The sequence below is a fragment of the Bubalus kerabau genome, chromosome 6 (assembly GCF_029407905.1).
Source record: "Bubalus kerabau isolate K-KA32 ecotype Philippines breed swamp buffalo chromosome 6, PCC_UOA_SB_1v2, whole genome shotgun sequence".
NCBI classification, from domain to species: domain Eukaryota; kingdom Metazoa; phylum Chordata; class Mammalia; order Artiodactyla; family Bovidae; genus Bubalus; species Bubalus kerabau.
In genome coordinates this window covers 50,072,636-50,194,531 of record NC_073629.1, presented here as the reverse complement: position 1 = coordinate 50,194,531, position 121,896 = coordinate 50,072,636, and the positions used below count along the sequence as shown (strand labels likewise).

Genomic DNA, 121,896 nt, shown 5'->3' with positions numbered 1-121,896 from the left:
AAATGAAATGAATGAGTTTATGCAGCAATAAGGAATAAGCCTGCCAATGCAGGAGACGCAACAGACCCGGGTTCGATCCCTGGGCCAGGAAGTTCCCCTGGAGGAGGAGATGGCAACCCACTCCAGTATTCTTGCCTGGAAAATTCCAAGGACAGAGGAGCTGGGTGGACTACAGTCCACGGGGTCTCAAAGAGTCGGACACAACTGAGCAAGAATTTAAAAGTACATTTTCTACTGAGTGAAAGGTCACCAGCTGGTATTCCTTAAACAAATGTGGCGGAAGGCACAGGTCACTCATGATACTCCATTTCCAGAGTTGGTATGCTGTATCTGCTTTGTGCTCCTTAGGAAAAAAGATAAAAGACTTGAAAACCTGGATGCAATTTTCCTAGTAGTTCTAGTAGGATTAGCCTAAGGGAGATCCCACCTGAGGACTTTATCCTCTGGTGGTGGTGTTGCCTAGGCACTAAGTTGTGTCTGACTCTTTTGTGATCCCATGGACTGTATCCCACCAGGCTCCTTTGCCAGTGGGCTTTCCCAGGAAAGAATACTGGAGCAGGTTGCCATTTCCTTTTCCAGGGCATCCTCCCAACCCAGGGATTGAACCTGCATCTCTTACACTGGCAGGTGGATTCTTTACCACTGAGCCACCAGGGAAGCAACCTGTGGTGTACACTACTCTTCTTTTTATCTGGTCCACAAAGGAAAAATAAAGAAGATAACTTAGTGTTGAGATGTGAATTAGGGGGGGTTATAGGCTAAAGGGAAAATTTTAAAAATAAACATAAAACTCTATGAACATTATGAAAAAATTATGAATAAAAAGTCTAAAAATTTTAAAAGCACATTTTCTAAGTCACAAAATGAAATGATGAGAAAATTCTAGACATGGATAGTGGTTATGGTTGCAGAACAACATGAGTGTACTTAACACCACTGAACTGTACACTTAACACTTGGTAAAATGGTAAATTCTATGTTACGCAGGCTACTACTGCTGCTGCTAAGTTGCTTCAATCGTGTCCGACTCTGTGCGACCCCATAGACGGCAGCCCATCAGGTTCCCCCGTCCCTGGGATTCTCCAGGCAAGAGTACTGGAGTGGGGTGCCATTGCCTTCTCCAAATATGTTATGCATATTCTACCACTCCAGGCAAGAGTACTGGAGTGGGGTGTCATTGCCTTCTCTGAATATGTTGTACATATTCTACCACAATTCAAATTTTTCAAAGGTGCATTTTCTATTGTTAAACGCTACCTGATATTACTAAGTAATTATGCAGTTAAGAATGCCAATGTTACATCAGGATCTGATTGCCCTGTGTTTGAGACCTGACTCCAACTTTTATGTCTGTAGAACCCAGAGTATATTTAAACATCAGTTTCATATCTGTAACATGGGAATAATAAAGTACTTACCTACCCATTATAAGCTGCTGTAAACTTGAAATAATTTACATGGAACTCAGCAGAGTTCATAGCACGCAGAAAGAACTCAATAAATATTGGCTCTTATGTTTTTTTAGGTTTTCATACCAACACAATTCTACATTTTTAAAACAATTAGGACTACAAACAAGGCTCCAGTACAAAAGGGTGGGTAATTCTTTATCCCTGGTCCTTAATGTTATATAAAACTATAAAACAACTTCCCATAAAATGCACTCCATGCTGCAGTCAAAGGACATACGAGTTCCAAGTGTTTACCACTAAGCCAATGGTTAATAAACCTCCAAGTCTCACACCCTAAGTAGGAACAATTTCACAGAAACCACAAGAACTTGAAATAACTTAACAGGTTAATATATATATTTTTATCAAGTATAACATGGTCATATAAAAGCATTTGTTACAAATATAATTCACACATACAAAAAGAGGCTATTTTATTTTTTATCCCTTTTATATCCTATTTTATGCAAAATGACAAAACCAAGAAACTAACAGAACTGAGCTAGTTCTAAAAAACTGGGAAATATAAATGAAATATATCCAATCATCTACACTCCCTCTCAAATTCCAAACAATGAGGCTTATTGAACTATACTCTTAGAATCAACTTTAAATCTCTGTATGATTCACCTGAATCATACATGGTCAATAGTTATAAATCCAGGTAGAAAAAGCACATAAAATTATTCACAAGTGAAAACACTTCAAACAAAAGAAATGTTTAAAAAAAATCCAAATATTAAAAGGAAATACACTGAATTTTAAAACATTGTTTTGGACTATTATATAAAATACCAAAAGGTTCAGAACTGTTGAACAAAAGTTTATGCAGAACAAAGCCAAAAAGTGAAAAATTATTAAATGTGTACTATCTAAAACCAAATAAGACATGACTGAACTATACAATTTAGAAACATGTTTAAATGCAGTTTCTTTGTACAGTTAAACTGACTACCACACGCAAAATTTGGCAATTAATTAAAATGGAATTAAATACAGATTTGTAAGCCTTTTGGCCATGATGTAAATATGAAAAAGTTAAGTGAATCACCAATTGGAAAATAAAAGGTTACACACTTACCATAAAAGCATAAATGGTCAAAGATACACTATAAAATTGTGTGGAAAAAAACAATCATACCAAATAAAGATCTTTCAAGCACTTGCACTCAGAAACATTCCTTTTATAAATAAGCACGTAGTTTCAACTTCAAAAAAATAAAGCTGATTTCCCTCAATTGCACCTATTAGTTGAGAGCTATATCATATATTAGGGATGCACTTAAATGGACCATTTTATGGGGAATCAACTGAACTTTAAACAAATTTTAGAGTCTATTTATTCACAACTTCAAAAATACATATAATTCCAGTGAGGCACAGGTAGGCCCTATCAAAACATTCTGCCATTCAACAAAATTGACACAGGATAACACAAAACAATGACAAAAAGCTAACTCCACAATTTGGCAATCCTATACAAGAGAGGTCCTGGCAAAAATTTCTTTCAGAAGACAAACAATACCACAAAACAACAAAAAGAGAAAAAACTGAACTCTGACAATCCTACACAAACTGTGGGATTTCATCTTCAAGGTCTTCAAACTGCTGCATTCGTTTCAGCCTTGGTCTCTGACACGCCGTGGGTACATCAGGCTGGTCTCGTTCTTCAGCCTTCTCTTCAGGCCTACTAACTGGGTGCACAGGCCCAGCCGAGGCATTTTCAGACCCTGGAACTGATTTCAGCACGTGCTCCTGGGGAGCATGCGTTGTGCCAGGGGGCACGGCTATGGAGGGTGTCACCGGTTTCTCCTCATCCCCTCCTCTCCCACTAGCAGCAGGAGCAGGTGGTTTATAAAATGTTGTCCAGTGCTGGGGCTGCAGTGTCCTGGGTGTTCTGACAGAAGCAGGAGGGCAGGAGTCAGAGGACCGTCTCTCTGACACCTGTCTTGCTGACCTGACAGGTTCTGTGTATGGCTTACTGGGCTGGGTGATGCTGACGGGGTGGTCCCCACTGCTCCTGATGTTCAGTGCCACACCTCTTTCCTGGAATGCACTGGGCACAATCATTCCAGTCTTTGCAGTGTGGTCATTTTGTTCATACTGTTTCTCCCTAGTTTTTTGTAGAGTCTGCTGATCAAAGCCATCAAATTTAGAACAAACAACAGTTGGGGAGTCTTTTCTATTAACTCCTTCAAAGACAGGATTCTTGCAAAGCTTGTCTGAATTTACATTTCCCATATTTCTGCCATTTCTCTCAGTAGGAGAGCTAGCAAGAAGTAGTAGTCTGTCTATAGGCAAACTTACAGGCCTAATCCTGGTCCTTGGAAGATGCTTCTCAACACCATTTATTTCCCTATCGGACTTCAGAGTAGGCAGCTTGGAGGTTTTACAAGCATCTTCTGTCTTTCTTGATGCTGACTCAAGTTCTTGGTCTACAAGCAAACGCCCTTTGTTGTCTGTAAAGGAAGAGATTAATTTAAAAATCAAACTTTATGGTACACAGTTAACAAGAGTATCAAAACGAGTTAGAGATGAACACCCTCTCAAAACAGGAGTCTTCATGTATTTTCTCCGTGTTATTTTTTAGTTTTCTAGGCAGAGGAGTAAAATACTCATAAAATATTAAAGGTACACTTTGATTTTAAAATGTTAGAAGTTTATATTTATTTAAATATAATAAATAGCTACAAAATTCATTGCAGGTTGTGGGGAAAAACACCCTTGCTGATGTATAATAGCTTATGTGCTATGTATGAACAAGTAAGTGAAGTGAAATGAAAGTCACTCAGTTGTGTGTCTGACTCTTTGTGACTTCATGGACTATACAGTCCATGGAATTCTCCAGGCCAGAATACTGGAGTGGGGAGCCTTTCCCTTCTCCAGGGGAACTTTTCAACCCAGGGACTGAACCCAGGTCTTCTGCATTGCAGGTGAATTCTTTACCAGCTGAGCCACAAGGGAAGCCCATGAATAAGTAAGTGCTGGCTAAAAGGGTTTTCATGATTTCAACAGGCTGATATTGGCATGTTACCCTCAGAAAAGTTACACCAATTTACATGCCAACCAAATATAAGTATACTCTGAATCCCAAGGCTTTTGCCAACTCCATTTGCTTTTCACAATTATACTCAACCCACAGTGAGAATGTATTATATTAAATGCCTTAGAGGCCCTTGTAAGATCAATTAATAAATGGACTATAATATTCATCCTGATTAAAATTGAATAGTTTTAAGTGGAAAATGCCATTCTCCCTTTTTACTGTTTACTTCCAGACGTACTTCTCTCTCTCTTTCTATCAAGTCTGGACCCATGGTCCATGTTTTCTCAAACTAGAATCCTGAACTTTTTCAAATCCTGTCCTTTTTTTGCAGCATCTCCCCTAAAACATCCCGGTTTCTGGTAAATTCCAGCCCTCTGCTCATGCTCCTCTTCTGAGGAGCAGTTTGCAGACAGGAGCCCATCAGAATGACTTAACAATTATCACCTCATCTGACCTTCCTCCCTAGCTCCTTACTGTGAACCTCTCTTCCTTGGGCTTCCAGGGCAATGCTCTCTCATTTTGATTTCCCAGGTCCTCCCCCCAGGTATATAGAACATACTAAAGGACATTTTGCAAACCACTGCAGGCACCAAAGTGCATTCTTAAGTTCTAAGGGAAAAAACTACAGTGTAATGGATAAGAGTGCAGACTCTGAAGCCCAGCATCTGGATTTAGCTCAGCTCTACCCCTTTTGCACTGGGCAAGGCAATCTTGCTGTCCCTCAGTGTCTTCACCTGTCAAAAGGAATCATACTTGTATCTTTGATGGTATGTGGCCTAAATGATCTAATCATGAAAAGTGTTCATTTATCTAGTATATAAATGAAGTGGTATAGGCACTAAAAACAATGACATTCCTAACTGGGAGCCCTAGATAATGGAATAGTGAAATTATCATGAACATAGGTTCAAATACTGAACAATCAATTAGGGGCATGACCTCTGGCACTATTTAACCTCTCTCAGATTATTAGGTTATGGGTTGAAAGGGGTTAATACTATCTATATTATAGCACAGAACTGTTTCTGAGATCAAATTGGATAAACAGAATCAAACAATAAGAACAGTGCCTAGCACAGAGCAGGCTCCCTTGCTTTTCAGATCTTGTCAGGCTATGATCATTAATATTTAATTACAGATCAAATTTAACATATATGACTACATTTAAAAACCCTGCAAGTTCGCTTTAGTGATGTACAGAATTACAGTAACAAATGAAAGCCTTTCCACAAATGGATGCCACCAATCACTGCAACTAAAATTATATACAGTGAATGACTACAGACAAGGAAATAAAAAAAAATATCATGTGTGCTCAATGTGTTAATGACAGGTGATATGAAAAGGCATTTGAAAAAATTTTTTCTGAGTTTTTTGAGTCTAAAATTTTTGAATTTGAGGAGTCTAAGTGACTCCTTACAAGTAGTAAGATCAATACAATGATCTATGGTTACAAAAGATACTAATGAATCATCATACTACTCAAAACATTTCTGCATTCTTGACATACATTAATGGCAAAAATAAAAAAAAAATTTCAGAAAGAGCACAAAACACACCTGTGAACTCCAAGATGTCTTTTTATAAGGATTACTGAAAAGAATGGCATTCATATAGATGCAAGGTACACTAAAAGGCATTCTTAATGTCTGGGAAAGATGCACCTACTAAAGAACTTTCTCCCTCTGACTTCGTTCAACTTCACTCACCTTGGCTTTTAATCATGGTTTACTGGGACAGTTTTAAGTCAGTAAGCATGCATTTTACATGGCCACTCACCAATGAGATATGCATCACATTTTTCTAATGCATTTTGCTTTCGCTCTGATTCCTCAAATGATGGAGTGGATTCAAAACTTTTGCATTCACTATCTGTAGTTTGGATATCCTGTTGATAGAAGAAAGTTTTTAAACTTGAAGAAGCAAAACACACTTCAAAATAAACAGTTCAAAGATTTTCAACTTATAACATTACACTTTACAAAGTTCCAACATAATTCCATATGAGCAAAACTCACTTCTTTTGAAGAGAAAAACAATGACTTCATAGAATGTTCTGGATCTCTTTCTTCTGGTGATAACAGAGGCTTCGGAAGATAGCCTTGGTCAACCTGAGGTGCGATGCCACCTGCACTACCTACAGCTGCATCTTGTGGCTGCAGGGACCCATCGAAGATCTTCTGTGAGTAGGTAATGAGGAACTCTACCAACCGTGCTTGATTTGAATAGTCAGCAAGAGAGGAGATGGTGATAGGAGCCGTTGTGGGCCTTGGCCTAAGGAGACTTGGTCCGAATATCACACCCAAGTTTCTGGAGTTCATTTTGTTTTCTTCTGAATGATCTACAACTCTGCGACGCAGAACACATAAAGCTGTATTAGATTTCCTTGATGGCAGTTTATTATGGGATGGGAAAGGTGGAGGAAAAATGGGTTGAAATCTAGGAAAAGAATCTATTTATTTGTTTAAATACTGACCACACAGCAAGTTGGGTTTCACGGTATTAGGATTAAATATAAATAAGTAGAAGGAATCAGTACAGTTTTACCAGCAGAAAAAAAAAATACCCCTAAATGCTGCTCCTATCTTAGTAAATATGTATGACATCCTCCCAGGTACCTATGGTGGAAACTCTACCTCACTACCCACAGCTAGTCCTCAAGCCTAGCTGATCCTAAAGATCTCTCTGCTGCTCCACTGCCATTCCCACTGCTCTGGCCTTACTTCAAGTTCTCATCACCTTTTATTTCTCTGACTATTCAAGGAGATCTGAATTGAAGTAATTAAGTACCTCCCCTCCAAGCCATTCTCGATACAGCTGCTAGAAAGACCTAACAGGCAAACTTGACCATGTTAAATTCCTGGCCCCAAATCCTTCAGTGAGTACAGAAAGAAGACAGTCAATTCATCTGCCAGGCATGTATGACTTTACCAGGACTCCACCTAGCTCACTTTGTGCTACTGCTTGCTAGACTGTGGCCGAACTGAACTTCTTTTATGTCTCCCAAAGCAAAGCGTTCTCCTGCGTCTCTGCCTGGACTGCCCTTTTGCACATCAGCAAACCATTCTTGAAGTCTGGCTCAGGGTTACCCTCTCTGAGTCATGAACCCTCCCCCATGTTCCTCTGCATGCTAAGCAAAGTACCCTCAGAATAAGAATGACACTGCAGTGCACTTCTGTGCAGGTCTGCCGCTCAAGCTCACAGCAAAACACACGAAAGAAACCTGACATTTGCATCCTTATTTCCCCAGCCAGAGCCTGGCACAGAACAGGCATCTGACAGAAAGATGTTGGCTCCAAGAACATATATTAAGTGTCTCCCTTTCCCTCATACATATTAGAAATGAAATATTCAGTCAAAGAACAATACCACAAGAATGTGAAATGTACTTACTACTGAGCTGTACACTTAAAAATGGCTAAAAGGGTAAATTTTTGTTATGTGTATTTTACCACAATTAAAAAAATAAACCATAAAAGCAAAACCAAAAAAACTGACCCATTATCCACCCATTAACGCCTGTCTTATTCAAAGTTCTTACCGCTTAAGATGAACTATGAGGTAATGAAGGCTGTTAAAATTTGATGCTGGCAATTGTCTTAGAAGGTCCTTGCTTTTTAGGAGGATTCGGCTTATTTCTATAGATGTACTCGGCCATTTTTTGTCCTCAGGGTTATCCTTTTTCATCTCCTGTTCTTCATTTACATGTTGGATTTCTATTGCAAGGTCTATAAATTCCTTGTACAATCGAAATAAAATAAATGGTTCTGGCAGCTAAAGAGATAAAATTATATTAGAAATATCATTCTTTTCATGTTTTTCATCTTTTCATCATTTCTTTTTCATGTTAATAATTTACTGAATAGCTACTGAGTGGTTTAGCACATCCTTTTTAGGTAACAGGACTTAAGGTCAATCCACAGTTAGAAATGTACGTAAAGTCTCATCACAAGGAAAAATACTTTTTCTATTTCTTTAACCTTGTATCTATATATGATGGATTTCACTAAACTTATTGTGATAATCGTCTCATGATGTATGTCAAACAGTTATGCTGTACAGCTTAAACTTATACAGTGCTGTATGTCAGTTATATCTCAATACAACCAGAAGAAAAAAAATTAAACTCTAGAACAAGAAAAAAAGAAATGTATGTATGTTTGCTAGGTGTGATCTATAAAGTGAATCTGACATCACCATAAGTATATCCATATTAAAAATGAGTTAACTAGTCATCAAGTAAAACTCTAAACCTAAAGCTGCATTATAGGATTTTAAAACTGATACTCTATACCAATTACATTCAAGACTGCCCCAAAGTCAGCATGATCTTCAGCTATCTTATTGAAAAAAAATCCAGGATAATGTACAATATATATCAAATTAAATAGAAAAAACTTATTTTCTGTTTGTATGGGAGACAGAACAAAATGCTATAAGGTCCTTGTGTTTTACCTGGACCTGACTGAAGATTAGCAAAAGACAATATGACTTAACAAGAAGACACTGCCAACATTTTATCTAATTTTTAAATACCACTTTAATTGCCAATAAGCAGGTCAAAAGAAGTTCCTCTCTCAAACTGTCCATAGGCATACCACCTTTATTTGTCTACTGGCATAACTGATTTCAATGATTGCACTGCGTGGTGATAAAATATACATCTCTCTTGCTAGGTGATGTCTTACACTATCTGTGGTGAGGTTGGCACCTACTTCTCCAGCTTCCCCTGATGGTCCCAAAGAGGGCATCAAGGTCAATTTCTACCTCTACCATTTTGGGATCTGAAGAAGGTCATTCTTGGAGCTTCAGATTTCCCACATAGTATTGAGTAAAATAAAGGCTATTCTCTTAATAATGTAAGAACTGACCATGGCTTTCCACACTAAAGCTTTGGTCCCATAGTATTCCTAGCACAGAACAAGAGCTGGTATGTTGTGGCGGTTTAGCTGCCAAGTCACGTCCAACTCTTTACAACCCCCATGGACTGTAGCCCACCAGGCTCTTCTGTCCATGGGGTTTCCCAGGCAAGAATATTGCAGTGGGTTGCCATTTCCTTCTCTAGGGGATCTTTTTGACTCAGGGATTGAACCCTTATCTCTGGCATCTTCTGCACTGGCAAGTGGATTCTTTACCACTGAGCCACCCAGGAAGACCAAAAGCTGGTAGTATTTGACCCCATTTATTTCCTCTCCCTGACTGACTAGAAGAAATAAAGGATGATTCATTGTGAGATTAAGTTATTTGAAAATACTGTCTCCATTTCTCAGTTGAGAATCATATAAAATGTGGTTAAAGATATATCAATAGTTTCCTGGGCTAACATGGTACATTCAACATTTGTACCTAATTTCTTTCCTTTCTACAATCCCACTGACATACAGTTAAGCCCACAGGACTGGGAGAACAGGGACGGAGACAAAAAACATTTCGCAAGCTGAAGAGGACATAAACATGTGCTGACTTAGCGCTCCTAAGAAAGCTAAAATTCTAAATGGAGAATCAACATGACTTACCGGATCCTAAGGAGACTCTGCCTCTTAAGAAATCTGTATGCAGGTCAGGAAGCAACAGTTAGAACTGGACATGGAACAACAGACTGGTTCCAAATCAGGAAAGGAATATGTCAAGGCTGTATATTGTCACCCTGCTTATTTAACTTATATGCAGAGTACATCATGAGAAACGCTGGGCTGGATGAAGCACAAGATGGAATCAAGATTGCTGGGAGAAATATCAATAACCTCAGATGTGCAGATGACACCACCCTTATGGCAGAAAGTGAAGAACTAAAGAGCCTCTTGATGAAGTGAAAGAGAAGAGTGAAAAAGTTGGCTTAAAATTCAGAAAACTAAGATCATGGCATCTGATCTCATCACTTCATTGCAAATAGTTGGGAAAACAGTGGAAACATTGTCAGACTTTATTTTTTTGGGCTCCAAAATCACTGCAGATGGTGACTGCAGCCATGAAATTAAAAGACACTTGCTCCTTGGAAGAAAAGCTATGACCAACCTTGACAGTGTATTAAAAAGCAGGGACATTACTTTGCCAACAAAGGTCCGTCTAGTTGAAGCTTTGGTTTTTCCAGTAGTCATGTATGGATGTGAGAGTTGGACTATAAAGAAAGCTGAATGCCAAAGAATTGATGCTTTTGAACTGTGGTGTTGGAGAAGACTCTTGAGAGTCCCTTCGACTGCAAGGAGATCCAACCAGTCCATGGTAAAGGAGATCAGTCCTGGGTGTTCATTGGAAGGACTGATGCTGAAGTTGACACTCCAATACTTTGGCCACCTGATGTGAAGAGCTGACTCATTTGAAAAGACCCTGATGCTGGGAAAGATTGAAGGCAGGAGAAGAAGGGGATGACAGAGGATGAGACAGTTGGATGGCATCACCGACCCTGTGGACATGATTTTGAGTAAACTTTGGGAGTTGGTGATGGACAGGGAGGCCTGGCATGCTGCAGTCCATGGGGTCGCAAAGAGTCAGAGACGACTGAGCTGAACTGAAGGAGATTCAGGGATTGTTAGACTAGGTCTTCTAATTTGGGGGAAGTGTGAGCTATCCAAAAAGCATTAGAATTCTAGATCTTTATCCCTAGTCCATGCTCCTGAGCAACCTCAGAAGTCTGGAAATTTCTTCTCTGGGCAGTGTAAAACAGAGGGTCTCTGGAAGGGTAATGCCAAGCATAAGGAACAGGTGGGTAACTATCTTAAATAAGGATTTAGTGACTGTATGCCTGCTGAACCCTTCTTACCTAACTAGGATCCCAGAGTTATGGAATCATACCTGTAGGCAGGGAAAGACTCTTCTCTGTGCTATTAGATTAGCCCACAAGCAGAGACCTAGACATACGAATGTCAGGTGTTTCCCAAACAGTCCTCTTAGATAACGCTACACTCACTACAGTAAAGTTCAAAATCTTCAAGTCTTCATGTATTCAAGAGTTTCCAGACAGTAGCACAGGGAACCATATCCAATATTCTGGGATAAACCATAATGGAAAAAAATATAAAAAGAATATATATATATATGTAAAAAAGGAATCACTTTGCAGAAATTAATACAACATTGTAGATCAATGATAGTTCAATAAAATCTTAAAAATAGTTTACAATTAAAAAAGCTTCCAGAGAGATTTCAATTCCCAAAGCTTTCATTTTAAGGAGATAACTATAGAAGACAGAAATGAAAATAGGAAAAAACCAACTCGAAGGCCTACAACTCTGCTGTCAATATTGTGGCTGCTAGTCATATACGGCTACTGAGCAGTGGACATGTGGCTGTTCCAAACTGACATGTGCTCTAAGTGAAAAATACACACTAGATTTCAAAGACCCAGTAAACCCCATAAAAGGTAAATATTTCATTAATTATTTAAAATTACTGATTAGATGCTCAGATGCTTTCCATTTGTTAAATGAAATATTAAAATTTAACTTCACTGTTTCTTTTTATGTGGCTACTAGGAAATTAAATATTATATATAAAGCTCACATTATATTTCTATAGGACAGGGCTAGAAGCTGAGATGAGAAAAAATTCTTTAAAAAATATGAATATTTCAGGTAGAAGAAATACAGCATTCAATAAAATAAAAAGAATGTTATAAAAGGGACAGAAAACTAGAATTCTTGGAAATTAAAACATGATCTCAGAAATGAAATAGTTTACAATAAGAATGGAAGATAAAGCTGAGGGAATTTTTTAGACAGAATTAAAAGAAAACAAAAACAAAAGAAGAATAGGGAAAAGGGAAGGAAGCTAGAGAACCAATACAAGTTGCATCCAAATGTAAGTTCCAGAAAAAAAACACAGAGAAAACAGAGGGGAGCAATAGAGCAAGGAAATTAAAGTTCCACGAACTAAAGGACAAGTAAGCAGAATGACAGAAACTGTGGAGTGCCTGAAAGAGTGGATGAAAATACACCCACATCAAGGCATAGGCTGTGGAATTTGAAGATAGTAGATAGCAAAAGATTCTACAAGTTTTCAGAGAGAAAACAACAGGCTACATATAAACAGTCAGGAATGAGAAGGATTTTAGGCTTCAAAGAAAACAATAAAAAAAAAAAATGCCTTCAAATTTCCAAAGAAAAATAATTTCCAGCCTAGAATACTGTAACCTTCCTTACTACCCATTCTTCCATTCTTATTCAAGGAAGCAAAGTAAAGACATTTACAGATAAAACAGTTTCAAATGTTTAGTTAGTCCACTTTGCTCCAGGATGGCCCTGACCAAAACAGGAGAATAAAAAACAAGAAGACATGACACAGAAGACAGGTGTTATCACAGAAGAGAGTGGAGAAGAGAGATCCCAGGATGACAGCTCTTCCCATATTAAAAAGGACCCAGAAGAACAGAGCTCCTGAGATGGACACGTTGAGGACCAACATTACTATGCTCTCTGCAATTGTCTTCATTTTCACTCAAGGACAGAGCTTTACCCAAGGACAGAATGCAGCTGGCCCTGGCCCAGATCTTTTGAACTTGGCTTATCATGACAAAGTGCTGATTGTTCCCGCAACCCTTCCATGAGCTGCTGCCTGAGACACTATGGCCACTTAATCCACCCACAGCAGCATTTTCTTCAGACCTACTCCTAAAACATGTGCGTACAAGAGTGAGCACAGAAAGAGAAAATATAAAGCACTTCACTGCTGACCACATTCCTGCTGAACTTGCAGTACTAAGCTTATAGGATAGCCCTGATGCCCCAACCATAGTGAACTTCATCTTCCCTGAATGCACTCACACCTTGATCACTAACCTCCCCCAACAGCTATTCTAAAATACCAATGAAACTAAAGCCAAAGCACTACTGAATCCTTCATATAACAGTGTGAATAGTAAACTTTCCTTAAACAGCTAGATTTATGCTTTCTATTCAGTTTTCAAGAACTTGATACATTCTGTTGTATGTATATTGTGAGGCTTCCCTTGTGGCTCAGTTGGTAAAGAATCTGCCTTCAATGCAGGAGACCTGGGTTTGATCCCTGGATTGGGAAGATTCCCCTTGGAGAAGGAAATGGCAACCCACTCCAGTATTCTTGCTTGGGAAATTCCACGGGCAGAGCAGCCAGGAGGGCTACAGTCCATGGGGTTGCAAGAGTTGGACACAACTTAGTGGCTAAACCACTATTCCTAAATATATGAACAATATTTAGGAATACACAACAGGTACTAAAACAGTTAAGAAAAGACAGGGAGGTATTAACACGGTTATGAAACACCACTGGGTAGAGCTGTGGGCTGCAACTGTGGAGTGGCATATAGGGGCCTTCAACAAAGTATAAGAATGTTCTATTATAAGGACCTAAGTGATGGAAAATGAAGATTTTTATTATTATGGGTCTTTAAATTGTACATACATTTTATACACTCTTTGATCTGTACTTTAATAATTGGAAAAATATTGATATGGTTTATATCAATGAAAAATGTGTGCAGCAAACATTATCAGCAAATTGCAAATTATATTTTTGCTCTATTTAATGTAAGTTTCAATGGTAAAAACTTTACCTGTCGAAGGTATAATTTTAAGACATCACAGATATCATGTGAGCTAAATTCTGAAATGTCTACCAAGTGCATCCCATTTTCCAAGGCTTGACACAGTTTTTCAGTTTTGATTTTGTTCCCACATACACGATAAATTCCCTTGAGAAAAGAGAAAAAATTTTGCAAAAAATTCTGCTTCAGTACAAATGGTTAAATGCATATAGCTAAATATACTTTGATTCTTACTAATATTTTAGGAAAAAAACTAGGACCAAATGAGGTAATATTTTTCAAATAAATCTGAATAAATTCAGTTACTTAGTAAAAACTGAGAGCATTGTTCTCCTTTAGTGTATCCTTATGATTAGAACAAATCACATTTATGCTTTAAAAGTATTAACTTTAAAAATTATAATGTACCTGTAGACTCAAGGCTCTATTTTCGATCTCTGAGGCACACATTTTGAGTACAAAAGGGATGCCATCTGGTTCCTTTTTTGCAACTTGTGTGAACTCTGCTCCAAATAAGTGGATTTTCCCCATAAGTTTCTGATGACCACAAATGATGACTAAATTTTCCAAACACTTTCGGTGACAAACAAGGAGACACTACAAGAAAATGACAGTTTAAAATGGTGAACTCACCTTAAATCTGTTCACAAAAGGACAAACTACAGGTAGAGTGACAAATAACAAAAATGAGTTTAAAAGGTATTACTTGGGTTTGAAATACATTTGATAGCAAAATAAAACATAAAATTACAGAAGGAACACTGTGGTTCAATTTTTTAAAAATACATTTGCAAAAGATCTTAATTGTAAAATTAATAACAAAAAAGTATAAAGCAAAAAGGATAAAAGGGCTAATATAATTCCAGAAAGATCTTACCTCTTCACATTCAACACCATGGAATACCACAATGCCTTCACAATCCCTGCACTTGGTGGGGGATCTCAGTTTGCGAAATTTGTGAGTGAGAGCTGCCTTTGACATCAACGTTTTCTTAAATGTTCCAAGAGAATTGGGTCCTTCCAACAGAAGCAGGGTTGTATACAAGAATGGTTAGCAGGACAGAAAAAATTATACCACATGATACTACACTTTAAAAGATTTTTAAATAAGATTACAAAAAGTTATAACTTTAGTCTGTAACATCAAAATAAGCATCCAATGTACAGATCCCTTATCAGGCACACATTCATCAAACATTTAAGCTATGAGTAAAAATCATCATCAAACCAATAACATACTTCTAAAATACCATGGAACAAGGTTTCCAGAATTATAAAATTTACAGTAATTAACATGACCTTCATTTCACAGGAGCCATTACATTCTTGGAGAAGGACCTTATAAAGTTTGGAAGAAAACTAGCTCTATGAGTTTAGTGTGTCAGGATTATTTGCATTAAAGATGACGCTATTCTTGATTTATTACAAAATTACAGGTGATGGAATTCCAGTTGAGCTATTCCAAATCCTGAAAGATGATGCTGTGAAAGTGCTGCACTCAATATGCCAGCAAATTTGGAAAACTCAGCAGTGGCCACAGGACTGGAAAAGGTCCGTTTTCATTCCAATCCCAAAGAAAGGCAATGCCAAAGGATGCTCAAACTACCGCACAATTGCACTCATCTCACACGCTAGTAAAGTAATGCTCAAAATTCTCCAAGCCAGGCTTCAGCAATATGTGAACTGTGAACTTCCTGATGTTCAAGCTGGTTTTAGAAAAGGCAGAGGAACCAGAAATCAAATTGCCAACATCCACTGGATCATACAAAAAGCAAGAGAGTTCCAGAAAAACATCTATTTCTGCTTTATTGACTCTGCCAAAGCCTTTGACTGTGTGGATCACAATAAACTGTGGAAAATTCTGAAAGAGATGGGAATACCAGACCACCTGATCTGCCTCTTGAGAAATCTGTATGCAGGTCAGGAAGCAACAGTTAGAACTGGACATGGAACAACAGACTGGTTCCAAATAGGAAAAGGAGTTCGTCAAGGCTGTATATTGTCACCCTGTTTATTTAACTTCTATGCAGAGTACATCATGAGAAACGCTGGACTGGAAGAAACACAAGCTGGAATCAAGATTGCCGGGAGAAATCTCAATAACCTCAGTTATGCAGATGACACCACCCTTATGGCAGAAAGTGAAGAGGAACTCAAAAGCCTCTTGATGAAAGTGAAAGTGGAGAGTGAAAAAGTTGGCTTAAAGCTCAACATTCAGAAAACGAAGATCATGGCATCCGGTCCCACCACTTCATGGGAAACAGATGGAGAAACAGTGGAAACAGCGTCAGACTTTATTTTTCTGGGTTCCAAAATCACTACAGATGGTGACTGCAGCCATGAAATTAAAAGACGCTTACTCCTTGGAAGGAAAGTTATGACCAATCTAGATAGCATATTCAAAAGCAGAGACATTACTTTGCCAACAAAGGTCCGTCTAGTCAAGGCTATGGTTTTTCCTGTGGTCATGTATGGATGTGAGAGTTGGACTGTGAAGAAAGCTGAGCGCTGAAGAATTGATGCTTTTGAACTGTGGTGTTGGAGAAGACTCTTGAGAGTCCCTTGGACTGTGAGGAGATCCAACCAGTCCATTCTGAAGGAGATCAGCCCTGGGATTTCTTTGGAAGGAATGATGCTCAAGCTGAAACTCCAGTACTTTGGCCACCTCATGCGAAGAGTTGACTCATTGGAAAAGACTCTGATGCTGGGAGGGATTGGGGGCAGGAGGAGAAGGGGACGACAGAGGATGAGATGGCTGGATGGCATCACTCGATGGATGTGAGTCTGAGTGAACTCCGGGAGTTGGTGATGGACAGGGAGGCCTGGCGTGCTGCGATTCATGGGGTCGCAAAGAGTCGGACACGACTGAGTGACTGATCTGATCTGATAAATATCCTACCAGAGGTCAGATATTCTATATTGTTTTAGAAAATGATGCCAAAACAAGTATCTGGAGGTCTCAAGTGAAGCCATTAATGTAACTGACTGATCTTTTATGTCATTCAGTATCCATAGTCTTCCCTGCCCTCAAGAAGTACATGTATTTTATTTACTTTTCCTGCCTAGCTTCTTACACTTTCTTTTGAAGAGGATTTTCTCATATAGAAATTCTCAGAAACAGAATTTCTTCTGTACACTCTGAACAATTAAGTCACTATAAAGTTTCTGAAAGATAAAAATATCTAGCCTATTGGACTTCTCTGGTGGTCCAATGATTAACAATCTGTGTTCCAATGCAGGGGACGCAGGTTTGATCCTTGGTTGGGAGAACTAAGATCCCACATGCTGTGGGGCAACTACCAAGCCCACGTACCACAACTAAGACCCAATGCAGCCAAAAATAAATAAATATATATTAAAAAAAAAATCTAGCCTATTTGAGCATCACAACAATACATTTTAGCTCTAGTAGTTTTCCTGCTTATTCTTATATTTTTATTTGTAACATTTGATTAATACACTATGAACCCATACTTATAAATAATTTGTTGGGATATATCTAGTCAATATAATGCCTTTTAATACACAGTAGAGTAATTTTTTAAACCATACTATTTCTTCCTAATATCATGCAGTGTTACTGATTCAGCTAGTTTAGTGGAAATGTGATTCAGGTGAGAGTAATACCAGCTTCTGAAGGGGAGGGTGGCTCTCTTTCATCCAGATCGTCTGCAGAAGACATGGTGCCACTGGATGGAGTTCGTGGAAGTTTTCGATGAAAGTCTCCTAAAAGAAAATTCATAGAGAGTTTAAGAAATGGGTAATGACAGCATTTTTTGAATAACACAAGTCATGCTATTTTATTAGTTACAATATCAACATTGCTTCCATTCAGACTGTGGACACACAGGATCCTAATACTTACTACTGGGAACAAAAGAGAATGAGCCAAATCTGACTTTTCCAAATAAATCTAAAATAAACTGAGGATCACACATTCCAATGAGACCTCAACTGTCAACTTCTGATAGTGTTAGAGATTATAAACTCTACAAGAATAAAGAGTATTTTCTACTCAAGCCATATATCTAATATCTGACGGAATAGCTGGCAGAACAGTAAAGCTGTCATTACTTGCTTGTTGAATTAAGTGATAAAGAAATAAGTGTACCCTAAAGCTTTCTATAATAAAATATACAAAAATCTACAAACACAGCAATATAACACTACCATCACATTTATGTTGCTAGTAAGACAAGAGCCTGGGAACCAGGAACAACGATCCTGGCCAGGAGCTAAGAGTTCATGACATAAGTTGTCAGCCAAGGACTCTGTCAGTTGTCTCAAAGCATGTTTGGAAGCAGGCCAACCAGGTAATGAGGTTTATTTGCTCTGTGCTTATCCTATAAACAGGGCTGTCTCTAAGTGGAAGTTTACATTTAACTCAAGGCTTTAAGAGAGTCTTCAGTTCAGAGTTAGAAAGTACTTCACTAATTATTTAAACCACTTCCTCTCTCTCAAAAGATTCCTTCCCCTCTTCAAACTATGCTTAAAAGGTGGTCATCTAGTTTTTGTTTTGAATGTGTCCCCAAGTGACTAAGAGATCATGAAGCCATATGTTCATTTAAAAACTATTATAACTGTAAAACAAGGGCTTCTAAGGCGGCTCAGTGGTAAAGAATACCCATGCCAAGCAGGAGATAGAGTTTTGATGCCTGGATCGGGAAGATACCCTGGAGTAGGGAATGGCAACCCACTTCAGTATTCTTGCCTGATAAATCCCATGGACAGAGGAACCTGGTGGGAAACACATAATTCATGGGGTGGCAAAGACTCAGACATGACTTGGTAACTAAGCAGCAGCAGCAACAATTGTAAAATGACTTCCTTTCATTACCGAGCAGAAACCTACCACTTATAAATCCCAGCCCCGGTCACATGTCTCCTTACAAAGCACTCTGACTCTCATCCCTTTCCACTTCCAGTGTCTGAGGATGGCTGTCACAAGGCTATGCATCCTTGGGTCTTTACCCATTTATCATGTGACCAGGTTCCAAGTTTTCATCTTTATCACATGAAGTCTTACAGGATTCCAAATAATTTAGGGCTTGCTCTAGACTGAGTCTAAATTTATGGGAATTGCTAGAACCTGTTTTTATAAAGCTAATTATAAATATTCAGTTAAATAGTCTCACATCTCCTAGGTGTTCCTGAACAGCAGTAACTTTAAAGTAGGCCTCAAGCTAGTTGGCAACAACCTGCCTGTAAACCTCAGTGCTGCATGGAAGTCATTTCTAACTTTAAAGTCAAAGATATATTTACAGGAATAAAATTTCTGAACTGTGTAGAACATGAAAAGAAAAGTCATTAGTCTTTGATTTTGAGGAAGGTTAAATCCTATAACATATCTCCTGGAATTCCAAGATCCTAGGAGAAAGAAACTTAGCCAGGAAGAACAGGATTGGAGCAGTCTTTGGTAGAAGAGTGAAGCAGAAAGAACACGGAAAGCAATACTCTCAAGGGTTCAAATGACCCATTCTTCTCTTGCTAGCTGTATTACAAGTCATTCTCTTTGAAGCCATTAAGGGAGAATTCAAAACATCTACTCTGCCTCTCTAAAGAGGATGAGATTCTCTTTATCAAAGTACCTTAAAGCACATTTATAAAAAATGAGTAAGTTATCACAGGCACAAGAATTGGTATTCATTTTATGGCTCGTTACCCAGTGATTAACTACAAAACAACCCAAAAGACAGATAATAAATTATGTCCACAGAATGGAAAACTATACAGCATATAGCATAAAGTAAAAGACAGTTTCTCACACATCAATAGGAATCTCAAAATTCATAAAAGAGGTCACAAAAGAACAATATGATTCCGTCTGCCTAATATTCCAAAGAGGGCAAAGCTCAACTACATGAGTACTAAAATATTTAAAGTAGCCAGGGAAAGATAAACAAAATTCAGGATGATGGTTCATCTGGTGAGTGACAAGGCAAGGTTATCAAGGAAGTATACACAGGGGCCTTCTAATATAATGTTTTGTTAGGCTAGGTGTTGAATATATATGGGTTTCTTCTATGATTTTTATTTAAACTGTACATATACATGTACATACTTCTATGAGACAATTCATTATAAAAATAAGATAGTTATAAATAAGAATTTACTGTATAGCACAATGAACTATATTCAGTATCTTGTAATAAACTATAATGGAAAGGAATCCAAAAAGTATATAGATATATACCTAAATATATGTATAACCTATTCACTTTGCTGGACATTTAAAACTAATACAATATTGCAAATTAACTATACTTCAATTAAAAAAAAAGAAAAAGGAAAATAAAGTAGCTAAGATATCCCCCAAAAGGAATATTTTCATCTTTCATTGAATTTCCACTCTAGACTTAATACTTATATACCTGGACTTATAGATTCAGAATCCAGAGATCTGGATTCACTGCTTCCTCCAGTGCTCTCAGAATCACTAAACATTCCAAATGTCCATGACCTTAGAAAAGACGGACCTTTAAGAAAAGAATATTTACAGTCAAACTTGGCTACAGATGAATTTCATAAGGCAAAATACTGACATTATTTAAAATGAGACAAGTCAAACTTCTCTAACAGTGTGACAACTGACAAGCACAGTGCTTACAACTATGAATAAAGCTTCATAAGGTTATAACTCAAGGCCTGATTTTTAAATTCCAGACCTGCAACTCATTTAATCATCACATTTAAACAATTTTAGCTGTCATGAATTAGTTCTCTTTTTAGTGTGAAAAACTACCTGTTATGTCTGCACTGTTAGAGCATCTGTCCTCTTCAACCTTATTAGAGCTGTCAGGAAGGCGTACAACGTCTTCTAAAGAGTCAGAAGGTCCGTATCCAGAAATGGGAGGACTGCTTAATTGTTTATTTACATTCCTAAGAAAACCCAAATACAACTCTTCATACAGAAAAATGACAAATAATCAGCCCAATTTATTTTCAGAAATATTTGTTAATTTAATGAACAAAGTAATTAAACTAAATATTAAGAAACATACAGTTGAACTTCTTAAAAGATATGTGAATAAAACTTATTAATTATTTTTATTACAGTTGAAACTTGAAAAAGAGGAGCAAAAATATAGTCAATTATTCATAGCATGGTTAAACTTTTCAAGTATGACCTGTGTGGATTTCTAAATCTCAAATAACTGAGCTCTGTGTCAAAATGGAAAGCTTTACTCTAAGTCAATTACATCTTAAATATTTTAAAAATTCAGAAAGTTTTACAGTCAGCGCTGTCAAGTGTTAGAAACGACACCACCTGACACAAGATAGAAAACTCAGCAATAAAGATTTTATATCTAGAAATAATTTCTTCTATATGTTAATTCTCACCCATCAACTTTCTCCTCTTCAGCTGAATTTGTGGCCCTGACAAACTCACTGTACTCTTGGCCTGGGTCATAGAGTTTGGCACTATCACAGAGAGATTGTAAGTTGCTTGAGAGGGAGGCAGCCTGCAGCTGCTGCATCTGGAAGAGGTTAACTGTTACCTATGGTCACAAACAAAACAAAACAAAAAGGTAAAAGAGTCATGCTACAGAGAATGCTATGTACATACACATTTATTTCAAGTAACAGTGCCAAGAAAAAGGCCACACAGTGAAGAATTCAACAGTGAATATCATCGTGAGCACACTATGTCACCTGACTTTGTACAAGGACTAAATTGGGGGGGCATGGAAAGTAGTTTTAATGAAGTATCTAGGAGCAATCACTTCCAGCAAAGCTGGCTTTAATCTGAAAGGTTTAAAAACACAACCCATGCCCCTACAGGTTCACAATTTTAGGAGATGGATGTGTTTCTGATGATCCCAGCTCTGTACTCTGATGGTCTGACCATAACTGTCTACACTGAAAAACATGGAGGAAAAATTCCAATCAGAGCACTATTATTTTCAGTTTCACTTCTTCGATCCTATAAAAATAGAAATGCTTTATACTTATAATGTGTCCTACAGCACTCAGTTTTTATAATTAGGTACTACCTTGAATCTATTCAAAATAATTATTCCATTGAATTTCCACAAATGCCTAACATGCCTACTGTCACTACTGCCACTTACAGGAACAACAACAAAAATAGGCAGACAGTGTTTACAATATGCCAGGTCCATCCCGAGAACTGTACATGAATTAACTACTCTCATGTTCATAAAAATCCAAGTTTTGGGTATATTACAGCAAATAAATAGATGAAATCCCAGTCCTCATATAAGAGTTTGCATTTTGCTGAGGGTGGGGGTTGAAAACAGAGGACAAATTAAGTAGGATAATTTCTGGTACTGAAAACTGCTACAAACATGATATAAGATTGTCAGGTGATGGAATATGATCAGGTATGTGTTTGCAAAAGGGTACTTTTGATATGACAGTTTGGTGAAGGGACTCTCTGAGGAGGTAATGTCTGAACTGAGACCTGATATAACAAAGAACCAGTGAGAAGTTCCAGGGAGAAAACCAATACAAACAGAAGAGATAGTGCAAAGACCCTAGGGGAAAAGTGAGTAAGAAAGAACCTGTCATGCGCAAGGAACAGATGAAAGGTCAGTGTGGAGTTTCAGTTTGAGATAAAGCCAAACAGGGAAGACGCCATCTAAACCAAGGTAAGGTACAACAGGAAGCCAGTGGAGGGTTCCCTGGTGACTCAGTCGGTAAAGAATCCATGCAGTGTGGGAGACCTGGGTTCGATCCCTGGGTTGAGAAGATCCCCTGGAGGAGGGTATGGCAAGCCACTCCAGTATTCTTGTCTGGAGAATCCCCAAGGTCAGAGGAGCCTAGAAGGCTGCAGTCCATGGGGTTGCAAAGAGTCAGACACAACTGAGCAACTAAGTACAACATACAGCACAGCACAGGATTTGTAACATGATCTGACTTTTCTAAATGCCACTCCCACTTCTGTGTGGGAAATGTGAATGAATGCCAAATTTCGATCAGCTTAATGTTATTTCAAAGACTGCCATGTTTCCTCTTCATCTCTTTTGATTACCAGATATGTTGAACTTTTGATTAGCCTAAGTCCTTTCCAAGGTAGATAGGCATTCTCCAAGGATAACTAAGAGTCAGCATAAATAGTATTTGAAAAGTGCACATAATAGAATCACTTGTTCCTCCTTCAAGTAACATAGGAAATTCAAATTGTGGATGGTAAAGTTTAAGTCCAACAATTAGCTATAATTGGGAATTCTCTGGTTAAGGGTAAACTGAACTGAACTCTCTTGATCCTAAAGGTAATTGTATGTCCATTTTTAATACTTTTTAATAAACTTTATGAATCTAGTTAGAAACACTAATAATTTAAAAAGTCAAATGAATACACAGGCATAATCAATCAACTCATCCGCTTAATGTTTGTCTATGCTGCTGCTGCTAAGTTGCTTCAGTCATGTCCGACTCTGTGCGACCCCATAGACGGCAGCCCACCAGGCTCCGCTATCTCTGGAATTCTCCAGGCAAGAACACTGGAGTGGGTTGCCATTTCCTTCTCCAATGCATCAAAGTGAAAAGTTAAAGTGAAGTCGCTCAGTCATGTCGGACTCTTAGCGACCCCATGGACTACAGCCTACCAGGCTCCTCCATCCATGGGATTTTCCAGGCAAGAGTACTGGAATGGGTTGCCATTGCCTTCTCCGATGTTTGTCTACAGGTACTTATAAATAAAGCCTTATATGTACTGGAAGTCCAATCTTAAAATCTCTTTCCCCTAAATTATTCAGTCTTCTCCCTCACCTAACAGAAATGCTGAAGATTGAGGTCCCCATGGGGTAGATCCTGCAGGACTTGCTGGGAATCTTTACTGGGGTGGCTCATAGGTACTTCAAAAATCATCATGTCCCTAAGATCTTTTTGTCCCCCAATCCCCTCCTGAGTCTGGGACTTCATTCTTTTCTTCTAGGTCCCTAATGAATAACAGCACAGTGGCCTAAGTGCTTCATAAAGGGTAAATGACCAAATGAATAGTAGTAGCAAGTGTTATCAGTCAAGGTCATATTGAAATCCTGCATGTTTTCTGTTACTGCTCACTCAAGAACAGAGGATTTTCAACTTTATGCCCAGCTTTCATCATCTACATTTAATCTTTACTCCATTGGCACACAGATTAGCACAAATTTTTCTGACAGTTGCTGAAACAGATAGAGTATTTCATAATTTCCAATCAGTGGGAAAAGTTTCTCTCATATACATCAGCAATAATCTAAAAATTTTTGTTCACTATTTCTGTCCTACATTTTTTAAAAAGATAAATTTTTCATGAATGTCCTTTCAAAGGAAAGGAAAACCTCTTGTGCTAATGTTTCCCATCCTTCAAAGTCTGTTAATTTAATTAGGCCTTTGGTAATTGGTTTGGTCATTTCTCCTTGTTCTTAGTAATGCAATTTTTTTGGGCCAAGATACATGCATTCCAGGATCTTAGTTCCTAGACCAGGGATTGAACTCACTTCCCTCCTTGGTGAAAGCACGGAGTCCTAGCCACTCGACCTCCTGGAAATACCCTAGTAATGTAATTATGATCTACATCCCATATCCTTCAACACTTCCTAATTCAATACAGAATAATTCTTTATGTTTATGATGTAACTTATAATTTTGCTGGGACTGATTTATGTATCTTCCTTAAGATAGTGAGTGAATATAACTGAGCATCCAGCATCTTCATATTTCAGATGACTTTGCTTTCTTTTCAATGATAGATGTAATAATAATAGATCCTAGAGTGAGAACAAAATTCTTTTGAAAACAATTTGCGAGATGGTGATACAAAATAGTCACCCAAAATCCCCCAATTCTTCTTTGATGGAGAAGAAAACAAAGAAATCTGAGAAAATTATGGCTCTTACCTTGGGGGAAAAGCACCTACATTCAAGAACTGAATGCTGGATTTGGTATCTGCTTAGATCTGCATGTGAATAATGTCATAGAGAAGGAGTAAAACTGATTAAACTGGTTCAAAAGAACTCCAGCTAATAAGAAATTCTGCTCACAAATATCTATAGGGAGAAACTTCCCATAAACAGACTACACATTATATGCGGTAGTGATTTTCAGGAGTTGTGTATTCGTTCAAGTTTGGGGAACTTGTACCTCAAAGTCTACTTCATACACAGATAAGTACTGCTCTATAATTTTTCAGATATATTAATTCTCTCTCCCTAGATAAATGCTAAAACTCGAGAGAGGGTATCTGTTGTATATTTCTTTTAAATAAATAGTAGGCAATAACAGTAGTGGTATCATCATGCATATGATACGACTCTAATGGCACAAAGTGAAGAGGAACTAAAGAGCTTCTTGACGAGGGTGAAAGAGGAGAGTGAAAAAGCTGGCTTGAAAGTCAACATTTAGAAAACTAAGAGCATAGCATTTGGTCCCAACACTTCATGGCAAATAGAAGGGAAAAAAAGTGGAAACAGTGACAGATTTTACTTTTCTTAGGCTCCAAAATCACTGCAGATGGGGACTGCAGGCATGAAATTAAAAGACGCTTGCTCCTTGGAAGAAAAGCTATGAGAAACCTAGACAGCATATTAAAAAGCCAAGACATCACTATGCTGACAAAGGTCCATATAGTCAAAGCTACGGTTTTTCCAGTAGTCAAGTATGGATGTTGAGAGTAGGACAATAAAGAAAGAAGGCTGAGTGATGAAGAACTGATACTTTCCAAGTGTGGTGCTGGAGAAGAGACCCTACTGAGTCCCTTGGACTCCAAGGAGATCAAACCAGTCAATCCTAAAGGAAATCAACTCTGAATATTCATTGGAAGGACTGATGCTGAAGCTCCAAAACTCTGGCCACCTAATGCAAAGAGGTGGCTCACTGGAAAAGACCCTGATGCTGAGAAAGATTAAAGGTCAAAGAGAAGGGTGCAGCAGAGGATGAGATGGTTAGACAGTATCACCGATTCAACAGACATGAATTTGAGCAAACTCCAAGAGATACTGGAGGCACAGAAGAGGCTGGCATTTACAGTCAATGGGGTCACAAAGAGTTGGGCATAACTTAGCAACTGAACAACAGGCATTAACAAATACAAATGTTATATACAAAATTGTGTGCTTAGCTGCTCAGTCATGTCCAGCTCTCACGACCCCATGGACTGCAGCCTGCCAGGCTCCATGGGATTCTCCAGGCGAGAATACTGGAATGGGTTGCCATTTCCTTCTCCAACAAAATTAGGTAACTTCTTGTTTATATCACATCAAATTAAAAGAAATCATAATTGTTGGATCACCAAACAGCATCACTTTTTTAAATGGGGGCAGACAAACAAGATTAAGCTCATGAGAGAACTCAAAACTATGTTATATGAAGTAGTCAGATTTCAGCAGTCTGAAAAAAAATCCAGGGAGAGATATTTAAAGTACTATCTTGTGGAAGAGGGATTATATCAATACAGCACAACTTGAAAGGTCTACAATAAAACAGATTTTTTTTAAAGCTCAATATACACGTCAAACTAATTCTGGAGTTGTTCAAATCCAGGCTAGGTAATCATTCACAGCAAGATAGCATAGTATTTAGAAGCACCAGCTCTGAAGTCATTCTTCAAGTCTGGCTTTCCAACTTATAGCTGGGTGACTTTGATATTAAGTTGTTTATAACTACATTAAACATTTGTTTCCAAAAAAGTTAATGTGCAATAAATCTTGTAGGGGATCCTGTTCAAAATACAGATTCTGATATCAAAAGTCTAGGCTGAAACCCAAAATTCTGCATTCCTTATAGACTTCCAAAGTAACAAGAATGTGACTGGTACAAGGAATACACTTGGAGAAGAAAGATTTTCTAAACTTTACTCCATCAGTAAAATGGAGCTTAAAACAATTATAGTCACCCAATATGATTTTGTGATAATTAAGTGAGTTAATGAAGACAAACAGCTTCATTCACAATACACTGGCAAACACATAATCTTAATTATCATTAGCTATTGTTTGAGGTAAAAGGACCTGTGAAAGGTAAAAAGTTGGCTTAAATCACTTACACAGGAATTTTGAATCCTGGGATTTTGTAATTCTTTTCAATATTTTTATTAAAATTGACTGAAAATTAACCACATATTAATTAATCAGAATTTGATAAATAAATGAGATACAATTTTAAACACCCAGAAATATTTTAAGGAAGGTTTGTGATTCAAATGGAATAAGCTCACTTCCAAAGTCTCTCACTCAATTTCCCTAAAAACCCTGGACAGAATGCACGGATTAGCTATCTGAAGGCTCTGAAAAGTAAATGGTAGCAAGTAGATTGTGGAAATAAACTACAAATTAAGTTATGACCAATCCGTGGTATGCTTCCTGCTAGTATTTCCCAGTCAGTACACTACTCCTACTCAAATATATGTGACTGAAAGAGTTGGGGAAATTCTCTTGTTTCTTTTGTATGTTTGTTTTCTCTCTTGCCCCAAGCCCTAAGATGAAGTCCTGTGGCAGTGTGAGTGATGGCAGTAGCAGCAGAACACACGTCTAAAACTGAGGGGAATTCTTTTCTGTAACTGTAGTCTGAGGAGTGAGGAGTCTGAAATTCCTGTTGTTTCTTCTCCTGTTGTTTATCCTTCCCCACCTCAGCTCTCAAAGCAGCAGACTAGGTTAACTTCAGTTTCCCAGCCAGAAGGCCTAGAAGGGAGTCCTTAGTTGAAGAGTGAACCTTGCTGGATCAAAAGCCTGCTAAATTTTTAAAGAATCAACATCCAATACAGGTTATAAAGAAAACCCAGAGTCATATAAGGTAATACTGAAAATGCCTAAGATATCATCCAAAATTACTTGTCACACAAAGAACTGGGACAATCTCAACAACTCATAAGAAAAAAGACAAACAGACACCAACACCGAGATGACTCAGCTATTTGAATTATCATAGACTTTAAAGCAGATATTATTACATTTCAAGAAATAAGGGCCAACAATATTAAAATGTGGAAAGACTGAAGTCTCAGCAGAGAATTTGAAGATATAAAAAAGAAACAAAAGGAGATTTTACTACTAAAAAAATATCCAAAACAAAAAAATCAGTGGATTGACTGTACAGAAAATGGAGATAACAACAAAAAAAGTCAGTGAGCTTGATAAAAGATCAGTAGAACATAAACAATCAGGAGAAAAAAAGATTGGGGGAAGAAAGGTCCTACATTCTTGTGGAATAATAACAAAAGGTCTGTCATTTGAGTCTTTAGGGTCTTAGAGGAAGATGAGGGACTGTTACAAAAAAAATATCTGAATGAAAAATAGCCAAATACTTCTTACACATTGAAAGAGTTAAATCTGTAGATCCAAAAACAGGAGAAACTCAACAAAAGTCACATCCAAATACACTGTAATCAAACTGCTGAAGCCCAAAGACCAAGAAAAATTTTTGCAAGCAGCCAAAGAAAAACAACATGCCCCATATTAGGGAAACAATGATTCAAATGACTATGCATAGAAACTCTGGATGCCAGAGGCAGTGGAATAACATTTTTATAAATAAAGTGTTAAAAGAACTGAATTCTAAATTCAGTGAAAATATCCTTCATGCATGAAGATGAAATAGACATTCTAAGATGAAAGACAACCAAGAGAATTCATCACCAGTAGACCAACTATAAAAGAAATGGTAAAAGAAGTTCTTTGGACAAAAGAGAAATTATATGGGAGAGAAGATGGAAACTCAGTGAAAGAATAACAACAGAAATGGTAAATATCTGGGTACATTTAAAGACTAGTTTTATTCTCTTAAACGCTCTAAAATATCAGACTTTCGAAAACCAAAATTGTAAGTTTGTCTGGTGAGGTTTTCAATGTATGTAGATGTAAGATACATATCAACTACAACTAAAAATGAATGAAGTAACTTATATGGTGGTATAGTTCTTACATTCCATTTGAACTTGGTAAAATATTAGTTCAAAGTAAACTGAAAAATGAAGCCATTATAGTCTTAGTGCAGCCATTTAAAGAAAAAACACTATACAAATGAACAGACATAATCAAAGACCCAACAGATATATTAAAATATATACAATAAATTAAACTGTAGACAATCATTTTAGATAAACTAAAATATAATTCTAATATATAAATAAAACATTAAGTCTTTAATAAATAAATTAAATAGATAAATTAAAATGTAATTCTAAAAAATTATCGATTTATACAAAAAAGGCATCAAAAGAGAAACAGATGAAGGGAAACATAAGGTACAAACAGAAAACAAAAAAGTAGTCGGCCTAAATTTGCACATATATTTACATTAAATATAAATGGTCTAACCATTCCACTCAAAAGATGGAGATTATCAAAATAGATTTAAAAAAAATCAACACTGAACACTATGCTATATAATAACTTCACTTAAAATACATGATTAAGTTAAAAGTAAAAGAATGGAAAAAGATATACCATGCTAAAAATGCTCAAAAGAAACCTTAACTACTTCTATCAATATTAAATAATGTAGAGTAAAAGGCAAGGAAAATTACCAGGATAAAAAGACACATTTCATCAAGATAAAAGGATCAATTCACCAAGAATATATAATAATCATTAATGTATATAAGCAATTGAGACATTTAAAATATATAAAGGAAAAACTGACAGAATTAAAAATATATAGTATGTTAAAAACGTCAAAATTGCTTTCTCAGTAATTGACAGAAACAAAAAGTAAATCGTCAAGGATATGGAAGAAATAAATATCATAAACCAAGAGGAACTAGTCTACATTTATAGGTTACTCCAGCCAACCACAGCAGAATATACATTCTTTCAAGTGAACACATGAACAGTACCAAGATACACCATATCCTGAGTCATAAAGCAAATCATAACAAATATAGGAAAATTAAAATCATATATAAGTATTTGTTTCACTATAACAGAATTAAACTAGAAATCAGTATCAGGAAAATGTCCAGAAAATCCTCAAATAATTAGAAATTAAACAAGCTTCTACAATATCCACAGGTAAAATCAAAGTCTTGACGAAAATTAGAAAATATTTTGAATTGTATAAAAATGAAAATCCAAATTCAAAATTTGTGGGATGTAGATAAGCAGTGCTTAGAGAGAAATTAAAATCATCAACTATTCATATTTAAAAAGTAGAGAGGTCTTGATGAACAATCTAAGTTTCTACCTTTAAGAAACTAAAAGGAAAAGCAAAATAAACCTAAAGTAAGCAGAAAGGAACAATAAAAAGCAGAAAAAAAATTTAAAAAGAAAAGTAGAGAAAAATCAATGAAATCAAAAGCTGTCTCTCAGAAAAGATCAACAAAATTTATAAACCTCTAGCCAGACTAACCAAAGAGAAAGAAGTGAGAGAGAAGGCACAAATTACCAACATCAGGGAGGAAAGAGAGGGTATCACTACAGCTCAATGAGACACTGAGAGGTTAAGAGTTATAAACAACACTATGCACATAAACACAATAACTTAGATGAAAGGGTGGAACTAATTTCGCAAACTACCAAAGTTCACGTAAGAAGAACTAATTCAAACAGGCCTATATCAAAAGAAACTGAATACACAGGGAAAGATTTTCCAAAAAAATGAAAACTCCAAGCCAACTGCTTTCACCAGGAAATGCCACAAAACATTTAAAGAAATAATACCAATTCTATACAATCTCTTCCAGAAAATAAAATAGGAAGCAACACTTCCCAACTTATTTTACGAGGTCAGAATTACCCTGATTCTAAAATCAGATAAAGGCAGTATAAGAAAATGAAAAGTAAACAAAAACATAATACCAATATCTTTCATAAACAGAGAAGAAAAAAATATTCAACAAAATATCAGCAAATTGAATCCAGCAATTTATAAAAGGAACAATGTGTCACAAACAAGAGTGGCTTATCCCAAGAATGCAAGGGTAGATCAACACTTAAATATCAATATTAATATTATGAAGCAACTCATCATATTAACAGACTGAAGAAGAAAAACTCTATTATCACATCAAGTGATGCAAAAAAAAAAATCATATGACAAAAACCCAATATTTTTATGACAAAATTCTCAACAATTAGAAAAAAATGGAAATTCTTTAACATGATAAAATGTATCTTCAAAAAAATAACAAACCTTACAGGGACTTCTCTGGTGGCCCAGTGGCTAAGACTGCATTGCCAATGCAGGGGGCCTGCGTCTGCTCCCTGGTCAGGGAACCATTTCCCACCTGCCACAACTAAGAGTTCACATGCCACAGCTAAAGATACCTCATGATTGAAGGCAAAAGGAGAAGAGGGCGGCAGAAGATGAGATGGTTAGACAGCCTCACTGACTTAATGGACATGAATCTGAACAAACTGTGGGAGACAGTGAAAGACAGGGAAGCCTGGCGTGCTGCAGTCCATGGGGTCACGGTCAGACATGACTTAGCAAGTGAACAACACCACACCACAACAAAGACTGAGGATCCCTCATGCTGCAACTAGGACCTTGTGCAGCCAAATAAATTAATTAAAAACAAGTATTTTTAAAAACCCTACAGCTATCATGTTTAATGGTGAGAGACTAAGTGCTTTCTTCCTAAGATTAAGACAAAGATGTCTTATCTCACCACTTCTATTCAACAATGAATTTTAATATCTAGCCAGTGTAATGAGGAAAAAAAAAAAAAAAGGAACAGAGTTTGGAAAGAAAGAAAACTGTCCCTATTTGCAGAAAACGTGATTTTTTAATGTAAGAAAACCCTATGATTCTGCTAAAAAAAAAAGCTCCTACAAGTAATAAGTGAGTTTAGCATGGTTGCAAAATACAAGATCAAGATACGAAAATAACTAGTATTTTTCAACATTAACAATGAACAACTGAATTTGAAATTAAATAAGCATGTGTGTATGCATAGATACATATACACATGTACACAAATATCGTGTATGTATTTATTTATATCAGTTTCACAATGAACCCCCAAAATAAATACATACATACATACATAGGTTTAAATCTAACAAAATATGGGAAAGAAATGTTAAAAACTACAAAGTGCTGATTAAAAGTAACATACACCTAAATAAATGGAGACACATACTGTGTTCATGGATTGGAGAACTCTATATATAGTTAGGATGATACCTACATAGTCAATTCTCCCTAAGCTGAATTTAATGTAATTCCAATTCAAATGTTAGCAAGATTTTTTTTTTGTAGATACAGACACACTGATTCTAACATTTTTAAAAATGTTAAAGGATCTTAAATACTCAAAACAATTCTGAAAAGAATAAAATTGGAAGACTTATAGTACCTGATTTTAAGACTTTGCTAGACAATACCAGTAATCAATATAGTAGTGTTCTGACAAAAGGATAGATACATATATATTATATATCCACAGAACAAAATAGAGAATCTAGAAATAGAACTATAAAAATATGGTCAATTGAGTTTTGACAAAGATGCAAAGGCAATTCAATGGTGATGATTCAATGGTGATGCTACAATGTCTTCAACAAATGGTACTAGAACAAGCAAGCAAGTATTAATCAGTAAAAATTCCCTATTTTCTGTATTTTATGATGATTTAATATCTTTAAAAACTTGCTGACTGGGGATTTCTAGTCCTCTGAATGCTAGCCAGTTCTTAGCTGGGGGACACACATGTCTTTTACATGCAACTCCAACCATCTCTAACTCTCACAAATCAAGTCAGTATTTTCCCCTGCCCTAAAATCATCCCAGGTCAGGTACGAATTCCTATTCCTTGTTTCAGGCCCTCCTTATTCCCCAAAGCCCCAACTAGACAATCCTATATTGCTTATCCTGTCCTACCTAGATTTTCCCTCAGAAACCCCAATAAAGGCTTCATATTCGCCTCTCCTCTCCCTCGTGCTTCTGCTTCACCAATCCTGGTACCTTCTCTCAGGAAATTTAGGTAATTCATTTTTCAATGACACTGACCTCTCCATGCCAACATTCAGTCACCACTATAACATAAAGTTCCATGAGTATAATTTTCACGTAACATCCATATGCAAAAAATGAACTTCAAGTTATACTTCACTTTATAAAAAATTAACTCAAAATGGATCATTTCTCAATATCAAACTATAAATTTTTTATAGAAAACCAAAGAAGTCTTTGAGATCTTGGGTTAGATGAAGCACTTAAAGGAGAAATTGTTAAGTAAGATTCCATCAAAATTAAAACTTTTGTTCCCTGACACTGCTAAAAGAATAAAGAGAAGCTTCAAACTGGAAGACAATATATGCAAGCTCAACAATAAGAAAATATCTCAATCCAAAAGAATAGGCAAAACAGAGATTGCAAACTTACCCTTTAAAAGATGCTCTATATCGTAAGTCCTTCTCAAAACAAAATCACTACCACTACATAGCTAAGAACAGCTAAAATATAAAAACCAACAACTGACAAGTGTTGTGAAGGATGCAGAACAACTGGAACTCTCACACATTGCTAGTTACAATGAAAAAACTCTGAAAAACAGTTTGGCAATTTCTTACAAAATTAAACATCTACCATACCACCCAGTAATCTCACTCATAGGTGTTTACCCCAGAAATGTAAAACTTATATTCACACAAAAACTGTAAATGAATATTCATAGTAACTCTATTCTTTATTACCCCAAACTGCAATTGTCCAAGTGGTGAATGGATAAACACTGCGATATATTCACACAGTGGAATACTAATCAGCAATACAAAGAAATGAATTATTGATACATGCATAACATTGATGAATCTCAAAAGCATTATGCTGAGTAAAAGAAGCCAGTCTTCAAAGCATACATATTATAATTCAATTTATGTGACACTGTGGAAAAGATCAAACTACAGAGATGGAGTACAGATCAATACTTGCCAGGGATAAGAGATAGGTGGAGAGTGTGACTATAAATGGGTACCATGAGGAAATTTTATTGGAGTGATACAATTATTTCGAGTCCTAACTGTGATGGTAGTGATTACAGAAATTTATATATGCTTTAAAACTTGTGAAAGGTACGCCAAAAACAAGTACAGTCATCCCTCAGTATCTAAGAGAATTGCTTCCAGGACCACTCATGGATACCAAAACCCCATGGATACATAAGTCCTTTATATAAAATGGCACTGTATTTGCATGTAAATTAGGCATAACCTTCTGTAGACTTTAAATCATCTCTCGATTATTTATAATACCTAATGCTATGTAAACAGCTATTAAATATAATTAAATGCTATGTAAATAGTTACCAATGCAGACAAATTCAAGTTTTGCTTTTTTGGAAGTTTCTGGAAATCTTTCTTCCCCTGAATACTCTCAATCCACAGTTGGTTGAATCCACTAATGTAGAACCCATGAATATGGAAAGTTCACTGTATTTTGCACATAAATTTTTAATAAAAACCATTTTAAAAAGATACATGAATGCCTTGTCTTCAAATAAACCATTGGGTTCAATTTCAATATTTAGTTTACTCAAATTCTGGAGAACAGACCTCATTGTGCTGATAGAAGTTTCAGGGATTAAATCCATTTTGTTAGTCAACCCAAGAAAGAGTGGCTTAAAGGCAATTTCAAACACTCACCCTTCAAGTTTAACCAAACAAATCATCAATCCATGGAGAAGAGAATAGATAAAAAGCTCAAATCACATACTAGAATTAAAAACTGAAAGTCAACTTTCAAACTCCGCTGCTGCTGCTGCTAAGTCGCTTCAGTCGTGTCCGACTCTGTGCAATCTCACAGACTGCAGCCCACTAGGCTCCCCCATCCCTGGGATTCTCCAGGCAAGAATACTGGAGTGGGTTGCCATTTCCTTTTCCAATTTTCAAACTCTAAACTTTCCTATAATCTCAGAAATTAAATCCTGTAAGAACTGCAACTCATCAAGTATTCTAGAGGTTATACAGTCTGTATATCTACAGATGTACAGACTTTTTCTCTTTAAAATACTGAAGAAATTACTTACAGCTTTAAGGGTAAGATCACACTGGAAAACAAGTTTACAGAGTTGTGTTAAAATTTCTCTTTTGGTATTTTCTAGATCATTTCGTCTTTCTTCAACATTTGTCACGCACACTTTGTAGAGTTCGTTTGCTTCTTCTACCTTTAGGAGTTATCAGAGAAAAAAGTGATGCTGGTTCACTGAATCTATATTTTAAAATAAATATACTTATTCTAGTAAAGCTCAGCTTAAATGACTGAAATGGCTTATGCATGAAAGTTCCGAAACATTCTCTGTTTTAGATAGAATATTCCTAAAGATAAATATTCTGTTTTGGTCAGCAATTCAAGGACACCTGACTTCTATGAATAGTTAAGTGTAATTTACAATTAGTACATTGTCTATAAAATAAATGTCCATTAATAGACTTTTCTATTTATATTTACCATTTCCTATAATCTTCTTATAGAATTTATCAATTATATTTCATAAATATTAATAATACAAAGCTTCTGCCTAGTCTTGCTAGCAGGTACTAGAATAAGTACACATATACCCAGTTGCCCAAATGGTGAACCTTCTGAACAATCAAGCAGAAAATATTAAACGATTGCCCTAAGATACTTCCTTCACAAATAAACCCCAAAATTCAAAATATAAGCAAAAATCTCTTAGCACAATGGTTCTCAAAGTGTGGATCCCTAGCAGCAACAGCAGCAGCAGTCCTGGGCACTTGTTTGAGATCCAAGTTGTCTGCGGCCAACTCCAGACCTTACTAAATCATAAGTTCTGAGGACACAGCCCAGCAGTTTGTTTTGACAACCCTTCCACGTGGTCCTGATGCAGGTTAAAATATGAGAACTGAAGCCTTAGCAGATTATTGCTAATTCAATAGTAACAAATAACAAAAAAGATGATTACTTTTTGAAGAGCCTCCTCTTCCAGCCTTCGCTTCTTTTCTAGCTGCCTATTGAGATTTTTTACTAATCCACTACTTGAGCTCAGATGTTCTTCTTCTGCACGAAACATGGAAGATTTTGCTTTTTCATATTCATCTTGACGTTGCATACACAACAATTTTGCCTTTTTAAGAGCAGTCTCTGTTTCAAGCTACACAGAATAAAAAGAGTATTAAATACAAAACAAGAAAAATCCTAATGTAGAAATCTCTTTAGCATATTCAGCTAGACAGTTATGACTGCATTTTAGATAAACTATAGAATAAGATATGCATCTTTCCAGGGTATATATGCCAACAGATTGCTCATGATTTTTAGATGTTCACAAATAGATGAAACTATTATAATACTAACCATTTTATTTTGCTCCTGCTTCCAAAGTTCTTTTATTTCTTTCCTTTGTTTTTCCATTTCATTTTTCCTCCCAAGTAGAGGCTGCCAAGGGCATTTTAAAACAACAACAACAAAAAAAAACAGAAAAGAGAGAAAAAAGCTGTTTTCTAAAGGTACACTGCTGTTTAAAAAAATAAAAAGTATAGTGTATATATAAATTTTTACCTGCACAAATTTGTTGGCTTGGAGAGCTGCAATTGTTTGCTGTAAAAGGTGACTACTCTCTATATCATTAAGAAGGGCATTGGTAAATAAAGACTGCAGTGGCATAAATTCCTAGAATTTAAAATTGAAAAGAAAATTTTCCAATAGAAATGTACTAGAGTTCTAGATAACCCCCCATTATTTTTCTTCAAAAAAAGAAATTTTTAAGTTTAAATTTTTTTCAGAAAAATGACTTTTCATAAGTATGACCATATGAAAAAATACTGAAGAAAATTAATAAGTAATTCTTAAACTAGTCAGCAAAATTAGTAGCTAACAAGATAATTAATATTCATATATATATATATAAAACTGTAAATTTCCTAGCTTCTTCATAATGAATATCTTTGTAAGTTTAAAAAGAGTTTATCTTGTCAATAAAAAGGTTATTTAGCATTCAAGTTCTTTCCTATATTAAGTATAGGAAATTTTCTGATTTTACATGGTATTATCAGGAGCTGAGTAATCACTTGGCATAGAACCCTAGCAGTTCACTGACCACTTACCTGTAGTCCAATGTTAGTTCTAGTTGCCTCTGCCAACTTAACAATATTTCTAGTGGACTCCAATTCTGAAAAGGTCAAAGAAGGCATCGGAAGGTAAGTCCAACTTACTTTTTCTCCTCCATACTCTAGAATTATCTGTAATCCCCCAATTAAAAAGTGATCACAAATACTAGCCTGCATCATGGTATGAAGCTATGATTCTTAATTGAAACTACTCATCAAAATCAACTGGGAAACTTTCAAAATACACTTGCATAGATCTCATCTCTAGGGGACTGGGACCTAGGACTGATTATTATCAGTTTCTAAGGCTATTTAGGTGAATCTGATGGGCATCCCTTATTAAAGGCAAATAATGTAATAGAAAGAGCACAAGTTTTGGGTAAATTCTGTATTTTGCCAGTTACTAATATGATCTTAGGCAAATCTGCTGACCTTAGGCAAATTCCCTGTCTCATTCACCTCCTCTGTTAAACAGGAATAAGAATTTTGTCTGGCCTACTTCCCAGGGTTTTGGTAAGGATTAAATCAGAAAATGGATGTGAAAGCACTTTGTTAACTGTAAAACACTGGGAAAATATTAGCTATCAAGAAGTTCCTTATATATGTTTCCATTGCCTTCTGATCTGAGAGCTAGATTTTATCTGATAGTTGTTTTTTTATCTCCTTTAACTATATTATCTGATTGCATTTCTTTTCGCTCATTAGAGTATAACTTCTTTAAAGGCAAAGACCACTATCGTGGTGTCCCCAGATCTAATGATAGGTCCACAGTTCAATGTTCAATAAGTATAATTATTTTAAGGAGAGCCTTCCCTATTTCAAGAAGAGAAAATGGACAATGATTTTATTCACTACAATGAAAGCACTACTAATTTGGAATCATTATTTACAGTCTTTAGAAAATGAATCACAAAGAATTTAGTTCTTATGTTCCAGAGTTAATCAGATGCTCCAAAGGGCAACTCACCCAAGTTCAGCTTCTTTTCAACCCATGAGACTATGTTCTTGGTATATTTTGACCATGTTTTAGCATATGACAAAGCCAGTTCTACAGAATTAGTGTTTTTTAACAGCATGCTGTCTAATTCTATAGGAGAAAAACTTCCTGAAAATAAAAAAAAAGTCAAGGTAAATACACATTAAATATGAACTCATAACATGAAACCTTTAAAGAAGCATTAAAATCCTAAGATGTTTTTCAATGAAAACTGGTTGAAAAAAATGTGACAAATTCAAAAACAAAGGGTCATGGCTTGAGTTGAAAATAATTTCAAATTACATTTTAAAATCTTAATACATATTTCTATTATTCATCAAGTTACAAACCCTATATAATTGTTGATCAGTCTCTATCATCACACTATCTACTCTAGTAGGTTTTTTTCCCTTAAGTTTTATACGTAAAACTTTACATATTATTCATCTTATGTCTAAAATAAATACTTTCGGTTACTAAGCAAGGAGATTAAGTAATCCAAAACATTTATCAAAAGTAACTGCAAAATGTCTGACTAAAGTTTTAAGTACCTCAAGCATTACCTTTTTCATTGGATGAGTCCACTGATTCCACAGAAACACTTTCAAAAGACTTTAAAAAAGGAAGAAAGCAAATTTAAGATTACAGCAGAAGATTACAGATCTTTGCCTCAAAATTTTTCACTCTAACTTGTTACTCTGAGATAATTCCTACTCAAGAATTTCAAGCATTTAGAACTCAAAGAGCCTGAGAAGCCTGTTTAAATGCCAGAACATTTAATAAGAACTATATAGCTTTTTACAACAGCAGTTCTCAAGGTCCAAGAATGAATAAACCTCTTTGTTTACTAACAGCATTAATGAATCCATTCAAAATTTTAAATCCTAAAGATCTCAAAAATATTAGTCAGCAAGTTATGGAAGCAATCTAAATAGACTGCTATCTAAACAGAAGACAAAGACACTCTCTTTCAGCCATCCTTTACCATTTTATTATATGATAAGCATGTTGTGCAAAGTCCTTTGGACAGCTTAGTGTGGAACTTTCTATGATGATGGAAATGTTCCACAGCTGCACTGTCCAATAAGGTAGCTACTAGCTACCTTTGAAAAGTGGCATTTGAAAAGTGGCTATTGTAAATGAGAATTAAATTTTTAATTTAATGCACTGCATGTGACATGCGGCTACCTTAATAGACAGTGCAGGAAAATGTTATCTACCAAAATTGTGAGAGCTTATTATTCAATGCAAAAGGAATCATGTAAAACCTACATTTGAAGTCAAGCTCTATCACTTAGTAGTTATATGACACTGAGCTACATATTTATACTCACTTAAGTTTTCTTGCCCCTTCATAAAATGAGGATAAGAACACTACTTCATAAGTCTATTTTAAAGATTAAGGTGATGTAGGTTTGGGGCTTCCTTGGTGGCTCAGTGGTAAATAATCCACCTGCCAATGCAGAAGACATGGGTTCGATCCCTAATCCAGGAGGAACGCACACGCCATGTGGAACAAATACGCCTGTGTACCACAGCTACTGCAGCCTGCACGCCCAGGGCCTGTGCTCCCAAGTCAGAGAAGCCACTGCAATGAGACACTCACGCACAGCAACACGGGCCACAACAGGAGCACATGAATAGGACATATGATTCACACCTAAAATTTAAATTGTTTAGACCCCTGTTACACTGATAGAGTGTTTTATTACACTTCCTAAATCAGCAGCAAGCTTGAAACATATAATTGAGGAAAAATCATAAATAACAGCATAATATTTTAAAGATCTAGAAATACTTCATAATTCTGATATGGTTTCTACACTGTCCTCCTTCAGTCATCAAATGGATGACTTCAGAATGTTACATTTTTTTTTCTAAATACTGTAGTACATATAACAAATGGCCTTTAAGTAGTCATTCACATTTTGTATTATTTAAGAAAGACCTGTAGTTCTTATGTTATTTTGACATAATAACAAGTACTTGACACATTTCCAAATACGTGTTGAAATCCTTTTGGATCTGAATTCCAATACTTTTTGGAAATCCTTAACAGGAAATGATCAACATATGTCCCTAATGCAGTCTGTTTAAATATCTTACATTTGGTGAAAAAATATTACTCAAATGAAAATATTACTACTACAATTACTATAAATCTTTAAAGCAATATTCTACCTACATTCCTAATGTTTTATTATTTTATAGGTGTTTTTCTTCAACTAGGAATCAGAACTCTAATTCTCTGACATACTTATAAGGATGCTCTTAGGGAGAATTAAGACCTACAGTTTTGTTAATAAGGTGTTTCATGGTAACAAACAAACTGTAGAGCATGTGAAAAGATTAACACCTTTTTCATTTCTTGTATCATTTTTCTAAGTTCCCACCAGTCTTCAAGACCTGCAGCACTATCAGGAAGGAAAAACGGCTAAGAACTACTGATTAAAATTTTGGATCATACGACATAGATTCATTACATAAGACACTATAAAATTATCAGATATGTTCTTTTAAAATGATAGTTCCACTTAAAAAGTACAACTAAATTTCCAGCCTCAAAACTGGCCATAAATTATCATACTTCAAATGAACCGAGCTATTTTTCTTGCTACACTAAAAAACTATCAAAGACTAATGCTGAGATTAAGATTAGGATATTATTAAAATAGGAAGTTAAAAATATTAAAGTCTTCGCTTTCATACAAACTTGGCCTACCTTACTTTCCTGAGAAACAGGCAGTCGCAATAATGAATCATTGCCTACATCTCCCATAAGGAAGTTTGTCAAGCTATCCAGGGGAAGTTTAAAAAAAAAAGAAATAGAAATTAAAAACACAAAGACAAAACACAAGTCATTACAATGCTCTGTCACAAGCTGTACATTCAACATGTCATCTAGATTAAAAGAGCCTTAGATATAAACTCCTAAGAATCTATCCACATAAACTAAGTAGTCACTCACAAATGGATGCTGCTTCTGAACGGCTATGCTGCTGCTGCTGCTGCTGCTAAGTCACTTCAGTCGTGTCCGCCTCTGTGCGACCCCATAGACGGCAGCCCACCAGGCTCCCCCGTCCTTGGGATTCTCCAGGCAAGAACACTGGAGTGGGTTGCCATTTCCTTCTCCAATACATGAAAGTGAAAAGTGAAAGGGAAGTCCCTCAGTCGTGTTCGACTCTTCGCGACCCCATGGACTGCAGCCCACCAGGCTCCTCCGTCCATGGGATTTTCCAGGCAAAAGTGCTGGAGTAGGGTGCCACTGCCTTCTCTGTCTGAATGGCTATAAACACCTCCAAATACAGCAATAAAGCAACATAAGATATAGCTTTTCCAAAGCTGTGATAATATTTTATGTTGGTTAATACTTTGCTTTACATACTGAATTATCATGACACATACTCTCATTGAGACTTAGGCCCTAAATTCTTGAAATGACAGTCCTCTACTTACATATTTCCAAAGGTAAAGGCCAAGGTTTCAATAGAAGAAAACACTTCTCTGAAGAGATCATTTTTGTTTTCTTCATTTACTTCTGTGAAGTTCACAGCTGAGGGAAAAGGGATTACAAATAAATGAGGGGGAAAATAAACTAGACTTATACAAAGAAATTTAACCCCATAAAAATCCACCATTACTTTCTAGAAGCATTAGAAAATTCAGAAACTAAAAAACCTAATAAACAAAACAATATGATGTTCAAGTCCTTCATTAAAGAAATCACACAAAAGAATCACCTTGCATAAAAGTAGCTGGCATTCCAAACTGACTCCTCCACACACACTGCATTATTTGGCACATCCAAAAAGTGACTCAATGTGAAATCAGTCGATCTTGAGTCATGGAGACCACGTTACATCAGCCCTCTCTCAGTAAGAGAGCTCTGTGCTATTTTCTCTTGCTTATTGCTTCATGGCATTTTTAAAGAACAATTAAATGCACTGTGGCCCACTTAAGTCAATATGAAGTACATTTTCCACTACAAATTACCAATATCTAAAGTCATATATACATCTGACATAGCATAAAACCTATACATGAAGCATATCATATTAACAACACCCAATGCTTAAAAAACTTTTAATTTCTTATTTCTGCCTTTTTAAAGCCTTATTTCTTGTAAGGTCCTTAGGCTCTGAGGTCCATTTAAATTGATATATAGCTGTCTTTTACCATCGTGATTTTTTAACATTTTGCATTTTGTTAAAGAAACTTATGAAACATAATTGGAAAAAGTTTCTTATTATAACTTTATCTTTACACACCTTTGTTAAAAGCCCAGATACAGTTTACAGAGACAAAAAAACGTGAGGGTTGAATAAACTGTTCGAAGCATCACGTTCTACTCAGACTGAGTTTAAGGAGCAACTGGCTCCTTGTATCCCACCCTCCCTAGGATCCCTGCCAACCACCCTCCCTAGGATCCCTGCCAATAACTTGAAGAAGAGAAACCAAGTGGAGAGGAAGCTATACTTTGTTTTAAAACGGAGTTGTTCTTAAGCTTGGTTGAACATCAGACTTACTTTAGGAGCTTTAAAAACAAAATCTGAGGCCCACCACCCAAGAATCAGATTTTAAAAGCCTGAAGCACAGGTATTTGTTCAAAATTTCTCCCAGGTGAATCTTATGTGCAACAAGAATTGAAAATGCTTTCTAGAAAGCCAGGATTCCTAAGAAGGGATGAATTAAAACCTCAAACCTGGAAGCCTCAGGAAATTACAACCAAAATTTTATAGATACGAGGGGCTAAGGTCCACACCTTTCATCATATTCCTCTAAATATTCCTGATACAAAGATGAAGAAAACCTTAAGAACCACCACAAATAATTTTTTAAATATCTCAAAATTTAGGTTGTAGCTTATATAACTTAAACAGCTGAAAGAAATCCATACAAAATATATGAAACAACAGTTTTCAAGACACTAGCTATCAAGCAACAAAGAACAAGAATCCTAACATACAAGAAACAAACGTGGTAAGCTCTACAACTGTCCTAAACTTACTGTCTCATAACACACACAGATTTCTGAGCAAAGCAAACTAACAGAGATAAAGAAGGCCATTTTATAATGATGGAGTCAGTTCATCAGGAGGACATAATTTTATACATTTATGTACCTAATTAACAGCTTCAAAATGTATGAAACAAAAACTAATAGAATTGAAATGAGAAATAGACAAATTTACAACCATAGTCAGAAATTTCAAAAATCCTCTCTCAATAATTGACAAAACTCGTAGATAGAAAATCAGTAGAGGATATGAAAGCCTTCAACCATACTATCAGCCACATGGATGAGATGGACATTTAAGGAACCTCTACCCAATGACAGCAAAACACACATTCTTTTCAAGCATACATTGTAAATTTACGAAGATGGACTATATTATGGGCCATAAAACCAGTCTCTGGGTTTAAAAGGATTCAAGTCAGGCAAAATATGTTCTGTGGCTAGATGGGATTAAACAATAAAAATCTCTGTAAAAATACTCAAATATTAGGAAACTAACACACTTCTAAATAACCCCATGGATCAAAGAAGAAAAAGGGAAATTAGAAAGTATTTTGAACACAATGAAAATACACTGTATCAATATTGGTGAAGGTGGGGGCAAAGAGGTGCAAAAGGGAGGGATTACCAAGAGACATGCATCACCTGGACTGTGATGGTTTCACAAGAGTATGAATATCAAAATTGATCAGATTGTACCCTTAATTTAAATATGTGAAGTTTATTATAAGTCAGTTATACCTCAATAATGCTGTCTTAAAAACTGCACTGAAAAGTAGACTTCAAACATAATTTAAAATGGAATACCAGAAAAAAATGTAAAGCCTACTTCTATTTCCTAATTTTAACATGTTAGACTTTAAAGAAAAGAAAAAAAATACTTTATAACACTTGGAAGAATTCTGTAATTGTCCTTTCTTTCCTATAAATATATTTTTCAAAGCACTAAACAGGACTGGGGGACTTCAAAAAATAATTGTAAGTAGTGAAAAGACAATTATTTGAACCATCTTCAGTCCTTATCTTCATCCCTACTCAAATGAGGTTATAGCCATCTATTGAAAATTCCTCTTACTGCCTTTGCCTCCACTTCAAAACAGCTCTGTATCTCTAATATCCTTTCACTTCTTTTGCTCCTGCCCAGGGTTTCAAAGAATAATCTTCAGCTCCTTTCCAATAATAAGTCTTCCCATTCCCTCCTGCATTCTCCAAAACCCTGTACCACCACCGCTTGCGCTTGTGCTCAGTCATGTCCGACTCTCTGCAACCCCATGGACTGTCGTCCACCAGGCTCCTCTGCCCTCCTCTGCTCCCCTAGGTCCCACTAGCTGACATTTCTTATGATACTAACAACATACCCAAATCTTTCCTATGGGAAAAAATTAAATTTACCGTATTTCTCCTTAAAGCTATCATCCTAATTTAGCATTTCTTTACTGCCAAACCTCTATAAATACATAATGACTGAATTCACTAGGATTTGACTTTTCATCCAGTTTAATGGTTAGCAGGGGTTGGAAAACTTTTTCTGTAAGGGGCTAGATAGTAAATATTTTAGACTTTTCAGATCATACAATCTGTTACAACTATATTCAACTCTGTATAAAGGAGTCAAACATAAATAAAAAAATGTCTCTAAAGTTTTTCCTTCCATCCCATTCCCATTGACACTGACTTAGTTCAAAGACGACATTTTACTTCTAGTCTGGACTATTTAACAACCTGCTAATTAATTAGCCTGTCTCCACTCTCTCCTCTCTATTAGCTGACCTTCAAAATCAAATTTAAAAAATTTTGTGCGAAGTTTAAATATCTCCCTTGGGTTCCCTATTAAGTCACAACAATGAGCACTAAAACACATTTAATATCTCTTTAAGAAAACACATGAACAGTTTTCATACATATACTCTACCAGAAAAGCAACTTTCAAACAATTTTACAATAACCAACCTTTGGTAAGTAAAGAGGGATGGTATGGGGAGGGAGGTGAGAGGGGGGTTCAGGATGGGGAACACGTGTACACCCGTAGCGGATGCATGTTGATGTATGGCAAAACCAATACAATATTGTAAAGTAAAAAAATAATAATAATAATTTAAAAATTTAAAAAAAAAGAAATACACATCACATCATGACCAAGTATACCATAAACATATAATAGATAACTATATATACAGTTATATAACATCTTTAAAGTTTCTGAAACATCCTTAAGTCTTAAACTTCTTTTCTATTCACTTTCATATTTTAAAAATGCTGGCTACAATTCATTAATGTGATGTCATAAATCAGAGGCCAAAGTTTGAAAACTGCTGAAATAAAAGATATACTGGAAGAAAATTTTCACCATTTGCATGGGGAAAATTGCAAAAACACAAACCAAAAGCTGTAAGATTTATAAAATGAAAACTTCACATTGCTTCTGAGAAACAAAAAAGACAACTTGAAGAACTTACACGCATCCTATATTCTCAGAAATGCTGAATATACAAATTGCTCCTTAATTTAATTTATAAACTTAATTATAAATTAACTATACTCTATGTTTATAGATTTAATTATAAGTTAATTTAAATTTAATTCAAATCACCTTCAAAATACTAGCACATATTTTTTGGAACTAGGAAAAATCAATTGAAAAGTGCTTATGGAAAAATAAAATCCTGAACAAAAAGAGTATTGGAAAGAGGAGCTATCCCTACCAGACATTAAAACACTATAAAACAATGGAGACAATAAGGTATTGACACATAACTAAACAAATCAAGGGGAGAGAATAAACTCTGCTGCTGCTAAGTCGCTTCAGTCGTGTCCAAGTCTCTGCAAACCCACAGACGGCAGGGCAGCCCACCAGACTCCCCCATCCCTGGGATTCTCCAGGCAAGAACACTGGAGTGGGTTGCCATTTCCTTCCCCAATTCAAAAGTAAAAAGTGAAAGTGATGTCACTCAGTCGTGTCCAACCCTCAGCAACCCCATGGACTGCAGCCTACCAGGCTCCTCCGTCCATGGGATTTTCCAGGCAAGAGTACTGGAGTGGGGTGCCATTGCCTTCTCCTGAATAAACTCTAGAAACAGATATTAAATATTTGACAATGTAGTGTATTTATGATAAAGATGGCATCTTAAACCAATGGGGAAAATAGGAATTATTCAATAAACTAGCCAGAAACATAGATACTCTAGAATGTACCAAAGATTTAAATTTAATAAATAACACCATGAAAACATTAGAAGAAAAAACAATGGCGAATGCTATTATAATCTCCAAGCAGGGAAATCCTTCCCTTATACTCAAAAAACATACAAAAGATTGAGATACAGATGCAAAATAAAATAAGCAACTCAAAAGATAAAAACAAACTAAAGAAAACCTGAAACTTATATCAAAGATTAAGGACTAATTTCACTTATACAGAGTTTCTATAAATCAGTACTAAAAAAAGACCATCAAGAAAAAAATTTGAATCAACAGTCAAGTCACATAAAATGATGTGCAAATGGCTCTGAAACATATGAAAAGATACTCAACTATACCCAAAATGAGGGAAATGCAAATCAAATCTATACTGAGATACCAGTTTTTGCTACCAGATTGGATAACGAAGGTTGGTCACCAGCTCTGTTGGCAAAGGTGTATGAAATGAGCTTCTTCAGCAAGACGATCAGAAGGACAGAAACACTATGGAGGATGTTAGCAAAATAAAAAACATAGATGCACATGTGCTCTGTTCTAGTAACTACCCACCTAGAAATATACACAAGCTATTCATTGAAGTATTGTTTGTAATAAAAAAATTAGAAACAATCCAAACATCTATTAGTAGTGAACTGGTTAAATTAATTATAGCACATCAATATAACAGAATATCATGCAGCTTTGAAAAAACAAATAACAGCAAAAGAAGACCTTTTATATACAGTTAACTCAGAACAATGAGCAAAGAGCAGAATGTTACCCTTTGCATAAGAAAGAGAACATGTTGTTATTTGCTTTTGTATATGTAATATGTCTCCAGAAAGATACATGAAAAAACAGTAACAGTTGTTGCTTATCTAGGGAAAGGAATGGGTAGCTAAGGTCTGATTGAATACCTTTTTATACTGTTTGCACTATGAATCATGTGAATGAACTGCCTATTAAAAAATTACGTTTCAAAACAAAGAAAACATGTGAGGCTTCTACAATTTTGGATACATAATTAAAACCTATTTTTCTTGTTTGCCAATTTTTAAATATAGGGCAAAATACAGATCATGAAAAACCTTAAAAATGGTCCTTTAGTATTACAAATGAGGTTTACCAAAATGCTTGTAAATGATGAAAACACAACTACTACATACACAATAAATTACTGAGTGCTACGGTGTCTTCATCTACTCCACAAATAAGCTGTATCTCTCTTACCATACTGCAAATATTTTGTCAGACTGAGCTTCCTGCTTGGAAACAAGACACAGGAAATACAAATCACTATTAGAATGAATGGGGAAAAGCTAAGGATTTTTCTTGTAAGGTTATTAAAAGGTAAATCCCACATTTAAAATAAAAAATAAGAGAAGTTAAAAGGATTTCAATTTTATTCCAATGCAACTGTTATTACTATGCATAGGAAGTGCATAGATTTCATGCATTCACACCCTGAGCAGCACAAACAAAATTATACCTCCCTAATCTAACTGTCTTTAGGGCTTCCCAGGTGGCTCAAACGTAAAGAATCCTTAGGAGACTGAGGTTCTATCCCTGGATCAGGAAGATCCCCTGGAGGAGGAAATGGCAACCCACTCCAGTATTCTTGCCTGGGAAATTCCATGAACAGAGGAGCCTGGCATACTACAGTTGATGGGGTCACAAAGAAGTTAGATACCACTGAACAACTAAACAACAACAACGATATTCAAAAATGGTTTCTACACTTCAAATCCTGGCCTTTCCAGGGTTTGAAAACTAAATTAAGATTAAATGAAAGAATTAAATAAGCTCTAATTTGACATCAGTTTTCTAGGTTACTGAATATTTTTCATTTGAGGTATCACAATAACATTTTTAGATGGCCTCAACAATAAGATAAGGGGGGTCATTTAGAAACTTAAAACTTACACCAAAGAAAACATAATTTTTAGTTTTCTAGCGTCATGGAGTCCTACTGAAATAGAGTAAGTGGAGTCCTACTGAAACAATAAATTCCCCAACAACAAAGGAATCTTCTAAATTTCATCCAACACAAAAGTAAGACTGTAACAATAATTCCAAGGGTAAAGACACTCTTAGTGGGAAATAATACTCAAAAAATTGCCTTACCTCAAAGAAAAAAGATCTGTAAAGCAGTGGAGAGGTCACTTTCTTTCCGTCTGTTTCTGGAATGTGGACATCAACCATACACAGACACCCTCCTTCCCCAGGACATCCTGACTACACACAATAGCTACTGACAACAATTGAATGAACTGTGGTCCTTATTTTCAAGCATGGAAATTTTACTATCTATAGACACTAGTTACTCTAACTTACATTAAATTGCACTTATAGACAATCTATTTTAAAACAAATTTGGTTACTAAGCATTTTTAAGAGTCACAACAGAAGCTATCCACTTTGAAACCATCTATATTTTTCCAGTGCTTGAAATACAGAAAAAAAGAGAACAACGCAAACAGGATAAATCTACATAAAAAGGGAAGGCAGTTCTTAAGTACATGGACTATATTGTATTGACAAGGTTTTTATTTTCCCTTCCTGCCTAATTCCTTGACACTTGCCCTTTGCTCTCTCTATATCAATCACATCATGTTCTTCACATCCCGAGTTCGACAAGCATCCAGAATTGCGGTTCCAATCCCTGCCCTAGCCCAGTTAATGTTCACCTGACCTTTGAGACTCTGGACAGGTAATCCCTCTCCCCAAAAAAGCCTCTCATTTCATTACTCAAGCCATGGTGACTCACTTTTAGTGAGTTAAACTATTGTTAAACTAAATTGTTAAACTATTTGAATTCATATTACCTATCAGGTTAACATTTAACACTGACAATCACTTCTTAGAACCTAACATTTTTAAAATTCCGTAACATCTTTCTCCAGATAATCTACCTACTTTCGTGTTTCTCACCTTCTCTCTGTCCCTGGGAGCTCACACTCAGTCCTCTACTCAGTCTGCACACTCTTGAGTTGGTGTCATCCTCTTCCATCACCACTCACAGGTCAACAATAATCCAAGTCCACTACATCTTCAACTTCAAACTTCAGCTTAATCCCTAACACTCAACCTGTCCTACGTTCCATCAAATCAACAGCCATCTCCTCTCTGTAATAGCCACACTCTACCTACCACACCCCAGCTTCTGCGTTAGCTCAGACATTCAACCCTCATCTAGCCCATTATTTCCAATAATCTCCTAACTGAACTCCTTTGTCTCTAGTCTCATTTTTCTCAATCTTTATATAATGCAGCCTAGGATAATAGATTTTAACAATTTTTGGTTCAAATTATTTCATCAAAGGATAATGTCCTAATTCTTATTTCTTTTAGCACATTTAATATATATACACATTTATATACACATATATGATAAACGTATTCTACAATTTTAGTTTCATTTATCCACATTTTAAAATAAGGTACCAATTAAGTCTACTTTTTCCATTTGTTTCCCCCCTTTAAGTGGAGTCACTACAAATGGCCATTTTCCAGCATCAATTGTCCTCAGATAACAAAGACTTTTTGTGCACCAGTAACTTATTTCAAAACAGCATACATACTTTCAAAAGACTCAAAAATTTTAAACATCAGTTGTTTAGTTAATTTCACTTAGTATTTTTAGAGTGTTTCCTGCCAAATAAAGTTTAATTTTTAAGACAAAGAGAGTTTTAGGTGTGACTTAGTGTGTTAGTTGCTTAGACATGTCCGACTCTTTGCAACTCCATGGACTGTAGCCCACCAGGCTCCTCTGTCCATGGAATTCTCCAGGCAAGAATACTGGAGTGGATTGCCATTCCCTTCTCCAGGGTGACTTAGGAATATTTAAATATCAAAGTGTGTATGACTCCTACTGATACACATCATACAGGCGCCATGAGAGATGGCTCCACAGACATTATGAACCAAAATATATCATGTGGATCCTTTTTGCTCATGCCAACCCATGGTTAATAGTGTCCTTCTTACCTTTCACTTTTGCGGTAAGCATTTCCGCAGCATTTTGAAGATCGACAGAATTGAGGTTCTGATGTTTATTCATTACAGACTTTAAAACACGAAGAAGTTCATCCAGACGTATATGAATGACTTCTTTAAAACACTCTTAAAGGAAAAAAAAATTTTTTAATTTGTTTCCCAAACCACGTTTCAAGAGTCTAAATAAACCATGAAAGACCATTTGGGAGCACATTTTAAACAGAAGCAGTGGCTCCAAAATTTTTGCCTACAGTATGTTCACTTTTATTTTCACCACTGCAATTACATGTAACTCATTTAGCCTTCAAAAAATCCATAATCATTTTAATTCACTAAAGATTTCAAAGGCACTCATAGAGTCAACTTAGGCACTAATCTTTTGCAGTTTTCTCAGTCTAAATGTGCTTTCCAGATTTCCCTTGAGGCAACTTTATAAGTTTCTCCTGTCTTTCAGTTTTTACTATTAATATACTTTTTAATACATATGGTAACAGTTAAAGCCCTATAAATGTCTGAAATATTAACTCATATTAAATGGCACTTACATGTTAAGTTACCACATAAGAATTGACTCTTCATTAAGCTACTATCAGATATCAGAAATGAGCAACTCACAGGCATATATGTAAGTACCACCATTTCGCCTATGTATTTTAAAAACTGATACAATTTACATACAATAAAATGCATAGATCTTTATATGGTTCAATGAAATTTTATACTTTTAGAAAAATTGAATTAACTGCCAATGATGAAAAGCTGGGGGATCATTACAAGAACTCCAGATTTATGCCTACTCTTGAAAAATCAAAATGTGGTTATACCAGGCCCATATCCTCCTTGGCCATAAGCAGCTGAAACAGAGCAGCACTGCGCTCTTTTAGGCATGCTTCCTTCCCAGTGCCCACCTGCCTGCTTAGACATTTACAGTTCAGTTCAGTTCAGTCGCTCAGTCATGTCCGACTCTTTGCGACCCCATGAATTGCAGCACTCCAGGCCTCCCTATCCATCACCAACTCCTGGAGTTCACTCAGACTCACGTCCATCGAGTCAGTGATGCCATCCAGCCATCTCATCCTCTGTTGTCCCCTTCTTCTCCTGCCCCCAATCCCTCCCACCATCAGAGTCTTTTCCAATGAGTCAACTCTTCGCATGAGGTGGCCAAAGTACTGGAGTTTCAGCTTGAGCATCATTCCTTCCAAAGAAATCCCAGGGCTGATCTCCTTCAGAATGGACTGGTTGGATCTCCTTGCAGTCCAAGGGACTCTCAAGAGTCTTCTCCAACACCACAGTTCAAAAGCATCGATTCTTCGGCGCTCAGCCTTCTTCACAGTCCAACTCTCACATCCATACATGACCACAGGAAAAACCACAGCCTTGACTAGACGGACCTTTGTTGGCAAAGTAATGTCTCTGCTTTTGAATATGCTATCTAGGTTGGTCATAACTTTCCTTCCAAGGAATAAGCATCTTTTAATTTCATGGCTGCAGTCACCATCTGTAGTGATTTTGGAGCCCAGAAAAATAAAGTCTGACACTGTTTCCCCATCTATTTCCCATGAAGTGGTGGGACTGGATGCCATGATCTTCGTTTTCTGAATGTTGAGCTTTAAGCCAACTTTTTCACTCTCCACTTGCACTTTCATCAAGAGGCTTTTGAGTTCCTCTTCACTTTCTGCCATAAGGGTGGTGTCATCTGCATATCTGAGGTTATTGCTATTTCTCCCGGCAGTCTTGATTCCAGCTTGTGCTTCTTCCAGTCCAGCGTTTCTCATGATGTATTCTGCATAGAAGTTAAATAAGCAGGGTGACAATATACAGCCTTGATGAACTCCTTTTCCTATTTGGAATCAGTCTGTTGTTCCATGTCCAGTTCTAACTGTTGCTTCCTGACCTGCATACAGATTTCTCAAGAGGCAGATCAGGTGGTCTGGTATTCCCATCTCTTTCAGAATTTTCCACAGTTTATTGTGATCCACACAGTCAAAGGCTTTGGCAGAGTCAATAAAGCAGAAATAGATGTTTTTCTGGAACTCTCTTGCTTTTTCCATGATCCAGCGGATGTCGGCAATTTGATCTCTGGTTCCTCTGCCTTTTCTAAAACCAGCTTAAACATCAGGAAGTTCACAGTTCACATATTGCTGAAGCCTGGCTTGGAGAATTTTGAGCATTATAGTATCCCTGGTCAAAGACATACAGATAACCTTTAATAACCCCTGGAAATAAGGTGACCATATAATTTATCTTTCAAAGCAAAATACTCTAGTAAGTGAAAAGGCAGGCACTTCCCAGTAAACAGGCATGTTTCTGGATCACCATGCCTGGCAAACCAGAAAGTATAGTCACTTTAACCTTTAAAACCCCTGAAGTAATCCTCAAAACTTTGAAAAGACAACCACCTGAAATACAATACTCTGATGTAATGTTCATTTCTATAACCTTATATATATAGCACTGGTGTTTAATAATGACACATTTATGAAATGCTTCCTTACGTGCTGCTGCTGCTGCTGCTGCTAAGTCGCTCCAGTCGTGTCCGACTCTGTGTGACCCCATAGACGGTAGCCCACCAGGCTCCCCCGTTCCTGGGATTCTCCAGGCAAGAACACTGGAGTGGGCTGCCGTTTCCTTATGTGCTAGGCACTGTTAAAAGCTCTTAAAGCCTATCACCTCATTTAGTTTTCATATCAATTCTATTAGGTAGATAATTTTAAAAATTTCCATTGTACATATGAGAGAACTGAGGCACATCTAGGTTCACCAAGTCAGAATGTGAACCCGGGTTGTATAATTCTAAAAGCTAAGCTCTTAACATTATACTGTCTCCCTAGTGAAATATTAAAAGCTTTAAAAAACATTTTTAAAGACGTTTTGTATAATTATGCAAATATTTAAAGAAATATTAAAAGACAGCCACTAGAAAGAAAATCTACAGAATGAAAAAACAAAAGAAAATTCTACTATTATCTGTCAAACAATCCGTTCATTAACAGTATTATCAAGAGCAAGAAATAACGAGTATAAAAGGAGCAGGCTAGGTGGGGAGCTGGGTATAATAGGGCAAAAGGTATCCCCGGTAGAGGTAAAGAAGAATAGTTCAGGTAGTGATGGGAGGAGAGAGAATAGAGTGCCTTCAGTAAAAATTCCACTCATTCTTCCAAAATTTTAATAATAGATAAACCCAAGAGATTAGGTGTGGCTTAAGTAGCTTTGGAAATGAGTGGAGAGTATAACGTTAAAGGCAAAGGAAATGCACATAAGCACTGGACTCCAGTTGATAAAGTTTTCAATGAGACTTCAGGTTAACAATGCTGATATTGCTCTACACGTACCCTGAAAGTGAATAACTGCATAACTGGATGGTGGATGGTGGGAGCCAGCATGGCACTCCCCCCACCCCAGAAAAATAGAGAGAAAGGAAAGCCAGTCATTTCTATCCCGTACTGTGCTGTTTCAGATTAATTTCTACAGATATTAACATACTTAAGAAACAGCAGGTAAAAATACTTTGTCTTATTTTGAGGTCTCAGGAAAAAGAGCTTGATCTTTGTGGGTCAGCAAGAATCCTCTGTTCAAGCTGGTTTTAGAAAAGGCAGAGGGACCAGAGATCAAATTGCCAACATCTGCTGGATTATGGAAAAAGCAAGAGAGTTCCAGAAAAACATCTATTTCTGCTTTATTGACTCTGCCAAAGCCTTTGACTGTGTGGATCACAATAAACTGTGGAAAATTCTGAAAGAGATGGGAATACCAGACTACCTGATCTGCCTCTTGAGAAATCTGTATGCAGGTCAGGAAGCAACAGTTAGAACTGGACATGGAACAACAGACTGGTTCCAAATAGGAAAAGGAGTTCATCAAGGCTGTATATTGTCACCCTGCTTATTTAACTTCTATGCAGAAGTACATCATGAGAAACGCTGGACTGGAAGAAGCACAAGCTGGAATCAAGACTGCCGGGAGAAATAGCAATAACCTCAGATATGCAGATGACACCACCCTTATGGCAGAAAGTGAAGAGGAACTCAAAAGCCTCTTGATGAAAGTGCAAGTGGAGAGTGAAAAAGTTGGCTTAAAGCTCAACATTCAGAAAACGAAGATCATGGCATCCAGTCCCACCACTTCATGGGAAATAGATGGGGAAACAGTGGAAACAGTGTCAGACTTTATTTTTCTGGGCTCCAAAATCACTACAGATGGTGACTGCAGCCATGAAATTAAAAGATGCTTACTCCTTGGAAGGAAAGTTATGACCAACCTAGATAGCATATTCAAAAGCAGAGACATTACTTTGCCAACAAAGGTCCGTCTAGTCAAGGCTGTGGTTTTTCCTGTGGTCATGTATGGATGTGAGAGTTGGACTGTGAAGAAGGCTGAGCGCCGAAGAATCGATGCTTTTGAACTGTGGTGTTGGAGAAGACTCTTGAGAGTCCCTTGGACTGCAAGGAGATCCAACCAGTCCATTCTGAAGGAGATCAGCCCTGGGATTTCTTTGGAAGGAATGATGCTCAAGCTGAAACTCCAGTACTTTGGCCACCTCATGCGAAGAGTTGACTCACTGGAAAAAGACTCTGATGCTGGAAGGGATTGGGGGCAGGAGAAGGGGACAACAGAGGATGAGATGGCTGGATGACATCACTGACTCGATGGACGTGAGTCTGAGTGAACTCTGGGAGTTGGTGATGGACAGGGAGGCCTGGCGTGCTGCGATTCATGGGGTCACGAAGAGTCGGACACGACAGAGCAACTGATCTGATCTGATTTGATCTGAACAATCCTCAATATTCAAAATGAATATTGGATATTAAACAAGAAGGTTTCCCAGGTGACGCTAGTGGTAAAGAACCTGCTCCCGATGCAGGAGATCCGAATTCAGTCCCTAAGTCAGGAAGATCCCCAGAGAAGGAAATGGCAACCCACTCTAGTATTCTTGCTAGGAAAGTCCATGGACAGAGGAGCCTGGTGGGCTATAGTCCATAGGGTCACAAAGAGTCGGATACAACTGAGGCTACTTAGCACGTATGTACAAAATACTAATGGTTTAAATGCCTAAATAAACCAAGGTAATAAATTCTGGCTTTCTCAGAGTCAAGGAAATTAACTATGTGGAAATAAATATATTTCAAAATTATTATGTTTATTAATATATTTAAAAATTATTATTGTTTCATATGTTTTAAAAACATATTATTATATATTTTTCAATGTTCTTAGTTTACAGTATATAGTAACAGATACAGCCCACAGAAACAAAAACTCTTCAGGATTCTTAGTAATTTTTAACAGCATAGAGGGGTCTGAGAATGACTACTATAATTTTTCTTAAAAATCACTGCAGAACATTCCTATAATTGTCAACATAGATGTTCTACCAATTTGAAATCCCTTTTTTCCTACAAGGAAGCCCTTATAAACAGATATTGAAGTTGTTTTAAAGCAAAATACTGAGACAGTAACTGAGTTATTCAGTAAGAAATTTCAGAAATATCTCAAATTACTCTATAAATAATTCCTATTTTCTGTGACTGAACACATCTCTGAAGTATATAAATCAATGGAAATGAACATGATAATTTAAAAAGCCTTACGTACAAAGATTCATAAACTCCCCTATGTATTTGAGTAGATGAGTTTAACTATAACTACTAAGACATGAGAATATTCTGATAATATTTCAGCTGGGATGTTATAAAATAGCAAGCCCTTAATTATGTTTTATAATTTTAAAAAATGTTCCAATGTTCTTTTTCATTATAGAAGAATAAAGCTATCTCAAATTTTTTTTAATTTTATTTTTAAACTTTACAATATTGTATTAGTTTTGCCAAATATCGAAATGAATCCGCCACAGGTATACCTGTGTTCCCCATCCTGAACCCTCCTCCCTCCTCCCTCCCCATACCCTCCCTCTGGGTCATCCCAGTGCACCAGCCCCAGGCATCCAGTATTGTGCATGGAACCTGGACTGGCGACTCATTTCATACATGATATTATATGTTTCAATGCCATTCTCCCAAATCTCCCCACCCTCTCCCTCTCCCACAGAGTCCATTTTATGAAGCAAAAGCTTCTTGAACTTTTATTTTTTCAGAAAGTTTTACGTTTAGGCAGCTCCTTCACCAACACTAAATATCTCCAAACCACCAAAAGCAGCAATAATGAGCTAAGCAAAAAAAGACAGTAACTGTTCTTCCCCAGTGGCTTCCCTGGTGGCTCAGACGGTAAAGAATCTGCCTGCACTGCGGGAGACCTGAGTTCGATCCCTGGGTTGGAAGGATTCCCATGGAAAGGGGAATGGCAACCCACTCCAGTATTTTTGCCTGGAGAATTTCATTGACAGAAGAGCCTGGCAGACTACAGTCCAGGGGTAGTCCATGGCAAAGAGCTGGACACAGCTGAACTACTTTTACTTTTTTTTCAATACAGAAGAAAGGTATGCGGCTGATTGGTGTGGTAGAAAACAATAGATTTAAATCAAACTTCCATTCCAATGCTTAATCTGCCACTTCCTTGAAATGACCATATACAAAACTCAGTTTCTCTAACCTCAGATTCATCATTATTTCATTCAAGTTACCTTATAAGTTTGTTGTGAATATCAAATAAATTGACAGAAACAAAAGTGTTTTATAGTCTTAATATATGCAAACTATGATTACTATTAAATCTGAAAGCCATTCAAACTAAATACCTTTGAAAACAGATTTGTCCCACACAGAATTACACTCAGTAACAAATTATAGTATGGTTCCACAATATTTTAATGAAAAAGAGATATTAAAGTTAAATTTTAATTTAATTTTATATGTAAAATCTAAATTAGTAAACCACTTAGAAAAAAAATCATAAGAATATATTTTATAAAAATATTTCTATACCTACCAAGTAAATTACAGTATTTAATTTTGGCATATAATTATAATTTTTAAGTTTTATAGTGGCCATATTATAAATGTAATAAAATTTAAATTATAGTACAAAGGTATTAAATATGCAAATAAGGTTCAATCAGTTTTAATACTAGCTATATAAAAGAGTAAAACTCCTATATCCCAACATTTGCTTATCTACCATCCCTATATGGTAATGTGAATTTTAATTTATTGTTTCTTTCATTTGTGCCGTTTATTTTCTGCTTCACTCAGCTTATCAAGTGAGAACAGATTAGCCAGTTCCACTTTTTGGTTCTCATGCATTAACACAATACCACAGTGTTTATACTGCAAACACTTCATGGAAATACTTAGGTAAATAAATAAGTGAAAAGGCCATGGTGTTTTCCTTGATTTAAAAAAATAAAAACTGACAATAATTTTTTAACTCAGTCTTATTCAGTTTACCCTCTCTGGGAAAGCAATGAAAACAAGGAGGAGGGGAAAAGTTTTCAGAACTTATCACAAGGAAACTCACTTTTGTGTTTTCTGAAATGACTTCTGAATTTACAGGATAAAAGTGAAGCCTTAACAGCAACTTTCATTATCCAATCACTTGGGGATTGTAAAAATAGTTACAGTTGACATTTTAAAAGACTTATTCTATGAGCCTTACATATATGAAGTATGAACTCATTTAATTTTCACAATAACCCAATAATGTAGTTACTACTATCTTATTTTAGGAGATGTGAAACTGAGGAAGAGAATACTGGTAACTTGCCCAGGGTTATATACAAATAGTGGCAGAATGAGAATTCCACCTCAGGGCTCTGGCTCTAGAATTTATGTTCTTAGTCACCACAACAATCAACATGGTTAAAAAAGTTATAGCTTAATGACAGGTATACTCTGCAATCTGATTTAACAGGCTTCAACTTCCAGTTGAATATGCCAGTTACTATTACAAATGAGGTTCAATTATGTAAGCCATACTAGGTAAGTGCAGAAGAGGAAAGCAATCTCCTAAAGCTGGCACATGTGTAATAAATGAGCTACCTGTATTTCATACTTCATTCCCCAAAGATTCATTTTGTACCTTCTAGACACTAAGCCAGAACCTATTAACATCTGTATTAGCTTTTCCTAAACGATAACAATTAGAAATCACTTCTAGAGAGGTTTACTTCTGAAAAACACAATAGGAGGACTAGCAACTTATGTTTCCAGTATTTCACAAAATTTCTTGCACACTATAAAGGTTGAAAGTAAAATACTAGCCAACAATGGTAAAATTAATACTCACTGTAATTTGCCCAAATAAATTTACACATCCTCCTGTGTAAAAAATGGGGTAATCCACAAGATTTCAATTCAGATTTTGAAAGTTTATACAGAACTTCCCTCTCACAACAGAACATAGTATTTAATGACATTAAAATTTTTACTTAATTTGTTCTTTCAGTAAAGTTTGCTTTAGAATGTTCACATACCACTTCCGACTACAGTTCTGTTAAATTTAGAACTCAGAATTCATCAAAAGCTGTCACTTATGAGATCAGTTACATTTTTACAAATTAAAAGTGATAAAAACACTCTTCAACTAGAAATCATTTTTAACAATTAGAGAACTTTATCTGAAACTGATGATGAAGTTTTATCTTCCTTCCTAACCTATTTAAAAAACAAAACAGAAAAACAGGGCACCATTGTCACAATAGTAAAATTTTATTAAAATCCATTTTTTAAAGTTACATAATCAAAAAATCTATACGTATTAGATTAACTGCCAATTTTTTTCTTCAAATGTATGTTATAATGGCAATGGACACTTCCAAGCACTGAGTACTAGACAAAGTAAGCAATGTGCACTATTCTTTCTAGCCCAATTAAAAGCCTTGTACTTCTTCAAATTTCCAAATTTCGAACTTCCACACATGGTGTTCACTTGGGAATGGAGAAGGTATATCACAAAGGGAGAGTTTAAGGTTACTGTATAAACTAGAAGAGCATTTATCTTTGGAATTCAGAATACACTATTTCTCGGTGGGGCAACATAAACCTGAATTGGTCCTGCACATACATGAATCTGCAGTGCTATATTTAAACACAGGGGATATACATATAACAGCGTGCCTTCAGCATTTTAACATAAGATGCAAACTTTGTCCTGTAATTATTCATAATGTACCATAATGACACTGGAGAGAGATCTGAAACTTCAAATTTCACATCTGCTATTTACATAAGACTAAGGGGGCTTCCCTGATGGCTCAGTGGTAAAGAATTTGCCTGCCAATGCAGGAAACATGGGTTCGATCCCTGATCCAGGGAGATCCCACATACATGGAGCAACTAAGCCCCTGTGCCACAACCATTGAGCCTGTGCTCTAGAGCCCGTGAGCCACAACTACTGAGGCCACATGCCACAACTACTGAAGCCTGAGCACCCTAAAGCCCACGCTCTGCAACGAGAAGCCACAGCAATGAGAAGCCCGTGCACCACAACTAGAGAGAAGCCTCCACTCGCGTCAACTAGATAAAAGCTTGTGTAGCAACAAAGATCCTGCACAGCCCCCCACCCCCCCAAAAAAACTCAAAGGGTAACCTCTTCTTGGAAATACATAGTGGACAGAGAATCAATAAACTATCACTTACCCTATATCAAAAGCAACTGTGTTCACAGTCCTATGATCTCCCACATTAAGCTCTCTGCTTTCGTTTGTAAATAAAAACAGTAGAGACAAAGTGCACACACATCTTAACTCTCTTAGGGGGCAGAGAGTCCTTTGGCAGACATTACATGAACTTGGTCAAATTCCAAGAAATGGTGAGGGACAGGGAAGCCTAGTGTACTGCAGTCCACGTGGCTATGAAGAGGCAGACACAACCTGGCGACTGAACAACAACAATTTTCTGTAATCAGTTCATCAACACCTACTGCAATATGAGCGTAACATCCTCACTTGGGAAATTTTCATTAACATCACATTTAAGAAAGTTATCATAAAATTCACATTAAAAAACCCAATAAATTGGTGGGAGCCAGATGTCCTCTAAAATGTGTTATATAGTTTGAATACAAATACTTAGCTGTCTTCTTCAGCTCTGAACTGTCAATATTCTGAACAATGTAGAATTTCCAACTCCAATCAATTTTTAAATCAGAATTATAATATCAATAGCATCTGGTATAAGTACCTCATTTTTAACAAAGTATTAAATGACTTAAGCCATATTCCAAAACTAGTCAATAGCAGAACTGGGTCTAGAACCTAGATTGTGTGATTCTCTTTCCTGAGCTCTTTCTGCCATCCCTTATTACGAATCTCACCAACTTGTATAAACTGCTTAGAAAGTGATCTGCTGGTTCAAATCAAATAACTGCATGAAAGCTACACATCCCAAAGGCAATTTAAGGAAGGGGAATTCAAATGAATTCCAAGAATTCCTATTTCTAGGTAAAATTTTGCGAAAATAACAACTTTTTCTAGGTTTTCTTTTCAGGCTATAAAAATATAAAATACTTATAGCTCAAAAATTCATCTCAATATTCCAGAGATTGATGAAAACCAAATGTCAATACCACCACTGTCTGACAGAAATCTCTGTGAAGAAGAAGTGAAGAAGTGAAGTCACTCAGTCGTGTCCGACACTTTGTGACCCCATGGACTGTAGCCCACCAGGCTCCTCCGTCCATAGGATTCTCCAGGCAAGAGTACTGGAGTGGGTTGCCATTTCCTTCTCCAGGGGATATTCCCAACCCAGGGATCGAACCCAGGTCTCCCGCATTGCGGGCAAACGCTTTAACGTCTGAGCCACCGGAGAAATCTCTGTAATGATGGTAATTTTTATATCGTCACCATTCAAAATGGTAGCAACTAAGCAGAGATGGGTAATAAGCACTTGAAGCAGTTACTGCAACTGAGGAGCTGAATTTTAAATTCTAATTAAATTTAAACAGCCATATGTCTAGAGGCTACCATACTGGGTAAGTCAATATAAATACCACATGAAATAGAATGAAATGAAAACTGAGCAGTGTCTTTATAGCATCATGCTGCTGCTGCTGCTGCTGCTGCTAAGTCGTTTCAGTCGTGTCCAACCCTGTGTGACCCCACAGACGGCAGCCCACGAGGCTCCCCCGTCCCTGGGATTCTCAAGGCAAGAACACTGGAGTGGGTTGCCATTTCCTTCTACAATGCGTGAAAGTGAAGTCACTCAGTCGTGTCCGACTCTTAGCGACCCCATGGACTGCAGCCTACCAGGCTCCTCCGTCCATGGAATTCTCCAGGCAAGAGTACTGGAGTGGGGTGCCATTGCCTTCTCTGTAATAGTATCATACTGCCATGTAAAACAGCTAATAAAGCATGAGCAAAGGTCACACCATTCTACATTCATGACCTCTAGGTTCCAAATGAAATAGTAGTTATTAATCAGCAATCAGAGGTTGATGAAATCACATAATTTAAATTACACATACAACTTGTCTATGAAATGGGCTAAACCCTGCCTTTGTGGGGACTGTGTGATTACTGTTTGCATGTGAAACTACTCTGTAAAATGTAAAGCATCATATACAATTATAATAATCTCTATAACTAGTTCAAGGAAAGGGAAATGTAGATACAAAACCTATCACAAAGCTATTACTTTACACCACTGCTTCATGACAGGTAAAGTACATAAAGAAAATGGTATGCAGACAACACCAAAGGTGATTTGCATACCCACAGCTACATTCTTAAAAGACAACTTTTTAGCTTTTTCATAGCCAACCAACATGAATTGAAAGGTAATAAACAATATAAAAAATGTGGCATCCCTCCTCTTGAGGAGGCAAAAGACAAAACAGTGGCAAAGCCACCAATCAAATACTGACAATGGTCTCTTCACTCCAAAAGAAAAATATGAAACAGCTCTTTGCTGTCTGGCCAGTTTACAACTATACAGAACAGCAGGAGTCCAGGGAAATTTCTCAGTGCTCAGAGACAAAAGCGTGACCTATGTCTATGTCCACTAACATATGTATATTAAACCACCTTAGACAGCTACAGAATTTAAACTTTTTACCTGCTTTCCTGAAGATTATATCTCATGTGATTTTTGCAATAATTCTATTAACTAAATAGCATGACACTCTAACAAGCTGAAAATCATGATCGAAATTAAACATTTTATTACGTGGCATTTGTCATTTATAATGAGGTTGATTTATACTGTTTATACATACTCCTTTAAGGAAAACAACAAACAAAAAGGTTCTATCAATTCAAATAAACTAAAGAATATATTTCCAGATTTTGATAACAACAACACAAAGACAGAGAAAATAAATTCTTGCTAAATCCAAAATTTATTTTGAGATGGCATACATAAATCCTTTTAACTCTGACTAAAGAATCAAGCATTAAAATCAATCCAAAGATAAACTAATGGAAACTCTCTGGCCACTGCTTACTAATGAGAGCTGGTTACCCAAAAGATGGTCTTTTGCATTAATTTACTAACCGTAAATGGAAAACTTTTTTACTATTAGCAATACACTCAAGTTCTAAATTTTGAAGTACTAGTTTTCTTATTTAAAGAACATCCTTACATATTTTTAACATTACATTTATGTAAAAAATATATTTCCATATACATCTTTTTACCTCAAAAGGTAGTTTCCTTTTCCTATCTTATTACCAATTTCCTCTTTTCTTCTTACTTAGGATCAACTTTCAATCCTCTTCCTTCCTAATGAACTGTCTATTCACAAATTTAAAACTCATTAAAAAAATTTATGGATATAAGGAGTGGGTCCAACTTGTTTTAAATTACCATCATTTAAAATCTGTGAAACAAGGGATAAACATGTGAGATAAAGATTCCAAATGATGTAAAATTTCCTATGGAAAACAAAAACAAATAGATACTCTAACTAAAACTCTTATTTATATTAGTGAAACCTATTTTAATTGATACATTAAATAAAATCAGATTTTACCTTAAATGATTTGCCAATTAATATAAATTGAGTTAAAAGTTAACCCAGTTACATCAAAAAGATAAAATTTTACTATATGTAAATTAAAAAAAAACCCAGTTAAGAACAAACCTTTATTACACAGCTATGCTTTTTTAAATAAATGGCAGATGTGTCATTTTAATAATGAATCTGTTACTGGTATAATGCTTAATGTATTTAGAATATCTTTCCACAATAACAAAGTAACTTTATTAGCATTTAATTATCCGAAGTTAGACTTCAAAATCAAGCTATTTTTTTTTAAATCAAGCTATTAAAATGAACAGAAATGTAGGTAAATTCTTTTCTAAAAACATATATCTAGTCTCAAAAGAATGACTTACATGATTGTCATTTAAGGATAAATCCAATACTAAAATTTTGAGGCTACAATTCAAGTCCAGGTATTTTGGGCATTTCAAATGGAAAATTACAGGTAGGTTAGAAATAAACTCTTAAAAGCAGTATTTATGACAAACAAAAGGCATGGTTTTTTAGTTTCTATTTTTCAGAATGCATATCAGAAAATGAGTATCTAACTTATATTCACAGAAAATATTTACTGAAATCTTATGTCTATGAAACCCCAGAAGGTCACATATAAATAACCAGGAAACTTCATTTTCTACATCCAGACATACCTTTATGAATATGGACTGAACTGCTACTTATTACAAAAGAATATCAGTTGTATGATTATTAATTGCCATCAAAATTAGATATAAAAGAGGCACAGAAAGTTGAAAGACAGGTACTAAGATCAAGTCAGGGAGTACAGATGTATATAGCTCTTTCTTTTAGGACAATCAAGTCTCAGGCTCTAGTATCCATTTCTAACTAGACAAAAAATAAATTCTGTGACTCTCTTTTGAGGACGAGAACAGCAAAACAGAATTAAGTTTGACTTCTGAGGAAAAAATTCACTCAAATCAGTGATTTTAGACTGTTTCAAGAACAATATAGAAAACTGAATCTGCTGAGTTGCTTCAGTCGTGTCCAACTCTGTGTGACCCCATAGACGGCAGCCCACCAGACTCCCCCATCCCTGGGATTCTCCAGGCAAGAACACTGGAGTGGGTTGCCATTTCCTTCTCCAATGCATCAAAGTGAAAAGTGAAAGTGAAGTTGCTCAGTCGTGTCCGACTCTAGCAACCCCATGGACTGCAGCCTACCAGGCTCCTCTGTCCATGGGATTTTCCAGGCAAGAGTACTGGAGTAGGGTGCCATTGCCTTCTCCGAACTGAATCTAGGCAGATGTATTAACAATGTAAATTAAAAATATTAGTGTGCTTATTACAGACCAAACAGTGCATTGCTACCATTAACAAGAGGGTTAAAATTCCAAATATCTAAAAATCTCCCATATCAAATGGGTCTTTTTCCCTCACTTCCCAAGCTTTCTACTACGTATTGCACTGTATCTGATTATAACATAGTTTACACTGGAAACATCAAACATTTGGCAAAACACATATAAAATAGCTAAAGCAGAATACTCTGCTTCTACTACTGTGTACATTCTTATATGCAAGCAAGGCTGGCATTTACGATATTACAAACCATCCAGTAAGAAGGCTAAGGGAAAGAGAGTCAACAAACCTGAAAGAATAGCTTCCTTCAAATACAGTAACATATGGGAGAACTTCCTGATGTCATTCACCAACTCCTTGATGTAATCAGGATCCAAAATGGCGTTGGAATTTATGGACTTGAGCCCCATCTCAGAAGTTGTAACATCAGTTGAGAGCTGGCCTGTTGACAAAACACGTTTTTTCTTTGTCTTTTTCTGTTTGTAAGCAATCATCCTTTCACATAACAGTCAAAAAAATGGAATTCCTTAAGTGGGAGAGAAAAAAAGAGAGATGCAAATATTTCATTAACCAAGGTACATTATAACACCAGGTTTTCACAAACAGCTCAAAGCCTGCCTCAATATTTAAAATTCAATACTTAAAAAAACAACAAACTCTGTATTACTAATATAGCAACTTCCATTTATTAAGTGCCAATAATCTTGACAAGTCTATGATATGCAGATTCTCAATTCCCAAGTTAGGAAAGTGATTTGGAGGTTAAATGATTTGTCTAAGCTCTCAACTGATAAATGATGAATTGGTACTTAAAACCACATCTGCCTTGTGACCAAAATCTATGCTCTTAATAAACTTCCTCTTAATACCTAGGGCACAGAATTTTTTAAGCTATAAAAGTTGTTCTGAAATGTCACTTAGTGGAAGAACATATTCTCCCACTATGACCTCACCTTCAAAAATGAAGGTGAAATATGAGCTTTGAAAATAGAAAGGCCTGTTTTCAAAGTCTCCCTTCCATCATTCCTATGTTTTACCTGACAAACTGTTAATCATCTCTTCTGGGCTTCCCTAGTGGCTCAGATGGTAAAGCGTCTGTCTGCAGTGCAGGAGACCCAGGTTCAATCTCTGGGTTGGGAAGATCTCCTGGAGAAGGAAATGGCAGCCCACTCCAGGACTCTTGCCTAGAAAATCCCATGGATGCAGAAGCCTGGTAGGCTACAGTCCTTGGGGTCGCAAAGAGTCAGACACAACTGACAACTTTGGTGAAGTGTTAGTCGCTCAAGCATGTCTGACTCTTTGTGACCCCATGAACTAAACAACAATACACATACACACTCTGGATTATCACTTTTCATCAAGAATACTTCTCTGTTGAAATTAAGTTCTAAGCATGTCCACAAATCTGACACACTGTTGTTACTCAGTCACTCAGTCGTGTCCGCCTCTTTGCTACCCCATGGACTGCAGCACACAGGCTCCCCTGTCCTTTACCATCTCCCGGAGCTTATTCAAACTCATGTCCTTTGAGTCAATGACGACACACTTGGACTGAACAAATAAATATATGATCACTGGAGCAATATTTTTGGTAATTTCATGGTGATATAATAAAAACACAATCTTTGTTATGACAAAGACTGAGATTTGAATCCTAGCTGAACACTTAGTAACCTGCACAATTTGGTTATAGGCTGTGTGAAGATTAAAAGGGAACATAAAAATTAAAAGACTTCATTTAAAACACCTAAACCGGGCACACAGTTGGAACTCAAGGAAAACCTTACTATGTTTCTGCTTCATCCTTACATTTTATCTTCCTGGAATTAAAAGTCCTAACTTTGTTTATATCTCTTGAAATCAAAAAAGAAATGACTCGAGGAATTATATTAGCTCAAGCATTATCATTGAAATATTTACCAAATGTTTTGTCTTGGATATTTGGATACTCTGAAAATGGTAGAGTGACTAAGGATTTCTGTGAAATTTACAGTAGAAAGTTTTATGGAATATTCATTTCTGGGTTACATGTAAGATATAAAATTGTACCATTTACTCTTTACTATACATTGCCCAACTCCATAGATTACCGCACCCCACCCCCGCCCCGCCCCAGCCATCCACAGTTTTTTACTCTATCTAATTCTATCTCTACTACCACACTAGCTGAATAACCATGATTTCTTGTCTGAGCTACTGCTACTAATTTCCTAATGATTTCTCCACATTCATTCTTGTTCATTCCATAGATAGTATCTCATTACAAAGGTATTCATTTTCAAAACATGAATCTCATCATGTTATTTCTCTGTTTAAAACTCTTCCAAAGGACAATGAGAAGCTATCGTGCATTACAAGGTTCAACATGAGATCTGCCTCCTATCTATTTCTGCAATGTCATCTGAAGTCAAATTCCTACTCAACACTCTCAGCACTCTGGCCACCCACACACCTCTTTCTCATTTTTTCAATAATATTTGTTTACCATGACTTGTAGAGAAAATAATTTTCTATCAGGAGCTAGTATACATATTAAGTATGTTTGTGTATGGTGTATGCATGCAGGAATACATAAACATAAAACAGATACTGGCTAAGGAGCCAGGTGATGTTTTCTTACTCAGATGTTTTCTTTCCTGTTCCATTTCGTTTTTTAAAATGCCAGTTGTAACCCATCAAATTGCTCTGAGACTTACTATGGATTTTGTCCCTACAACCTGAAAAACACCAACTGTTGGACTCAACAGGGTCTTGTCTATATACAGTTCTATTTGCCTGGACTATTCTTCCTCTTTGTTTACTCATTCTGATCTCAGTTCAAAGAAGCCTTCCTGGACCTCCCCTGCCTCATAACCACCACCGCCACCAAACTAGAACAGAATTTCCTGTTGGATGCTTTATAGCATCTTATCCTTTCCATCACTGCACTTATCCAAGTTCCCATAGATGATTCATGTTTCCCTATCCAGACTATAATCTCAAGGCAATCATGACCAATGTTTGCTAACCATGTGTTTGTTCTCTGCTTATAGCAGAATGAGAGATGAAAAACTCAAAACTATCTGAATAAGTAATGATTTTGCAGGATGAATAATGAACAATAATGAATAAGCAATTTATAATGAATGTATAAACTTTATAATTTTACAAAATTTTAATTAATTTTCATAGAAATAAAATGGTTAACTCTGGTTTGTTTCAGTGTCTTGAATGGAAAATAGAAATTGTTTTTAAAAATCTGTCTCTAAAATAGTATCTTTCAAAAAAAGAAAAGCATATAAAGTTGAGTAAAGGCAAGGGTATATAAGACTGAAATCAAAGGTGGATTTCTATTACTGTTCCTCTACTTCTGATTATTAAATAAGGTGTCCTGACACTTCTTTAATAACATTTAAAAGTCCTTTATTCAATATTGTTATCCTCAAATCATTTCTGGAAATGCAATTTCTACATTTACTCTAGTTTCAAACCTATCTAACATTAATTCTTAAATGTGTAAATAACTTCTAAAATGAACTTAGGACAATTTAGGGGGCACTATTATACCTAAGTCTCCCCTCCAACAAAAACAAAACAACACTCAAGTGTCTTGTTTGGGCAGCTCTTTTACAAACCATTAATTTAGAAGACTATTTGCCTAATTTATCACTTTTGCAGCTTACTTAGTAAAGCCACTGTGATTAATTTTGATGGCTTTTAGTTTAGTATATTAGAAAACTGGTCATTGTCACTGGTAAAAAGATGGTTATAAGTTTTAAAGCGTATGTCACAAGCTTCAAATAAAACAAATCACCACCTCAGTAAAACTATTTTACTTCAACTGTCAAATTAGTAACTCAAAGTTATAGAGTGTTTCAAAAATGCTTGAACATTTTTAGTCAAGACTATCTGTAAACAAACAAAAATGATGGGGATGTGAGGAGTCAGCATTATGATGAGTAATGTACTACACTTTATTTTTACTATATACACTTTACTACTTTTCATATTTCAAACTAAAAAAAGGAAACAATACAGTTGAAAAAATGTTAATATAAAGTTAATCCATACTTTCACAAAACTGAACTATGATGAAGCGACTTAGCAAGCAAGCAATGAGAAAGTTTGGAGGATATACACTTTCCAAGATCATCCACATTACTTTCTCATGTCCCAAAATGAACCTCTAGTTGGTGGGAACATAAAATGTAGTTACCAGATACTGTAACTGTAAACTTAATTACATGAGATAATAATACGGAAAGCACACTTAGCACAACACTTGGTTCATCATGAAGGTGCAATAACTATTAGCCATTATCATTAGCAGTGCTTTACTGCAGGAGACTGTAGACATAGGTAAGTAATGAACAACATGTGGCTTCATTACAATATATCTGTAAACTGTGACCATGAAATATAGGACTGGAAACAATTCCAGAAACGTCACTGACTTTGTGGAAGCCTACTAAATATGACTTCCAAGTGAAGTTTGAACTGGGCAAACAGATTGTTGAGCAAAATATTTGTGAAACTCTTCTAATTCTCTTGCATTTCTTCCAACTCAAAGTCATCAATATAAAAAAACACATATTATCCACTTCACAAAGAACTGTGTAGCAAAGAGAAAACTACTGTGCAAAACTACTTTCTCTGTATGTTCCAAATTCTAAGTAATATGTGCATCAGAAATGTGAACACTAACTTCTGGTAGCCTGGAATGTGTCTTTTCCAAGACTTCAGTAGACTGCGTTTATCAAATGTTCTTGCCTCATGTTCCTCCACCCCAAATGTCTCCTTACAGAAGTATTTTCATTTTAGGCACCGGGCTGCCTAATTGAAAAGTGAAACAACTTCAAATATCTGTATTTAATTCCCAACCTTACCATTTCTACCTCAGGAAAAATTGCTATATATTTTAGAAATCTGCTATTTCGACACAATTTCTGATTGGTAAGAATCTTAGAGATGTTAAAAAAAAAAAAAAAATCAGGAAAATTCACCCTGGAGGTCTTTTTAAATGCACTCCTCACTAAAAGAGAAGAGGGGAATGTTGAAAACTTTTATCAGTAATATGCAAATAATTAATTTCTAAAGGAAGGCATGCAATACTCATACACTTCATTCCAGTGCAGTCAGAACTCAGCACGTTTAAAGAAGATGAAGCTGCCCAACCTCCCACGCCTCCAGAATGTCTAGCATTCCTGACGGGAAGGGCTCTCCCTTGACCAGCCAAAACTACCCAAAGCCAAAGACCACATTCCCCATTTCAGCGTTTAAACAGAGTGGGAAAATGGAGCAACCAAAAAGTGTGTCCGGCTTTGATAGCGATGGACAAGAGATACTGTCCAGGAGACGCCTGGAGAAGGTGCACTCAACTCCCGCCTTTAGCAACTAACAATCCTGCTCTCCGAAAAGTTATAAACCCAATTCAGTCTTGAGGAAGACAGTCAAGAAAGATGAACATGGAGACAAGAGGTTCGTGAATTACTACAGCTGCAGTATGAAACGTCTCAGGCTTGAAAATTCAGCCGTCAAAAAGGAAAAAAAAAAAAAAAAAGTCCAGCCCTTAAAACGTCCACAGCAGACCTGGGAAAGACCATTGAGGCTTACGCGGCCTCGGAACGAAAAACCCCTCACTCGGCCCAAAAGACAGAGACGAAAACAATGCAACCACGGAAATCCTAAAATACATCGGGAATGAGACCCAGCTGAAGAGAGGACTGCTGTCAGGGCAGGTGGGGTAGGACGGGGTCAGATCAACTCTGTAGCGATAGACAGCACAGATTCTGGAGCAAACCTGCCTGAGTTGAAGTCACACTGCCAATTACTAGCCTGTGTGTTCTGACACGTTTTTCCCATCTGAAAAATGAGTTAAATAATCGTGGAACTCTCAGGAGGTTAAAATGTGTAGCGCACTTAGGAAACAGCATGCCGAACGTGGGACACGCTAAGTGTTTGCTTTTATTATCTTCTTCATCCGCTCAGGGCCACCGCTCGTGCCCTCCCGGCTCCCCCTCCGCTGCCGCGCCCCTCGTCCCGTCCGACCCCTCCCGGAGGACCAGGAGTCCTGGGCACACCGACCCGGCCCGCCGCCACCGGTCATTAGCGCACCCGCAGTGGCCTCCACTTCCCGCCGCCGCCTGGGCCGCCCGGACCCTAGACGTCAACTCGCCAGTGACCCCAATGCCCTGCCTCGGCCGCGGCAGCTGGAGCGAACGCCGCCATCCGACACTCACCGCGGCGCTTCATCCCGCGTCCCGGGCGCGAACGCCCGCCCGACAATCACGGTCGTCACGGCCGCCGCCGCCGGCCCCATCCCCCACGGCTTTCGGACGCCCGGCCAAAGCCGCCGCCGCCGCCGCCGCCGCGGCCCCTGCAGCTACCGCCACTACCGCCCCAACCCCGGCCGCCCCGCCCCCGGCCTCGCGCCTCCCGCCTCCCGGAGCCCAGCCCATTGGTCCGCCGCCCGGGGGGCGGGGCCGGACGCGGGCGGCAGGTGGGGGCGGCCTCTGGTTCACGCGCCCGGGGTTCCGACGGTCAGCTGCACCTTGGCCGGCTGGCGGTCCTGAGCGCTGCAGGACGTGTTAGCAGCCCCGTGTGGCTTGTGGCAGAACGGGCGGAGGAACCTTAGGAATAGGTCACCTGATGACTACATCTGACAAACGAAAATTTCTTGGATGAACAATATACATTTTTTTATGAGGTACTTCTTTTGACGACCTTGTCCCTCTCTCTCCAACTCTTAAGAAAACAAAAACACGATCCAAAGCAGGTAAAAGTGTAACACAAGCCTGACTCCTTTTCAGAAAAATAAACTTCCTCAAAACCAACTAACTACTCTACCCTCTGTACAGGGTCCTATTTCCCACTTAGACCTATAAATTACTTCTATTGCACTTGCAAACTCGCTCGGAATGAGAAAAAATGTCTGAGAAAGATGGAATAACTAAAGAAAGCAGCAGGGGCCGAAAGCACATAGGTTTCCACATCATTCTACTCAGGAAAACAAGCCTTATCAGTTATCTTCATGCTGGAACATTCAGAAAGAACTGAAGAACTGATGGAGAAACAGGACCCATGGGGCGGATAGGGAGGCTAAGCGTAGTGTTGGAGGCAGAGAAAAAAAATGGTCACACGGGGAGAATGCAGAAAAAGACAAGTGAGTGTGAGGAAGAAGAGTAAGCGGAAACTGGGGAGAGAGGCAAAACCAAGGAAGACAGAAACAAGTGAGGGCAGAAAGAAGATAATGAGAAAAAAAAGAGAAAGGAGCGACCACCTACTTCCAGAAACAGAAAAAGGAAGTGAGCATGATAGAGCCAACAAGTGAGGTAGCAAGACAGGGAGAAAATACTCACTGGCAAAGGGAAGAGGAACACCTCTCATATCTTTGAACTCTTACTAAAAACAATGTTGGGGAAATAAAGCAAATTTGGCCCTCAGGTGCTACTTTATAAAAGATAAATCTGAAAACGCTCAGCTCCTTGGTTACTTTAGCTCCACGCTGGAATTTTCAGATTCAACTTACACAAATTTACCCTTCAAACTTCAAAAACAACAGTATCAAGGACATGCCATAGATACTAAGGAAACCCTAAATCCAAACTCTCCTAACCACACTTAAAAAGAACAACGCACCATGGACTCTCACCATGGAAACTGATGATGCCCTGAACTGAAACAAACTAATGAGAGGTCAGGGATCCCAGGCCAAAAGGGGGCTGGAGCACTGCAACCCTAATTAAATCCTAAGAAAAGGTTTGGGGAAGAAATATAAGAAAGTTACTCAATCTCAAACACTCTTTTATATCTATTTTTAAATACCTGTATATTAGCATAGAGAAGGAAATGGCAACCCACTCCAATATTCTTACCTGGGAAAGGCTAGAGTCTGGAGGGCTAGTCTATGGAGTCACAAAAAGTCAGACACAACTTAGGGACTAAACAATAATACATGGTTGCAAAATATGGATCATATTTAATATAATGCTTTTTACTTAAAAAATAAAATACCTGTATATTAATAATTTTGTACTCTCTTACTCCATTAATCACCACTCCCTTAATAAAGGGGATTGTGTTCCTTATTAAAGTTAAACTGACAATGTTGTGCATGAGGTCCTCATGTGTGAGGTAGAAGCGGTGGTGTGAAAAGACAGAAAGGAGCACATGGGAGGGGGGGAGAGGAAAAACACCATGAGAGATGTGGGAGGGTGAGAAACAATCGTGGAGAGGAGAGAAAGAAGACCAAGAAAGATTCAGGGACAAGTTAAGGCAGAGAAAATAAGATGGAGACAGAACAGGGAAGACAGAAAGAGAAAGAGAAATAGGGGGACTACCCACTAACAAGAAAAGGAAGAAAGACACTTCTCACACCCAAACAATTCTGGGCAAGTGATCCTAATTAAGCCCCTAGGTTGTTACTGGAAAAGAAAAATATGAGAACCTCAGGCTCCTCAATTACTTGGGCTCTACTATCATTTTGCAGATTTAATTTTTGAAAACTTACCCATTAAACTTTAAACATAACTGTGTCAAGATAAAAAGTACTAACAATGCTAGGGACATCTAACAATCAAATGTTCCTTCAAATCCTACTGGAAGAGAATGATGTACCACAGACACTCATCATGGAAACCACTGAGGACTAAACTGAAGGACATCAATGGAGAAGAGAGGAAAGCATTCTAAAGCCATGGAAGGTAGAGGCAAGGTAACCCTCAGAGAGCTCAACAGAGGAAAGTCCGCCCGCTGGATCTGCTCTGGGTTAACCTCAAGACCCTTCCCACCAGATCTACCTTTAAACCATATCAAAACAGCCAACTATTGTGCACAGAACCAACAGAGTGGCTCCTCAAAGAATACTGGATGATTAACTTATAAGTACTGTTATCTGAGGGAAATTTTGAGAAGTCTCTCAATCCCAATCCTCCTCTTAAATCTTTTTAAAAAATGTATTAATTATCTGTCATCTTTTCTACTCTTTTTCCTTAGTAAGGAGGAACAGGGTATTTGGAAACATTAGTGAAAACTGTAGTTCACTTTTAAATTAAAGGGGTTATTTTATTAATTCTCCCTAATTTACATTTTGTTTAAAGAAATTTTATGTCACACAAGTGAGTTTCCAGTATGAAAAAGTACACTATTAAAACCTTTCTGCAACTCCAAAATTTTTGGTTTATAATTAAATCATAAACCATTTAAAAAAAGAAAAAGTAAAACCATCTGTATATCTATCATAGAAGTCCAATATCTTAAAATTGTTTTTACCATTTTACATTATTATTGTCTCAAGTATTTTTCTCTTCTAAAACAGAAATTCTTATCCTCTGTGATGTTACTTTTCTGTCACTCTGAGAAACTTCAACTTCCATACTGTTAAAATCTTTTCCATGTGTTCTCTGCAGTGTTAACATTTATAAGTATTCCTATTTTTGCTGGGTAGGGATCTTCATATTCCTGAAATTGATTCTGTAGCTACGTAGCATACTTTTCATAATAGAACTTTGTTCCAAAAACATTTTACAGTGTCTGTAGACACCTTTGGTTCTCACAACTGGGAAGGAATCGTACTGACATCTGGTGAATAGAGGCCAAGGATGCCGCTACGCATCCTGCCTGCGCAAGAGAGCACCTCTCAACCCTCCTCCCTCCACCCCAGCAGAGAATTACCTAGCCCCAAATGGCCAAAAACTGTCAAGACTGAGAAACTCTGCTCTAGATCCAATTACCACTTTATAAGCAATACAGAAGACAAAAGAATATGTTAAATTACATCACAGGATGCACTCAGTAAAGTCTAGACTGTGCACCATTTTATAGAGCAAACAACAGTTTCTTAAACAAATAAACTGCACTAAAATGATGAAAAAAAAATTTCCAGATTTTAAAAAAGTCTTAAAATTTTGACTACATCAATGCAGGAATAACTGAGATCAGATTTGCCCTTCCACTATATTATTTTTATACATCAGACTATAAACAGCACAGGACCATGATCCTGGAGAGATGGAATCACTAACAAATGAGGTGATCCCTACAAGTCACCCCAACTTTCTGCCTGGAGGCACATTCTAGACCATGGAACAGAAGGAGGAAGCCAAACAGAGTGTGGTGCTCTTGCTGAGGAAAGAGCAATCATAGCTCTGGAATTAGTACAACAGAGTACCAGAGAGGAAGAAGGTAGGCAGAGAAAGAGCTCCAGTAATCTGCATAGGCAACTCCTTAATTTTCTTGCTGAATTCAAAGCTGTATATGTATAGGGTGAATCCCCACAAGGATGGACAAAGAATTTCCAAGGAGCTGTAGCTGAACAATTTCCAGGGCTCTCACAAGGCTAGGAGACCTCTGAGTTTTCATCAGCCAGAGCACAGAGATCTATGGAATACTTAAGGAGAGATCCCAGAAGGACATGTGTTAGTAGTACATGAAGACCAGCCCTAATAAAATAATATTCTAGACTCACCTCAAATGAAGCTTCAACACAAGCCTCATTTTGTAAATTTCTTTAAAAAAAAAATACTGACATTTAAAACAAATATAATAGCAATCTGTGTGGCATTTACAATATATGTAGAATAGCAAAAAGTATCACAATAACAAAAACTAAGGGAGGAAGGAAATGCAAGTAAGGTTCTTACACTATATGTGAAATAGCATATTATTATTTGAAAGTATATTATAATAAATTTAAAATGTATATTAAATCTTCAGAGGTACAGTTAATAAGCCAACAGTAGTTATAAATAGAATTTCAAAAAATTGGTCAATCCAAAAGAAGGCAGAACAAGAGGAAAAGAAACAAAGAACAGATGAGAAAAATTAAAGACAAACAGCAAGACGATAGGCTTAAACCCAATCATATCAATAATTACATTAAATATAAATTCTCTAAACACCCCTATAAAAAGGCAGCACTGGTCAAATTGGACAACTGGACAATCTCCAAAAAAGTTAGACTCAATTACATACTGACTTCCCAGGTGGCACTAGTGGTAAAGAACCTACCTGAAAATGTAGGAGACATAACAGACATGGGTTCCATCCCTGGGTGGGGAAGATCCCCTGGAGAAGGGCATGGCAACCTGCCTGAAGAATACCAGAGAGGAGTCTGGCAGGCTACAATCCATAGGATTGCAAAGAGTCAGACATGACTGAAGTAACTTAGCACACACACACAATTACAAACTGCCTGTAAGAAACACGTAAATTATGAAAGACACAAGTAGGTTGAAAGTAAAACATCACAAAAAGATACACCAAGTAAATACTAATCATAAGAAAGCAGAAGCAGTTTTTAATCAGATAAGGATAAACAGTAACATTTTATAACAGTAAGAGTCAATTCATCTTAAAGACATGATCTTAAAGTGTATGCACCTAAAAATAGAGATTCAGAATATGTAAGACAAAACTTGACAGAAATGTAAGGAAAATAGATAAATTCCAATGATGGTTAAGATTTCAATAATCCTCTCTCATTAACTGATAGGATAATAAGAGAAAATCTGTAAGGATATAGAAAATTTAAACAATACTATCAATCAACTTGACTTGCCTGACACACATTTATAGAAAATTCTACCCAATGACAGAATACACAGTCTTTTCAAATACACATAAAATATTCACTAAGATATATGTAGGACCATACAGCAAGTCCCAATAAATTTAAGAGAACTGAAATCATACAGTGTATGTTCTCTGACCCAAACAAAATTAAATATAGAATAACAGTAGGAAAATCACAAATATTTGGAAATTTAAAAATATATTTTTAAATAATCCATGGGTCACATTTTCACAAGGCAAATTTGAAAACAGTTTGAACTGAATAAAAATGAAAACACAATATTTCAAAATGGGTAAGTTACACAGTAAAAGCAGTAGTTAGAGAAATACACTGTTTTAGATACCTTATTAAAAAGAAAGGAGGGTCCATATGCAGCAACATGGATGGATCTAGAGATTGTCATACTGAGTAAAGTCAGACAGAGGAGAATTATCTTATGACATCCCCTATATGCAGAATCTAAAAAGAAATTATACAAATGAACTTATTTACAAAACAAAATCAGACTCACAGAGAACAAACATGGTTGCCAAGGGGGAAGGATGGGGGGGAAGAGATAGGGAGCTTGGGATCCACATGTGCACACTGCTATATTTAAAATGGATATTAACAAGGTCCTACTGTATAGCACATGGCACTCTGCTCAGTGTTATGTGGTGGGCTAGGTGGGAGGAGAGTCTGGGGGAGAATGGATACATGTATTTGTATGGCTAAGTCTCTCTGCTGTCCACCTGAAACTATCACAACATTGTTAACTGGCTATATGCCAATATAAAATAAAAAGGTTTCTAAAAATAAATAAAATACTTGAACAATGAAAAAGAAAGGAGGATCTAAAATCAATGATTTAAGCTTTTACTTCAAGCTATAAAGCAAAGAGCAAATTGAACAGCAAGTAAGTAAAACAAAGGAAATAATGGTAAGAGTAGAAATCAGTGATTTCTTTATTTTCTTGGGCTCCAAAATCACTGTGGATGGCGACTGCAGCCATGAAATTAAAAGACGCTTGGTCCTTGGAAGAAAAGCAATGACAAACCTAGACAGCATATTAAAAAACAGAGACATTACTTTGCCAACAAAGGTTAACAGTCAAAGCTAGGGTCACAAAGAGTCGGACACGACAGAGCAACTGAACGACAACAACAAAGAAATCAATGATATGGAAGACAGGTAACAGAGAAAAACCAATGTAACTGAAAGTTGGTTCTTTGAAAAGATCGATTAAATAGATATATATCTTGCTGAACTGATTAAAAAATAAAGTGAGAAAACACAAATTACTAATATCATGAATGAAATAATCAGTACAGACCCTACAGATGTTAAAAGGGAAATGAGACTATTACAAACTTTGCCAAGAAATTCAACTCTGATAAAATGGAAAAATTTCTTCAAAGACACAAATAACCAGATCTAACACACAAAATAGAAAATTTGGGGTAACTTTATATGTACTTCAAAAAATGGATTCATAATTTAAAATATCTCACAAAGAAAACTGCAGACCCAGATGGCCTCACTAATGAAATCTATTGAACTAGATAAAATAGTCCTACAGAAACTCTCAAAAAATAGAAGAGATGGAAAACCTCCCAACTCATTTTATAAGGTCAGTATTACTCTGATACTGAAAGCAGACAAATATATTACAAGAAAACTACAGATCAAATTTCCTAATACAGTATTAGCAAGTCAAACCCAACAATATTTAAAAGAAATAACATGTTTGTCTCAAGAATCAAGCTTGGTTTAATAGTCAATAGACAAAAAAAATGTGATTATCTTAATAAATGCAGAAAAAGCATTTGACAAAATTTTGCAAACTTTCATGATTAAAGCAGTCAGCAAAGTAGTAGAATAGAAAGGAATTTTTTCAACCTTTTAAGAGGCATCTACAAAAAATCTACAGTTAACATCTTGGTCAATAATGAAAGACTATCTATGTTTTCCACTTTAAGATTAGGATCAATATTGTTACTGGGCTTCCCTGGTGGCTCAGATGGTAAAGAATCTGAGTCTGCAATGCAGGAGACCTGGGTTCAATGTCTGGGTCAGGAAGATCCCCTGGAGATGGGAATGGCTACCCACTCCAGTGTTCTTGCCTGGAGAATTCCATGAACAAAGGAGCCTGGCAGGCTACAGTCCAGGGAGTCGCAAAGGGTTGGACATGACTGAGGAACTAACACACACTATTGTTACTGAAGGTCTTAGTACAAGAGAACAAGAGAAAAAAATAAAACACATTCAGATTGAAAAGGAAGAAGTAAAACACTTCATTAAAAATTGATATGTTTGTATACCTCAAAAACTCTAAGAAACCTACAAATGAGTTACTGCAACTAATAAATGAATTTAGCAAGGCCACAGAAAATAGGGTCAATATATTACAATTTTATTTCTAAATACTAGGAACAAACAATTGGACAGTGATGTCTTAGAAACAAATACCATTTATAATAACATCAGAAAATCAGATTTTTTAGGAATAAATTTAACAAAATATGTCTAAAATCCTAAATTTAAAACTATAAAACTTTAGTGGCAAGAAATTAAAGAAGTGAATCAATCAGTAGATATGCCATGCTCATTGACTGGAAGACTCAAAACTGTTGAAGACTTTCATTTCCCCCAAAGTGATGTGTGGTTTCAAGCAATCCCAAACAAAATCTTTCCTAGGTTTTTGCAGAAATTGATAGGCTGACTCTGAAATGTATATAATATGTAAAAAATCTAAGCAGCCAAAAAATTTTTGAAAAAAGAACAGATTTGGAAGATCCATAATGTCTGATTTTAAGATTTACTATAGAGTTACAGTTGTCAAAACAATATGATATTATTACAGAGAGTGAAACAGATCAACAGAATAGTCTAGAAATAGACCTACATATTTTCAAAAGGTGCTAAAGTAATTCAATAGGGGGAAAGGTGTTCTTTTCAATAAATGGTACTGAAATAACTTGATAGCCATATGAGAAAAAAATGATCCTTACTTCAGAGCATACCCTAAAGTTAACTCAACATGTATCATAAACCTAAATACATTATCTAAAACTATCAATCTTTTAAATACTGGAGCTGGAAGAGGCAACTGCATATTTTTATTTAAAAAAATTATGGGGGGACACAGCCATACCAGCTGTTCATGTACTGTCAATAGCTTCTTTTGCCCTACAACAGCAAAGTTGAGTGGTTGAGGTACTGTAGCCTGTAAGCCTAAAATATTTATGATCTGGTCCTTTAAGAATATGTTTGAGGATCTATATTCTAAGAAAACTTGGATAGAAAACCTAGGGAACAATTTCTTAGACACAAAAAGCAAGAACCATTAAACAAACAAACAAACAAACAACTGGTTAACTAAACTTCACTGAAATGTAAAGCTTCTGCTATTTGAAAGACAACTGTTAAGCCCACAATTCGGGAGGAAATACATGACAAAGGACTTGTATCCAAATTACATCAAGAACTCTTAGCTCAATAATAAAACAAACAGCACAAGAAATTAATTAGTAAAAGATCTGAACAGATACTTCAAAAAAGAAGATACACAACTGGGCAGTAAGCACATGAAATAGTGCTCAACATCATTAGTATCAGGGAAACACAAACTTAAGCCACAATGAGATACCACTAAATGCCTACTGGAATTCTCAATTTCAGCTAGAGTGAAATCTGGGATAGGAAGGATGTACAGCAACTAAAACTCCCACACATTGGTGCTATACAAGGTACACACCACTTTGGAAAACAGCCTGGCAGTTCCTTATACACATGAACATACATTTACCATAAAAGCCAGCAACTCTACTCCCTTATCTAACTCCCCAAAATGAAAAATACATTCATCCAAAAACTATACACAAATGTATGTAGCAACTTTTTTCATGATAGTCAAAAACTGGAAACAATCTGAGTGCCAATAGATAAATGCTAACAGCCTTACAAGGGAATACTACTCAATAATAAAATATCTATAACAGCAAAAAACCATGGGTGAATCTCAAAAACATCATGCTAAATGAAAGTCAGGCACAAAGAAAAGATGAACCTAATTCTTAGTAACAAAAAAGCAGGAATGGCTGCCTGGTGACTGGGCTTGTAGTGTGGAAGGTGGGGGGAGTTCTGCATGTGAGACTTTTTTGAAATAATGGAAATGTTCTACATCTTGATTATGGGGATTACATGAGTGTATACAATTGTCAAAACTTACTCATACTGTATAAAAATCTCTTATTATTTTAGTACTCGGGGAATATTAGATAAATTAAAAGTAAAATTGTAAGGTTGCTATTCCCTCCTCTGGAGGATCTTCCTAACCCAGGGATGGAACCCACGTCTCTTACATCTCCTGCACTGGCAGGCATTCTTTTCCACTAGCGCCACCTGGGAAGCCCACAAAATTCCAGGAAGTTCTACTGAAATAATCCCCGAATTCAACTTTCTCTCTCCCTTAATATTTTTCAAAATATTTTCCATCTTCTTCCTTAGAAAGAAAGTCTATGGTATTTGAAAACTTTCTCAGGGATAAATACTGGAGCATTTTTTAAGAAAAAGAAAAAACCTTATCCCAGGGAGGCAGTATCATCAAAGGGCTCCTGCTTATCAGAGTAAAAGATAAAGACAAAGCAGAAAGTACAAACCGTCCACAAAAATCCTCATCATATCCAAACGTGTTGTTAACCCTCCTTTTAAACCTCCTTGTTTCTTTACACAGGGATGTATCTTTCTGTGTTGTGGCTCATCATTATACTGGACATGAGGTGGGAAATCAAAAACAAAGTAGCCGTCAAAGCAGAATCATAGAAGCTGACTGATGATACCCTTGTATGTGTGCATTAGGATAACCAGCAACTCTGCCAAGAAGGATCATTTGGCCTTCTGTGCTTATTAAAATCATTCTCTTAATCGACTTCAATCTCACAAAAAAATCACTTCTTCCAAAAAGCCTTTTCATTTCCTCTACTGAAAATAAGTCATTCCTTTACTTTCCCATAGGACATTCAACATACTTTTCTCAGGTAACCCAAGATATTATGCCTTGGGCCCTATTTATTTGAAATTACCTGCTTCTACCCAATAGACTGAAAGTTTCTCTCACATAAAGTGGTGTCCAACTAAATTTTCTGAGTGAATGCTGAATCAATCACCAATGGTACAGGAATGAAAATCTTTCCAGGGAACCTTTTGGTCATGAGCTTTGTTCAAGTAGTACTAACGACTGAGACCAACAGCAGTGGCTGAAGCAGCGCACATTCCTAGATCAAGGGCTTTTACCACTGGGAAGAGAAGGTGCTGATAATTTAGTGGATATTCTATTTTAGGGAGGTGGGTAGAGCAGGAATGACCAGCCACCATCATTCCATGAACAGTGCTTTCTTCATCTCAGCCAGAGTTTTACTTCCTGCCAATTTGGGAACTGAAAAATTTTCAACTCAGACCTATCTTACTTCTCTTCAAATCCATTCTAGACTTTTTCTCAGAATCAGGAGACTAAGGCTATTTGAACCATAAAGCTAATGAAGCTTAAGTGTCCGGGTTCCTCACTTGCTTAGTTCCTACAATCAGGAAGCATTTCCAAGTATACATTCCTGGCAAACTGCCTAAAGAAATCTCTGAAGAAAGGGATTTAAATCTCCAAGACCCATAATTTGTTGCGATTTCTTTACTCATTCTAAATATTCACTTTCGTACTTAATTATGAATTCTTTTTCTTGAACAGGAGACTACCCCCCCCCCCACACTTCCTCAAACCGAACAAGGGGGCGAAGCTAATTCCCAAAAAGAAGAGAAAAGGAAAAGGTAAATGTCAAACAAATAGTTCTTTGGTTATTTTGGCTCCACAGCCGTGTTACAGCTTTCACCTCGTAACAGAGAGATCCACCATTAGAGGCGGATAGGGGATGTCAACAACCAAAAACAAAACAAAAAAACAGTCCATGAGGGTAGTTGGTAAACAAACCTCACCCTCCCCTCTAAAGAGGAGTGGAGATGAAAAAGCGAGATGGACCCTGGAAATGTCAGAGGGGGCTCAAAGACAAGGAGACTCCCTGGCTACTTTGTTCAAGGCAAAGGAAGGCCTTCCCTCGGGCCAAGGTTTGGACTGTGGGACCTGGAACAGCCCGGGAAACAAACTCACAGGGATACCCTCTCCTGCTCTCCTCCTGGGAGCTGCAATCCTCCGCCTGTCAATTTCTATTCTGCAGAGCACAGGGCTTACCCGAGGACCAGGCTGGGATAGCGGGTGCGTGTGTGCGCGTGCGAAGGAACAGCTACAGGGGTGTGACAGAAGGGTCGGAGTGGTGGGAGAGAGAGGGAGTGTGAAGACCGACAGAGACGCCCCGGAGCGGGGCACTTGGGTAGAACCGGAACTGAGTGTTTTTCTACTTTTCATTACCGCTCCCCCCGCCAAATAAATAAATAAACAAACAGTCGGGCCTAGGTGAGGCGAAATGTGATAAGAAAAGGAAGACAGGCAACACGAAATGTCTTGTTATTTCACCTCAGCTTTCGCATGTCAGACAAAAATTTGAGAAAAAGGCACTAAACTTCCAAAAAGATCCCAAGTAAGGAACATGAAAGTGAAGACCCGATTAAAGAAACCAAAAGCGGGGGCTGCGGGGGGGTGCGGAGAGAGAGCGCGGGGCAGGGAGGGTGAAGAAGCCCCTTCCAGAATTCCGCTTAAAGGCGGATGAGCGAACGTGGTTAGAAAAGGGAGAGCGGCTGCAGGACACTTGAGGGGAACTGGAAAGGGAGGAAAGTCCACCCCGAGACTCTCTTCCCCAGATACCGGGACGGCGTCGCCTAACTGGGGGCACCGGGGTCCGCGGGTCCCTGCGACGCCCTCTCTAGCTCTCCCCGCTCTCCCTCCCCTGCCGCGCCCCTCATCCGCTAGGACCCCTCCCGGAGGACCAGGAGTCCTGGGGGCACCGGCCCGGCCCGCCGCCGACCCTCAGCGCAGCCCGCAGGCGCTTCCAGTTCTGGCCGCCGCCTGGGCCGCCCGGACCCTGGACGGCAATTCGCTGGTGACCCCAGACCCCTGCCTCAGCCGCCACGGTTGGTGCGAGCGCCGCCACCCGACACTCACCGCGGCGCTCCATCCCGCGTCCCGAACACGGACGCCGGCCCAACACTCACGGCCGCCGCCGCCGCCGCCGAGGGCTGGAGCTCGCCGCCCCCATCCCCCACGGCCCGCGGACGCCCGGCCAAGCCGCCGCCGTCGCCGCCGCCGCCGCCCCTGCAGCTACCGCCACGACCGCGCCAACCCCGGCCGCCCCGCCCCCGGCCTCGCGCCTCCCCCGGCGCCCAGCCCATTGGCCTGCGCGCCCAGGGGGCGGGGCCGGACGGGGGCGGCAGGTGGGGGCGGCCTCTGGCTCTCGCGCGCGGGGCTCCGACGGTCAATTGCGCTTTGGCCTGCTGGCGGTCCTAATACCTGCAGGACGTGTTAGCAGTTCTGTGCGGCTTGTGGCAGGACGGACGGGGGAACCTCAGGAATCAGTCACCTTTTACACCCTCCAGCAGGGAGCAGGTCCTTGTTGGTTAAGTGCACATTTCTCAGGTGGACACACAGTCAGAAATTTAGTGTTCAATTTGTTTGATCCTACTCCTTGCCACGTCCTCCTTATCCGTTTAGGAACAAAAGTACATTTTATGTTTACCTTTAAAATTGCCACACTCTTTTCTTTGTTGACTGTCATTTTCAGAAAACTAAATTACACAAAACATCAACCATTATGTAGAATACCTGACTCGTGGGAGTTGCTCAATGAATGCTGCTGCCGCTAAGTCGCTTCAGTCGTTTCCGACTCCGTGCGACCCCATAGACGGCAGCCCACCAGGCTCCCTGAATGCATGATTCTCTAAGCATTCTACTTAGCTCTTACCATTAAATGCTCCTTTACTAATGGGACTCATCAACACTTGTAGGGAAAATGAACAACCAGAATTAAACCACTTATCTAGATTTGGATCACACACCATAATGAAAAAATACAGGGTTTCCATTGAATAGTTCAAGTACTTAGTAACACTTAACTACCAAGAATACCCTTCCTGTCATCTATGCCAAGACATAGCAGACATTCTGTGAATATTAACTGAATAAATAAGTAAAATTATGGGAAAGGAATTTGGAAAAGCTCCTCAAATCTTCTCCCATTAAATCTTTTTCAAAATATATTAAGCATCTGCCATAATCTCCACTCTTCTTCGTTAGTTGGGAGTAATATATTCCAAAACATTCTCAGAGAATGGTAATTCACTTTCACAATAAAATAAATACAACCATTAACTGAGAAAGAATGAACATCAAAAATCTGTTATCTGCTGTAAATCAACTATACTTTCATAAATTTTTTAAAAAAGAAAAAATCTGTTATATGGGATAAGTAGTTCATGTGTTTGGTAAAGAAAATAAGAAACAAATACCTCCACCAAATATGATAACAGTATCCCAGCTCTTGCTATTATAAAGCCAACCGGTTTTTACCTCTAAATGTTTCTTGGTTAAAGCGGCTCAGGGTCACAGCTTTGGACCATAAGGAGTCAGAGATAATAGGATGCTGGATCAATAATGTAACATACATGACAGATGATGTAGTATTGCTATTTATAATTATAGTATTTATCAATAACACATGACTACTCTGCCAACTGAAGTGTTCTTCATTCTTTCTATGATACACAGGATACAACCTCTACTCTGAAGCTTTCCTGTTCTCACTCAAAATCAGTCATCTTATTTAACATAATATAGTACATGGAACCCTATACTTAGGGCACTTGTGATTCTCATGCCCTCTTTTATTGGATACTAGTACCAATGTTTACTTATACTAATTAGATTGTAGAGGTCTCTAGTGTTACGTTACCTAAGTCTGTGTCCAGTACACAATGGGTCCGTACTAAGTATTTTCTGGAGGACTTGAGGGACTGACCGATGGGCCCCTAGAATAAAAATTCTAGGATCCGTTGTTTGTTTGTTTGTTCTTACTGTAAATTCTATTCAACCTGATGTGACTAGTGAAATTAAGTGTAATGGCCACAAAAACCACATGTCTAAAGCAAAGACAGTCCCAGTTACCCTGTGGCCAGAAGTGAAGGGGCTGACAATGAAAGCAGCTGTTCCAGGTACGGATAGAGATGGGAGCCCAGCCCAAAGGAGAGTCCAGTGCACAGGTGCTTTTCCTGCCAGTCATGCTTCAGCGACAGCCTGTTTAGGGGAGCACAACATCACCCACAGACAATACTTACTGAGTACTTCCACTGTGCTAGGCATTGTTCTAAGCACAGGGATTATTATGTTAGTGAACTTACAACCCACTTTCAGACTCTCCTCAATCATGGCTAAACGCCTGGGAGAGGGAAGGAGATAGTGGAAGCAGGCAGGGTGGCCCAAAGGCAGGCAGATTCCCAGTCACTGCAGCTGTCTTTGCCCCTCACTGCTGGGAGCCCTCAGAAAGAACCATGGAGAGCCTGCCGGGCCACAGTGAGTACAAAGGCCCCAGATTCCAAAGTGGACAAAACTCACCAAGCAGGTTATTAATCTTGATTCTGTGATGGTTGTAATTGAGAAACAAGGAATCAATTCAGACCACATGCTGGAGATGAATGTGAAAGACATTGCAAAGATCCAAGAATTCTGTGTTGTTGTGAGGAGAGGGAACCGAGTAAGAGTGCCTGAAAAAAAATAAAAATAAAAAAAACTTAAGTACATGAACATGGTACCATACTCGTTTTATGTCTAGATTAAGGTATTAAATTTCAAGCCCCAATTTGTTTATGTCATTTAAAGCTCTTTGTAAGACATTTGATGACATAAACCTCTGTGCTTGAGTCACCATGTACCATGACCCTACCTAATATCCTAATACATGTAAGGAAACTCTCCAGATAATTAATGGCTGGTGCAAAATTATACTATTGGCCTAAAAAGTTGAATTATTGATATAGTTGTAGATAAGAGATAACGATGATGATAATAGTAATAAGTAGCTCTCCATGGTTCAGTGGTAGAGAATCTCCCTGCCAATGTCAGAGACACAGGAGATGTGGGTTTGACCCCTGGGTGGAGAAGATCCCCTGGAGTAGGAACTGGCAACCCATTACAGCCATCTTACCTGGAGAATCCCATGGACACAGGAGTCTGATGGGCTACAGCCCATGGGATCACAAAGAGTTGGACACAACTTGGAGACTGAGCACGCAGGATTTACTCTGTGCTAGACCGTGTCTTAATTATTCTTTATATTTAGTAACTCATTCAGTCCTCACAACAATCATCCCTATTTTTCAAATTAAAAATTGAGGCACAGAACAAAAGAGATTACATAAAGGATTCGTATTGGATTTTATGAAAACTGATCTTATGATGAAGATAAATTTGACCATAGTTTTATTAGAAAAAGATGGTGGGGAATCACTCCTCCTATTCTTCCTCTGACGTTTTTGTTGTTCCCCTGATACCCCAAGCTCCTCTTGCTTCTGCGGTTCCCTTTGCCTGGAATGGCTCCCCTGCCCCATATACCTGACTTTTCGTCCTTTCAGTCTCCCCTCAAATGTTCCATGATATTGACATGTTCCCTGACCATTCCATAGAAAAGAGTATCCCCCTCTTTGACATTCCCTATCTTCCTTACCCTGCTTTATTTATTTACTTATTTATTACTACAATAGTTAACTTTATTTGTTCAGGGACTCATCTTGCAAGCATTAAACCAAGCATGGGCTGTAATTCTGGGAGCCAAGATTCACATGCTTCGGAAGATACAAGCAAACTGTGCTCCATGTACATGGATGAAAACTAAAGGTTCGTGGTTAATCACACTGTAGTTTTTAAGTTTCTACAGCCTAGCAGCCAGAAGTCACAAGTCCTTCAGGTCCTTCTGGATGTTGCACAGGGTGTCTGCACCTCATCACTTACCCTGCTTTAAATGCTAGGAAATGCCATAGCACATATCCGTCTACTGAGTTGGTAAATTTTATTAGCTTATTTGTATATTTTTCATTTCCTCTCACTAGTGTGGAAATGTCAGCACCATGATGAAAGGGACACTGTTTTGTTCACCATTGTATCCCCTGCCCTTGGAAAAGTACTTGGAATTAATCAATAAATAAATAGTTTAAAGAACAGTACAGTCCATGGGGTCATAAAGAGTCAGACACGACTGAGTGACTGAACTGAGCTGAACAGGGCAAACACTAGATTTATCTTTCAAAAAGGTAAGTTTAACATTTTGAAAGTTTTAATCAGATAAGAAGACTTTATTACTTTGTTTGACAAAGATTTTACATTTGCTGCTTATATACAGCATACTAATACATGCCAAGTTTAATTACTTTACCTAGTCTTTGTCTGAAAGAACCATAAATAACTCTAGAATCTTAAATTATTTCCTTCCTTCTTTAAAGTGGAAAGGTGAACATTTTCTGCTGTTGTTTTTCTTTCATCTATTCCCCCAAATGCTTACTAGATAAGAAAACAAATACAGCTACTCCTCATCTATATATTCTACTCAAGGGATGATGCTGTGCTTTGGAGTAATCATGTCATCCAATTCTCAAAAACCTTTATGAGATGGAAAGATGAGATCTGTTTTCCCTGAAAGAATATTGCAATTTTCAGAGCCAGAGGATGTTAGAGCTCTACTCCGTTGTCCTTAATTTTATTTGTTTTTTTAAAAAAAGCTCGGCTCAGTTTTCCCAGAGATCACAGGGTTAGTCATTGGCCTAATTAGACTGGAACTAAGACCAGGACTCTTTCTACACTAATTGACAAATTAAGGTTTTAAAATGTCCGTAAGTCTATAAAATTAGATCAGAGCCCCTACCTAAATCGTTCTTAGTTGATGTGTAAATATTTAAGCTATACTCACATGTTTAAATATTAAATTTGTTCTGCAAATTTACTCCTATTATTTTAGAGGTCTGACTTATTAAGTTACTAAAAAATTATGTCCCTTGAAAAAGTGGGTGGCTTAGCATGGAGCCAATGAGGAGCTCAGTTTGCTTTTGAAGTAGAAAGTTGTCCTGAGGCATTCTGAAACACATGCACAGATTACGGCCTTTCTCCTGGAGAGAAGGCTGGCTGGCTGGCTTCAGGAAGGAGTAGAGCCCAGTGGAAACATTGCTAATCTCTTTCTTTATCTACACACTGAATAAATATTGCGGAACCCTGAGAAACAATGCAACCACTAGGGACTTTAATGAGTGTTTATCTTTCTAACTGCGTATTTATAGAGGGGTGACTGCCTGTGGCATGCTTGCCAGAGGATTGAGACGGGACTGCTTGTAAAAGCTGAAAACAGGTTAGTTACACTATCACATTCTATAGCATCAGAAGAATTATTATTATCCCATCATGTAGATACCTGGGTTTAAATTATTTTATTTTGAAACTATCTCAATAGCTGACAATGTAGGACTTAAATTAGAAGAAATAGAATATGAGAAAAATAGTGCTATATGACTTACTAACCCTATAATATTTATATCTTGAAATGTCTGTAAACTTTTGTGTCAAAAACCTTGAAAAACAGTGCTTGAGTATCACTGATGGATTGGCATCCTTTGCCACTGATAAATATGTCAAATAATAAGATTTGACATACTTATTATGCTCAATGACATATTCAGTTTAGGATGTTCATCAGTATAATTAAATTTTCCTAGGAGCTACATGGTATTAGACTACATGAGGTCATAAGCATAACATATATCCTACTAACCAAAAAGCTGATGAAATATCTGTTATGTAACATAACTGAAACCATTAGCTTAGCACACGCAGGGTGGAGAACAGATGGGATGACAAACAAGCATCAAGACAGCCGGTTGCCTTGCTTCAGAGTTAGCCCGAGCTGGGTTGCAAGGTGAAACATGGTTTGTATCTCTCTTATAAATAGATGAAGACAATCCTCTTGGGTGGAATGAACAATATCAAGCTGATGTCTAATATCTTCCATCTGGATTATAACTAAGAATCAGTGGGGGTTGGGGGGGGGCAGGAAGAGTTCCATTATGGAAAAAAAAGTTATTGAAAATATAAAACAAGTTTACCAAGAGACCGGAATCTAAGGAAGTGAATAGACCAGTAGACAAGAGGTCTTGATATAAACCTTGGAGTTACTTGGGGAATTAGAAGCATAGAATGTGGATTCTAAGGAACAGTGGATTCTAGAAGGACTCTCTGAACGTGTTTCACAGAGAACTGGTATTTCAATTTACACAAGCTTTCTTGAGCACCAACAAATCTGTGAAATGGAGCTGCCAATGGCAATGGCAGTGTTGTATTGGTGACGCAGTGTTTGAAGCACAGTGAAAACTGAAGGGGCTTTGCATTGTTTTGTATTTGATAGCTGGCTCTGGTAGTGGGAGTGAGGCAGGACTATGCCAAGGAGGCAAAAATAAAGGAGATATAGAGATATTACTGGGGAAATTTCTTGAGAACAAAGTAGATCACTGATTTATCAGACAAAGTGTTGTAGGCTGAAGTTTATCCCCTCAAAATTCATATGTTGGAGTCCTAACCCCTAGTACTTCAGAAAGTGACTGTGTTGGGAGATAGGGTCTTCGAAGAGGTATTTAAGTAACAATGAAGCCATTAGCCTAGGCCCTAATCCAATATGACTGCATCCTTATAAGAGATTAGAACACAGACCATGTGAAGACGAAGGGAGACCAGGTCTAGACCATGCAAAAACACAGAGAAGACAGTCTTTTTCAAGTTGAGAGGCATCTCTAAAGAAACCAGTCATACCAACACCTTGATCTCAGACTTTTAGTTTCCAGAATTGTGAGAAAATATACTTCTGTTAAGCCACTCTGTCTGGGGTACTTGGTTATGGCAGCCATAACAAGCATGTGAGACAACACAAAGTTCTAGAAATTAATTAATTAACTAATTATTCCATTAATGAATTCTAGCTGGACTCAAGACCATTTCTTTCTTTTACTCCATAGAAATATCAAGTCCAAGTCTGGCTGAAAGTTGCCATTATCCAACTCTTTTAGTGGGCCATTTCTTCTTTGTAATACGTAAGAGATGCAATGAGTCCATATCACTCCTACTCTGGGGTGTAGACCAGGATGCAGCATCCTATCCATTGTAATATTATCATTAAAATCAGAAGGCAGGATGTTTACAAGCCCGGTGTTTTGTGAGTATTTTCAGTGGGAGGAGGCTGATTGGTTTCTGCTCAGAGTGGAAGGGTTGCCCTGGTCTCTTCATTTGTATACAGTAGGGAAAGATTTGAGAGTGACAATTTTAAGGATACTATTTCTGCCACTGTAGGTAGTGTTAGTGGCTAGTTAGTTAATACTAGTAATTTCATCACAGTGCTTTGTTTATAATAAGAGCTTGATCAGTGTTCATTTACTTTTCTATTGTTTTTGGTTCTATAGTATTTCACAGTGTACAAAGCTACATTATCTCAATTTATCTTCAAAATAAGTTGGTGAAATATGAGTTACTGCTGTCATTCTTATTCAGATTTCTCATAAAAAAAGCTGTATCTTAATAAAGTTAAGAGCAGAGACTGAACTCAAAGCAAGGTCATCTGTCTCCTCAAGCAGGACTCTTTCCAATACCCCTACCAGCTCTAAATAGACCTATTCTACACTACAAGCTTCAAATAATCCACTTTGATTTAAAAAAATGACATATTCTGTATTCATCAAGTCTTCTAGGTAATAAAGAGCTTTGATATTTCTTACACAAATTGTACCTCTCCTACAAATCTACATGACTAAATTACATGCCACATGTAAGTGGGCATAAGAGGAGACTGTCACCAAAACTTCCTGTTACTTCTCACACCATTGGCCTTGATTCAGAATTTCTAAAGAATGAGCACTTTTTAAAAGAATATTTATTTATTTATTTTTTGGCTGTGTTCAGGTCTCACTTGTGGCACATGGGATATCCATTGTGGTGGTGGGCTTAGTTGCCCTATGGCATGTGGGATCTTAATCCCAGCCAGGGGTTGAACCCATGTCCCCTGCATTAAAAGGTGGATTCTTAACCACTGGACCACCAGGGGAGTCCAAGAATAAGTACTTAAAAAAAAGAACACTTAGAAGATACTTCTTATTTAATTGCAGAGTTCCAGCTACTAATACCCAGGGATGATTAGGGTACAGTACACAACTGAGTGACTAAGCACAGCACACAGCACTAATCTTCAGATATTCTATGGTCTATTTACTTTATAATACATATAGTATATTTTATTTTGGGCATGTATATGTGTGTGAGGGCTTCCCAGGCAGTGCTAGTGGTAAAGAACCTTCCTGTCAATGTAGGAGACATAAGAGACGTGGGTTCCATCCCTAGGTCTGGAAGATCCCCTGGAGAAGGGAATGGTAGCCCACTCCAGTATTCTTGCTTGGAGAATCCCAGGGACAGAGGAGCCTGGCGGGCTACAGTCTATAGTGTCACAAAGAGTCGGACATGACTGAAGTGACTTAGCACGCACACATGCATATATGTGTGAGGTGGGGGGCAACAACATTGTTTCTATAGGATGTGCCTTTTGATTCTTTATGCTAGATGTACAAGCAAACTTTGGGAATGCAATCCATTCCTTAGATGGGAGCTTCTTGAAAATAAAGAATTTCCTTATATGATTCAGAAGATATTTCAAGAATCTCACAATGTCTACAAATGATTATTATGACTCACGTGCCATACCCCAATGATAAACACTCTATAGATGCAGAGAAGGACTGACTAATAAGACTTCCAATGATGATAAGACATAAATGAGGTTACACAGATGTTGCTATGCTATTGGAAATTCTTTCAGAATCCATGATAGCACCTGAATGAAGTCCAGCATATACAATGACTGATGACTCACTCCACACTCTTTCCTTCAAAGAGAAGGAAGATGATAGGAGCCCACGTCAGAGATATTGGACCAATTATTAGGTGTGATATACAAAGGTTAGTTAAAATAAAACTTTAAAACTCAAAATCCTAGAAGTAGGGGAAACTGAGAGAGACAGATCCCCTACAGCGGCATTCACTCTTAGCTCCAGATCACTGGTCCTGCATGAGTAGGGTAACCAACCATATATTCTGATTTGCCTCGACGGTTTAGTGGCTAAGTCATGTCTGACTCTTGCAACCCCATGGGCTGTAGCCCACCAAGCTCCTTTGTCCATGGGATTTCCCAGGCAAGAATACTGGAATGGGTTGCCATTTTCTTCTCCAGGAGATCTTCCTGACCCAGGGATCAAACCCAGGTCTCCTGCAGGCAGTCTCCTGCATTGCAGGCAGATTTTTTTTTTTTACCAACTGAGCCACCAGGGACGCCTCAGGCAGATTCAATTAATATCTGTTATCCAGCTGTAATTATTAAAAGAGGCTCTTCTCACGCTGAGAAATGTGCCAATTTGTGCAATACAGTATATGGGCAGTCTGGTCATAGGAAAATTTAGGTAAAGTTTTGCCTGGTCTTCTGATTTTTCAAGCCAGAAATTTACGTTTTAAAGAACATCTTTGGATTTATTTTTTTTTTAAGTGGCCAACAAATTCCACAAGTTTAAACATTTTGTTCAGACCAAAGACAACTTAGGAGCAGGATCTGGCCTGGGAGCTGCCAGTTTGCAGCCTCTAGATTAAAACCTCAGACTGATACGACAGTGTTCTTTGGTTTGCCTGTTTGGAGAACATGTCTCTCTTGTAGCTGGTGACAAAGGGGCTTAGGTTGCTTCCCACAAGAGAGGGCCTTCTTGCTCTAGGAAGGGCCATAGAAATCAGTGTGGGATCAGGAAATCTGACACGAACACCTTAAATCTGTTGTTCTAGGCCTTGCAATGATTGTAACTAGCATTTCCCCTGTACTACAGACATTACATACATGCTTAGTTGCTCAGTTGTGTTTGACACTTTGCCACACCGTGGACTTCAGCCCACCAGGTTCCTTTGTCCGTGGAGATTCTCCAGGCCAGAATACTAGAGTAGGTTGCCATGCCCTACTCCAGGGGATCTTCCCAACCCAGGCAAAGAACTCAGGTTTCCCATATTGAAGGTGGCTTCTTTACCATTTGAGCCACCAGGGAAGCCCAAGAATACTGGAGTGGGTAGCCTATCCCTTCTCCAGGGCATCTTCCTGACCCAGGAGTCAAACTGGGGTCTCCTGCATTGCAGGCAGATTCTTTGCCAACTGAGCTACCAAGGAAGCCCGGCATGCATTACTCATTTACTCTTTACTCTAAGTCTGTAAGGAAGATGCTACTATCTCCATTGTTCTAATGAAGAAACTGAGACTTAAGTGACTAATTAGTCGGAACGAGATCACCCAACTAATAAGTGGTGAAACCAGGGTCTGAACTTCTAACAAACTTAACACTGAAGCTCCAAAGGCCATGCCTTTTTTCTGTGTCTGCTGCTTTCCCAAGGTGGAAAGATCAACTTTCTCTTTCCCTTGGGACATTTTTCATTTGAATAAATCCTTTTTGACCTCTTGTCACTATGGAAAATTATACTGTTGACTGGGTCTGTAAGAAGACAATTTCTTGCTTTTATTTAGTGCTTTAGGTCAGAGGTCCAGTGGTTCAGTCAAAATCTCTGGGAATGGGGGACCCCAAGGGAGTTTAGAGCCAAAGTCCCACTTAGTCATAAGCACTGTTCATTTACCAGGTGGCCCTTCTACTCAGACCCTTCGAGAATCTATAGTGGTGCTAGGCAGCTGGTCAAAGATTTAAGGTTGCATAACCCCAGTCATCTCTGTATTTGGTATCCATTTTAGAGATACAAGTAACAAACAGACCTTATCTAATGGGAACTAAGAAAAGCATAGGATTTTCTTTCCATTATTAATTTGGCCAGAGGTTGGGAAAGGTTTAATATGTTGTACTAGGTTGAATAACCACCTCCCCCAAATTTGTTTCTGCTTGGAACTTCAGAATGTGACCTTATTTGGAAATAAGGTATTTGCAGATCTAATTAGTTAAAATGAGGTCATACTGGATTAGGGAGAACACTGATCTGATCCACATAAGAAGAGAAAGAGACACAGACCAATACATAGTGAAGGTGGCCGTATAAAGATAAGTAGAAATTAGAGCGATGCAGCTGTCAGCCATGGAACACCAAGGACTTCAGGCAATCATCAGACCCTGGAAAAGGCTAAGAAGAATTATTCTCTAGAGCTTTCAGAGGGACCATGTTCCCACCAGTGCCTTGATTTTGGGCTTCTGGCCTCCACAGCTGTGAGAGAATACATTTCTATTCCTTTAAACCATCCAAGTTTGTGGTCATTTGTTACAACAGCCACAGGAAACTAATACACATAAAGAAAACTATTTGAATACTGTAATTCCCTTTCAGGATACAACAGAGGAATTTGTGTTGAATATTTAAATTCAGAGTTCATAAGTCAAAATTTCAAGAAATATTTCATGACTCACTGTTAATTAAAGAACAAACTATTCAGGGAGTAAAAGTTCTCTCCCTATATGATGCAAAAGCATCTGTGGAATTTCTACAGAGGACCAGAGGCATCCAGTGTGTTCATTCAATATGGCTCAATTCTGAGCTAATCCTGACCAAGACTAGCTGTAATAGGGAATCCCTTAACCAATCTGATACCATTAATCATACTGTGCTAGCCTGAAATCTGATACGGCTGAGGTGAGTCACAGGCATTGGCATGTGCATTATGTAGCAGTCTCTTCCCATTCTTTGCCACGTGTACCCTATTTATCTGATTGGTGTCTGACTCAGTTTCTCTCCTGGGATTCTGACATCACCAGCTTTCATTTCTCCAAGGGTAAATCCCTGCCTTACTCTAACCTCTGGCTGGGATCTGCCTCAAATTGGATGGACTCTCTGCATTGGGAAAAAATCTCTTATACTCTGAATACTGAAATGTCCATTGTTCCCTTCAGAGGAAAGCTAGTCACAGCTCCTACATCCTGATGATTCAACCAAATGTGGATGTCTCATTCAAGACCAGCCCATCCATAGGCCTATCGGTGTTCTATTAAGCAATCTGGCAAGTGAGCTCTACCCAGTGAGGGAAGGGGTAAGCAACAGCAGCAAGAAGACCTATATTGTATAGTTTCAATAGGAGGTCATTGTAGAGCCCCTGCTGTTGGTAGTATGGACAGAAGTTGAAAAGACACACAGAAAGCAGAAACCGTGAGGTAGCAGATGCTATTAGTGAGCAGAAACCAAGAGATAAAGAAAAGAGAACAGGAAGTTGGATGTGGCAGGAGTAGTAAAAACAGAGACCGAGAGTAGCTGCATCACCATAAAGCTTGCAGAGCATTAGAGTCAGGCTGAGAGGTTTGCAGGCACACAGGATAACCCAAACTGCATTATATTCTAAAGTGGCTTTGAGTTCTTAGATGTCGGTCTGGCCCCTGAAGCACAGCGGTGCAGCTCTTAAGAGTGTTCCCTTTCTCACATTCTATATCCCTAGAAGACACCATCTTTGTATCCCCACCCTCAGACTTCCCATTAACTAAAGTAAGTGGGTCTCAGTTCTCGAAACTTGCGACTTTCTACTTCTGTTTACTTATTTCGTTTTTGCTTTTTCCACTTAAAATTTTACAATATACTCATTTTCCCATGCCATTTTGGATTCGTCAGAAGCCTGATGTAGTGTGGCTACATAATAGTGCGTTTTCCAGAAGTTCTTTACTTTTGCCAGATCAGTTCTCTATCTTTGAATGTTTGTATTTCTTCCAATTTTCCTTGAGTATAAATGACACAATGGTGAACCTCCTTGCATGTAAAGCTGAGCCCACATCAGCTTTTCCTTAGATTAAATCCCTAGAAGTGGAGTTTTGGGTCAAAGGGTGGACCTATTTTTTATGAATCTTTCTACATATCATCAAATGGGCTTCAGAAAGAATATACCTGTTCATAATCGTGGCAGTAGCATATCAGAATTGTCATCTCACCACAGCAGCCCTTGAGTTACCATTAGTTGCTTTGAGCCTCAGGAATTCTTGCTGGCTCCTCTCTCAGTCTTTCTTTGTTAGGCTCTATCCTCGTCCTCATCTCATCTCCACCATTTGTAATTGGTACCCAGACAACCAAAGCTACCCCTTCCATCTCGAGACTGAGAAGGCTCCATTTGGGAAGAACATTAATGGCCCTTGCTGGACTAGTCAGTGGAGGTCTGGAATGATCTTTGGCTTTCTGGCTGAAACATGAGATGCAGGGGTTTCAGGGGTTTGGGGAAGTGATTCTCCCTAATGTCCTTCTGTAGTTCCTTCCACTTGCTTCCCGTGGGCTTTTGAGTTCATTCAAGGGAGTCCCGCCCTGTCCCCACCATCAAGCTGGGATCCTCTCCTCCTACATTACGTTTTGCCTGTCCCATTTCCTGAGGCTGGGCCACTCACTCTTCTCTACCTCTATTGGATAGACTTCCCTAGAAGCTTTAGCTTTACATCTCACAATCCTCCATCCCTAATCCTTTATCCCACTCCCCCTCCCCCCCACACACACATACTCCTGATCTCAGCCAGGAGCCTGTGAGGCCATTCCCTTAAGCTGCCCTTCTGTGTTGGTTGGCCCTTTGACTTCGACTTCTAGGAAGTAGGGCAATATTTTCTATACTGTCTTGGCCTCTCATTGCCATCATCTTCTCTGACTTGCCACCTCTCCCCTACTTTTGCCCCTGACTCTGGCAACTTTCTATCACTGTGGCTCAGGGCTTCTTCTGTGTTTCCAGCAAGCTCTGGCCCTTGCACTACAAGTCTAGTGAGAAACTGACACTTGAAGGCCTTGCTCCAGAATATTAAGGGAGTGTACTAAACGTGCACCGAAGGGCTGTGGCAGTTTGCCAGTTTCATCTTAATAATCCCTATTTCACTCCCCAGGCTTATCCCCTCCCTGTTCAACTTCCATGTGGTCCTTCCTGCCTCCCATTTGTTAAGGGTCTGTCTCTGGCATCAGGATCTTGGTTAACCTTCCCTCTGGCCCCTGGCCCACCATAGGATATCCTTGTTCCCTCCTTGGCTCTCCCCTCCTGCCTTGGCATTACCGGCCTGGTCTGGCTTCCCCATGGGCTGTATTCACAAGGTGCCTGGGCAGGGCTGACCTGGCATTCTTGAGGGCCCTGCCTTCTTCCTGGCTCTGACCCTGCTCTAGAAGTTATGTAGATAGACTATTTTAACCCCTTCAGTTTCCTCCCTAAAAGTTAAGGGCTAATACTTGACCATGGGCAGCTCAGGCTCAGACCAGCTTTTTATAGAAAACCCTTTCCAGGGACATGACTTGGAAAGGAATGTGGGAAACAGTGGCAGCCCCTCAGATCTAAAGAAATTCTAAGAAAGAAACCATCAATCATTGTCTAGAATGCCCTGATCATCCTCCTGTGGGATAGTCTTACCCAAGTCCACATCATCAATTACTGGGAGCTACCACAGCACTTTCAGCATACAGCTGGCATCTCCTCTCCTTGCTGTTGCTGCCTGTTCCCCAAGTCCCAGTGACTTTTTCCTTAGACTTGTGGTTGACTGAGTTCCACTTCTTCAGGGGTAGAATGGCTGATGTCCTTAGTAAGTGCAACAAGGCTGGGGCTATTTCACCAGAGGTGATGGGGAACACCTCAACCAAGAGGTTGGGGTGATATCTCTTGGTTTGTGAAACCAAATCCAAATCCACGGGGAGAGTCTGGATAGAGAGTCCTCTCTATCCACGCTAGCAGCTGTTACAGACTTGGCACTGAACCAGGAATGTGGATGTAGGGATTTTAGGGAGAATCACTGTTCTTGTTTCTGGCCTATTTTATGAGCCACCAGCCTCAAGTCGTTAAAGAATCCACCTGCCATGTGGGAGACCTGGTTCGATCCGTGGTTGGGAAGATCCCCTGGAGGAGGACATGGCAACCCACTCCAGTATTCTCGCCTGGAGAAGCCCCATGGACAAAGGAGCCTGGCGGGCTGCAGTCCGTGGGGTTGTAAAGAGTCGGACACAACTGAGCTACTAAGCACAGCACAGCCCAGGAAAGGCGCATGGTGGCATTCTCTCTGATGAAGCTGCTTTTGATGAAAAGAAACCAAAACCTACTCTGAGTTCAGGCAAATGGAATAAGAGGAGGGGTTGGCCCTTCTAAGGTGAACTAGCAGACCAGTGGGTTTCACGGGCAAATTAACCGACACATCCAGGGGAGCGAGTCAGGCATGCTCAAAGGCCAGGCTAAATGGACACTGGTCATTGTCATTCTCCTCCTTCTCCAGCATGCTTATTCCTGGGCTCCCTCCTGCCCATACAGAGACGAGGAACTTCCGAAGCTCATGCTACTCTAGAAACTGCTTTCCACAGAGTCTATATTCTTTCCCCTCCAAATTATGGTGAGGAATTTTCAGAGCTTCAAATAGGATTCTGAGTCTCTCTCCCTTTCTGCTCGAGAGGGACTAAATTTTCCTGAATATTGTGCTTACTGTGCTCACCTAAGAGCTAATGACATCTCCTTGCCTCTCTTCTCTTTCCCCTCCACTTTTCTCTCCTCCACACTTCATGAACTGAGTGCCCTTCAGTGCTGCGGACTTTGCTTCTTTTCATCTACATTATGGTGGGGTTCAGGGTATAGAACACGAAGAGAGTCTGGGAGAACCAATTGGTTCCCATAAAATAAATCTGGTTCTAAAGAGGACTCTTGGAGTCAATGGAGTATCTGTTAGCCATTTAGTTACTAAGTTCATAATAACTTATTGTTAGTACTCATAACCTCCCGTGCTGTGAAGTTTCCCATTCTAAGCTTTTTGAATCAAACTTTGTGGTTCCAGAGACACATGTACAAATAAATTATTTGTGACAGTCATTAGCTCTTGGAGGAAATGCATTCATTGGCCTCCTTTAGGCTTTACAGCACTGAGCACCCAATGTATGAGGAAACCAAGGTTCATAAATGTGATGTGACTTGCCCAAGGTTGCATGAGTTAGTGGTAGAACTAGGGCAAGAACTCAGATCTTCTGTCTTCAGTCCAGGAAGTCTTTCCATTACACTGTCATGCCTTCCTTAAAACTTTGTTCATCTTTGGCTGACACAACCCTCTCTCTCTTCAGTTGAAATTACTTCCATAGCTTAGAAATAGGTCAGTTGCCTGTTTAGCATTTTCTTTCTGGCTTTCTGCAATGGGGTCTCAAAATAAAGCCTGCTAAAGTCTGCAACTGGATCTTAGATCCTGAAAGGTTGTGCTAATAATCCCAAAATGGTTAAGTGTGTTTTGGTGCGTTCCCACTTATGCTGTAGCTCTACAGCCTTGGTTTCAATGGCTGTCATGTCACAGTGCTTGAATGTGGATTATGGTTACAATGTACCTTGAGTAACCCTTTCTTAAATTCTTGGCTGAGGTAAAAGTACAGTATGATTATCAAATCCTGTGTACATTTCTTCTTCTTGTGAATATTTAACTCACCTACATTTTATCTCCCATCATAGACACGAATGTAACAGTAAAATGTAGTAGAGAGGCAGTTCAGCGTTGAAATGGTGGATTCTGATGTCAAACCAATCTGGAATTATATCTTGACTTGGCCACTTGCTAAATGTGTGACCTTGGGTAAATTATATAATCTCTCCAGGATCTGATTTTCTTCTTCATAAAATGAGTGTTATTTGAAATAATTATAAAAATAATCCATGAAAAGGGATTAACCCTGGGTATGGCCAATAACAAATATATTCCTTCAAACTACCTCAATTCATGATATAATAAGAGCCTGAATAGTCAAGTTATTAGATGAAACCATTGCATATCTTTGGCATATTGGCAATGTTAATATTTGTCCTGTTACTTTGTCCCTCTTTCTCCAGCTCTTTTAATTATTTTTACACTGTATCAGCTTCAATAAAACATAGGCTTCTTCTGACAAATGGAAAAGAATGATTAGTAAATTTCACAAATTATAGTTTTATTTAATACTTTGATTTTTTAGTTATGTCTGTCAATTCAGATATTCATTTTGAATATAACATTCAAACTCTCAGTTTAATTAAAAATATTTGTATTAAATGGCAAGACCTGTAGGCAACACTTGATATGTTAATTTCAAAAATATCCACTTTACTTATTCCCCTCCCTTCTTTAAATTTTTGGTCAAATCTCACCCTATGAACAGGGCTTACTCTGATCATCCCATTTAATTCTGCAAGCTTTCACCTTCACTCAATCCTGCCACACACACACACACACCCCCCCACCTCCCACCAACACACACACTGGCCACCCCACACCACTTTATCTTGCTCAATTATTTTTCCATAGCACTTATCATCTAACATACTATTTAACTATGCTTATTGTATGTTTCCATATGGATAGGAGTTTCCCTCTTTCTCTCTCTCTTCATTAATATATCCCAAGTGCCTATAACAGTGCCTGGGATATAGTAAATGATCAGCAAATACAGGCAATATCAGTTGAATGTTTGTTAAATAAATATACTGGCATATTTAATTAAAGTAGGTCTACTTAAACTACCAAATGATTATCTTCTATAGTCGGAATATAGAAGAATCCCTGAGTCATTAACTTCTATTTGTCTTTTTGCGTGCACGTGTGCTCAGTCATGCCCAGCTCATCAAGACCCCATGGGTTGTAGCCTGCCAGGCTCCTCTGTCCATGGGATTTTCCAGGCAAGAATACTGGAGTGGGTTGCTGGTTCCTACTCCAGGGGATCTTCCCAAGCCAGGGAAGCAGATTCTTTACCACTAGCGCCACCTGGGAAACCCGTATATGTATGCATGGGTGATACGCATAAATGCACACATATCCACATATGCAAGAAGATAATTTTTGTTGCAGCAACTATTAAGTCTGTCAACAGAGTATATTTGTTTTTTTTGTTTTTTTTTTTCTTTTTCTAATTTGAGACAATGTTTATTTCAAAAGACATAGATATTTCTTCAAATATCCTACAGAGCAATGAATACCCTGGGGTGAAAGTCCAGAAAAAGTTCCTTTTCAAAACTCCCAGGATTGAGTCCAGTTTGGGCCATGATCCAGTCAGACAACTGGACCGTTTACCATGTTGGTGCTTGAGTACGGAGCATCATTTTAGAGCAAAGCTCAGAAGGAATATATTTTTACCTAAATAAATCTGCTTCTTGCTGCTTAGTTGACGACTTGATTCATTTATTCATGAACATTCATTTAATTAACTTATTCATTCTCGCCATTTGTCAGGCATTGTGCTAGCTCCTGGTTATATATGATGTAATATATGATAAAAGGTGAAAGTTCATTCCTTCAAGGAATATAATGTAAGCAAAGTACTGGGCAAGTAAAAAGGCAGTTATTATGAAGCATAAGTGCCTCTGTACAGCTGACAACAGGATGCTAAAGGAACACAAAAGGTTAGGATACATTCACAGTCTCTAATAACCCAGATTGCTGCCCAGTCCACCTTTAGACAATCAAATTTTTGAGATTAGATCAGCCCTTTTGTCTGCTCAGAAATGGCAATTGCTTGTGGCCAGGAATAGAGGGGGAAAACTTTATTATTATCATTATTACTAGCAATATTACATTTTTAATGATAATGATAATTATGTAGAAAAGGCAGTTTAAAGAACAAGAAATAAAATCTTACTATAATTAAAGCAATACAAATTAAAATAATCATTCAATAGATTTAGTCAATTATTGAGTACCTACTGTGTGTCAGGCATGTTAAAGTTGCTGCAGATACCGCAGAGACTAAAGCCTGCAAAGTCATGGCTCTCAAAGAGCTAATATTCTTTGCAGAATAAACAACAAGAGATACAGCAGAGAAATAAACAAAGGAACAAATAATAGGTAGATAACTGTAATTAAAGTCCCAGCTGAAGCCCAGTTTACAGTGGGTCCGTTGGATCCATGGATCTAAGTGGGGTCATTTCTCTTGTCCTCAAGTGTATGATTGATGTTGACAAACATGGAAGTTGGAGATAAAGAAAGTCAAGGGGATGAACAATAATGTTACAGTTCTGCTCCAGCATTTTGTTAACTACCCTGCTTGTCATAATATGGTCTGAAAAAGAGAGCTGGACTTCTCTCAGTACATAATTACCTTGATAACATCATTTTGATTAGGCAAAAAAAAAAAGCAACAAAGAGAGAAGATGGTTAGTATGCTGGAGATCTTGTTCAGATACATACACCCCAGAGGGTGGGAAATAAAACCTACAAAGATTCAGAAATCTGCCATATCAATAAAGTTTTCAGGGTCCAGTGGTCAAGAGTGTGCTAGAATGTGCCTCCAAAGTAAGAAACATTACTGCATCTTACATTCTCTACTACACAGAAAGAAGCCTTTGGGGTTCTGGAAGCAACATATTCTCCACCTAGGGATATTGTGCCAAGCCATATACTGGTGTCACAAAAGATTGCCAGCTTTGAATGTAAAGGGGCTCTGCAGTAGGTCCACTGCAAGCAGCTTGGTCGCTTGGGCCATACGCTCCAGCAAACCCATGCTGGTCAAGTTGTCAGTGGTGAAAAAAGGAGTTTATGGTTAAGTCCTAGTGGGAGAATCACAGTGCAGACCCCTGGAGTTCTGGAGATGGCCATGCCATCTGGAGCCACACATTATACACCTTTTGAAAATTGGAAAAATAATTCTTGATATGTTGCTGAGCCCTGGTGGACAGAATGCTTGACCCTGGGACACCAGGTACCAGAACTATCCATGAGTTGGGTTATTTGTTGTTGCTGTTGTTCAGTCACTCAGTTTTGTCCGACTCTTTGTGACCTGATGGACTGTGGCATGCCAGGCTTCCCTGTCCTTCACCACTTCCCAGAGCTTGCTCAAACTCATGTCCATTGAGTCAGTGATGCCATCCAACCAATTCGTCCTCTGTCATTCTCTTTCCTCCTGCCTTCAATCTTTCCCAGCATGAGGGTCTTTTCTGAGTCTGTTCTTTGCATCAGGCGACCAAATTATTGGAGCTTCAGCTTCAGCATTAGTCCTTCCAGTGAATATTCAGGGCTGATTTCCTTTTGGATTGACTGATTTGATCTTCTTGAAGTCCAAGGGACTCTCAAGAGTCTTCTCCAATACCACAGTTCAAAACATCTATTTTTCGACGTTCAGCCTTCCTTATGGTCTAACTCTAACATTCATACATGACTACTGGAAAAACCGTAGCTTTGACTATACCGACTTTATGACTTGGGGCCCACCAAGTCACAAAGTCAGATAAAACTGGGAGTAGTCCATTAAAAGAAAGGGCTGGTTCATCCAGGATTAAGGCCAAGCAGCCCCACAAGACAAGTAAGCTTCCTGAGTGGATAGCCCAGAGTCCCGTGTCACCAACCACAGTTGTACTAGCATCTCTTCCTCCAGGTGCCCCTACCTATGCCTTAAGAGGGGAGGGGGACCCTCTATGACTAGCTTAAATAGAGGGGAAATCTTGAGCTTGAGTTATGGATGAGTTCGCTTTGCTGATGGAAGCAAGCTGAAAATGGGCAGCAACTACATTACAGCCACCCTCAGGAACAGACTTGAAAGAGAAGGAAGAAAGAAAATCTTCCCAGTAGGCAGAGTTGCAAACAACACACCTGAATTGTCTACTTTGTGAAGAAGATAAGAAAGTGTATTTGTTATCTATTGCTACATTACAAATTACTGTAAAAGTTAGCAACTTAAAACATATCTCTCACAGTTTCTGTGGGTTAGAAATGGGATGTGGTTTGGCTGGATCCTCTGCCTTCGGGTCTCCCTCATGGTGCCAACCAACATTTCAACCAAGCTGGAGTCTCTCCAAGCTCGACTGAGGAAGGACCTACAACCAAGATCACTCATGTGGTTGTTCAGAGGACTCAGTTTCTCACAGGATGTTAGACAGAAGGCCTTGGGTCCTGGTCACCTGTTGGCCAGAAGATTCCCTCAGTTCCTTGCCACATGGGCCTCTCTGCAAGATAACTAACAACACGGCAGCTGGCTTCTATAAGGGTGAGCAAGTAAGAGAGTAAGAGAAGGCTGCTGCTGCTGCTGCTGCTAAGTCACTTCAGTTGTGTCCGACTCTGTGAGACCCCATAGATGGCAGCCCATCAGACTTCCCCATCCCTGGGATACTCCAGGCAAGAACACTGGAGTGGGTTGCCATTTCCTTCTCCAATGCATGAAAGTTGAAAAGTGAAAGTGAAGTCGCTCAGTCATGTCCGACTCTTCGCGACCCCATGGGCTGCAGCCCACCAGGCTCCTCCGTCCATGGGATTTTCTAGGCAAAAGTACTGGAGTGGGGTGCCATTGCCTTCTCCGAAGAGAAGGCTAGCAACGTGGAAACTAGCATTTTTGAAATTCGTTTTAGAAATGATACCACATTTTTGCTGTGTTCTATTTGTTAAAAGCAAGTCACTATGTCCTGGTGGTGGTGATTTAGTCGCTAAGTCGTGTCCAACTTTTGCAATCTCATGGACTGTAGCCCACCCACCAGGCTCCTCTGTCCATGGGATTTCCCTGGCAAGAATACTGGAGTGGGTTGCCATTTCCTTCTCTGTGGGATCTTCCCGACCCAAGGATAAAACCCAGGTCTTCTGCACTGCAGGCAGATTCTTTACTGACTGGGCTACCAGGGAAGCCCCACTATGTCCTACCTACACTATGTCCTACCCACACTCAAAAGAAGGAGATTATATAAGGGCATGAATACCACAGGTGGAGATCATCAGGAGCCTTCTTAGAAATTGCTTTCCACAATAGATTCCTGGACAACTACCCATTAGAGCATTAGAATGGCTTACAGATGTAGTGGAGTGCCAATTTGGTGTCAATACCCTACAGGTGGGAGTGCCATTCTTCAGGACACAGTAGCTTTTAGAGACCTCTTTATGAGATTATATCTGAAGGCAATGGCACACCCACTCTTGCCTGGAAAATTCCATGGACGGAGGAGCCTGGTGGGCTGCAGTCCATGGGGTCACTAACAGTCGGACGCGACTGAGTGACTTCACTTTCAGTTTCAGTTTCACTTTCGCTTTCACAAAGAATACAAAGAGTAGAGGCAGGCATAGTCTCACTAACCATTACTCCCAAGGACTCATCCTAGTAATTCTAGGCTCTGTAGGGTTAGAAGTACTGGTCCTTAAGGAAATGCTCTCTTGCCAGGGGACAGAGCAAGGATTCCCATTGAATTACAAGCTGTAGATCCCACCTGGGCACTTTGAAACCCTTATAGCCAGAGACCAACAGACAAAAAGTAAAATCAGGAATAATTGACCCTGATCAGCAAGAAGATAGGGCTGGTTTTACACAAAGCGGGTAAGACTAAGAACAGATGTAGAACTAAGATTATGCACTTGGGCACCTCTTGGTAATCTGTTACCTGATTATAACTGCAAACAGTCACATAGAGCAGCCCTGGCACAGGAAGAATATGAACACCCCTCAAGGATGGGGATTTGGATTCAACCAAAGCGATAGCCATCAGTACCAAGTGAAGGCTGAGGATGAGGGAGATTCCGAATGCATAGTAGAAATGGGAAAGGATGGGTACCAGTTTGACTCAAAGACTGACTGCAGAGATGGGACTACAGTTTGCCCCACTAGCCCCCTCTTCTAAGTTTTTCCTCAGAAAGAGAGGACTGTGGGAACCATGGTGGAGCTATTCTTCGACCTGGTGTGGAGAAGTGTGTCTGTGAGGCATGAGGGTGACTGTGGTTACCATGGAAGTGGGTGGCTCAGACTTTCCTTCGAGAGAACCAGGCGCTTGGTGTGTAGTGCAGGCTGCAGCCTTTGGAAACACGCCAGCGTTCACTCTGAGGCCACCGTCCCCCACCAGTGACTGAGATGACAGGGCACTGGAGCTGGGCTGTTTCTGCCCAACATGAGGCTCCTCCAACGAACAGTCTCAGCTCTTGAGCTCTCCACTGGCCTGGCTGAGACTTCCTCAGAGTTGTGTTGCAGTTGGAGGTTCCTTCCACCTAATTCTCCTTCTTCTCTTCACCTTACACCTATGTTAGACCTACATCCTGTTCTGGAGGCTCTTCCTGCCTATTCCTTCTTTCTTGCCCCTTGTATCCTTCATGGACTTTGCCCTCAGGAGATTGTGAACATGACTGCTTCCCTCTCAGTGACTGTTTCTTCTACGTCCTCACCAGGACTGACACAAAGCAGTGATTTTATCCCTTGGTGTGAAAGTCACTCAGTCGCGTCCAACTCTTTGAGACCCCATGGAATTCTCCAGGCCAGAATACCGGAGTGGGTAGCCTTACCCTTCTCCAGAGGATCTTCCCAACCCAGGGATTGAACCCAGGTCTCCTGCATTGCAGGCAGATTCTTTACCAGCTGAACTACAAGGGAAACCCTTATCCCTTGGGTTCTGGGTAAAATTCTAAAAAATAAGTTTCTTAATCTAGATAAGTTTTAATTCAATGAGTGAGTGTCCCAAATACAAGTCCAATTTTCAGAGCTTAGATTTGTACATTAACAAAAACTATAAAATTCCTATTGCTATGGGGGTTTAGACACAGTGCCCAAGCAGGTAACTCCTCAGACAGGTAGATGACTACCGACTGGAGCCGAGAGAGGAGTGCCCAGCTGTTGTCAGTTCCTGTGGAGCAGAGTCTCGGTCAATGCCAAGACTTTGGAAATCTTGAATGCTAAGTTGAATGCTAATGGAAAAAACTGAAATTCCATTCAAGCTTCATGATCAGAAAGAGAAACTAATAAATAAATTGTTGGTTGAGTCAGAGAGCTGTCCTCCTTTGCATGAGCTATAATCCACTCTGCAGGACATCTGTCTGATTAAAGGACTTAAGCAATTTATTTTAACAAGAGTGGTCAGCAGGTTTTCCAGCAGTGATGGTTACAAGTTAAATAAAAGATGCCTTTGGGGATTCTTGGCTTGGTCTTTTATTTATCATTCTTGCAAACATTTCTTGCTGCAAAAGAAAAAAAAAAAAACTTTCGTAATGTTTAGTGCTCACCCCCACCTCCACACTTTTTGAAGAAATTTAATAGAAAGCCTGTGAGTGTTTGGTTTTAGAGGCAATGGAAAAATATGTTGGACAGATCCCAAATTAGGGAATCGACAAGACCCATCTCTGTCTATTATGATTGAAAGTTATTCAAAACAAATCTCTCATATCAAAACATGTTTATTGAACAGCCAATGATTTTGCCTTGGATTTTTTTTAATAGAATTAATGAATATTTTAGTCTTTGTTCTCAGGAGCTGAGTAATTTATCACTAAAAAAGTAGTTGAACCCAAAGTTCTTTCAAATGGCAATGCCTCTGTTACAGCTAGAGAATGCTCTGGCTTTATTTTTATTAAAAACTTTTAAAAGCAGATGAGGAATACCAGAAAAAGGACAAGAGTGAATATAGGCAAGTTTTTTAAGGTTGTAAAAATAACAACTAATATTTACTGAATACCTATTATGTGCAGGTTTATAAGGATTGTCCCTTTTATTCCAAACAAGAACCCTATAAGGTAGAATACCATGATAAACCCCAGTACCCAGATGAGAGCAAAATTAAGAAAGATTAAGCAATGTGTCCAATCAGGTCTATACAACTCTAGAGCAGGAGCTGGCACACCTTTCTGTAAAGGGCCAGATGGTAAATATTTGGGGCTTTGTGGGCCACACAGTCTCTGTCTCTCTGTTGCAACTACTCAGCTCTGTTACTGCTTCATGAAAGTGGCTATAAATGACAATGGAAATGAATGGGCATGTCTGTGTTTCAGTAGGACTTTACAGAAAAAGGTCATCTGGATTTGACAGGTGGGCCTAATCTCTGTGAATGTTGCTTCTTTTTCTCAGGTGAAACAGTGTTTTAAATGTGAGGCACAATTGTTTTTAAAAATAAATGTATTTGGAGTCCTGCAGAGAAAATTCTAACCAAGTTAAAGCTATCTAAAATACAAATCCACTTATTCAGCAAATACCTGCTGAGTGGCTACTGTTGGGTTGTTAGTAATACGGTGACATCTTAGATGGAGTGTACAGGGGGAAAAAGACAAGTAAATAGACAACTATTGTTTTAATAGACTGTGACAAGTGCTATATGATAGGGGCACTGATTAGGGTCCCAAGGGAACATAGAAGAAGGGCAACTAACCTGGCCTGGGGAATTGGGGTCTTCTGGCAAAGTGGTCCAATAATAGAGCGCCAACTCTATGCTCCCACCACTCAGCTCCATTCTCCAGGAGTGAAGGTTATTTGAATAAAACAGCTGGAGCACAGCTTTAGCTTGCTGTGTTCTCAGGCTCTTCAGAGTATAAATGTCACATGCCTTAGGGCTTGACATTATCACCTGAAGGTAAAAGGAATCACCAGGTAATTTTTAAGGATCTTAGTTTTCTCTAATGTTGCCTTGAACCCTGACCCTAAGAAGCCTTTGTGCTCACTCTCAGTTGTTGTTCACTTCCCCAGAGAACAGCAAATAAGCCAAATGGGTAGCTGTGGATTGGCCTGCCAGTGGTTCCTGACAGTCCATGAGATGTGTGTGTGTGTGAGAGAGAGAGAGACAAAGAGAGGGAGGGAGAGAGAGCTCAGTCATGTCCAACTCTTTGTAGTCCGCCAGACTCCTCTGTCTATGGAATTTTCCAGGCAAGAATACCGGATTGGGTTTCCATTTCCTTCTCCAGGTGATCTTCCTAACCTAGGGATGGAACCACATTTCTTGAGTCTCCTGCGTTAGCAGGCAGATTCTTTACCACTGCACCACCTGGGAAGCCCATCTAAGAGATATTAATACTCGCTTGAAATAAACTTCAAGGGCCCTAAAGACTGTGACTGAGAAGTTCTTGGTTCAGTGTCTGAGAATCCAGTCTTTGAACAAGCGCCACAAATGATTCTGATGTGCATGAACTATGTTTGGAAACTGCTGGTCAGGCGGATTTCTAAAGTTTCTCTTAACCTTTCCAGCCAGCTAGTCTGTGTTTATTGCCATGACTACACTTATAAACATCCTACCAAGAAGGAAGGAAAATTCTAACTGGTTTTGGGGGTATTTACCACCGTTTCTACCTTCCCATCACTGCCATATAGGGACAATGGTTTGTGTGATAGGTTGTTGTGTGGGAGTCAACTTTGTTGCCCTAATATGCTGAAGAATGGCCAGGAGTTCCTCTTTGTTAGGTTACAGAGAAAATGTGAATCTTGGATGTATCATGCCTGCATGCTTACTTCAGGCATGCTTTACATAGTGAATGAGAAGCACCTATGTATTAATCAAACCCAGCAAGGCACAAGAAAGGTTCTTCCTGCCTCCAGGTTCTAGACAGGTCCAGATTGGAGGTCTTCTTGTTAATAGCATCCAAACTGGTTTAATGTTCCACAGGGTCAATGAGTGCAAGTTGGCAAAAGTTAAAAGCAGGGGAACGAAAAGGGTAAAGGAGAAGGAACGTACAAGAAAGGGAGTGTTAGAAGGCAGTGAGAAAGAAAAATAATGTTGGAGTGGCAGAAAGTCTTTTATTGCCTGATTCTGCTTTAAACATTAGTCCAAATATTGAGTTTGGGGTTTTCAGGTACTCCAAAGACTTGGGATTCTGAGCTTTTATTTTAAATTAGAGCATTTGAGTAGAAGCAAAGCCACAAGCCCAGCAGGAGGGTTTTCAACCTAAAAAAATTTCTAGAAGACATCCTGGATATTAAATACTTAACATTGGTCTCTTCAGAGCGTATAGGGAAGAGAGCATCTTGTTAGACTGTTTACATAGTAAATATATAATCTCATAGGGACAAGCTTATAAAGGCATCAAATGATCACATTAAGCTCTAAGTGTTCATGTATAGAGTTAATTTTAGATATTTTTAAACATAAAAGTATTAGAAATTCATGAGTCCGAATTCTACATTGTCATTGTAGTTCCTATTATTGATGTATTGGAAAAAACCTGTATGCTTTTCAGCTTCTTTTTTGTAATATTTGTCAAGCTGCTCCTGGACATTGTAAAAAGCCAACTAACTTTAATGAATAATTGTCTTAAGAGTCTTAGCTACGGCCCCCAAATTATTGTTACTGAGGCCTTTTTGAATACGAAAAATGAAAACAGACTTGCTTTCATCCGGTTTTGACACAGCAGGAACTTTCCCAAATAGTCAACTCTTAACTTTCCATGCTTTGGAGCAGAGTGCAGTTTTTCATCTCACTCTGGAATGTGTTTTTATTCTAACATTTGAATAGGGATGTTTCTAGAATTCTGGGAATTCACTGGACTTTAAGTAAAATAATGTTGCCCTTCTGGGAAGATCCAACTCTGAAGAAACCAGAGAGCAAGCCAACTTCTCATTCTTAAAGATGAGTTAAATACACAGGGGGAGGGAGTAATGTCACAATGAAACTGAAAGGCAGATTTGTCATGGATTTAGGGCATCAACATTTGGCTGTACTGAATGAGACAATTCAGACCTTGTTTTTCCTCAGATCATGCTAAATTACTGCTCAAAGTGGAAGAAAATGCTAATTTTGACTACAATTTTAAACAATTAATAGTTATTTTTTTAAGTACCAATTATTTATATAGACACTAGGTAGATCAAATTCAGCATTTGATTTTGTCTCGTGGGGGCAGAGGGGCTTCCCCGGGGGCTCACCGGTAAAGAATCTGCCTGAAATGCAAGAGCCACAGATGGCACAGTTCGATCCCTGGGTTCTGAAGATCTCCTGGAGGAGGGCATGGCAACCCACTCCAGTATTCTTGCCTGGAGAATTTCATGGACAGAGGAGCCTGGAGGGCTACAGTCCATACCGTCGTAAAGAGTCAGACATGACTAAGCAACTGAGTACATGTGTGTGAGAGTGTGTGTGTGTGTGTGTGTGTTGCTTCAGAATGGAAGAGAAAAAAATAAGGGATTGTACTTCCCAACCTGGGAAGAAGGACAATTCCACTGTAGCAATGAGACAGTTAATATTTTAATTTTCTTCTTCCTTTTTCTCTGAAATTCTCTCCTCCTTCCCTGATTAAGGTAAATATTGCAGTGTGTGAGCTGCCTGACATGGTGACGGGGAAAAGAAAGGGAAAGGATAGTCTGGTGATTTGCTTTTAGTATCAGATCCCTACTGGAGGGAGACAAGTTGATTAGAGTTTTTCTTCTCCATCAATTCCTGCCAGGTCTTCCTCCAGGATATAGCTCCTAGAAGGAAAGCAATTCAAACCCTCAGGAGTGGAAAGATTAAGTAGTTTGGGGACAATAAATATATCTTGGTAAGTCCAGATTGTCTCCAAATTTTATTTGTACATCAACCAGTTAATAAAATATTTCAAGAAATCTTTCTGCATACTGAAATATACCCAGTCCTAATTCTACTTGCACAAAGCCATCAGATTATTTGATATTCATTGAAGCATGCATAAGCAAACACACACACACATACACAGTATATCTTGTACCATTTAGGACCCTCTGCCTCCCTAAAGGGGAAGTCCTGAGAACAGGCATTCAACTGTTGTCTTAATAAAAGGTAGTTTATTAATTTCCTTGCCTAGTCAAGAACTTTAAATACCTTATCCTAACCTTTTTCTCTCTATATAAGGAAAAGCAGCCCAGAGAGGTTCAGTGATTCTTTCCAAGGTTACACAGCTAGTACCTGGTACATCACAGGCTAAAATCCACCACGCCTGGCACATGTGCGTGCATGTGCTTCTCACCACATCCAGGGGAGAAATGTTCTGAGAGACATTCTGAAACCCATTAAAAAATGAACCTCATGGAGGTTGAAATTAAGGGTGTCTTAATTAGTCATTAAATTTATTAAACCAAACCCTTTGCTGAGGACCATGTGGGCACAGTCAAATTAAAATATTTTAAGTCATATAAAAACCTCACTTTAATTGCTAAGTAGACATACCAGCCTGGAAAGATGGGTTTTGAACCAACCTGACTGTTAATAAACAGAAGCAAATGCTTAGCAGCTCCACAGCAGGAAGCTGCCTGCCTGGAAGAACCTCTGTGGCTGCCTGGGTTTGTTACAGGCCTCAGAGGAAGGGAAGCAATGAGGACAGTAGTCTTATTGGATAAGTGCACACGTGAGCATTAGGAGAAACACTAACCTCCAACTGGTAGAATAAGATGGTAGTGATGTTTATTAAGGAGGCAAAGAAGACTGATTACAATGTGCATTTATTTGCAAGAAATCAAGGTCATGAATCTAGCTACATTCTTATGAGTGTCAGACTATAGTGTCCTAATTTCTAGCTTCTTGGATTGTTTTGGCCAGGTTTGCTGTTTCTCATGGTTCCCTTTTGTCTGGTAACATTGTTGCTCTCAAAGAGCAGCTGTGAGAGTCCTCCAGATGGCTAATCTCCAGCAGTCTTAGTATTTCTTCAAAGATTAGTGGGCAGCTGCTTATGGTATGAAGCAATGCTTTGCTTGCCATACAATTTCATGCCCCCTTTTGACTGTGCTGTACCCTCTGCCTGGAGAGCCCTAACCCTCTTGTCTAACTGATAAGCTTCTATATTGTACTTCAAAGACTAGGGTTGAATGTCACCTGTCCAGGAAGTTTTTCTGAACTTCAGGAGTGGCACAGACTTCTCCTTCCTCTCTACATCATTTCTTTCAACATATAACCTCTTCATAGCACCTTTCAGAACTTACACAATCACTAACCTTCCTATCTTTAAAAGTTGAATGGAGGCCTTGGAGTCAGTGACTATCTTCTTTTGTGTCCACAGGGCCCTGTGCCTTTAGTCCATGCTTGTCAAATGCTTGCCAGTGCTTCATTGTTTATGACTCACTCAATAAATGTGTTCATGGAATTTCTTCTCTGGTCTAAATTTCTCTCTTAACTGTTGGGTCCCACCTCCACCTGTTGAAGCTGAAACTCCAATACTTTGGCCACCTGATGAGAAAAGCTGACTCCTTTGAAAAGACCCTGATACTGGGAAAGATTGAAGGCAGGAGGAGAAGGGGACGACAGAGGATGAAATGGTTGGATGGCATCAGTGACTCAATGGAGATGAGTTTGAGTAAACTCTGGGAGTTGGTAATGGACAGGGAGGCCTGGCGTGCTGTGGTCCATGGGAAGAGTCGGACATGACTGAGTGACTAAACTGAACCTCCACCCTCATTCTTACCCCAGTGTCCTGAGAGCATGCTAAAGGATAGTGTTGACTTGAACTTTCACTATACTTATAGTCTTTCCCTTGGAGTCTTTCTTTCCATTTATTCTGATGGACATCTCATGAGAATTGCTCTTTTGGTCAAGATTTCCCTAATATGATTCTAACTTTGTCTCATAGTGTTTTGATACCACCTTCTACCACATATCTTGACCACATCCAGCTATTACACACCATCCATCAAAGTTCCCTTACAGTTTCACAGTTTCCAGCCTTGGTTCAGATTTAGACCTTATTCACTTATTCACTCACGTTCATTTACATAGATTTGCATCTCATTTATTCATTCAGAAAGAGCACTTACCATATGCCAAACACTGTTGCTTACTGTATTCAACCAAGACCACCATTCTCCTTTAGGAATTTTGTTCATCCCGATTGCCCCTCAGATCAGATCAGATCAGACCAGTCGCTCAGTCATGTCTGACTCTTTGCGACTCCATGAATCGCAGCACACCAGGCCTCCCTGTCCATCACCAACTCCCGGAGTTCACTCAGACTCACGTCCATCGAGTCAGTGATGCCATCCAGCCATCTCATCCTCTGTCGTCCCCTTCTCCTCCTGCCCCCAATCCCTCCCAGCATCAGAGTCTTTTCTAATAAGTCAACTCTTCGCATGAGGTGGCCAAAGTACTGGAGTTTCAGCTTGAGCATCATTCCTTCCAAAGAAATCCCAGGGCTGATATCCTTCAGAATGGACTGGCTGGAGCTCCATGCAGTCCAAGGGACTCTCAAGAGTCTTCAACACCACAGTTCAAAAGCATCCATTCTTCAGCGCTCAGCCTTCTTCACAGTCCAACTCTCACATCCATACATGACCACAGGAAAAACCATAGCCTTGACTAGACGGACCTTTGTTGGCAAAGTAATGTCTCTGCTTTTGAATATGCTATGTAGGTTGGTCATAACTTTCCTTCCAAGGAGTAAGCGTCTTTTAATTTCATGGCTGCAGTCTTCCTTCTTCTCCCTCTTAGCACTTGTTTTTCTGGGGGTCTTTTTTGTTTGTTTGTTTTTAATTGTATTTTGTTTGATGGTTAGTTTTTTGGTTTGACTTTCTTCAGCAAATGAGGACAGGAGATGGTCTACAAATTTATATTTCTGACTTAACTTGGCATTGTCTTCTATAGGTAATTTTCCCAGTAAAAAAGAAATCTTTTGATTTGAAAAGTGAAGAAACCATTAATGAATCTGTAGAGGAAGATGGGAAGGCTGAAGGCTTCCATGGTTCTTGCATATACACTCTTGCTAACCTCTCCCACGGGTCATGTAAACTCATCACAATGAGCAAGCCTGACTCAGGTAATTCACAATTAAGTACAGAAGTTTAATGCCCCTGAATTTATATACTTACAAATAGTTACAATGAGAAATATTATATTTGTATTTTATCCCCTAAATGTTTTGCCCTGAAGTTAGGGAATTAAAGAATAAAAGAAGACAACTTGAGGTGGCGGTGATAGGGGGCGGGGGCGGGGGGCGGCAGGCAGGCACTAGCTGGAAGGAGAGTTGTTTTGGAAAGGAGAGAAAGAAAGCGTAGAGCTTATCTTGACTCTTTTCTGTAAACTGCAATCCAGTCTCCAGCAGTTACATTACCCATTCCTCTTCCCTAACTGGGAGGATGGGATGGTTTTGTCAAATTACCTAAAAGATGGAATAACGGTAGGATAAACAGAGAACACTGATGTCCTCCCTTTCCATCTCCTGTGTCATATCCTCCATCAATCCTGAACTTCTAGGCATCACTTCCCAACTTTGAATAATGACTTCCAGTGACATAGAAATATTTCAACTCCCTTCAAGGGTTAATCATATTTCCACAGCTGACAGTTGTACTCTGCTATGAGTATTAGATATAGAGATGGTCATAGTATTGCTCTCCGAGAGACAAAAAAACAGAAAATTTGAATCTTATATGAGTGTACACACTCACCATATAGCACACATTCACACACCCATATGCACATGTATCCAAACATACATTCACAAAATATTCATGTAGATATATATGCATGCACATTTAAACACTTTCTAAAGCAAGGATTTATAATTTTCTAAAGTTACCCTAAATCCTTATGTTTGCCAAATATGACAGCATGATAGGGAAGGAATTGAGGCCCCTGTGGTATCATATCTCTCTGGGCAAGCACAAGGCGGGAGGTGCGTTAGAGGCTGCTCTTTCTGGAAACAGCCTAGCACTTAAAGCTAACCCTGAGATCAACACCATCAGTGAGATGAGTTACAGGACTTCATGGCAGTGCATCACAGAAATTCAGGAATGTATCAAAGCATTCATCACTCTGGTGGCAGGAAATCAGCTGGAAGGATTTAGAGAACTGCAATCACACATAATAGTGTTATCACTGGGAACGTAGAATCTGAATTATGCACACGCAGGCTTTCTTTTTAAATGGGTTTCTGCCGCAGGTTCTGCTTATAAGCACTCAAGGAAAAAGAGGGGTTCTGGATAAAATCAACTAGTGACTAGCTGCCTACTCTTCGACAAATGCTATACAGAGCAGTTAAGGTTGGTGAAAATCAGTTCTGAGTTATGTATGCAGTGTTGGCAGCATTACTGGGGGATTTTTTCCCCCTGGGATATCATGGCTGAGGACTGCTGTGTTGGTGGACATACAATTACTAAAGCCCCTCCAAGGAATATTCTTTGGTCCATAGGTTTGCACTCCTCAGCAACTAGGACAGCATGGCATATGTGAGGGATGGGCCTGAGGGTGGTGAGGAGAGGCATGGATCTGACTAGGTCTCTCTATTGCCAAAATAGTCTAAGGGCCAGGTGCAGTTCTTTTACCAAAAGCAGACATCATAGTGACCCACAGCCTGGCAAGCCTCTTATTACTTCCTAAAGTTGGCAGATAATCACAATCACTAAGAAACTCTTTAAAAACACAGACTTTTAGCCCCTACCACCCCAAAAGTCTGATTTAGATCTGTTTTGGAGTCTTCTAAAAAGGTTCCATGGGTCTTTCTGTGATCCAACAGGTTTGGGAACCATTGGTTTAAGTGATGATCCAATTTTGCTAATTCTTCGTAAAGAATGAAAGAGAAAGACGGCAGAATAGGATTTGAACACTCTTCAGGGTCTTCAACACTCTTCTATGCTAGTGGGAGAAACAGATTTGAAAACAATAAGTGAGTGAAGTCTCTCAGTCATGTTCGACTCTTTGCAACCCCGTGGACTGTAGCCTGCCAGGCTCCTCCATCCATGGGATTTTCCAGGCAAGAATACTGGAGTGGGTTGCTATTTCCTTCTCTGGGAGATCTTCCCTACCCAAGGATCGAACCCAGGTCTTCTGCACAGCAGGCAGACACTTAACTGTCTGAGCCACCAGGGAAGAAAACAATAAGGGCTGCGATAAAGTTAAGCTCAGGAAGTATATAGAGGAGGAAAATGGAATCAGTTTGAAAGAATCAAAGAAGTCTTTCTGCAGGAAGTGATCCTTAAGTTGATTCCTAACAGATGACTGAGTATTGCAAGATGAAGAAGGAAAGGGATGTACTGGTAGAGAGAAGGAGAAATTAATTCAAACTCCAGTGAACGGTAGGTGAAAAGCTAGGCAGGTCACAAGGACAGGATAGTCTTAAAGAACATGATTTGTTCCAGGAGACAACAAGTAGTACACTGTCTTAGCTCAGGCCAGGTGGCTTCCACAGCAGTGATTTATTTTCTGACAATCTCCTTGGGGTTAAGGTTTCGACATATGAATTTTGAGAAGGCACAACCATTCAGTCCACAACACACACCATGGCTGGGAAAATAAGGTACAATTTGAAGAACAGTGGAGAAAGAAAATTGACAGGTAAGAAACACAGAGTATTACAGACACCCATTAGATATTCTCTCAGCTCACAGTGATTCTCAGTCCTTTGTGAATGCCTTATACGTAGGAGGGAACCCCCAAGAGTCATACCTGTGCTGTGTACTCCTTCTCAGAGTATAGAGATTAACTGATGTATCCATACTGGGCTAATCAGAATATTATTAGTGGGAATTTTAAAACTATATTACTCAGCCATTAAAAAGAATACATTTGAATCAGTCCTAATGAGGTGGATGAAACTGGAGCCTATTTTACAGAGTGAAGTAAGCCAGAAAGAAAAACACCAATACAGTATACTAACGCATATATATGGAATTTAGAAAGATGGTAACAATAACCCTGTGTACGAGACAGCAAAAGAGACACTGATGTATAGAACAGTCTTATGGACTCTGTGAGAGAGGGAGAGGGTGGGAAGATTTGGGAGAATGGCATTGAAACATGTAAAAGATCATGTATGAAACGAGTTGCCAGTCCAGGTTCGATGCACGATGCTGGATGCTTGGGGCTGGTGCACTGGGACGACCCAGAGGGATGGAATGGGGAGGGAGGAGGGAGGAGGGTTCAGGATGGGGAACACATGTATACCTGTGGCGGATTCATTTTGATATTTGGCAAAACTAATACAATTATGTAAAGTTTAAAAATAGAATAAAATTAAAAAAAAAAAAAAAAACTAGAAGCAAGGGACCCAGAGGCTGGGAATCTTTAAGCTGAGTCATGTTAATGGCAATTCCATAGAGAGAAGGGCTACCATAAACAGTGCACAAATATGAGTTGTAGCTCTGGTTAAGGTTTTCAAACTTCTGCTGCTGACATCCTCAGAGCATCCCTGGTTCAGGTTCTTCTTGGCACTTGGTTGTTCAGTTCCTCCCGTTCCACAAGCTTCTCCAATATTGCTTCGATAAAGGAGCCCCTTTTTTGTTGACTTAACAGAAATTAAAAAAAAATTCCTTTCAGCCAAAGGAATTTGTACTATTAAAGATTATTATATCATGATACTGTGTCTGGATTTTACCCTCAAGACAGTGAATAACCACTGAAGCTTTCTGAGAAGGGAAGTAACTTAATAAATCTTTTGTTTTGGAATGACCATTCTTTTGGTGGTATGGAAGATGGGTAAATTAGAATTATAGAGACTGGCTAGAAAATTGTTGTAACATTCTCATCGAGAAATAATGAGGTCAGAAGGAATAGAGAGGATGAATGGATTTCAGAACTATGGAGAAAGAAAGAAGATCTACCAGGGTTTGGTGACCAAATGAATGAGTAAGGATTGGTGCATTAGGAGTCAAAGATGATTACAGAAAGCTGAGTTCCAGTGACCGGGAAAATGGAAAGTGGTGCCATTCAATAAAGGAGGGCTTGAGCAGACTGTAACATGGAGATAAATATTCATCATGTAATTTGTACTATATTAAGTTCTGGGTACTGGTCAGATATACAGTCAACATGCTCCGCAATTAGATCTAGAATTTAGGAGCAAAATTTGATTTCTAGATTAGGAACCATCAGTGTACAGACTGCCGTGCCAGTGTCACTGGCAGTGGCTAAGAAAACTTGCAGAGATGAGAAGAGGGAAAGCAGCCCCAGGAGAACGCCAGCATTCAACAAAAAGAGGTGAGCAGGAGATAATATTTTCCTAGAAGGCAAGACTGAGGAGAGTTTCGAGAAGGAAACTCAAAATAAGGTCAACTTTCTTCAAGAAGCCAAATAAGGCAAAGAGTGAAAATTCAATTGTATTGAGAAATTAGGAATTGCATTGTTGACTATGGCAAAAGCAACATCAATGGACAGTGTAAGACTGAAAGATATTGGAGAGAAGAGGAGTCAGAAAGCTAAAATGGCAAGCATAGACCCCTCCTTTCAGTTTAAGAAGGTTTGAAATTACATTTTATGGGGAGAAAAGAGAAGATATTAAGTATGGACAGCTGGAAGCGTCAGACATGAAGTTGGAGATCATAAAATAATGCTGCTGCTGCTGCTAAGTCGCTTCAGTCGTGCCCGACTCTGTGCAACCCCATAGACGGCAGCCCACCAGGCTCCCCCGTCCCTGGGATTCTCCAGGAAAGAACCCTGGAGTGGGTTGCCATTTCCTTCTCCAATGCATGAAAGTGAAAAGTGAAAGTGAAGTCGCTCAGTTGTGTCCGACTCCTAGCGACCCCATGGACTACAGCCCACCAGGCCCCTCCGTCCATGGGATTTTCCAGGCAAGAGTACTGGAGTGGGTTGCCATTGCCTTCTCCTGCCTAGAGAAGGAAGTGAGAACAAATCGAGACTGAGAAATTGCAGGCGGGATGGAGGAGTCAAGGGGCTTAGTACTTTTGATACAATTTAAAAATATGCATTGATAAGGTTAGAAGATGGTTCTCAGATAATGGGAGTTTAAGATCTCAGAGACGGAACAATTCCGATTGTTGAGACCTGGGGTTTAATCAAGAAAGTAGGATAGAAAAAGTAGATAACAATAATAATTAAGGATCTGTGAGGTTAAGATACTTAAACGTGTTTCTACATTGACGAGAAGAACTCATTAGAGAGAAAGAGTGTGTCAGTCAGTAGGAAATAGATGACACACTCACATTAGTTTAATCCGAGGAAGGGATCCCTTACAATGGGGTAGTTATTAATACAACACAGGAATCTCACAGGATTGTAGAGTACCCTGGGGCAAAAAAACAGTGGAACAAACAGTTCAGTTAAGTCGCTCAGTCGTGTCCGACTCTTTGCGACCCCATGAATCACAGCACGCCAGGCCTCCCTGTCCATCACCAACTCCCAGAGTTCACTGAGACTCATGTCCATCGAGTCAGTGATGCCATCCAGCCATCTCATCCTCTGTCATCCCCTTCTCCTCCTGCCCCCAATCCCTCCCAGCATCAGAGTCTTTTCCAATGAGTCAACTCTTCACATGAGGTGGCCAAAGTACTGCAGTTTCAGCTTTAGCATCATTCCTTCCAAAGAAATCCCAGGGCTGATCTCCTTCAGAATGGACTGGTTGGATCTCCTTGCAGTCCAAGGGACTCTCAAGAGTCTTCTCCAACACCACAGTTCAAAAGCATCAATTCTTCGGTGCTCAGCCTTCTTCACAGTCCAACTCTCACATCCATACATGACCACAGGAAAAACCATAGCCTTGACTAGACGGACCTTTGTTGGCAAAGTAATGTCTCTGCTTTTCAATATGCTATCTAGGTTGGTCATAACTTTCCTTCCAAGGAGTAAGAGTCTTTTAATTTCATGGCTGCAGTCACCATCTGCAGTGATTTTGGAGCCCAGAAAAATAAAGTGTGACACTGTTTCCACTGTTTCCCCATCTATTTCCCATGAAGTGATGGGACCAGATGCCATGATCTTCGTTTTCTGAATGTTGAGCTTTAAGCCAACTTTTTCACTCTCCACTTTCACTTTCATCAAGAGGCTTTTTAGTTCCTCTTCACTTTCTACCATAAGGGTGGTGTCATCTGCATATCTGAGGTTATTGATATTTCTCCTGGCAATCTTGATTCCAGCTTGTGCTTCTTCCAGCCTAGCGTTTCTCATGATGTACTCTGCATAGAAGTTAAATAAGCAGGGTGACAATATACAGCCTTGACAAACTCCTTTTCCTCTTTGGAACCAGTCTGTTGTTCCATGTCCAGTTCTAACTGTTGCTTCCTGACCTGCATACAGATTTCTCAAGAGGCAGATCAGGTGGTCTGGTATTCCCATCTCTTTCAGAATTTTCCACAGTTTATTGTGATCCACATAGTCAAAGGCTTTGGCAGAGTCAGTAAAGCAGAAATAGATGTTTTTCTGGAACTCTCTTGCTTTTTCCATGATCCAGCAGATGTTGGCAATTTGATCTCTGGTCCCTCTGCCTTTTCTAAAACCAGCTTGAACATCAGGAAGTTCACAGTTCATGTATTGCTGAAGCCTGGCTTGGAGAATTTTGAGCATTGCTTTACTAGCATGTGAGATGAGTGCAATTGTGCGGTAGTTTGAGCATTCTTTGGCATTGCCTTTCTTTGGGATTGAAATTGGAATCTGCCACACTGACAGAATGTGGTCCACTGCAGAAGGGAATGGCAAACCACTTCAGTATTCTTGCCTTGAGAACCACATGAACAGTATGAAAAGGCAAAATGATAGGATACTGAAAGAGGAACTCCCCAGGTCAGTAGGTGCCCAATATGCTACTGGAGATCAGTGGAGAAATAACTCCAGAAAGACTGAAGGGATGGAGCCAAAGCAAAAACAATACCCAGCTGTGGATGTGACTGGTGATAGAAGCAAGGTCCGATGCTGTAAACAGCAACATTGCATAGGAACCTGGAATGTCAGGTCCATGAATCAAGGCAAATTGGAAGTGGTCAAACAAGAGATGGCAAGAGTAATGTCGACATTCTAGGAATCAGTGAACTAAAATGGACTGGAATGGGTGAATTTAACTCAGATGACCATTATATCTACTACTGCGGGCAGGAATCCCTCAGAAGAAATGGAGTAGCCATCATGGTCAACAAAAGAGTCCAAAATGCAACTGGATGCAGTCTCAAAAACGACAGAATGATCTCTGTTCTTTTTCAAGGCAAACCATTCAATATCACAGTAATCCAAGTCTATGCCCCAACCAGTAATGCTGAAGAAGCTGAAGTTGAACGGTTCTATGAAGACCTACAAGACCTTTTAGAACTAACACCCAAAAAAGATGTCTTTTTCATTATAGGGGACTGGAATGCAAAAGTAGGAAGTCAAGAAACACCTGGAGTAACAGGCAAATTTGGCCTTGGAATACGGAATGAAGCAGGGCAAAGACTAATAGAGTTTTGCCAAGAAAATGCACTGGTCATAGCAAACACCCTCTTCCAACAACACAAAAGAAGACTCTACACATGGACATCACCAGATGGTCAACGCTGAAATCACATTGATTATATTCTTTGCAGCCAAAGATGGAGAAGCTCTATACAGTCAACAAAAACAAGACCAGGAGCTGACTGTGGCTCAGACCATGAACTCCTTATTGCCAAATTCAGACTAAAATTGAAGAAAGTAGGGAAAACCACTAGACCATTCAGGTATGACCTAAATCAAATCCCTTATGATTATACAGTGGAAGTGAGAAATAGATTTAAGGGCCTAGATCTGATAGATAGAGTGCCTGATGAACTATGGAATGAGGTTCGTGACAT

General features: G+C 38.5%; 1 protein-coding gene across 3 annotated transcripts; it reads right to left on the bottom strand.

Annotated features, from left to right (window-relative positions):
• Nucleotides 1-1,581: 1,581 nt before the first annotated feature.
• Nucleotides 1,582-83,112, bottom strand: ARHGAP29 (Rho GTPase activating protein 29). 3 transcript variants are annotated; one of them, XM_055585067.1, is made up of 23 exons: nt 82,957-83,112; nt 64,611-64,847; nt 50,121-50,255; nt 41,396-41,492; nt 40,662-40,734; nt 38,503-38,551; nt 37,931-38,068; nt 36,961-37,025; nt 36,416-36,526; nt 36,212-36,292; nt 35,820-36,008; nt 34,923-35,060; nt 21,356-21,513; nt 20,757-20,893; nt 20,386-20,490; nt 17,642-17,740; nt 14,892-15,031; nt 14,423-14,611; nt 14,024-14,161; nt 8,039-8,271; nt 6,516-6,846; nt 6,277-6,385; nt 1,582-3,910 (listed from the first exon to the last, which is right to left on the bottom strand). In XM_055585067.1, the coding sequence occupies exons 2-23, from the start codon at nt 64,813-64,815 to the stop codon at nt 3,018-3,020; spliced, it is 3,813 nt and encodes a 1,270-aa protein (XP_055441042.1). In that variant the 5' UTR covers nt 64,816-64,847; nt 82,957-83,112; the 3' UTR covers nt 1,582-3,017. The 3 variants fall into 3 exon arrangements, with proteins under 3 accessions (XP_055441042.1, XP_055441041.1, XP_055441043.1); XM_055585066.1 differs by lacking the exon at nt 82,957-83,112 and adding an exon at nt 70,540-70,708; XM_055585068.1 differs by lacking the exons at nt 50,121-50,255; nt 82,957-83,112 and adding an exon at nt 70,540-70,709.
• Between the last annotated feature and the right edge of the window lie 38,784 nt (nt 83,113-121,896).

Excerpts from the sequence above, each read along its gene's own strand:
- ARHGAP29 (XM_055585067.1), bottom strand. The coding sequence starts at position 64,815 with ATGATTGCTTACAAACAGAAAAAGACAAAGAAAAAACGTGTTTTGTCA. Across the intron at positions 38,552-40,661 it reads CTGTTTCTCAGGAAAGTAAG|TCTTTTGAAAGTGTTTCTGT; the intron begins GTAGGCCAAGTT and ends CCTTTTTTAAAG. Across the intron at positions 36,293-36,415 it reads AAGCCAACAAATTTGTGCAG|CCTCTACTTGGGAGGAAAAA; the intron begins GTAAAAATTTAT and ends TGCCCTTGGCAG.